General features: G+C 41.6%; 6 protein-coding genes and 2 non-coding genes across 17 annotated transcripts; 4 read left to right on the plus strand and 4 right to left on the minus strand.

Moving 5' to 3' along the window:
- Positions 1 to 7,034: 7,034 nt before the first annotated feature.
- Positions 7,035 to 19,464, minus strand: SOD2 (superoxide dismutase 2). Of its 3 annotated transcripts, none has more exons than XM_069487664.1 (6): positions 19,195 to 19,464; positions 18,648 to 18,850; positions 14,000 to 14,116; positions 11,931 to 12,110; positions 10,074 to 10,238; positions 7,035 to 7,270 (listed from the first exon to the last, which is right to left on the minus strand). In XM_069487664.1, the coding sequence occupies exons 1-5, from the start codon at positions 19,215 to 19,217 to the stop codon at positions 10,093 to 10,095; spliced, it is 669 nt and encodes a 222-aa protein (XP_069343765.1). In that variant the 5' UTR covers positions 19,218 to 19,464; the 3' UTR covers positions 7,035 to 7,270; positions 10,074 to 10,092. The 3 variants fall into 3 exon arrangements, with proteins under 3 accessions (XP_069343765.1, XP_069343766.1, XP_069343764.1); XM_069487665.1 differs by having other exon boundaries at positions 7,091 to 8,231; XM_069487663.1 differs by having other exon boundaries at positions 7,091 to 10,238.
- Positions 19,465 to 40,849: 21,385 nt separating this feature from the next.
- On the plus strand, positions 40,850 to 69,422 carry WTAP (WT1 associated protein). 6 transcript variants are annotated; one of them, XM_069487998.1, is made up of 8 exons: positions 40,850 to 41,577; positions 49,262 to 49,299; positions 51,751 to 51,806; positions 54,549 to 54,607; positions 55,481 to 55,608; positions 60,746 to 60,924; positions 66,139 to 66,293; positions 68,155 to 69,422. In XM_069487998.1, exons 2-8 carry the CDS (start codon positions 49,270 to 49,272, stop codon positions 68,736 to 68,738), a joined length of 1,191 nt encoding a protein of 396 aa, XP_069344099.1. In that variant the 5' UTR covers positions 40,850 to 41,577; positions 49,262 to 49,269; the 3' UTR covers positions 68,739 to 69,422. The 6 variants fall into 6 exon arrangements, with proteins under 6 accessions (XP_069344099.1, XP_069344103.1, XP_069344098.1 ...); XM_069487997.1 differs by lacking the exon at positions 40,850 to 41,577 and adding an exon at positions 41,748 to 41,889 and having other exon boundaries at positions 68,155 to 69,388; XM_069487999.1 differs by lacking the exon at positions 40,850 to 41,577 and adding an exon at positions 45,672 to 45,798 and having other exon boundaries at positions 68,155 to 69,388.
- Positions 69,423 to 75,288: 5,866 nt separating this feature from the next.
- ACAT2 (acetyl-CoA acetyltransferase 2) lies at positions 75,289 to 84,458 on the plus strand. Its single transcript, XM_069487749.1, has 9 exons — positions 75,289 to 75,398; positions 76,174 to 76,308; positions 78,441 to 78,622; positions 79,957 to 80,074; positions 81,131 to 81,274; positions 82,094 to 82,216; positions 82,753 to 82,907; positions 83,753 to 83,863; positions 84,288 to 84,458. The coding sequence occupies exons 1-9, from the start codon at positions 75,344 to 75,346 to the stop codon at positions 84,456 to 84,458; spliced, it is 1,194 nt and encodes a 397-aa protein (XP_069343850.1). The 5' UTR covers positions 75,289 to 75,343.
- A 203-nt stretch (positions 84,459 to 84,661) lies between these two features.
- Positions 84,662 to 94,510, minus strand: TCP1 (t-complex 1). Of its 2 annotated transcripts, XM_069487747.1 has the most exons (12): positions 94,293 to 94,510; positions 92,686 to 92,771; positions 92,379 to 92,507; positions 91,146 to 91,243; positions 90,634 to 90,744; positions 90,114 to 90,295; positions 89,675 to 89,801; positions 86,740 to 86,915; positions 86,282 to 86,405; positions 85,767 to 85,959; positions 85,461 to 85,624; positions 84,662 to 84,878 (listed from the first exon to the last, which is right to left on the minus strand). In XM_069487747.1, exons 1-12 carry the CDS (start codon positions 94,354 to 94,356, stop codon positions 84,662 to 84,664), a joined length of 1,671 nt encoding a protein of 556 aa, XP_069343848.1. In that variant the 5' UTR covers positions 94,357 to 94,510. The 2 variants fall into 2 exon arrangements, with proteins under 2 accessions (XP_069343848.1, XP_069343849.1); XM_069487748.1 differs by lacking the exon at positions 92,686 to 92,771.
- LOC138396192 (small nucleolar RNA SNORA20) lies at positions 86,088 to 86,218 on the minus strand. The gene has a single exon (XR_011235657.1). It is a non-coding gene; the product is annotated as a small nucleolar RNA SNORA20 (small nucleolar RNA).
- LOC138396200 (small nucleolar RNA SNORA29) lies at positions 90,844 to 90,983 on the minus strand. Its single transcript, XR_011235665.1, has one exon. It is a non-coding gene; the product is annotated as a small nucleolar RNA SNORA29 (small nucleolar RNA).
- Positions 94,511 to 95,309: 799 nt separating the features above from the next.
- On the plus strand, positions 95,310 to 100,597 carry MRPL18 (mitochondrial ribosomal protein L18). 2 transcript variants are annotated; one of them, XM_069488122.1, is made up of 4 exons: positions 95,310 to 95,496; positions 95,805 to 95,991; positions 99,463 to 99,694; positions 100,220 to 100,597. In XM_069488122.1, exons 1-4 carry the CDS (start codon positions 95,445 to 95,447, stop codon positions 100,289 to 100,291), a joined length of 543 nt encoding a protein of 180 aa, XP_069344223.1. In that variant the 5' UTR covers positions 95,310 to 95,444; the 3' UTR covers positions 100,292 to 100,597. The 2 variants fall into 2 exon arrangements, with proteins under 2 accessions (XP_069344223.1, XP_069344225.1); XM_069488124.1 differs by having other exon boundaries at positions 99,463 to 99,545.
- A 1,841-nt stretch (positions 100,598 to 102,438) lies between these two features.
- On the plus strand, positions 102,439 to 120,785 carry PNLDC1 (PARN like ribonuclease domain containing exonuclease 1). The gene is made up of 19 exons (XM_069488146.1): positions 102,439 to 102,553; positions 102,926 to 102,983; positions 103,285 to 103,358; positions 105,427 to 105,466; positions 106,130 to 106,253; positions 106,431 to 106,519; positions 107,873 to 107,973; positions 110,195 to 110,271; positions 110,527 to 110,670; positions 111,205 to 111,274; positions 112,878 to 112,963; positions 114,137 to 114,192; positions 116,314 to 116,378; positions 116,778 to 116,831; positions 117,000 to 117,042; positions 118,599 to 118,698; positions 119,007 to 119,182; positions 119,313 to 119,411; positions 120,541 to 120,785. The coding sequence occupies exons 1-19, from the start codon at positions 102,478 to 102,480 to the stop codon at positions 120,602 to 120,604; spliced, it is 1,596 nt and encodes a 531-aa protein (XP_069344247.1). The 5' UTR covers positions 102,439 to 102,477; the 3' UTR covers positions 120,605 to 120,785.
- The last annotated feature ends 4,064 nt before the right edge of the window (positions 120,786 to 124,849 follow it).

Here is a 124,849-nt window from a genome sequence, read left to right on the forward strand (position 1 = left end):
TTGTTACTTGTGATTGATCTATTCAGACTTTCTATTTCTTCTTGGTTCAATTTTGCTAGGTTGTGTGTGTCCAGGAACTTATCCATTTCTAGTAGGTTTTCTATTTGTTAGCATATAGTTCTTTGTAATAGTCTCTAATGATTCTTTGTATTCCTATGGTATCTGTTGTAATGTCTCCATTTTCATTTCTGATTTTATTTGAGCCTTCTATTTTTTTCTTGGTTAGTCTAGTGGTTTGTTGACTCAGTATACCTTTTCAAAAAAACAACTTTTCATTTCATTGATCTTTTGTATTTCTTTAGTCTCAATTTCATTTATTTATTTATGTTCTGATCTTTATTATGTCTTTCCCGGTACTAATTTGGTGTTCAGTTTATTTGTTCTTACTTGTCTAGATGATCTGTCCAATGCTAAGAGTGGAGTTTTAAAGTCCCCAACTATTATTGTACTGAAGTCTATTTCTATTTGTCCCTTTAGATCTAATAATATTTGTTTCATATATCTGGGTGCTCCAGTGTTGGGTTGTCATTATATGATTACCTTCCTTATGTCTTTTTATAGCTTTTGACTTAAAATCTGTTTTAGCTAAGTATAGTTACTCCTGCTCTATTTTGGTTCCCATTTACATAGAATATCTTTTTTCATCCCTTCACTTTCAGTCTGTATGTCTTTACAAGTGAAGTGACTTGCTCACAGGCAGCATGTAGTTGGGTCATCTTTTTTTATCCATTCAGCCAGTCTGTATCTTTTAAGTGAAGGAATTTAATCCATTTACATTCAAGGTTATCATTGATAGGTAAGGACTTACTCCTGTCATTTTGTTAATTGTTTTCTGGTTGTTTTGTATATCCTTAGTTGCTTTCTTCTTCTTTTATTTATGATTGTGCTTTGGTGGTTTTCTGTAGTTATAAAAGTTGATTCTTTTCTCTTTCTCCTTTTTGTATCTGTTCTACCAGTGAGTTTTATACTTTTGTGTGTTTTCATAATACTTATTATGGGCTATTTTCAAGTTCAGGGATTCTTTCTTCTGCTTGATCAAGTCTGCTGTTGAAGCTCTCTAGAGTATTTTTATTCCACTTATTGAATTATTCAGCCACAGGATTTGGGTTTGTTTTTTTTTAATGATTTCTATCTCTTATCTCTTTGTTGAAATTCTCATATATATTGTGAATTGTTTTCCTGATTTTATTGAATTGTCTTCTGTATTTTTTTTTTATTTCTGGATATTGGACTCTCTTGAGTATTTCTTGTAAGACCAGTCTAGTGGTAATGAAATCCCTCAGTTTTTGCTTATCTGGGAAAGACTTTAATTCTTCTTCATTTCAGAAAGATAAGCTTTGCTAGGTATAGTATTCTTGGTTGCAAATTTTCTTGTCACACTTCATATCATCCCATTCTCTCCTGGCCTGTAAGGTTTCTACAGAGAAATCTGCTATTAGTCTAATGGAGATTCCCTCACATGTGACACTATGCTTTTCTCGTGCTATTTCTAGAATTCCCTCCTTTTCTTTCACTTTTGTCATTATGACTATAATGTGCCTCCAGAAGGACCTTTTTTGGGTTGAATCTATCTGGGGAATTTCCAGCTTCCTAGATCTGGATGTCCATATCTTTCCCCAGACTTGGGAAGTTTTCTGCTATTATTTCATTAAATAGGTTTTCTATGACTTTTCTCTTCTCTTCTCCTTCTAGAACTCTCATGATAGTAACATTTGTTCACTTAATAGTGTTCTATGAGTTGTGTAGGCTTTCTTCACTCTTTGTCATTCTTATTTCTTATTTCTTCTGACCGGGTAATTTCAAATTGGCTATTTTCAAGTTCAGAGATTCTTTCTTCTGCTTGATCAAGTCTGCTGTTGAAGCTCTCTACAGTATTTTTTTATTCCATTTATTGAATTGTTCAGCCACAGGATTTTTGTTTGCTTTTTTTTTTTTTTAATGATTTCTCTTTGTTGAAATTCTCACGTATATTGTGAATTGTTTTCCTGATTTTATTGAATTGTCTTCTGTATTTTTTTTGTTTTTTGAAACAGGGTCTTGTGCTGTTGCCCAGGCTAGAGTGCAGTGGCATTATCATAGTTCACTGCAACCTCAAACTCTTGAATTCAAGCAATCCTCCTGCCTCAGCCTCCCAAGTAGCTGGGACAACGGGTTTGTGCCACTATGCCCAGCTAATTTTTCTACTTTTTGTATAGACAGGGTCTCACTCTTGCTTAGGCTGGTCTCAAACTCCTGGCCTCAAAGAATCTTCCCACCTTGGTCTCCCAAAGTGCTAGGATTACAGCCATGAGCCACCATGACTGGCCTGTATTTTCTTGTATCTCATTGAATTTATTAATACGTACAATCATTATTACTTTTTTTTTTTTTTTTTTTGAGACAGAGTCTCACTCTGTTGCCCAGGCTAGAGTGCCGTGGCATCAGCCTAGCTCACAGCAACCTCAAACTCCTGAGCTTAAGCAATCCTTCTGCCTCAGCCTCCTGAGTAGCTGGGACTACAGGTATGTGCCACCATGCCCAGCTAATTTTTTCTCTATATTTTTAGTTGTCTAGCCAATTTCTTTCTACTTTTTAGTAAAGATGGGGTCTCGCTCTTGCTCAGGCTGGTCTTGAACTCCTAAGCTCAAACGATCCACCCACCTCGGCCTCCCAGAGTGCTAGGATTACAGGCGTGAGCCACTGCACCTGGCCATCATTTTGAATTCCTTTTCTGGCAATATATTGATTCCCTTTCCATCTGGGTTTGTTATGAGTTATGTTCCTCTGTTGATGTCTTATTTCTTTTCTTTTTTATGTTTCTTTTATCCCTGAGTTGATATCTGTGCATCTGGGGGAACAATATCCTCTTCCAAACTTTCTAAATTGACTTTTGTAGAGAAAGACTTTAATCTGTAGTTGGGTTTTAGTGTGCCAGTTATAAAAGGTGTGATGACTTTGTTTCCAGATAGGTGTGGTGGTATATTCTCCATGCAGCTTCTTCAGCTGTGTTCAACATCAGCAATAACTGTGGGGGCCTCCGTGGCCCAGGCTATAGAAGTTTGTGGCAGTAGTGGTGGTGGAGTAGGTTGTTAATGTTCACAATGTCAAGGGCTTTTTGGGTTCTGTTATTCTCATTTTCCCCACAATCAGAGACTTAGTTAAAGGCAAATTTCCTGGTGTCAGATATGACACAGTCTAAAAGCAGCTGCAGTAGTGCTGGGTCCTAGCTGCAGGCCTTTAGAGTGGCTGTGGGTCCAAGGTCTTGCAAGCCTATGTGGCACCAGGGTCTTTGGGGTACAGGTTTGCTTTCTGTGGCAGTGTTGGATATAGGTTGATCACAGAGCCAAGATCTGTGACTCTGAGGAACCCCTTAGGAGCTTGGGCCCAGGGGGCTGTGTTGTAGCTGTGATTCTGTCCCTGGAGGGCAGGGCGCAGCAGTGGCCCAACTCCAGGGAGGAAGAGGTACTCCGGAGGTTTGGGTCCAGGGAGAAGAGCTTAGCTACAAGTCAAGAATCTGAGCCAATAGGGCTTAGTGGCAACTCAGATCCCAGGGAATAAGTCACAATGTAGTATTGACTCTAGACACTGGGATAGTAGAGCTTGGCAATATCCCAGCATCTTTGAGGCCAAGTGCAGTGGTGGCGAGTACCCCAGAATGGCAGAGCACAGCTGTCATTTGAGCCTGTTGGGTTCATCACAGCACAGTGATGACTCTGCTCCTCAGGGAGAGGGGTGTCTCAGCAGCTCAGAATCTAGGGGATTAGTCCAGCTCCAGGCAAGCAGGGTACTAGAATCATTTGGCCTGTTGGGCAAAGTGTATCTGCTCAGCACTGCTCCGTTTCCCTGGGATACATCCACTCAGCCCTGGGATGTGTAGCTTCCCAGCTCAGCCAGGGCACCAGTTCCCCAAGGGGTGATATGCTACTTCAGTTCAGGCCTGGGGGCATGACTGCTTTGGGTGGCATAGACACTGTTTTATTGCGATGCAGGGTGCCACTTCAGCTTAGGTACTGGGACATTTCCTGGGATGCAGGGCACTGCTTCACCTTAGGCACTGGGGAGGTGCGAATGCTTTGAGCAGCCAAGGTACTGTTTTCCCAGGAGGCAGGGTACTGCTTCAGCTCCAGCTCAAGGAGGAAGGAGGAAGGGTAGGTGGACCAGCTCCACCTCTACTTGGTCCCATAGGAAAGGGTGTAACAGTTGCTTGCAGCTCATCTGGGGATGTTGGGCCACTATGCTGGGGTGGTTTGGTTGCAGCTTAGCCTCAGGGATGAAGGGGCACTGTGGTTTCTCATGCCCCAGAGCAAGACACATCAGTCATATTCTAATTCCAATAAGGAACAGCGCGTTAGCTGTGTGGACCACAGAGAGTGAGGCACAGTGTCAGCTCCTTCTCTGGGGGGAACACAGCTATGTGGACTCCAGGCAGCTCCCTCAGCTGGATTTAGTGCCTGTGAGGATTGCAAGAGACCCCAGTGGTGAGGTCTGTAGGTGTCCAAGGTGTTGAAGAGGGTTGTTGGGATCTTCTGCTTATTCCGCTCCATAGGGAGACGTTCCTCTTGGTTCCCAGCTGATCTCAATTGGGACATGGGGTGGCAGAGGCCCACTGCTTCCTTCCATTCTCTATGTGACCATCCTGATTTTCTGTACTCCCAGAGTTTACATTACTCCTATGATGCACTCTGGCACTCTCCCGTTTAGATTTGTATTATATGCAGTTTTTTATTGATTGTTCTGGCTGTCTTTGTGAGGGGGGATGAATGCTAAGGGCTTCTAGTCAGCCATCAGGCTGACATCACTCCTCAGTGCTGGATATTTCTTCCCCTTTCCCATATGACTTTTTACTGCAGTTTTCTATCCATGAGCCTACATTTAAATTGGGTTGAGGTGGGAAGGTCAGGGAGACACATTGATGTTTGGGTTCATAAGTCACCAGACCATGAAGGGCCACAACCCAACCTGATTGGGAGGTCTACATATTATTTGGAGTCAAGGCTTGGATCTAAATGCTGAGACTAAATGGGACTGTGGGTTGTCTCCTTTGAAGAAGGGATAAGCATTCTAAAGATAAGAAAGGAAATATAGATTTGGTGTCCAGAAAGGCAGACTGAACTGAGCCTGGCAACATACAAAAAAATCAGTAGCATTTATACCTGCCAACAGCAAACGACCTGAAAAAGAAATCAAGAAAACAATCCCATTTACAACAGCTACAAAAAAATGTAAAATACCTAGGAATCATTCTAACAAAAGAAGTAAAAGATCTATATGAGGAAAACTATAAAACTATTATGAAAGAAATAGAAGATACAAAAAAATGGAAATATATTCCATGAATTAGAAGAGTATTGTTAAAATGACAATACTAACCAAAGCAATTTATAGATCCAATGTAATCCCTATCAAATTATCAATGACATTCTTCACAGAAATAGAAAAAAAAATCCTAAAATTTATATGGAACCATAAAAGATGCCAAACAGACAAAGCAATCCTGAGCAAAAAGAAGAAAGGTGGAGGCATCACACTGACTTCAAAATTTATTACAAAACTATAGTAACTAAAACAGCATGGTACTGGCCTAAAAACAAGACACATGGACCGATGGAACAGAATAAAGAACCCAGATATACATCCATGCATTTACAATCAACTCATCTTCGACAAAGCTGCCAAGAACTTACCATGGGGAAAGGATAGTCTTTTCAATAAATGGTGCTGGGGAAACTGGATAACTATATGCAGAAGAGTAAAACTAGATTCCATCTCTCACCAGACATAAAAATTGAATCAAAATGGATTAAAAACTTGAATCTAAGACCTGAAACTATGAAACTACTAGAGCAAGACATTGGAGAAACACTCCAGGACACTGGAGATTTCTTGTGCAAGTCCTCAAAAGCACAGGCAACCAAAGCAAAAATAGACAACTGGGATTACATCAAGCTTAAAAGCTTTCCTACATGGCAAAGGAAATAATCTACAAAGTGAAGAGACAACCCACAGAATGGGAGAAAATATTTGCAAGCTATCTCACAAGGGATTAATAACCAGAATATACAAGGAACTCAAACAACTCAATAGCAAAAAAATAAATAATCCAATTAATACACGGGCAAAACTCTGAACAGACATTTCTCAAAAGATATACAAATGGCCAACAGATATATGAAAAAATGCTCAACACCACTAATCATCAGAGAAATGCAAATGACAGCCACCATTCGATATCATCTCACTCCAGTTAAAATAGCTTATATCAAAGACAGGCAATAAGAGATGCTGGTGAGGATGTGAAGAAAGGGGAACCTTCAAACACTGTTGATGGGAATGTAACTTAGTACAGCTACTATGGAAAACAGTATGGAGATCCCACAAAAAACTACAAATACAACTACCATATGATCCAGCAATTCCACTACTAGGTATATGTCCAAAAGAAAGGAAATCAATATATCAAAACGATATCTGCACTCCCACGTTTATTGTAGCACTATTCACAAAAGCCAAAATGTGGAATCAACCTAAGTGCTCATCAACAGATGAATGGAAAAAGAAAATGTGGAATATGTACCCAATGGAATGTTCTTCAGCCACAAAAAATGAATGAAATCCTGTCATTTGCAGCAACACGAATAGAACTGGAGGCCCTTATGTTAAATAAACTAAGCCAAGCACAGAGACAAGTGTCTGCACATTCTCACTCATATGCAGGAGCTAAAAAAGTAGACTTCCTGAAAACAGAGACTAGACTGGTGTTTACTAGGGGCTGGGGAAGAGAAGGGAGAAAAGAGAGATGAAGGGGGAAAAAGGAATATAAATATATTTATGGTAAAGATGATAAATTATATATGTGTATTTTACTTTAATAAAAAAATTTTTAAGTGTTGAGTGGTATGTGTATATCTCTAATACTGTGCTTTTATATTATCAGATAATGCTCCTACAGATATGAATAGAGATATAGTTCAGATGCCTTCTGGGTTTTAAGAGTAAAATTTCAACTACTTATTTATTATTCTTTTCTCACAGAAAATCAGTAAAAATAATACAGCATTATAGGATTATTAGTGTTTTGACAAGCATGCATAATAACACTGACCTCTTTGATGGTTAATAGATGCTTTTATTAACAGTCAAAAAACTTCACACTTACAATAGGAAAATAAATGTTTCTTCAATGGCTAATTAAATGAAAACTATCCAGGACCTTATAGGATTTTCAGCGCGTACTAGGTTTGATGCACATCTTAGAAAAGGCTATTAGCTTGCTGACATCATTAGGGTATGACTGAAAATGAGAAAAAGTAAAAAATTTATAAAACATTTTCCTAATAGCTTTTGCAACAGTAGTTCCTCTGAAATTAAAACAGAAAATAAAATTTATATTTATACCTAGTTTTGGATATGACTCACAATACACATCAATCTCAATTTTATGGTTTTGGTATGACTTTTTAAAGGTGCTCAAAAGAAAATCAAATCTTACTTTAAGACCATAAATCGGAGGTGCTCAATAAACTTGTAATTTCTCAACATCTAAGTTTATTGCCCTACAGTTCAAGCAACAGATAATATTTGAAAGACAGTATTTGTTATGCTTCCTTGTTTCGCTCCAGCACTAATGATGCTAAGGTTTTTGATGCACAATTATATTGGCTAGAGCAGGCACTGCTGATTCAGTCACAAAAATCCTTCTTGAGTGAACAATACTTATCCTGTTTGAAAAAAAATGGCAATTTTACTTTTTCTATTTCTTTTCTGTTATAAAAAACAGGGCTAAACAATCTTAAAGTCTCATTTTCCACCGGATGATTAAAATCTTTAGTTTGTAAATTCTCTTAGCCTCTTAAAAGCTACCCAGTGGGGAGGAAAAACAAATTTAGTGAAGGACAGTATGCCTCCCCATTCTCTCAATAGAAAGCCAGAGCAAAAATAGAGTCCCATAGAAATTTCAACATTGAATTTTTTTTTAAATCTTAAAGCTTAGTAGGAATCAAAAAGCTTCATATAAGTCAGTAGTCTCTGCAAATCTTTGGTAGTTCAGTACAAACCATGATCTAGCAGATGACTTGCATTTAAAAGCTCATCTTTCGAAACATTCCACTTGCCCAGTCTGTTTAAACAGAGTTCACCACCTTGTTTATAGAATCAAGTGGTAATCACATGACTGCTATGTGCACACCGTGGAAGTCATTTCACTGTGGTATTTAAAGAATGGCGAGTGCCGTCTCCAAAGTTTTTTCAAGCCACTAGCGAAAACACACAAACACACACAGTTTTCAATAGTCTCGTGTCAACATTGTTGACAATTCAGAAAGCCTAAACACTTCTCTAATTGAATTTTAAAAGAAAAGTGCCTTAAATTTAATTTTTTTTAAAACTTCAGTCTTCAATATTGAAACTGCTAAGTTACCCCATTTTTCCATGTGAAAAGTTAAGTTGGGAAAAAATAAAAAGAAAATAAACTTGGGAAAACATTACTAAATAGGCTTAAGAAAAAAAATCTATATAAAGAGAATATTCCAAGAGAAGGTAAAACCTATGTGCACAGGGTTGCTCACTGCAGCATTATTTGTAATAAACAATTAGAAACAAATGAAATATTCAATAATAAAACTGTAAAATAAACTAGGAAATGTCCAATTGATAAAATATTTTATAGCCACTAAAGATAATTAGGAAGATGAAACAACATGGGAAATGCATGATGATTTTATTAAGCCAAATACAAAAAGGATCCCTGCTACATTTAAACAGTATCCAGCTCTATTTGCAAAAACTACACAGGAACACAATTTAACGTGCTGTGTCAATGTATTATGGATATAGTTTTCTCTTTAGTTAAAAATATAAAGCTTCTAGAGTGGCTATATATTCTTTAAAAGAAAACGTGAAAAAGGACAGAATAAATCAAAATCACGTCGTAGAAAATAAATGTTCCTCAGGGAAGCAGGCTGCTGACCTCGTCGAGAAATCAATTTGCCTCTACGTGGAAGGGCAGTACCTGGCGTAGGACCCAGTTCTCGTGAGAGGGACGCAAGTGCCCAGTCAGGGTGATCCGTGGCCTAAACTCTAGCATTGATTTTACCAACTACGCCCTAATTTGTCCATTTTCAGCACTATTACACAATATATAGTTCTATGTTTGAGGATAAAACATCATATTAAAGTCAGAAAAATTCAGATGCATAATTATCTCCTTCTCATAATAAAGCAGTTCTCAATTGGCAATCAACTCACATGTATTTAAATGACAAAATGGTGTTAACCCTCTGTAACATGTGACCACAAATAATTAAAGACTACTGGGTGATATCTACCAGAAGTACCACCACAGAGTATTACTTGCCCCAAAAAGCAATTTTTGATAGAAAGCTGAATATTTCCCTTAGTAAATATTTAATATTTTATTGTTAAACAAGTAGGGTAAAATGCTAGATTTTCTATAACTGCAACAGAACAGGATTAGAAAGGCTTTCCTGGGCTGGGCACAGTGCCTCATGCCTGTAATCCCAGCATTTTGGGAGGCCAAGGCAGGAGGATCACTTAAGGCCAAGAGTTTAAGACCAGCCTGAGCAACACAGTGAGACCCCATCTCTACAAAAAATTAAAAAATTAGCCAGGCATGGTGGTAGGCACCTGTAGTCCCAGTTACTCAGGAGGCTGAGGCAGGAAGATTGATTAAGCCCAGGAGTTTGAGATTACAGTGAGCTATGGTGCCATAGCACTCCAGCCTGGAGACAGAGCGAGACCCTGTCTCAAACAAAAAAAAAAAAAAAAGAAAAAGCCTTTCCTACAGGGCCCAAAATATAGGAATGGAATATTTTTGATGGCTTTATGATGACAATCATAACCTCTTAGCTATTTTAGCTCTCTGAAGAAAATGTTCAAGCAAAAGATTCAATCACCCAAAGCATTTACTATTTTCAATCAGTTGCCCAATAATAAAATTTTCAAATAAGAAATTATCCATTACATGTTTATCAAATATGTGAATAAGTAACATCAAGAAATGCTATAATAGAGCAGCTTATTAGCATATTGCAATACTCTACACTATTATAAAAATAGTCATAAAGATCTTAACATACTCAGTATAATGATCCTGTTTTACTTTTTGCAAGCCACATATCGTTCAGTTACGTTCTCCCAGTTGATCACATTCCAAATAGCCTTCAGGTAATCAGGCCTGACATTCTTGTACTGAAGGTAGTAAGCATGCTCCCACACGTCAATGCCCAGCAGTGGAATAAGACCTACCAGAAAGAAGAAAAAAAAAAACAAAAACTATACATTTCAACCTAAAACATTACATCTTCTCAATTTAAACTTTTATTATTCTTTGCACACAAAATTACCTTTTACAACAATCTCATTTGTTTCTATGTAAATAAAGAAATTTGTATAAGAATAAATACAAAGATTTCAAACTTTACTTTTTAGTAAGAAAATATGACAAATAGTAAAAATAATTAAGATCAACTTGGAAAAATCAATTAACTACAGTATTTTAATAGCTGTTCTTAAAATACCAATAGATTCTTCCAAGAGTCAATTCCCAGCCTTCCTCCCAGCCCGTGGTCTTAGGAGCCGCAGAAAGGGTGTGTTATGTCTGAAGGAGTGCTCGAGGCCCGCCAGCTTCTCTTCCAAAGGGCCTGACACTAATGAGAGTTTAAGAAAAACCTGCTGTGCTCCACAAGGCTAATTTTAGTCTTAGGGAATACACAGCAGTTATGAGACACTAATAGAATTAGTCAACAACGAAAACTGAATAGGACTAAAGAAAAAGACACAGCATTTTCAGAAATTAAATAGTGTAAATCAAGAGCTTAGTTCTATCTATAAAACATTCACTTAAAAAAATTCTCAAACTAAATAACTCTCCTCTATAAAAACAATACTTAACTAGTATGTCTTGGTCAGTTGTGAGGTAGGTCACTAGCAATTTATTATTAATAATTAAAATAGCAAAATTTATGAATGATTTTTGCCATATATAAGAAGCCGTGGCTTCCATTTATTGTCATTCCAACAGGCTTTCTTCATTTCAAGTGGGAGAGAAAGGCGTGTAGCTCAGATGGCAGACCCTCCAGCCAGGTACCTGGATAGATATACCTGACTCTACAGCATTTAGTGCTCACGAATCTTTTGTGGCTTTTACAAATGTTTGTGGCATCTCACTTTCCCAAAAGAGCTGTTTAGATTCTGGCAAAATCTGAGTATATCCAGAAAAGTGAGCCACGTGAGCAGGAGTATTCTAATGTGTAGAGGTAGAAAAAGTGGCAAAGGACTGCTATTGTTTGATATTAAAGTGTCATGTTAGGTTAAAGCCCCAGCTAACTGGGATGACTCACAGGACTCTATTTCCCATACTCTTCAGTGACATCTTATAAAGGGTTTCTAATTCAATTAGGATCAGCAGGAAAAAAAAGGATTTGGTGAGCCCAGCCTGGAGCTTCCAAGTCAAATATTTTCATATACCATACCAAAGACCCCTACCTAGAAAGGCAGAAGTCTGGAAACCTGAGTTCTAGTCCCAGTTTAACTCCAAGTGCTCCATAGAGAAGGTGAGAGTATAAGTTCTGAAATCAGACTCAGCTTATATTTCTTTTCCTCACCCTTGTTCTTTAGCTAATTTTAGTTTTTTATTCTAGTGTATATAATTATTTAAGCTGATACCAACTCTCTGTAGAATGAGACAGGGTTTATGATTAAAACATTTTTGTTAATGTATCCATAAAATCACATGTGCTTAGTTTACAAAATATCAAGGACTTTTAAAGCATTTTAACTTACATAAGACTCTGGGTATTATCTGTCAAGATTTGCTCAAATTATTACATGTTCACGATAAGTTTAAACACTGCAAGTTTTCCTTACTTCTAGCTGAATGCTGTACAGTAAACCATCTCTCCCAAATGAAATGTGTAACAGTTATTAACTCTAACCTGTTGTTCCTTGCAATGGATCCTGGTTAGGACAAGCAGCAATCTGTAAGCGTCCTTGCTCCTTATTGAAACCAAGCCAACCCCAGCCAGAGCCCTGGACGCCAGCAGATACAGCTGTCAGCTTCTCCTTAAACTTGTCAAAAGAACCAAAGTCACGTTTGATGGCTTCTAGCAACTCCCCTGTTAAAAAAAAAATACAAAAACACCCACAAATGAAGAGATTTCAACAATTACAATAAAATATTACATTACATATATTAAAATATTCTTGTCATATAGCCCAAGAAAAAAGTGGACAACATCATACAGAAGATACAATAAAACCCAGTGAATCTATATAACACAACTGTTACTCCTACCCTGACACCAGTATCTAAGGTTTCACGATTTTAATTCACGTTTCTTAATGAAGGTTCTTAAAGGGATTTCTTCACTCATTGTGCTTTTTTCCTCAAGAAAGAAACACTACTTTCTATTAGCTTTCTTTTTTTCCCTGAATAGAAAAGTTACCTTGACTTCTACCTCACCCTATTCTATGTCCCCATTTGGGAGTAAAGTTATGACTGTTATTTGGTTCTTCTCCAAGGCAGCCTAGATCTTCCCATCTTCATTAAATTGTCTTTAAAAGGGTTATTTTTCTCTTCTATGAATGAACTAAGGGTACACTTTAAGAGCTATAGCCCTTTTATTCTGTAGCAATATAGTATATAATTGTAGATTAAACATATCAGCTAAATCAAGTGGGTCAAAAATCTTACTTCTCTTATTCTACCAGTTTAAAAGTAATCATCTTTTATAAACACAGATGATGGAATCAAGTGGTACAGATGATGAAAAATGGCAGAGAGTACCAAAGCCATTGGTTACACATGGGTATATCTGATAATCTGGTAACTGACAAGACCTCAAAAGTATTGAGTCATGATCTGAATACCTAACTCAGAAATAATAAATTGTTCCACTTCCCATACCGACTCCCTCATTCACTGTTACCTCAAAATGCAACTGCATATTTCAAGCGTAAAAGATATGCTGCCTTCAACAACAATTAAAAACCAACCACGGAAACTTGGGGTACATGCAAGCAGCCCAGAAACAAAGGAGGAGAGCTATGTTTACACTCCACACCTTTCCTGGGGTAAGGAGGATAATTAAAGTCACCTGAGCCTCCACAAGCCACAAAGGAAGTCAAGGAAACAAAGATGGTAAACAAGACTGTCTAGCTCTAGACTCTCCTCATTTCCTACAGTTTTTAAAAAAAAAACACCTGGAAAACCTAATTTTCTGGGACAAATGACTTTTTGTCAGTTAGGAAGAATAATAAAATGATAACAAAAGTCACTATAACTTATATTCTCAGCTGTGCATGGTGGCTCATGCCTGTAGCCTAGCACTTTGGGAACCCAAAGTAAGAGGATCACTTGAGCCCAGGAGTTCAAGACCAGCCTGAGCAACATAGCAAGACCCCCATTTCTACAAAAAATAGAAAAATTAGCCAGGCATGGTGGCACACACCCATCGTCCCAGCTACTAGGGATGCTGAGGTGGGAGGATTGCTCAAGGCCAGGAGTTGGAAGTTGCAGTGAGTTATGATGGTGCCACAGCACTCTAGCCTGGGTGACAAAGCAAGATCTTGTCTCAAAAAAAACAAAAAAACCTTTTTTATTCTCAAAATAGCCCCCATCATTATCCCTGTAACACACAGATGAAAAAAGTAAGGTACAGATGGGTAAGTATCTAACCTAGGCCCTTGAGCTAATTAAGTGGAAAGTTCACCTTTTCTAAAAACTAAGGTTCTTAGTCTTTCCCTAATATGAAGTACAGCCCAATGAAACCAAACGGTGGAGCTGTTTATGATATATTACATGTGAGTGTGTATATAAAATCTGATGACATAACTGCCTAACTGCATTCTCCATTTCTACTTATGTCTCTTTGAAAGCTACAACTTCGTTGTCTCCTTGCTGTGAAAAATATGCCACTGTGACACCTCAGGGAAAATTAAAGACTTAAAATCAACAATCTACTGTACACAAAACATAGAGAAGGGTACACCAATATATACAAACCTTTGGGTTCTCCACCTCCATTAGGACTCAGGTTTGTCCAAAAAATGGCATGATTGATATGACCGCCACCGTTGAACTTTAGCGCAGGCTGAAGAGCTATCTGAGTTGTAACATCTCCTGAAAAGTAAAAATGCAAATATATTTTATTAAAACTCTTACTTTTCAACCACTGTATACATTTTTTTTCTTTGTAAAATGCCAGACAAAAACACCAGCTTATCTTTAACATCATTGTTGGTCCTAAAATTCAGCAATTTCAGAGTCTACCAAAAAAAGGACCCTCCCAAAATTATCTGTCTCAGAGGACTTTCAGTTCAATTAATAACATGCTGAACAACTGGTGAGGGGCCCAGCAAGGGAGGTAAAGCTAGAAAATTTACTCCTGACTGCCAAGAGGCTCAGGGTTCTCTTGGATGGAAAAGATTTCAGGGAATAAAATGCCAAGGAGTAATGAAAGAAAATAATAGAATGTTAAAATGTATGGCTCAATATTCAGACTATAGGGAAAACTTTCAATTCCCATGTTCAAGATAGACAACCATTCATTGGGCAATATTTAAAGTCACATTAACAAGACACTCAACATATTCAAAACTGAACTTGTGATTTTCAACCCCAATCTTACTCCTCCTATGGCCTTTCCCATCTCAGTAAATGCAGCTCTGTTCCTCGGGACATCCTTGGTATTTTGACATCCATTGTTGACTCCTCTCCCCTCACTCCACATCCAGTCCACCAGCACATGCATCAACAGAGCCAGCTCGACCTTTAAAACACAGCCACAATCCAACCCCCTCTGCTAACTCAGCTGCCACCCATTGATACAGAGCACCAGCATCTCCCACCTGCACGAGTGAGTGCCACCGTCCCCTCACTGGTGGGGGGCTTCACCCCCTCCAAAGGCTTCCCTTCTCACTGGCAGTGAACTCCTTGAGTCCTTACACTTGGCTCTTCTTACCCCCACCCCCGAGCCCTCCCTCACCCAGCTGCAGCCACACTGGCCTTCGCACATGACCAACTCGGCTTGCTCAGCTCAGGGCTGAGGCACTTGGGCTGTCTCTGCTGGAACGCTCTTCCCCAGGAGCCTCACACCTCACTCCCTCATTTCTCATTCAAGTCTCCACTGAAAGGTCATCCTCATCAGTGAGGCCTTCTCTAGCCACGATATATAAACTAGCAATTCCAGCCACTTCTCCCAGACCCCTTATCCTATCGTGCCTTTCTCGGCATGCCCTGTAACTCCCAGCACGTTATATGTGTGCCTGTCCATCTGTCTCCCCACTGGCCTGTCAGGACAAGGACTTCCCTGCACAGCTATGTCCCAAAGTGCCTAATATATCCCCTTGTAAATTTTTTGTTGATTTACTAGATGATTGAATATATTGAATGTAGTTTCTAAGAAAAAAAAAAATCAATGCTCTAGTATCCATAGTTTTTTTAAAAAAAGAATGTTACATTTGAATTATCTAAATATATTCTCGAAACACTGGGAAAAGTATATAGAAACCAAAAAGACAAATTTTCTACCTTACTAAACAAGTAGGCAGAATGAAATATTCTTTTCTATGCCTTCAAGAAGCTACAGATTAACTGAACCACAAAAAAAAAAACGGAAATTCTTCTGTTCAATAAATATTGAGTGCCTATTATTCACAAGATACAAACAGAGGCTACGTGAAGGACACAGAACCATTGAGAACTCTGCTCACAAGAACCTTACATTTTGGGGAAAGTGCTTGACTGCTGTTCTTGAAAGTGTATGCTAAGAACATATGCAACAAATGTTGCTTTCAGAAACAAGGCCCAGTCTCCAGTTGTTTAGCAATTCAGAAAGGAGGAGAGAACCAAATGATATCTGAATACACAGCTAATCTCCTAGTGGTTTCTTTTTTTAGATACCAACTTTTTTTTTTTTTTACCTCTGCTATGTTTACAAAATAATTTTCTTACAGATCAGTGTTTCCCTTATTAATTTTTCTTACAGTTGCCCTAAAAATAAATGTAGGTTTTATATTTTTTTTAATAAACCTGTAGTAACTAAACTTTCCGATGGGGAAAAAACATGCTTACTGAGAGACAGTTTAATAATCTCAACATCTTAAAAGTTTGCTTAATCATTTTAAAATTTTAAAAGAAATTTTGAGGGCTTAATACCTGCTTTTAAGAACAAGTTCAACATTTTCTTTGGATTTCAGTTCAGTTTTTTTCCTCAAATACATTAAAAGTTAAAAACTTTTGGTTGAAAAGTATTTGTGAGTGAGTTACATGTGATAAGATTATGTTATTTTTACTTATCCTCTTCTTTTTTCCCCAAAGTTTTCAAACATGAAAATATAACTTAATTTTAAAAATATAATTTAAGTTAAAAAAAAAAATCTCTGCAGATCTTCATTAACTTATAGGCAATAGGCACTATAGTACAATATAAAACTTTTTTCAGTGGCTTTCACTAAATAAGCTTTGATTCCACAAGAAAAGGACTGAAATTAAGGTCCCCAGATGTCAGATGCTGCCCTGCAGGAGGTGCTTTTACAACTGGGATATTCCCCAGCCTCTCCCATTTCCACATGTTATTTCCTAAATCACGGGGCCTTTTCCCATATTGGAGATTCATTCAAGGTTCCTCTGTTGCAAGTAATCTTCCAGAATGTGGTAACTCTCTCCTCTTTGAGTTTAGTCATTTACCTCAAACAAAATAGGCTGAAATACTGTGTTTTCCAAAACACTTTCACAACAGGGATATTCCCCAGCCTCTCCCATTACCACATGTTGCTATATTCTAAATCACGGGGCCTTTTCCAGTACTGGAGATTCACTCAAGGTTCCTCTGTTGCCAGTAATCTTCCAGCATGTGGTAACTTTCTCCTCTTTGAGTTTAGTCATTTACCTCAAACAAAATAGGCTGAAATATTGTGTTTTTCAAAGCACTTTCACAACCAGGGATATTCCCCAGCCTCTTCCATTACCATGTGATTTCCTAAATCACGGGGCCTTTTCCCGTATTCGAGATTCATTCAAGGTTCTTCTGTTGCAAATAATCTTCCAGAATGTGGTAACTTCCTCCTCTTTGAGTTTAGTCATTTACCTCAAACACAAGCAGGCTGAAATACTGTGTTTTTCCACTAGATGTCCCCAGTCAACAAGATATCACTGTCTAAAAATTACTCAACAAATTTCACAGGCCTCAAATTCAATAAAAATACATTTAAGAAAGTAAATTTTTTTTATACTGTATAGTTTATCATGCAATACAGATAGTCTGGGAACATGACTGTCAATTATTTTCCTTGTAGATTAAAAGGACACTACTATTTTGTACAGAGACTTTAAAACAGTATTCCTATACACACCCCCAAAGGCATAAACACAAAAAGTCCACATGTAGCGTGGTTTTGTCAACCAAGCTCTTTAAAAAAAAAAATAGGTAACTCCATATTATAGTTTAATGGAATTTAAGTAAATAGATACAAGCCTGTTTCAATTTCCCACAAAATGACTGTTTTCATTGTGAACTTTGACCCCTAAGTTAATTCAAGAAAAGTATCAAATTTAAAGGGCCTGAAGTGTTCCGCAGTTAGGAAACTGCTTTTTGATAATGAACATCATAATGCTAACTCCTGCCCCTTCCCTAGTTCCTACCAGGAAGCAGTTCTCTTCTGTCTCCCCCTGTCAGTGTGACCAAGGCCTGAGGCTGTCACCTCAATAGCTATAGTGCACTTGAAAAAGGAGGTGGTGAGGCTTCCCGTCTCCCACCTGCTGTAAAGACACACACACTGGTTGCTGACAGCAAAGCTCCACTCCCACTTTTTGGGGGGTTTTTTGTTGGGTTTTTTTGTTTTTTTTTTTTTTTTGAGACAGAGTCTCACTCTGTCGCCCTGAAGAGTGCAGTGGTGTCTTCACAGCTCACTGCAACCTCAAACTCCTAGGCTCAAGCAATCCTCCTGCCACAGCCTCCCGAGTAGCTGGGACTACAGACACACACCACCAAGCCTGGCTAAATTTTTTATTTTTAGTAGAGGCAGGGTCTCTCTCTTGCTCAGGCTGGTCTCAAACTCCTGACCTCAAGCAATTCTCCCACCTCGGCCTCCCAAAATGCAAGGATTACAGGCGTGGTCAGCTTCCACGCCTACTTTTATCAGGTTACAGCCGAGCCCAGCTTCCACTCCTACTTTTATCAGGTTTCCCTGACCCTCAAGGACACCTGCGAACCTGATGGTGTCTCAATCAGCGTGGACAGGCACTCTCAGCTGCCCTACAAATGGCTGGCAGACCTGACAAACCAAACCTTTCCCAGGAGCACATCATATAACAATAACAATTTTAATTGCTAATTTACAAAATCAAGTCACACATCACAGCTGTCTTTATAGGCTCTACAATTCACCAATGCTAGCAAGATGGGTAATAAAAATGTGACTTACAGTTATAACAGTCACATACAAGTTCCTTTATGGGATCCTAAGTTTTCTGAGATAATAAAACAAGTTTATACAAACCAGGCAAGACACTCATTCTACATTTCAAAAAAGAGAGCTTTTCGTGCCTCGAAAACTCAGAACTGGTACAAACATGAAGTGTGTTCCCCAGGGAGAGGCATTTCTGCACGGACACCCTGCTCACTGTCACATCTGCCTCGGCCCGCACCTACCCTTGGCCAGCGCCTCGTGGTACTTCTCCTCAGTGATGTTCAAGTTGTTCACGTACGCTGCGTGGTGCTTGCTGTGGTGCAGCTGCATGATCTGGGCGTTGATGTGGGGTTCCAGGGCGCCGTAGTCGTACGGCAGATCGGGCAGGCTGTGCTTCTGCCTGGAGCCCAGACACGCCAGAGCTGGCGCCAGCCCCCTGCTCGCGCTGGAAGGCACAGAAGACACAGCGGTCGGTCCCGCGGGCCGGGCCGTGCACGCAGCCCCGTCACGGACTCTCCGGCTCGCTCGCTTCTGACGCGTGCGAACGCCGCTCGCCCGCCACGGCACACGCGTGGTTTCGGCAGCCCCGGGCCGCACGCCGCAGGGACACCTGCCGTCCGCAGCCCTTCCCGAAGGTCCCCCACCCGGCCGCCACACGCGGCATCTGAGGGAGAACCCCCCGCGGGTAGCCGGGAGCCGCCAGGCCCGGCTCGGCCACTGTCGCCGTCGCCGCGGAGGCCCTGTCGGCCGCGCGCCCCTTCGTCCCCGCCGCGGGCGCCCGCCTCTCACCTGCTTGCCGCCCGGGACAACATGATGCTGGTGCTACTGCGGCGCCGCCCTCAAGCCGTCTCTGTGCCCAAGCTGTCCGACCCAGCCGACAGTCGGAACTGCGCGGCGTCCCCGGCAGCGCCGCAAGGACACTCGCCTCGCGGCCCGCTACGCCCCGCCCCGGACGCGCCCAACCCGGTGGGGGGGACAACGGGCTCCCTGGCGCTCTGTTCCGCCCACTCTAGCCGCACACTCTTCGCCACGGGGACGGCAGAAAGGGGGCTGCAAGCCTGCCTTCGGCCACGGCGACCTCGGTGCCTATGTGCCGTTCTCGTGCGGCGAGCGGCCGAGGGAAGGCCGCCCCCCCCCTGTGGAGTTGGTACGGCCCGCGGCCCCGCCCCTGCCTCCGCCCCTCGCGGCTGTGCGGGGGTCGCCGGGCCCGCGGCTGCTCCCTCCCCTTCTCGGCCTCCCGCGGGGGCGGCCTGGGTTGGGGACCTCCCGCGGGGGAGGCTGTCGTGCCTCGCCTGGGGCCCCGGGGACAGTTCCTAGGGGAGACAGGGCCGAGCCGCTGGTCTACGCCGCCCAGCGAGCGTGTTGGAGGAGGGCGTGGGGCTAGCGCCGTCTAACCCATATTTAGTTAGCCTTTGTGCGCCATGCCCCGGTGACTTTGCTTTGCAAGTAAACTGACCTTGGGCCTTTCTCCAAGCCAGAGAGAGCCAGGACAGGAGCCATACAGACTTTATCCCCACTGGCTGCCTAAGGATAGAGTTAATTGGACACCTGTGATGTGCCCCAGACTACACCGCAGGATTTCCATACATTTATCTTTTTCTACCACTAGGGTTGGTATGGTTGACTCTTGTAACAACAGTTAATGAAATCGTCTCACAGCTTAAGCTGCTTGCCCTGGTCGCACAGTTAATGAGAAAAAGAGTCAGGACTAGAACTCAAAGTTCACAGTTTCCTGCCAGTCAGGTTTGTGTTTAGAGTAACTTTTGTGAGCCAACTGCTGAGGAGAATATATTAATAAAAGGATTCTCTCCTATGCTGTCTTGTAGTAACTATTAAAAACAACAGTTCTGAATTGTGTGAATCCTTGCTGTGCAGAAGTCAGGAAAGCCTCACGGTGTCACTTTACTGAATAGAACCATATGGAAGGAAGCCGGTAGCAGGTACTGAATAAGAAGTTTCAGTGTTTTCTTGGACTTCCCGTACAGTACAGCCCTCCCAAGGATGACTAGGCTTCAGGTAAGCAGAATAGGAAAACATACTCAGGCCAAAAGGAACTGCCTGAGCATGGCTTCACAACAGGAAGGACTGAGGCTTGTTTGCAGACATTAGGAGAATGTAACTAAGGGGTTGGATTGGGGTGAAGGAGGAAATTCAGGTTGGGGCCAGGTTAAGGACATCTTTAAAACTCAGATAAGGCTGGACATGGTGGCTCACACCTGTAATCCCAGCACTTTGGGAGATCAAAGCGAGAGGATTGCTTCAGCCCAGGACCAGCCTGGGCAACATAGCAAGACCCCATCTCTACAAAGAGATTTTTTTTGATTAGCTAGACATGGTGGTAGTCCCAACTACTGGGGAGGCTGAGAGGGGAGGATTGTCTAAGCCCGAGAGTTCGAGGCTGCAGTAAGCTATGATCGCGCCAGTGCACTCCAGCCTGGGCTACAGAGGGAGACCCTGTCTCAAAAAAAAAAAAAAAAAAAAAACCTCAGACAAGAGCATGGGTTTGTTATGGTTGGTAATATTTTAGCCAGTAGCAAATGTTTAGCAAGGTAGTCTGGCACTGATATCATGAGGGCAGGCCAGTCAGGAAACTTTGCATTGGTCCCAGTATGGGGTGCTGTGGGCCAGTTTTAGGGTACTAGCTATGGGAACTGGAAGAAAAGGGCATTTTGAAGGATGAAACAACAGGATTCAGTTACAACTCAGTCACTGTAATGAAAGGGCTTGATCAAGTGAGAACAAAATCCCTAAAAGCAGACTGACCCCAGTCAGGCTGTTTTAGTGCACTTCTTGCTTATACAGATAATGATCCTTTGAAACTTAAAGTGACCCCTAGAAAATGCCCTTTAGAACAACCAACAAATATGGGGGTAGGGGGAGTGACAGCAGCAGCCAAGTAGAAGTATCTCTAACGTCACATCTGCCATCAGCTACATCCTTACAGAAGACTGGCTGCAAGAGCATCCAGGATTGAGACCCAGGTTGGGCGGTAAAGAGAAGTTTATTACCTTCTTTCTCTGCTATATCCGATGGACAGGCTTCTTTTTCTTTTTTAGGCAGTCACTGTAAGGAGAACTCGATGGCTCAAGGAGTTAGATTACATTTGAGCAGGGTCTGTCCCAAATTGCTCCAGCCAGCTCAGGATGTTCTCTGCAATATCAGGGCACCATAAATATAGATTTCCCCTGAATAAACTTCCCAAGTCTATTTCATAGCCATCCTGAGACCCCCACAATGTAGACCTACATATTGGTTAGAGAAGGCAACCAATGTGGGTTAAGATGAAATCATTTTGAGCCAGTTATTAATTGCATTCATATTTCAGCAAAAGAGATCTAGCAACAGTGTCTTAAACACAGCATCTTAAATGCTGGGGTAGGCAGTCCAGGGATGAAATGACAATCCCATGGAGTCATCAAGGATGCAGGCTCCTCTATGTTCAAAGCTGCTTCTTGGTCCATAATAGCTTCCACAACACCAGCCACATCATCTCCTTTCCAGGACAGAGGAAGGACAAAAGTTGGGCCCCAGTTGTCTCCCTTTAAGGATCCTTTGTGGTAGATTCACCCAACAAATTCCACTCAGAGCTCACTAATCAAAATTTATGTACAGGGCAACTTAGTCGAGCCTAGCCAAAAGGAGGATGAGAAATGTATTCATTTAACTGTGCATATTTTAAGTCTGAAAAACTGGGAATTCTGTAACTAAAGGGAAACTGAGTAATAGATTGGAAAACAGCAGTCTTTGCTACATATCCTTACATAAGGCATTATTTCCACATACTTGGAAATAAACTCTGATCATTAATGGACTGATCTTAGCTACATTCTCTTGTTTTTCTTCCCCTTTCCCCCCAGGGTTGGGGTTTGTTTGTTTGTTTGTTTGTTTTTTCCTTTTATGTCACAGATCTTACCTAGGCAGGAACCTAAGTGAGAATTGCTTGTACCAACCTGCATTTTGCATGATTGTGATTGTTAATAGGACCAAGAGTAATACCTAAATTTCTAAAATGAAATGATCTAGGCTAAAGGAGAAAGTGATTATAAAGATATATAATATTGACAATGCTTTCAAAGTGAGCTTTACTTTTTTTCCCCACTTTAGGCAAAATTATGATTAGATTGCATCCTCAAAGAACACATTAACTATTACCAAGGAAGAGAAGAGTTTGGCTCAGAACAAAAGTGCTTTTTTGAACAAAAGAGATAAAACAGGCAATCATGGTGGGTAATCATGAGTCCACTGTACCCATAAAGAGAAAAAGGAACCAACATTTTTGAACAGATCTCAAGTTGCTACGTACTAAGTCAAATGCTTTATTCCTATTTTGCACAAAGATAGTAAGTGACTTGACGAAGGTCACACTCAGAGCTAGTAGGGAGCACAGGGAGGATTTGAATGTACAGTTGACTCTTGAACAACGAGGGGCTTAGGGGCACCGGCCCCCTTGCTGTCAGAAATCTGAGTATAACTTCTGACTCCCCAAAGAACTTAAATACCAATAGCCTACTGTTGACTGGAAACCTTACGGATAACATGGAAAGTCAATTAGCACATATTTTGTATGTTGTATGTATTATATACTGTATTCTTACAACAGAGTAAGCTAGAGAAAAGAAAATGTTATTAAGAAAATCATGAGGAAGAGAAAATACATTTGCTACTCATTAAGTGGAAGTGGACCATTATAAAGATCTTCATCCTTGTCTTCACACTGAGTAGGCTGAGGAGGGGGAGGAGGAGGAGGGGTTGGTCTTGCTGTCTCAGGAGTGGCAGAGGCAAAAGAAAATCCACATGTAAGTGGACCTTGCAGTTCAAACCCATGTTTAAGGGGCAACTGCATTGCCCTCTCTGTTAGATGTGACATAACTCTGTGCCTTTTAGCAGCTGCCATACCCTCTCCCACATTCCTCCCACCCCAAATAATTGAGCTCAACCCTGTCTTGTTTGTGTGGATCCCAGGTTTTGAAACCTTCCTCCTCCTCCTCTCCCTATGTAACTTCCCAATTTATTCCTGTCTCCTCAGCTCCTGACTGACCTGCTGTCTCATCTTTTGCATATGACTCAGGTCATCACTCTTGGACCTGAAGTTTGATGCTACTTCTCTTTCCTGACCTTGGGCCATTCCCTGTAGATCACACTTGCTTCGTAGCCTCAGTGAAGACCCAGATTCCTGGAGTTTCCCTGGACACTGACCCACCTGACTGACTCTTCCCATCCTCATCTATTGATAGAATCAGACTTGCAGGGAGGCTGGGAAACCAGCACAGAATAGAGGAAGGTTGAAGAGAAGAGTTGTCTTATATTTAGAATCCAGCAGATCCCTCCATAAGATCCCTCCAGAAGGGCTATACAACATCCTGCCTCCCCTAGGGAAATGAAAAATCGCCTCCCCATTACTACTCCAGATAAAAAGAAAAAAACATGGTTACTGCATTCTATGTAAGAGATGAGATCTGCCAGTCATTAATCTGCCAAATGCTAGTTCATATCCCGGATTTGTCATGGATTAAGATTGCATTCATGGGCAAAGTTCCAAGAATGACTCTCAAGAGCTACCCAAGCTACAAAAGCATGGCCCAGGCTGAGGGCAGTGACCACACATACGGCTCTCAGCTGGCTGCATCCCCTGTCCAGCACAACCCAGGGGCTGCATCTCACACCACAGGTCCCCTGTGAGGATCCAGAATAGGAACACAAGGGGCACGGCCTCACATCCCAACCAGGTCATGGCAGAACATGGTCCACTGAGACCAGTTGGGCACCAGAGCATTTGTGGGAGTCTGTGTCCCATCTCAGGGGTGCCCTAGAACTCCATCCACCCTGGCCCGCATCACCCTAGTGCCAGCTTACATCTCGCAGTAACCTTTTGATGAGAAGTTAGATTAAATCATGTAAAATGAGACTGTGTTTTCATGCTAAGGTATAAATGTAGTTTGAGGAGCTAGTCAGCTAAACGTTGGTACGAGATGGTCCACTTAATTATGGAAGAAGCTGATCAGTTCTCTTGTCCTGGGCTTGAGGAGTGTCCTCTCTGTGTTATACAAACATGGAACTCTCTTTTGCCTCAAAACTGACCCTGAACCTTCCCATCTGTCTCGAGCAGACATCTTAGTTTTGTCCCAGACCAGTTTAAAACTTAATCCAGTTGTTATGGGCTAAATAGTGTCCCCCAAAATTCATATGTTGAAGCCCTAACCCCAGTGACCCAGAATGTGACTATATCTGGAGACAGGGCCTTTACCGAAGTAATTAAGTTAAAATAAGGTCATGTAGGTGGGCCTCAATCCAATATGACTGGTGTCCCTATAGGAAGAGATTAGGACACAGAACACACACAGACCAAGGGGTGACCATGAAGATACAGAAAGAAGGTGGCCATCTGCAAACTGAGGAGAGAGGCATAAGGAAAAATCAACACAACCAACACCTTGATCTTGGACTACAGACCTCCAGAACTGTGAGAAAATAAACGTCTGCTGTTTAAGCCACCCAGTCTAGGGTATTTTGTTACGGCAGCCTGAGCAAACTAATATACCAGTTCAGTGATTTCTGTAATCTGATCTGGTTATCAAAGATTCAGCCACTGTTGAGGTTATAATCACAATCATTGGGCTTCCTTCCTTCCTGGGACTTCCCCCACTGCACTCACCTGCCCCTCCCTGCCCTGCTTCTGCACCGGCCAGCATTCAGGAGGGATGGCCTTTCTCAGCTGGCTCCTGCTCTGCTGTCATCTGGCCCAAGGTCCTAGTGACACCAGCTCCAGCCACAGACAGGGACTTTGAGAAGGGTCTGGTTCACTTTAATTTTAGTGGCCTGCACTAATGTGGGACTTTCTGTACAGGTGACATGTCTGGTATTTTCTTGCACTGTGTCCAGGTTCACCTCAACTGGCTCTCTGTCATGGAGACCCCCACTGCGGCCCTGCCCATGCAGCAGCCATGCCTCTGTGTGGTCCCACCTACCGCTTTTCTGGGCGAGTGTTCCCTTGATCAGTTATGCAGCCACCAGGGCAGCCTGGCTCATGCTTCCTCACATGAAGTCATGGTACCAGTGGGGTTCTCTTCTGCAATGCTGGCAGCCACAGGGAACTGAAATGGAGGTGCCTCCAAACCTTTCTTAGGCACTTGATGCCTGTTCCCTAAGACTAACTGGTGCTTCCACCTTCAGAGGTGCAATGATGAAAGTGGGCAGCAGTGCCCAAGTTCACTCCAATGTTCAAGACACATACAGGAACTTGCGGGTAATGGTGTGTCATCGTTTCATCGTTCAGTGTAACTTTGGCAAGGTTTGGAGACATTTCTGGTTGTCACCAAATGGGGGCAAATCACTCCTGAGGCCTACTGTTGTAGAGATAAAACTATTACAAAAACATCAAACCAAGTGAGTTAGTTAGCAAAGGATGCCAGACCATGGAAGGCAAAGCTGAAGAGTAGGATAAGTGACCACCAAGGGTTCAGAAAAAAGGCAGACAAGTTCAGGCTCCATCCTAAGGCACTGGGTTTTGATGCACTGGGTTTTGATACACTGGGCACAGTTTGCTCACTGAATCTGATGATGCTCCAGCTCCCCCGTGTTCAAGTCTTCTCAGTCTCAAAACAATCATGGCTTGAAGCTCGGTCTGATGAACTAACAATTAGTAGGGAGATAAAAAAAAAACTTCTAGGGGAGAATAAAAAAGTTCGTAGGATCTGTTATAAAGAATAAATTAGGGCAAAGTTATACTGAATGACGACAACAACCTTGGAATGAATTGGTATACCTGCAAAAAAAGAAAAAGAAAATAATAGGTACACTATTACCCACAAGTTCCTCTATCAAAAAGGTAAACACAGTTGGGAAAAATCACTAATATAATTCAGCAGGCATTATTTGAGTAGTGCTTGCAAAACACTGAGGTATCATGCAAATGAATCAGATTTTCAATTGGGAAAAAACCAACATAAAATAACCACACACAAAAATAATAATAAGGTATCATTTATTGAGTACTTACCTGCCAGAATCCTTACTAATTGATTTTGTTCAGTCCTCACCAAGGTTATCCTCCTGTTCCTCTGTACGGAACTGACAGATGCTCATAGCCCATGAAGGATCAGGGCTAGATTACCCACTACCGCCCCTGACTGTTAAGTCGGATGCTTACCAAGAGTCAGGGATGTTTGTTCCCAAAGCAGATTTATGCCTAGTTTTACTACTTGCTAGTTATTGAAGTTACGTAATTTAACTAAGTACTATGTATACTGGTAAAATATGAGTATGAAAATAAAGACGTTATTTTAATGAAAACTAAATCGAATGCTTTGTAAAGACTCAATAGAGGTGACCCACTAAAAATGATCGCTGTGAAGTGAACAAAACAAATACATAAGCTTTGGACAATCATTAAACTATTAAAGGATCAGATTGCTTTGCAGGTATCTTTAAGTCCCACTCCACTTCAGAGAATTGAAAATGGAAATTGTTAATGCATTATTAGTGTGGTGATCGGTAGCTCCAGTAATCTTCTGGTTCTTTATCTAAAAAGTATTGAATGAATATCCATTTCTATGTTTTAAGTTAAAATGCATTTTTAAGGTATGTATGCGGCATTTTATTCTGACTCCCACTTTTTTGATGGCATGGGTAAGAAGACTTAGTCTCTCAGTACGACATGAAGAACAAATATCTGTGAGTGCACTGTGAAAGTTATATTGGAACGTCTGGTCTTTGGGACATAATGTCTATTTTTATTAAACTTTGACTTTTCATTGGCCTGGTTTTCTTTTAGGTTCAGTCTTTTAGTTTTAGTCCAAGCTCAAGTCCAAAGCAGAGACTTAATTTTCTTTTCTTAAGTTTCCCTGGAACACAACGTAGGTTCTCAGTTTTCAGACTGAACTCTGGGTGAGAAATCCTCCAAGATGACGAGTGAAAGGGTCTGCTTGAAACAACTGCCAGCAAGGCGACAGTAGTCAAGTAAGAGCTCCCTGTGTACCACCCTCAGGCCACCACCATGAACAATATAACCCCACACTCCTTCTCCTCTGACCCAAACTTGGTGAAGTCAGAAATCACGGTCAGATGCTCAAGGAGGAGGAGCAGCAAAAGAAGACAGGACAGCAGAAAACACACACCCAGCTTCCCACCCCTTCTCCACTGTAGGCTGCTAGGCTGCCAGAGGCCTGTGCTGAGGGAGGAGAAGTCTTGACTTTAAATCTGTATCAGGGTTTTGATTCTCACAGGGGCCTGGGCATTTTAGATAGTGAATTGAGCCTGTGTTCTGACTTAATGATATGACTTTTTATTACTGAAAAATAGTTTTTTAAAAAGTCTCGAGACCAGCATTTGATCCAGGGGCAAAGAAAAAGCAAGCCCACCAGGCAAGTTTAATGACCTAGTGGGCAATAAAAGGAATATCACTTTATGATCATGTCCCATGAGTCATTGTTATTTATTGCAATAGTCACACAGCAATGCTATGATAGAATTGCAAATTTTCCCACATTTTGACATTTGCATGAGCCCCAAGATTTCCACCTCTAATATGGATTTTCTCCCCCAATGAGTATATCCCATGGGTCATTTCAGTGGGGATTCTAGAATCCCCCATCTTGCCTGAGGAGCACTCACCTCCCATCAGCCCAATGTGACCTTTAAAGTTAGGAAGTGTTCTGCACAGCTACAGCTTAGGAGCTTAGGGACTTTTTATGGCTTCCTGAGTTGTCTTCAAACACTTCTTGAAATTCCTTTCGAAGAGAACGAAGATATAAATAATATATCCTTAAATTACTTATTAAATCTATATTATCTTCTCTCTGCCTTCTAGATTCCTGTGGAGAAGAGGTAAGAGTTAAGAGCGGCACCAGCTACTGCACGGGTTGTGTTCCCTTCACCGTCCAGCGTGGAGGGTTCCCTGGCTCCCCCTTCATGGCTCCATTCTCCTCTAGGTCCTTGGCTTCCTCTCCATCCAGCTGGTAGAGGGGAGAGAGAAAGGTTGTTACCAGTTGGAAACATCTTCCATCCCCTCTGCCCACATACATTATCTGGAACTCAGCATGCGGCCACGTCTGACTGCCAGAGAAGCTGCACAATGTGGTCTCCCTCTGCAACCAGGAAGAAGAGGAAATGAGTTTGGTGAGTAATCTGACAGGTCTCTGTAACAAAAAGTTTATGAAGGTTTCCGTAACTGGCAATTGTAGGAAATGTTAAGATATAAATTAACGCTCACCGAATATCAAGAAATGTTATGACACAATTCTGTTAGTTACTTTCTAAAGAATTTAGATGTACAAGAAATGTTTTAGCTGAATGCCAATGGCTGGTTTCTATGATCAATATCTGATCAAATCCGAATATTACCATCATAGAACGGACTTCTGAAATTCAAAAATAAATCTGAAGTTTTATTCAAAATAAATAAAATTATCTTATTAAAACACTTAATAGTAGTTTAATTTTAAATGTAAATCAATTAAGTTTAAACACTTGACATTATAATGATTTCTCAGCGTGGCAGCTGCTAGATTACTGCTGTGCTCATTGCTGCCCTATCAATCAGATAAAGTATATGCATATATTTATTATTGTAATGGCCAAATCTCATAATACTTAATAGTGACTATGAAAGTTGATTTTAATAATGAATTTTATGTACAAAGATAATTATTAAGAACTTTTAGGCTGGACGAGGTGGTTCATGTCTGTAATCCTAGCACTTTGGGAGGCCAAGGTGGGAGGATCACGTGAGCCCAGGTGTTCAAGACCAGCCTAAGCAACATAGTGAGACCCCAACTTTACAAAAATTTAAAAACTGAGCTGGGCATGGTGGTACGTGCCTGTAGTCCTAACTACTCAGGAGGCTGAGATGGGAAGCTTACTTGGCCCAAGAGTTTGAAATTCTAATGAGCTATGATTACATCACTGCATTTTAGCCTGGGCAATAGAGTGAGACCCTGTCCCAAGGGAAAAAAAAAAAAACACTTCTAAAAGTTAAATACATTTGAAGATAAGTTGAAAGTTAATAAAAGTATTAGGAGAGAGTACATTAGCTAGATAAATTTAGGAAGACCATTATGTTCTTTTGAGTCAGCAAATGTTTATAAGAATTTAAATAATGATATTAAACAGAATAAGAAGGATGTATTTAGAGCTTTTAAAGTTCTTGCATAATAAATACACATTTACATTTCAACTAACTAATAGAATTTCAATGAATATAAAACAAAAGATTTTCAACCCATACTCCATCTATCAACTATCTAGATATTGAAAATAATTTGAATGGCATGCCTTCTTCATAGGACTTATGTTGTTACTCCAGTTGAATATGATGGTGACCTGCCCTGTTATATAATCAGTCATCTAGCACAAGGTCAGGGATGGCCCAAATGACATTAAAGTGAGCGCTTGACTCCAGCTTTCCAAAAGCCAAGGCTAAAGCCTTGAATCCTAGAGGATTTTGGCAAAATACCTGGGTCAAAGCCATGCCATAGTTTATCCTTAAAATTCTTATTGAACATAGATTATCTTTTCTATGCTTTCTAGTAAGATTCCTGTACAGAACAGACATACCTATCTGCTGGCGTTTATCCTGTATATGTTGCTCATGTCCTCTGTTCAGTGTTTGAGGCCCCCAAACACTTCCTAGTCCTTGCAGTGCCCTCTTCTGGGGGCCAGGTCTCCATCTCTGTGTTCTGGGTCCTACTTGGAATATAACCGGCTGGTTTCACGCCCAGCTCCTCCTCCTGCGCTCCCTCACTGCTGAGCCCTGCACGGAGAATGGAACTCTGGTAACATTTGTTTGCCTCAAATATACCTAACTTTGGTGTGTTTGGAAAGAAGACTGTGCCCCTGATCACTTCCAGCAGCCTCCTCTGGCTCACCTCCTCTCCAAATGTGCCCTCACTACCATCTGGCTCTTCCTCTTTCAGGGGCAGCAGCAATACTCAAGCCTACTGGATCATTTGGTTGTATTTAATGTTTTCTTCTCTCTCATTTATTTGCTAGAGAGCAAGAACAAAATCCCCTTCTCCTATGTCTAAGGTTTCTCCTACTATGAGGGAAACTTGTTATTCAGTTCAAGGGTCTACAGGCCAAAAATAAGGATGCCCCAAGTAGGAGATTCTTCCTTTTATCATATCAGTCTGATGAGATTAAACATACTTTAAGTCACATTCTCTGCAGTAGTTGTACCATTATGTTGCTAAAGGCTTCTGCTTTTGCATAGGTCCCTGTGGAAAGCCTGTTGTGTATGTTTCAGAGAGTGGACTCTGAAATCAGCTTAACTTCATCCAAGTCGAGGTTTTACTCTTACCTGTGCTGTCATCTAACCTCTCTGGGCCTCTGGTCTCCCATCTGTCAAACAAGACATCCCTCGATGTCTGGTTGTGAGGACCAAAGCAGCATCATTTTCCATCTCTCTTTCTGCCTCTTCTTCATCCCCTATTCTTCTTCCTCTCCAGAAACCCAGTGACCTCCAATTTTGCTGAGTCCTGCACTGGATGACATATCTCATACTAACTTTTCCATCCTCCAGGAATGAGCCTGGCTCTGACCTGGAACAGACAAGCACATTCCATCCCAGCTTCCTCAGTCCCTTCTCCTGATTGTACACTCCCTCCTCCTCCCCAGGCTGGGCCTCTGTAGCGACCTTCCAATACCCCACATGGACTTGACTTTGACCAGCAGGCTCAGAGGCACAGCATTTAGATGTTTTTGCTTTTGTTTCATCACCAGGTGGTGCTCTTTTCTAGAGTACAAGAAAGTCATTCCCGTTTTGCACTTTGTTGAAAAGATGTGTACCAAACAACGCAAGTCCCTGTGCCCAGATTGTGAAATAATCCTACCCGGTGTCTCACCTGGTTGGCCACACCACAGCTCACCGGTGTTTTCATCAGAAGCCTTTGATGGAGTGGAATAGGAGTGGGTCACAGATTTTTCTCTGGTGTCTGGCTGGAGCAGAACTGTTATTGTCTAAAAGTTTTCTGTCTTGGTAAGCTGCCACCTTTGCTGGTTCTTTGATTACAGGGAGCAGGCTTTTGTTGGGGGGCATTTCTTTATCTGTGCTTGTTGGTGTTTCCAGATGGCTGGCTTCTGGGAGATAAGGAGCAAAAAGAAAATCCATGAAGCTCACCCTGTGTCAGTCCTCAGGTCCCGAGGTCCTTGGCCAGTCTGCCTCCTTCTCTCCACCTTTCAGTCTTCTTGTGCTTGTTTTATAAATAATGCCCAGGTTTATTAATTGTACTTAATGAGAGCAATGTGGAAAAGTATGTCTACTCCATTTTCCCAGAAGTGGGAATCTTGCAGAATTGCATTTAGAAAGGGCTTGCTGTGTGGAAGATGGTTTTGATGGGATGCAAAGATGGGTAGCAGAGGACCAATTAGGTGGCCATTGCATTAGTCCATGAGAGAAGAAGACCTGGACTGGCCAGTAGCACTGGGACGCAGATGAGTGGGAGAGAGGAAAATATTTAGAAGGTTAATAAAGGCTAATGAGAAAGCACATTAACTGGATGAACAAAAATAAATAAGGGCAGAAGAGCAACAAAAATAAGTCTAGCAGGTAGTCAACATAGTCAATAGTAGAACGACTGCCTAATGCCCAGTACTCTCCTCTAGCAGAAGTGCAGATTTGTAACTTGCAAATAGGCACATACTTTTTGAATGCACTGTCTCCTGAGCTAGTGGGTTTTTAATTTGTGGGGAATAGAGAACCGTCCTTTTTAAAAATTAGAAGAGGCTGGGCACAGTGGCTTATGCCTGTAATCCTGGCACTTTGAGAGTATGATGTGGGAGGGTCGCTCGAGCCCTGGAGTTCGAGATCAGCCTGGGTAATATAGCCAGACTCCGTCGCTAAAAAATAAATTTTAAATTAATTGGGTGTGGTGGTATGAGCCTATAGTCTTAGCTACTCGGGAGGCTGAGATGGGACGGGAGCTTGAACTCAGGAGTTCCATGCTGTGTGAGCTATTATCATGGGGCCCTCACCCCAGCTGGGTGACAGTGAGAGCTCATCACAAAAAAAAAAAAAAAAAAAAAAAAAAATAGAAGAGATTTCTCTGAGTGTTCTACCAGATAGTATCTTACCTATTGTAGACATAAAGTTAATGAACACAATTAGCAAACATCAGAGGTAAACAGAGTAGTATTTTGAAAAGTTCTGAAAATATTATAAGATTCTCTAAGACTTTTATATTTTTAATGTTACTAGGTCTTTGCTTTACGAAAGTTTGATTTTCTGGAAGTGAACAATGGTTTTTAAATTTTTACTTTATCATATTGCCAAACAATGAGGGCTATGGACATGATAATATAATGTAAAAACAACAACAATACAGCAAAATGTCACAGAAAAACCTAGCTTTGTTGGCACCTTTCCATTTTCTTTAACTTGTTTGTCATGTAAATGTTCTTCCTCTTTCACTATGTAAGTTAGAAAGTGTTTGTGGGTAACAGGAATGCTGATGGACAGTGGTTTAAATATAAGGACATTTCTGTTTTATTTAATAAATAGCCCCAAAACCAGCAGTCCTGGGTGAAGCTGGAAGCTTAACAACGTCATCCAGAACCAGGGACTTTCCATTCTTGACTTTGCATTCTTGCAGCCTACTTTGGTTTTTAGTTTTTCTAACTTGTTGCCTCAAAGTCACAAGATCATCTTTCTTTCTTTTTTTTCTTTCTTTCTTTTTTTTTTTTTTTTTTTTTGAGACTGAGTCTCCCTCTGTTGCCCCAGCTAGAGTACAGTGGTGTCATCATAGCTTATAGCAACCTCAGACTCCTGAGCTCAAGTGATCCTCCTGCCTCAGCCTCCCAAGTAGCTCGGACTACAGACACATGCCACCATACCTGGCTAATTTTTCTATTTTTGGTAGAGATGGGGTCTCGCTCTTGCTCAGGCTGGTCTCGATCCTGACCTCAAGCGATCCTCTCACCTTGGTCTCCCAGAGTGCTAGGATTACAGGTATGAGCCACAGCGCCCGGTCTATGAGATGGTATTTCCATAGGTGCAAGCATCACAACCTCTTCTAGTCTTTTAAGAGACAAGAAGAAAGGGAGGAGGAAACACTTTCTCCTCACATGCCTCTCTCTTACCAGGGAAGAAAATCTTTCTCAGAAGCCAGAAATGCTCAACTGTCAACTGGCCAGCTGTGCCTGTGAGAGGACTGAGCATGGCTATTTGGTGAAGAAGACCATGGTGGCACACTTGCCATAGACCAGGGGTTCTTATCATGGGTGGTATTGAAAATATTGGGGGGGGGGCACTTTCAGTTGTCACATGCATAGAAAGGCACTATTGGTATTTAGGGGTTGGTCTAGTAATGTTAAATGTTCTAAAATGCACAGGAAAAAAAAATTTTGTCCTGTCCAAAATAGCACTAGTATGCTTATTAAGAAAACTGGCACAAGGATCTTAAAGTCAGCTGATTAAGAAAGAAAGAAAGAAAGAAAGAAAGAAAGAAAGAAAGAAAGAAAGAAAATTGGTGTCTGCCAGCCACAATTCATCCCTGGACTGAAGATACTATGTCCCTAGATTGTGCAAGAAGAGGAACATGGCTCCCAGCAGTGTGTGCCATGGGCTAAAAGTTGGAAGGAGTACAGCAATGCTTAGTCATTCTGGCACACTAAATCTTTTCCAGAAAGCTGCTGTTATTTGTACTGAATGGTGGCAAGGAAAAAAAAAATACAGGGATTGGGACAAGAAAATTACTTGCAAAGGGTGCCTTCATTTTTCCTAATGCAGGGATTTCCCAGTGACTGAACAAGCCTGTTTCCGAGAATAATTGACTCTGAGTTACCCGCATCTCTGTTGCAATCTCTGCTGACTAATGAACTCTCCTTGCCCCCTACCACACCAAGGAGTTCAGAATGTTTAAAACCTAACTCTACAGTCAATATTTGGGGGAATAAAATGTCTTTTGCAGAACCTCTACTTAGCATAATGTGGCAGGGATTTTGTAAAGGTTTCTTGGGTACATGACGAATACTGTGACTCAAAACTATACAAATGAAGCCTGGAAAACTGTTCAGCATTACGTTCAAGGAAACAGGTACAATGAAACAGCATTTTAAAAAATCTTCATGAAGAGCTATTTATTTTTTAATTACTACTATTTTTAATTGACACACAATAATTGTACATATTTTGGGGTACAGTGTGATAATTTTACAGAATGTGTAATGATCAAATCAGGGTAACTAGCATATCGATCAATTCAAATATTTATCATTTCTTTGTGTTGAGAACATTCAAAACCTACTCTCCTAGCTATTTGAAAATATACAATAAATTGTTGTTCATTATAGTCACTCTATATTGCTATGGAACACTAGAACTTATTACTCCTATCTAGTTGTATCTGTTAACCAACCTCTGGCTATCTCCTCCCTCCCTGCTACCTTTTCCAGGTTCTGGTAACTACTGTTGTACTTTCTACTCTCTACTTCTATGAGATCAACTTTTCTAGCTTTCATATGAGTGAGAACATGCAGTATTTATCTTTCTGTGCCTGCCTTATTTCACTTCACATAATGTCCTCCAAGTTCATTCTTGTTGCTGAGAATGACAGAATTCTATTCTTTTTTATGGCTAACTAGTGTTCCATTGCTTATATATGCCATGTTTTCTTTCTTTCTTTCTTTTTGTTTTTTGAGACAGAGTCTCACTCTGTCACTCAGGCTAGAGTGCTGTAGCATCAGCTTACATCACAGCAACCTCGAACTCCTGGGCTCAAGCCATCCTCCTGCCTCAGCCTCCCAAGTAAGTGGGACTACAGGCACAGGCCATGATGCTCAGCTAATTTTTCTATTTTCAGTAGAGGCTAATTTTTTCTATTTTTAGTAGAGACGGGGTCTTGCTTTTGCTCAGGCTGGTCTCGAACTCCTGAGCTCGGGGGATTGTCCCGCATTGGCCTCCCGGAGTGTTAGGATTATAGGCGTGAGCCATCACACCTGACCAATGCCATATTTATTTTTTTTATCCATTCATTCATTGATGGACACTCAGGTTGATTCCACATCTTGGCTATTGTGAATAGTGCTACAAGAAACACAGAAGTGGAGATATCTCTTCAACATACTGATTTCTGAAATAGTATTTTAATAATAGTACTAGTAAAAATTATGATAGCAATCTAATTATATTATTTAAAAAAAATTTAGAATGCCAGTAGAAGTCTTTGTGGTCTGCAAAGACAATGAAGACTAAACGTTATTTGCTCTAATTATGGTTTAAAAATCTAGATGTTAACTAAATCTGAAAGATTAGATACATTGGGTTAATACGTTGCATTGTTACTCACAATAAATACTTTATAAGACTGTAAGTGTAAACTCCACTAGAGTAGAAAAGAGAAAAGTAGGCTAGAAAGTTTGGTTTGCTTCTCAAATCTATAAAACCATGAATCTCTATGCTTGACACAAACTAAGCTAAATAAATAATATCTCTTAGGCTAATTGCTAATGAGGAATAAGAGATCACCTGGTACAGAAGAGAAGAAGCATTCCAAACAGAAAAAAATGGATCCAGTAAAAGTACTAATTAGTGAAATAGCATGTCATGGTCATAGTCACACCAGCTCTGAGCTCAGGAGAGCAGCATGGATTCCTATTAACTTCTTCAACCACCAATTCTGGACTATCTCTTCAGACTGCCTGGATTTCTTGAGTGACAATAACTAAGGCTAGACGTATTATAACTAAAAAAATTTTTTTTCCTCTGTACTCCTGCAAAAACCTCAATGTTTATGTGCATCCAAAATTTGTATGTTAAAATCCTAACCTCCAATGTGATGGTATTAGGAGACAAGGCCTTTGAAAGTGATTAGGTCATGAGGGTAGAACACCCCATGAACAAGACTAGTGGCCTTATAAAAGGTACCCCATAGAGCTCTCTTATCTTTTTTCCACCATGTGAGGATATGAGAAGTCAGCAGTCTACCAACCCAGAAGAGGGCTCTTACCAGAACCCAAGCATGCTGGCACACTGATCTCAGACTTCCAGCCCCTGGAAGTATAAGAAAAATTTTTGTTGCTTATAAGCCACCCAGGCTATGGTACTTTGTTATAGTAGCCTGAATGGACTAAGACTTTTCCCAATTAATATTTTATTAGATGATTACTAAATCAAAGTAGTAGGAATGAAACTTATAGACTAAGTACTAGGCTGATGGGAAATAAGTGGTCAACTTATTTAATATCAATGTAACTCAATAGTATATGCTATTTAATACAGTAATATGTAACTTTCAACATACTTTGATACCTTATTTGAAATGGTCCTTGAAGCTGGTTAGATACTGATGCTGAGAGAGTATAGTAGGCCTAACTCAGCTGCTCAATAAATATTTATTGCTTATAGTTTCATAAATTTTTTGGATTAATTTGGTAATATTGTTAGATGTGCACTATAATCCTTTCTCCTGTATTTTCTGAAAGTTGAAGGTTGTACCACTATTATTGATACTAAATTTGATGGTTTCGTTCAGATAGTGACCACCAGTATATTCTCTTTACAATTAGATAAATAACCTTTGGAGTGATACTTTGGTGCCACAGGAATAGTCTACTTCTGAGGCTCTCTCATCTAAAGGTTTTAAGGTCTGTTGACAATCCTTGTCTGAGTCAATTATTTAATTAAGGTTTGCATAATGGTTATTTTCTATCATTTATTCCATATTTACCCTATTGTAAAGAAGAGTTTTTCCTCACCAACATTCCTCACAGGCATGAACCAAAATTCTTTTCTTAAAAAAAAGAAAAATGCAGGGTATGGCTGGGCGCGGTGGCTCATGCCTGTAATCCTAGCACTCTGGGAGGCCGAGGCGGGTGGATCATTTGAGCTCAGGAGTTCAAAACTAGCCTGAGCAAGAGCGAGATCCCGTCTCTACTAAAAATAGAAAGAAATTATATGGACAACTAAAAATATATATAGAAAAAATTAGCTGGGTATGGTAGCGCATGCCTGTAGTCCTAGCTACTCGGGAGGCTGAGGCAGGAGGATCGCTTGAGCCCAGGAGTTTGAGGTTGCTGTGAGCTAGGCTGACGCCATGGCACTCTAGCCTGGGCAACAGAGTGAGACTGTGTCAAAAAACAAAAAAAAACAAAAACAAAAAAACAAACAAACAAAAACAAAGGCAGGGTAAATGCTATTTTCCTTTTAATAGCTAACTTTTAGAGTAATAAATTGGTATAATAGTCACTCCCAATGATGGAAAAATAGTTTTCCTTCCTTTCATTCTCTCTTCTCTATAACTACGGCCATAGATTTTTATTCAGTATTTGCAACCAATTGTAATAATTTCCTTTTGGATGTTAAACTTGCCCTGAATTTGGCCTATGGGAAATTCTTCAAGCTGGCTCCAGTATCTCTGAAATTTACTTTTGAGAGACCGAACACACAAACAGACAATAGCCAGACTATACAGAAAAACAGAATTCTGACTCATTACCTGCAACAACTGGCCCAGGATACCAACCCCTCATCTACGATCATCAGCCCATGAAGCCAACCTGCCATCAACCAGACTTGTAGGAAGTCAGACTACTATCTCTAGCAACAATCCAGGAAGCTAAACAAGAACTTCTATAACAATTAGGTCAAAATGGCCAGGACTTGATTAAAAACTGACCGGTTCCCTAATTTTTGCCGCCACTTCCAACTTATGACCAACCAGAGAAAGTCAAATATGCTCCTCTAACCCAGCACAGAGAACGCCTGCTTCTAGTTAGCTTCCAGCTTCCCCAGGCCAATAGCCTCTAATCAGGGTACACCTGAAGCCTTCCCTTTTCCTACTTCTCTGCTTGCCTTTGAGCCTCTGCCAAGACCTAAGTGACAGTGACTGACTACCTTGCTTTAGTAAGTTCTCAATAAATAGCCTTTTCTTTTCTCATTTGGCTTGTCATGGTTTATTTCCACAACTTATTGAGGTATAATTTACATGCAATAAAATGCATCCACTTTAGTGGGACAGTTTGATGAATTTTGACAAATGTATCCCTGGATAATCATGATACAGAACAAATGGATATACCTGGACAACCATGGTACAGAACATTTCCATCACTCCCAAAAGTTCTCCCATTTTCCTTACCAGTTGATTCCCTCTCTCTTCCCCTCTTAGCCAACTACTGACATGAAGTTTATCACTGTTGGGTTAGTTTTGGTTTTTTCTCCTAAATCCTGCTGACGTAGTCTCATTAGCCTAAGCACTTCCTTTGGATTCAGGCACAACTAAATATCTGACTCATCATGTGTGTACTTTCCTGCCCCAGAACTGGAATCAGCCAATTCTCCAAGGAGCCATGGATCTTTTTAGTGGGAAATGGAATTTAGAAACCAAGATCTGGGTGCCAGGTGTCCTCATTGTTACTATAGGGTGACCAACCATCCTGGTTTACCTGGGACTATTCTATTTTTAACAGTAAAGTCCAACATCCCTGGAAAACCCCTCAGTCCCTGGCAAACTGGGATTATTGGTCACCCTAGTGTTTTGAGGCCCTTTCAGTGCACAGAACTAGAAAATATATTTTAAAAATCATGTTCAAACTGATCTTTCCAATTTAAACTTAATATTACAGGGTTTTTTGTGAACTCCTTTGATCTTGTATTTGTATTTCATTTTCTCTTACACTGAAAGTCTCTGTACATAATACCATTAAAATGCCTGTACATAGTTTCAAAACCACAATAAGATGACCACACATTATAAATCACTGAGTAGAGCTGAAGATTGCTTTGCACTTTTTTCATTCCTAGAATATATAGTTGACATTTGAACAACACAGGTTTGAACTGCACTTAAAACATGTATTTTTTTCAACCAAATGCCAATAAAAAATAAAATATTCAAGGGATACAAACCCATGTATACAAAGGGCCAACTTTTCTTGGTACAGGTGAGTTCCCTAGGGTTGACTGCAGGACTGTGGGACTTGAGTATGTGCAGATTTAGGTATGCAGGAGCAGTCCTGCAACCGATCCTCCACATATAACAAGGGACACCACAGATATAGTACTAGTGTATTGTGTTCAAAAGCCCCAGAAAATAATCCTTTCCTCTGTGTATCTTAGTTAGGTTACAAATTTGACTTACAGTTAAGTTCATTTGTTTCACAATTGAAACGTTGGGGTTTACTTTGTTTCCTTTTTTTAGTTACCTTTTGGCTATGGAAAACTTTTAAAAAGTTCAAAGTCAGAGAAATCTTGCTTCTATCTCTAGCCTCTCCACCCTTTTCCACTACCCTCTGTAGGCAACTATTTTAAGTTCCTAGGATATCCTTCCAATTCCCCTCCTCCCCATAAACATGAGCATACACACGTTTCTGTACCTTGCTTTATTCACTTAATATAAACTGGGACTCATTCCAAAGTAATACATGTAACTATTTTCTGTCTTTTTAATGAGTGCATTGTATTCCATTGTATGGATATACCATTTCTAACCAATTCCCTATTAATAGATATTTCGGTTATTTCCAAACTTTTGCTATGACAAATAGCACTGCAACAAATAACCTTGTACATTGTTTCCATTTGTGGAGGTATACCTTCAAAATAAAGTTAGGTCTAGAATGGAATTGCAAGGTATAAAGATAAATGTATATGTAACTTTGGTACTCCACAGGGCTGAATCATTTTCCCACTCCCATCAGGAAACATAATTTCAATGTGTATTTCCATTATAAGTGAGGTTGAGCATCTTTTTATGTTTAAGGACCACTGCTGGGTTTTTTGTATGTTTGTTTGTTTTCCTGAGAGTCATCTGTTCATGTCCTTCCCCATTTTCCCCTTTGGATTTTGGTCTTTTTCCTTTCAGTTTTTGAGAGTTCCTGTGATATAAGCTGCAAATATTTTTTTGTAGACTGATCTGCTTTACTGGGAATATACTGTACCATAACTCCTTTGACAATCTGGAGTACATATATTTTTGAGACAGAGTCTTGCTTTGTTGCCGGGGCTAGAGTGAGTGCCGTGGCGTCAGCCTAGCTCACAGCAACCTCAAACTCCTGGGCTTAAGCAATCCTACTGCCTCAGCCTCCCAAGTAGCTGAGACTACAGGCATGCACCACCATGCCCAGCTAATTTTTTCTATATATTTTTAGTTGTCCAGCTAATTTCTTTGTATTTTTAGTAGAGAGGGGGGTCTCACTCTTGCTCAGGCTGGTCTCGAACTCCTGACCTCTAGCGATCCACCCGCCTCAACCTCCCAGAGTGCTAGGATTACAGGCGTGAGCCACCGCGCCCAGCCTCTGGAGTATAGTTTAATGCTATCCTCATAAATCACCTTACTCCAGGGCACTTCTTTGAGATAGTTTTGGTAAAGTCAGGTTAAGGGCAGACCAACCAAAAGAGTTACCTGACCCCTCTACTAAGGGTTAAGAAATTGTTTCTCATTTACCAGGTAACACCATCGTTCTCACTCAATGGTCCAGAAGACACAAAGTCTTGCTTAAGGGGGTATATTCGACTTACAGAACTTATTTTATTGGGTTCATTGAAGCTTCACAGGGTTCGCCTTTCTCGTTTCTGAGTTTGCAAGGTGCCCCTAGAGCTGCCGACACAGGCACAACTTCCAACCGCTCGAGAACAATAGCTCCTCGGTTTCCCCTCTAGAGATGTCAAGGGGGAACGAACCAAGTGGCGAGCAGGCTGCACTTCACGACGGAAGAGAAAGCATCGGTGTGTAAGTTCTCAAAATTCACAAAGCGAGGTTCAGCTAACCGTAAGCGTACGCGTACGGCGCGCCCCGCCAACGGCCCTGCTCCTGAGACTGCACCTGGCCCGCCAGCGCGCGGAAGCATCACGGCGGCGCTGAGACCACAGAGCGGCCAATTCCGCGCCGCCTTCGCCCGGATCCCTCCGCCCGAGACCGCACCGCAGCCGCAGGTGGCTCCCTCGAGCGCGTCCGTCCGGCCGCCGCCTTCCCGTGATGCCCCGCGGCTGACCTCCGACGTCGGCGGCCCGCCCCGCCTCTAGGCTGCTTCGTTCCCGCCCCCACCGAGCTTGCTGAGCCCCGGCGGCCGCGGGCCGCTCGCCAGACTCCGGGGAAGGGCCGGGGCGTGCCACGGAAGGGCAGCTGTTCCATTACGCCTCAAGGCCGTGATCGGGTTAGGCCGGCTGCCGCCCTCCCCTCGCCTTTCCTCTCCCGGCCGGGCTGCGGACGAGGGACTGCGGTCGCGTCCGGGAGCGACTCTTCGGTGAGTGGGCCGGAACGCGAACAGCATAGCAGACGGGGCGCAGGAGGCGGGCGGCAGCGGCGGCGGCCGGCGGCCCGTTCGGGCCTGGCGGCGGGGCGGGGCGGGGCGGGGCGGAGCCGGGCAGCGGGGCGGGGCCGGGCGGCCGGGCCTGGTTTCCTCCCTCAGCGCCATTTTGTGGCAGCGCGATCCACAAATAAAGGGGACCGCTGAGGCTTTAGCGAGAGGAGGAGTGCGGCGAGGCCGGCGACGGGGCGAGCGGCGCAGCCTCGGCCTGTGTGACTGGCGGCGCCAGCGCGGCCTCGGTCTGGAGAGGTAGGTGCGGGCCGGCCGGCGGGAGCGGCCGCGCGGGAGACTTCGGGCCTCGGGACTGAGGTTTGGCCGCCCCCGGCCGAGGAAGGAGCGGGCAGGGCCCGAATGGTGACTTGGGCCCCGAGCCGCACCGGCCTCTCGTTAGCGGCTCTGCTTTCTCGCCTGTGGAGACACTTCCGCCGCCCCGAGGCAATTGTACCTTCGTCCTCCATCCGCGGGGCCCGGAGCGAGGCGGGTGCTCTGGCGGCTGCTGACACCGGCCGCTCCCCGGGGCCGCGCGTCCTTTCCCCGCCCGTGCCGCTCCTTCCCATCGCCCTCGGCCCCCTCGAGGACCTGGCGGCACAAACGAGTTCAGCCAGGGAAAAAGGCGCTCGTTCACCAGGTTTCGCGTCACGCAGTAGGTTGGTGCAGCTGTGGTCTCCCGAAGGCTTCCATTTTTAAATGAGTGCGTGCATTCTGAAGGAAAAGAGTGGAAAGATTTCGAGATCTTGGTGAAATTTTTTGTGAAATCGAAGTTTTACTTTGGATCCTTGTGAGAGGCTGTTATTAGATGATTTATTTTATTTTATTTTTTTTTTGAGACAGAGTCTCGCTCTGCTGCCCGGGCTAGAGTGAGTGCCGTGGCGTCAGCCTAGCTCACAGCAACCTCAAACTCCTGGGCTCAAGCGATCCTCCTGCCTCAGCCTCCCGGGTAGCTGGGACTACAGGCATGCACCACCATGCCCGGCTAATTTTTTCTATATATAGTTTTAGTTGTCCAGCTAATTTCTTTGTATTTTTAGTAGAGACGGGGTCTCGCTCTTGCACAGGGTGGTCTCGAACTTCTGACCTCGAGCGATCCTCCGGCCTCGGCCTCCCGGAGTGCTAGGATTACAGGCGTGAGCCACCGGCTCCCGGCTTGTTACTAGATGATTTTTAAAACCGTTTTTCATAAGTCAATGAACACATAGTGGAAAAAGCCCAAACTCTCGTTTTGTTAATGAGGAAAGTCAATTAATTGGCTGTTTAATCTGAAAGGTCTACTTTAAAATCTTAACTAACTTGTCATTTTAAAGTAAAAAAACGATTATTTTGCCCGGTAGAAAAATACTTAAATGAGCATGTACAATTCGTGAGTTGTGTTTGTGCCTGTTTTATCTAGTTTTCAATTTAGTTAATTCCATTGGTTCAGAATATAAGTGAAAGTCATAGGTCTGTCATCGCAAGTTCTCATTTTTAAGTGTCTAATTGAAGTGATGGTTCTCGGATTTTTATTTTAAAATTTGACCATTAAGTTTTCTCCGATAAACATCTTGTAAACATTTAAAACCCCATTAAATATTATGTGCGAAAATTTTTTCAAGATAGCTAAATTTTATTCAGTTCATCCAGTAGCATCTGATTAAGCAAGTTGGTGAAAGATTGCAGTCCACTAGGTGGCTTGTGGTACGATTGAGGTTAAATATTAAGGGTTTGGTTAGGTGTGTTTCTAAGAGTGCTTTTAGGTGTTACAGTATCTTAATCAGATACATAGTTAAGCGATAAGTATCACATACTTTTCAGTGGCAGAACTTTGACACACTTCCAAAATTTCTAAGTCCTAAAGGATGAAAGTAATAATAATAGTGTATCCCAGGCACTGCTGATTTTTACATGGCTCATCTATATCTGGCTTTTCCAATTCAATCTTGAGTCATGTTTGCTGAAAATATTTTTGAGTATCATCAGAAATTAAGCTGATATACATGATATAGAAAATCTGTAGTGGCCATATATGTGCAGGTGAAAGTTGTCACAATTGCATTTGTATAATATGTTACAGCTTTCAAAGTCTCCTATGGTCTTGTATGTATGTAGTATAGAATTCCCTTGAAAATGTTGTTTACTTAGCAATCTTCATCATTATTATATAATGTATTGGTATTATTTGTTTCTTGTCCTTCAAAATTTTATGATAGTCCTTTAGCAAAACAAGACTTAAGATTGTATTTTGGTTTTATTCTTGTTTTTATTTTTAAAATTATTTCCCACTTGTTTGCCTCTAAATATTTTTTTTCTTGTAATTACTAAGCTTAGCACAGAAAAGCGTTTCAATATTCCCACTAAATAGTACACCCCACTGGATATAATATTAAGGTGTTACATCAGACTAGAATTCAGTGCTATAAATAAATGTTTTCCACCTTTGACGGTATTGGTGGAATTTAATCTTTGCTAAATGCACATTGAAATTGTCTTTTACGTTCATACTGTGTACATATTTTATTTGAAAAAACCTCTTATTTGTATAACATTTTTACCATTCAGAAAACGTGGAGATTTGGCGTACTTTGTGAGGCAGGCAAAATTGGTATCCTCTTTTTGCTGACTTGGAAATGCAGCCCAAAGTGTTAAGTGACTTGCTCAAGATCTCACAGAACAGATAGAAGAGTGAAGAAAAGGTGGACTTTCAATTCCTAACCAGTACATTTTTACTACAGTGCCAAGGCTATAATGTCAGATGACTGGTTTTTTTTACGTTCAGTTATGATTTGTCTCAACAACTTTTCTTACTGAAGTTGTGCTGGCTGATGCTTGCCTTTTCACAGAGAACTGAGTTGCCTAACTTAGGATCATAATGTTTGAGCTGGGAAACTGTGGTGATCTGGGATGCTAGGAACCTAGCCAACCTAAACTGAACTCCACGTCCTTAGCTGTTTCTCTGTGTTAAGGCATCAAAAGTAGATAGTGGTTCTCACATTCATTCATTCTTTCTTTCTTTTTTCTTTTTTTTTTTTTTTTTGTTGAGACAGAGTCTCACTCTGTTGCCAGGGCTAGAGTGCTGTGGCGTCAGCCTAGCTCACAGCAACCTCAAACCCCTGGGCTCAAGCAATCCTACTGCCTCAGCCTCCCGAGTAGCTGGGACTATAGGCATGCGCCACCATGCCCGGCTAACTTTTTCTATATATTTTTAGTTGTTCGGTTGATTTGTTTCTATTCTTTAGTAGAGACAGGGTCTTGCTCTTGCTCAGGCTGGTCTCGAACTGCTGACCTCCAGCGATCCTCCCGCCTCGGCCTCTCAGAGTGCTAGGATTACAGGCATGAGCCACTATGCCCAGCCCATCAGCTTAAAGTTAAGGGAATTTCCCAAGTTGGATACCCCATACACCTTGGATGACCTGTGACTCCAAAAGTTGGCTTATGAAGTGCAAACATTTAGATGTTTATCCCTGACTTATATTACAAATTTAGAAATTTATTTAGAAATTTGGATATTCTCTAAGCACCATTTTTTGTGTGTGGTGTTTTGTTTTGTTTGAGACAGGGTCTTATTCTGTCATCCAAGCTACAGTGCAGTGCCTCTGTCATAGTTCTGCTACAACTTCCAACTCCTGAGCTCAAGTCATCCCTTTGCCTCTGCCTTCCAAGTAGCTAGGACTACAGGCATGTCACCATGCCCAGCTTATATTTTTTATTCTTTTTAAGACAAGTCTTGCTGTGTTGCCTAGGCTGGTCTCGAACTCCTTGGCTCAAGCAATCTTTCCGTCTAGACCTCCCAAAGTGCTGAGATTACAGATGTGAGCTACCATGCCCAGCTCTAAGCACCACTTAAGATCTAGTCAACATCAGACTTTTTAAAAAGATAAGAATATAAGTCAATGTTAGAAATTTAGATAACTGCTGTTTAGAATTCTAAATATTGGAAATCAAGAATTCTGCAAGTAGGCTTAAAAACAAAGACAGGAAGATGAAATAATTGTTATCCTCACCCTGTGAATTATCTCTTCAGGTTTTTCAAGAAACACTGATGGAGAGTCTGTATTTTGTTTTGAGACAGTCTCACTCTGTTGCCTGGTCTAGAGTGCAGTGGCGTCATCATAGCTCACTGCAACCTCAAACTCCTGAGCTCAAGTGATCCTCCTGCCTCAGCCTCCCATGTAGCTGGGACTACAGGTACATAGCCAGCTAATTTTTGTATTTTTTGTAGAGAACAGCGTCTTGGCTAAGTTGGTCTCTAGCTCCTGGGCTCAAATGATACTCCTGCCTCAGCTTCCCAAAGTGTTGGGATTACAGACATGAGCCACTGAGCCTAGCCAAGTCTGTGTTTTTGATGTAGAGAAGGAAACTAATAGTTAAGTGCCCATTTTGTGCCAGTCACCATGCTAAAGATTAATGTTTGTCCTCAAAAACAGGGCAACAATTTTGGGCCATGGTTGTAATAATCCTTTTTGAGATTCAGAAATTCTGCCACTTGATTTTATTTTCAAAGTTTGAAACTGTTGTAGAAACCTAAGTTATCAGAACTTTCTTCAAGTGTTTCCTAGTCCTTTAAATACCCTTTAAAAACAGATTAGCAGCATCGCATTCGTTGCTAATTTAAGCTTATGGTTGATTTTATTTTAATGGAGTAAGAATCTGAATACCTATCTATTAAGAGAATAAACAAATAAACCTAGGGAAAGTGCCAGGTTGTAGAAGCATATACCATTGTTCTTTGGTACACGTGGAGGGACTGGTTCCAGGATACTTAAGTCCCGCAGTTGGCCCTGTGGAGCCTGCCCACATACACAAAAAGTTGGCCTTTTGTATATGCAGGTTTCACATCCCATGAATACTGTATTTTCAATCCACATTTGGTTGAAAAAAATCTATGTATAAGTGGACCTGCACAGTTCAGACCATCTTGTAAAAGGGTCAGCTGTAATAAAGTTTATAAGCTGGAATTTAATCTATACTGAATAACATCCATGATACTTAAGTTTTATAACTAAAATTCTACATATGAGTAGGTAGGGTGTCCAGTAACTAGATAACAGGTAGACTACCTAGACTTAGTGGTAAATTTAGCTGTTTTCAAACTGTCACTCATAGAACTCTTATCACAGTATCTGTTATATTATTTTCCATGTTATATTCTCAACATTTTTAGATAATGGTATGATCATCATATTGTCAAAAAGAATTAGATTGGCTTATTTCAATAGGTTTACCTTTAACTGAAGCAAATTCATTTATGCATACTTTGATTTAACGTATGTTTGCCTACTATATAGTAGGCACTGGGGCATCAGCAGTGAATGAAACAATTCTTACTTTATAATTGTGGGAAACAGATAAGTATATGTAAGTATATAAAATGACAGGTTATGATAAGAGATTCGAAGAAAAATAAAGGCCGACATGAAAGGATGGCAGGGGATGGGCATGTGCTATTTTGAATGAGATGAGAAGCCTTTAACCAGAACAGCGGCATGTAGATATACGCACTTACCTACTGGTTAAATACATACAGTTCAAATGGCTAAAATTATCTTGTAGGGTTTCTTTTTGTTGTTGTTAATTAAAAAGATTATTCATATTTAGCTCTGGATAAATGGGAAATTCCAAGGAAATGCTAGACTTGATGTTTTTGGTTCTAAGACTTTGCAGTCTAATGGAGTGAATGTACATTAAAGTCATGCTAAAACAGAAGCAGTTAAACCTGTGGAGGTAAACATGGTGAGGGGTTCCCAAGTGATTGGAATGACTGCTACCAGATTAGGGTGGTCACTAAGCATCTTTCTATAACTGCAGCAGAGATTATAACTGGGCAACAAGGGTCATACAGTAGGCAAGGACCAATTTAAGTTAAAAAAATATACATTTTATATTGTAGAAATATGTTTATGTCTTCATAGAACTGAGTGAGTTAATGAAACAAATTATATACAGTCAGCTCAGAAACAAATGATATACTCAGATTTTTGTCTGTTTACCACATCTCATGAGATTATTGTAAGAATTAAGCCAGTGGCTGGGCACAGTAGCTCATGCCTGTAATCCTAGCACTCTGGGAGGCCAAGGTGGGAGGATTGCTTGAGGTCAGGAATTCTAAGTCAGCCTGAGCAAGAGTGAGACCCCGTATCTACTAAAAATGGGGGGGGGGGGAGGTATGGGAAGATGATCTCCTTTTAAGGAATCTTAAGTATTCACTAAAAAATGAAGTAGCTTTTAAAAACTCAGTTTAACAAATGTTTTGGTCAAATAAAATGAAGTAGCTTTTAAAAACTCAGTTTAACAAATGTTTTGGTCAAATTTCTGGTAGTTTAGAATTTGTAATAACTATGAGTAAATAAACTGTATAGTTTTTTTTGTGGTTTTTTTTTTGTTGAAACAAAGTCTTGCTCTGTCACCCAGGCTATGGTGCAGTGATGTCATCATAGCTCACTGCAACCTCAAACTCCTGGGCTCAAGGGATCCCCTCAAGTATCGAGGACTACAGGCATGCACCATCACACCTGGCTAATTTTTCTGTTTTTTATAGGGACAGGTGTTTCACTCTTGCTCAGGCTGGTCTTGAACTTCTGGTCTCAAGCAATCCTCACGCCTCAGCCTCTCAAAGTGCTAGGATTACAGCGTGAGCCACTGTGTCTGGCCTGTAAAGAAATATTTTAAAATGTAAGGGAACATTCGTGAATATGGTATTAGAAATAATACCTAGGAATAACTAAATTAGCCTTTGTCTTTGTTAAATTTGAATATTAGGAAGTGTTTTCAGTATAAGAACTCATTTCTTAATTTGTGTAGATTATATTATTATTCCAAAAACAACTTAGATGTTTTTAAAAAATAATACTGGTACCCAAAACTCTAATTCAGTTATTTTAGTCTTCATGGAATTTTCATACAGAGATTTTATGGTTATCAGGTTAGCTGTTCCTATTATATACGTTTTTTTTGTTTTCCCGACTTCATGTTTTAATGCATTGTTTAAGGTATGTTTGTTACAGGTTTCTCTTTTTGCTTTTTTTGTGGTGTGTGAAGTTGTGGCATAATAAAAAATAGCTGCTATTAGCATTCATTCAAAAAGACAGTGTAAAAAATTGTTCTCTACTTGAGTTCATCAACCCACCTTTTGTAATAGGGTTAAGTGAATTTTGTATAAGATTATATAAAGAAGCTAATTTTGAGGTACAGATTATTCTGTGGAATAAAATTAAGTAATGTAGGAATGTTTTTGTTAAAGTGTAAAAATATATATATTTTTAAAATATATAATACATACAGACCATTGGACAGTTACCATGACACTGATAGATTCTACCTTACTATAAAAACATACTGATGTAAAAGGAAAGACTTAGAAACTGATGTAACCCTTCTTACATGGTAAAAATGTAATGAGAAATTATATTTCTCTTGACCCTTTATGGCAACATCAAAAAGATTCAAATGTTCAACTTTTTACAAGGCAATTTTTAAAAATTACCTAAGAACTATAATAATGGATGTTAAAAGTTTCTTTAAGAAAAAAAAAGTAATGATTTAACCGTAATTCAGTTTGTTAATAAATTGCTTTGAAAGAGCCAGTGGTTTTTGTTCTTACCTTAACTGGAAGTAAATCAATTGAAACTCTTTTCCCCAACCCCTTTTTTAGGATTCAAGATGACCAACGAAGAACCTCTTCCCAAAAAGGTATGTTTTTTTTTCCTTAAGTAGTTTTAAGCACTTCCTCTTTTTTTTTTTTATATATATACTATTGGAATTATCTGTGTTATTTGCTTGTTTTTCACCCCCTTGCCTTTGTAACAATAATAGCTTTAGGAGTGTGCAATGTGCTAGATACTGTATCTTATATATAGTGTATTTCTAGAATATTTTCAGCTTTTGGTAAACTTTTGTTATAATGATATTTCCATGATTTCCTCTTAGCCTTTATTATATGACTATTTCCAGCTACATATATACAAATAATGTCAAAAGTCGGGGATATAGCTCAGTGGTAGAGCATTTGACTGCAAATAATGTCAAAACAGGAGATTACAAATTCCTATAAGTATATTATTTCTTTTTTTCCTAATTTAAATACCTTTGGTTATAATTTAAAACCATTTTTTATTTTTCATGAAAAGATTACAGCTAGTTTTTAAATTCTACCGTTTCCTCTGAAGTTTTATGTCAATTTCCCCCTGTTCTATAGTTTCTTCCTTAATTGAGTTTAGTCACTGTTACACAGTGTGTGTTACAAAGGAAGTAACATAGTTTCTAGGAGGAATTTGTGAATCAGTTGCGAAAGCAGGATATGTGCTTACTAAACTGAATATTTAAGTGAAGAATTTAGATAATACATTTCGAAATTTCTGTCTTAGTTTTGGGGTCAAATTATTCGTGAAATGAATATAAAGGATTGTACTGTGCATTGGTAATCTGAGAATTACTGTGTGCTTTCTCTATTTGTCTTTTTTTTTTTTTTTTTTTTTCTGTTAGTCTTTTAATATATTCTGCTATAGTGGTTCCCCCTCTTCAATGTTATAATCTTTAACGTAATAGTAATACTATTTTACAGGTTAATATTACAATTTGAAACATTTTTTTAAGAGTCTTGAGGGAAAAATAAAGCCTTAATTTTATACTAAAGTAGGAGAGGAACCTCACTGTTACAGTCTTCATTTGGTATCGGGAATACACTTGATATTTCTCAATTTATAAAGCAATTTCAGCTTATGTCCCATTTCTTTATAACTTCCTTATTTGCAAATGTAGATTCACAGGAAGTTGCAAAGAAATGTACTGGGAGGTTCTGTGTACCATTTACTGAGCCTCTTTCAGTGTTAACATCTTGTATAACTAATTTTCAAACATCTTGAATAATAATATAAAAACTGGGAAATTGTCATTGGTACAATCCACAGAGCTTATTCAGATTTTGTCAGTTATACATGCACTCTGTGTATGTGTGTATGTAGCTCTGTACAATTTTATTATGTGTAGCTTTCTGTAACTACCACCAGTCAAGATCCATATCTGAGCCCCACTACAAGGCTTCCTTGTGTTACTCTTTTATAGCCACATTTGCCCACTCTCTGTCTATCCCTAAACCCTGGCAACCACTGATCTGTTCTTCATTTCTGTAATTGTTATTTCAGAGTGTCGTATAAATGAAAGCGTGTAATATGTATAATTTTGAAAATTCTTTCCACTCAGCATAATTTCCTTAAGGTTTATCCATATTGTTTCATGTCTGTTTCTTTTTATTGCTGCACAATATTCCATGGTGTTGATGTAGTATAGTTTACTCATTCATCTATTCTAAATAAAGCTCCTTGGACATTCATTTTCATTTCTTTGGGATACATGCTTGAGTGTAACTGCTAGGTCCTGTGGCACATCGGATTTTGATTTTAAAAGGAACTCTCAGAGTGGCAATGCCCTTTTATATTCTTCCAAGTAGTGTATGAAAGTTCAATTTCTCTGAATCTTCACTAGCATTTGGTGTTGCCACTAATTCTTACTATTTTAGCCATTCTAATCAGTGTATAATACCTCATTGGGGTTTTAATTTGCATTTCCCTAATGATGATGCCCATTGTTAAGATACCAGATAGTTCACCTTTTTAAAACTTCTTTGCAATAAAATTTTTTTTTTAAAAATGATAATTTGGGCCGGGCGCGGTGGCTCACGCCTGTAATCCTAGCACTCTGGGAGGCCGAGGCGGGTGGATCGCTCGAGGTCAGGAGTTCGAGACCAGCCTGAGCAAGAGTGAGACCCCGTCTCTACCAAAAATAGAAAGAAATTATATGGACAACTAAAATATATATATACAAAAAATTAGCCGGGCATGGTGGCGCATGCCTGTAGTCCCAGCTACTAGGGAGGCTGAGGCAGTAGGATCGCTTAAGCCCAGGAGTTTGAGGTTGCTGTGAGCTAGGCTGACGCCACGGCACTCACTCTAGCCCGGGCAACAGAGCGAGACTCTGTCTCAAAAAAAAAAAAAAAAAAAAAAAAAAATGATAATTTGTACTGAGCCAATTTAGATCTCAAACTCTAGAGATATTATAGGTCTCAGTATAGAGCTCCTTTTGGGAGAAACTTTGTATGTCTTTCAAAAGAGTACTCAGTAGTTCGTATTGTAATTTTCTTTATAGGTTCGACTGAGTGAGGCAGACTTCAAAGTTATGGGACGAGATGAGTTACTTCTAAGGTAAAATGTTCTTTTATCCAAAATACAAGTCTGTAAAACATTATATTGTGACTTTATACTGTAATGTTTGTCTTTATGCCAAATATTGTTTTGTTTTTAATGTTAATACATCTTCAAATCACTTAATGTACTTTTTGAACGTACTTCTTATAGCTTATTTCTTTATTATGTAAACACTGAGGAAAACAGCACCTTAAAGAGCTATAGCACTAGCCTGGGTAGCTTCTAGGGTAACAAGTAATCTGAATTTTTTTTTTCTTATGCAGGCAAAATGTTCAAAATTGCTACTTGGGAAGCATTTGTACTTATTGTATAACTTGCTATAGGGAAAGACCTTGCTCTCAGGAAGCTTTCAGTTTAACAAATATGCAGACTTATTTTGTATAGTTTTTCCTTTTTGTGTTTAACATTTGAAAAGAATTCTAATCCTAAAAGATGTACTTCCAGTTATGGAAAAAAAACATTATTTACCAATGAACTGAAGTTACTCTTTGAGAGAGTGACCTTGGCCAGCTCATTGAATTTAATTTCCTTCATTTCTCATCTGTAAGTTGAAGGAATTGGGTTAAATTATTTTTAAAGGTTACTTCCAATTCTTAATATCTATGATTACCTTGTAAATGTCTTACAAAAGCAGATTGTCAAGTATAGCATAATATTCTTTTTTTAAATGTATAAGAAATCAGAAAATGGGATGTGTTGTGTTTTATAATTCAAATAATGCTTTTTCTTTCTTTTATTAGTACGGTTATTAAATTTCTTACATGATAACTTTTAGATAAAAATAGAATATTTTTCAGGGCAGCCATTGGAAGGTCATTGAACTCTGCTTTCTCTAGAAATTTCGAGGAATTTTTATTTGAAGAATTAGGCAAAGTTAATAGGCTGAAAATGGGAGACAGGTGTTTTATAAGGTAACGAGGCACAGATGACATGTTTCATTGTTTCCTGGAGTGATAATTTCCCACCTTCACTTGCACTTAGCTGTTCTATTGTGGACATGCTCTTTATCTTCCTTTGCCGTAATCTCATGCATAGGACAGTTTCCCATTAACATATTTTATCTCCCTGCACATAAAATTTAAATCTTCAGTATTCTAGAACACTCTTATCCTCTCTTGCTTGTGATATACTACCATTCACATGTTGTTGTGTTTTGGTTTTGTATCTCTGATACGGTACACTCCTTGCCTTTTATCCCTCCTTAAATAATTCTTATTAGTCTCTGCAGTCTTTTTCTTTATTTAACTGCAGGAGGAAAACAATCAGTAATATATATATTTATTTATTTATTATTGTTTTGAGACAGAGTCTCGCTCTGTTGCCCCATGTGGAGTACAGTGGCATCATTCATTGTAAGTCACCTGCAACCTCAAACTCCTAGGCTCAAACAATTCTCCCGCCTCAGCCTCCTGAGTAGCTGGGACTACAGGTGCGCGCCACCATGCCCAGCTAATTTTTCTGTTTTTTGTAGAGAAGGGGTCTCGCTCTTCTTAAGCCTTTAACTCTTGAGCTCAAGTTACCTTTGAGGTTTCTAAGTTGTGTGCAGTTTTAAAGTCAGTTTAACTTACTTTCTGTTCTTCTAAAATAAATAGTTCTTATATAGCCTCCTTAGAAAACCTTTATTTATTCATCCCTAAAGATTTGATGTAGCCTAAGTTGTAGGGGCTATAGAAACAAGCATGGTCTTGGTGAAGGTAGATCAGCTTGGTGTTAGGAAATATTTTTTTGTTCATTGTGTTGTAATATTAATCTCGTAGCAAACCTGTTTTTAAGATTATAAAATGGTTTTCTAGTAAAAGTAAATTTTAATTAGCTGCAACTAAAGAGCAGTTTGAAAACATGACTCTTACGTAAACAGGATAGCAGACATTCAGGGCAGGGTACTCTCCATTACAGGTTGTTTAAACCTAAGACTGGGAAAATCAGCCTGGAATGGTGGCTCCTGTCTATATGTAATACCAGCATTTTGGGAGACTGAGGTGGGAGGATCCCTTGAGAGTGGGAGTTGAAGGTTACAGTAAACTGATTGCGCTACTGCACTCCAGCCTAGGTGACAGACGAGACAGCGTCTCTTAAAAAAAAAAATGGGAAAATCTTTATTGTCGATTGCCAAGAGTAGCTAGTAGTATATATACTTGAAAGTAGAGGAGTATAACGAGGAAGAAAAGTCCCCTTGTATTCTCATAGAATATGGCATTTATGCAAGTTGTTTCTGCAAATTGGATTCTATTTTAATTTAAAATAGTGTTAAAAATGTTAAACTCTCCCTCCCTTTTTTTAATAGGCAAAAATTAATGTTTGAGTCACATGGTATTTTACAAAAGAACCAAGATAAAGAATGTTCAGTCCCATATAATTAGGCACATTTTTATATGCCTTTTGTTTTGGGTGGACTGCATATTTGAAAGTAGTAGGAGGGTTTTGATTCAGCTTCTGTAATCCAGGCATTGGTCCTGGCATCAGTGATACCAGAATGAATCTCACCCAGAGGAGCATGCTTGGCATGTTCTCAGCAGAGAATACTTTTCTCTTTATATCTCCTTTTACCTGTTTCCTATAAAATGAGAAAGAATAATGAAGGGACAAATTTATTGTTGGTTAAACTAGGTTTATAATTATCTCAAAATTAAAAATCAGAAGAATTCTCATTAAATGTATAAGTTTATGGATATGATTTTCTAGTCTGTTTAATAAAAGCAATTTCAATGTAACTAATGTAGGGATTTATTTTTGTACTAGATGGAAACAATATGATGCATATGTACAAGCTTTGGAGGGCAAGTACACAGATCTTAACTGTAAGTATGAATTTTAGCTTTCTTAAAGACTATGAATAGTCTCCTTTTAGATTGTTGTTACAAACATGGAATAATTGGTTTTATCAAAGCAAATGCTTAAACTCAAGCATTTTATTTATAAGAATTATGTCTAGGTCCTGCGTTGGGTGCTGGAAATTATAAGAATGAATGAGACAATCTCTCTTGAGGAGTTCGCAGTCAGTGAAGAAGACAGACATAATAATCACATGATTTTAGCAAAATTATGTGTAAGGTTCTGAGAGAGTATAAATAGGATAACTTACAAGAACTTGAAACTCTTATTGATCTGTCCCCAACCCCTTCTACATAGGAATTTGAATTGAAGCATGAGTTACTAGTCTAAAAGGGAGATACATAGCAGCAACCAGTAATAGATACAGAGCTTAAATTATAACATTAGGACATAGCTATATATTTACAGATCTTTTCAAATCTGCTCAAAATAATATCAACAAAGTTTATAATTTTAAACCATTTTAGTCTGTCACCTTTTATGGAGTTTGAATAACATACTATTTGTGAGTATAAAAACCATATGTATATTGTTTTCCAAGTTCACAAAGCTTAATGCCATGAAGTTTTAATAATTACATGATGTTATAATCTGTAGAAGTTATGAACATTATGAATGCTTAAAATACTGATTGTCCATGCAGTTATTGGTGTTTTTATATTGAATAGGTTAAAAAAATATTAATTGGGATTTTGTGAATACTATATAATATAAACAAATTTAGATAATGCAGTTTCCTGTGTTCTGTTGGGAACAGATGAGACTATAAAAATATAATTCAGCCTGGTATTGGATAGTAATATTTTGGCATTTTTTTTTTTTTTTCTTTTAAACATCAGCTAATGATGTAACTGGCTTAAGGGAGTCTGAAGAAAAACTAAAGCAACAACAGCAGGAGTCTGCACGCAGGGAAAACATCCTTGTAATGCGACTAGCAACCAAGGAACAAGAAATGCAAGAGTGTACTGTAAGTATTTCAAGTTGTAAAAGTCTTTAATTGAAGAATTGGTTTTTAATCCACATTATTACATGTTAATTTTAAATGATGCTAAATACAAGAGTATATTTTGTTAAGGTGCATATTCTTTGGGCTGCAGATACACTTACTAGATGTAAAATTGTGGTAGATAGCATCCATCATTTAGATAATAAACTTTTTTGTGGCCAAGAAGGCAGAAGTTTTAAGTTATTCTCTGAAATTTCCATGCTTTCTGAGAATTAGTATGTTAATTCCAGATATTTTTCAGATATCTGGATGTGTGAGGGTATAATCAATAAAAGGGCATTTGCTCCTTATAGCTTTACTTCCACTGGCTAGGCAGACCATCTGATTAGTTTACAGTCTGTTCTCTTGATCCTTCTGTATGTAGAACTATGTTTCTACAGTATATACAGCAACTTCTGTAGTATGTCTTTTTTAATTGTTAAAACTTTCATTCATATCATTTACCATGTCTACATAGATCTGAAATCTAGTGACATATTTGATCATCTAGCTCTGATAATTTAGACTGAATCTTATGCTGTCTTTGACAGTCTTAGTTATTTCTTTTATGTATATATAAATATACAAAAAAATTAGAGGCAGCTCTATCCTTGTTTCTAATTTTAAAATCTGAATGTTTCTTCAACTTCTTTGTATACTCTCCATTCATTTGGTACATATTTATTAAAATCTTCTAATGTATAAGCCACTATTCCGGTCACTGGAAATACTAAAAATATAAGGGCACAGTCCTATTCCTGTTGTTTCTCTCACCAGTACAATGTTCCTTAGGGCTCAGTCACACTTCCTGTGCAGAGATTGTTTGCAGTTCCACCAAAGTCCCTATTCTGTCTTCTTTCACTTTTTATAAAATGACTTCTTCACGTGTTACTTTGCTAAAGAAATGAGTAACTTTTATCTTTTCTCTACTTTCTCTCCTTCTGTTTCTGCCAGTTTCAATTTTCACTTTTATGCAAAGAATGAATCTTACTACAGAGTACTAACACCTGAGAGATAGAGTGTGAATAGCTAGTGCTGATGGTATTATCTCATAAGACCAGAGTGTCTTAAATTCTTTCTCTCTTTCTGATTTTTCCTCTTGACATTGTAGTTCAGGTACTACTTAACACTTTCCTAGACAGTATGTGCTATTGATGTACCTCTGATTCTCCACCTGTCCTGTGTATACTGGCAGTTTTGATCTTATCATGCCTGGTCAAAGCCTTTGATGCCTCATCACTTTTTTGTCTTCTCAACCTGGATTTTAAGGTTCTGTCAGCTAGAACCTAACCTTTTCCGGCCATATTTTTTTTTTATAGCTTTCTTCTGCACAGGGCAGCTGAACAACTTCCTGTTCTTTCAGTTATAATACTGAGTAAGGTTTTGTGGACAGGGCCACAGGAGCAAAACCACAAGGAAAGGGCAAGATTTTATGTGGTACATGAGGATGAAGTTTTAGATGAGTGAAAAGAGGTAAGGTCAGGGCCAGGGATCTTGGATATTATTTTAAGTGAGAGGGAACCCCTGAAGAATTTTTAAGCAAGAGATTTATAAGGTCGGCCAGATTTGCATTTTAGGTAGATCACTCTGGTTTGATTATGGAAGGTGGATTTGAGAAGAATAGGACTTACAGCAAGAAAATCAGTTGGGAGGCTCCTAAAATAGTCCAGATGAGATAATAAAGCCAGTAGTGGCAGGGAGCAGGAGGATGGGATGGGTATTTTGGAGGCATAGTCGGTAGACTTGATGAGTTGGATGTTGTTGGGGAAGTAATGAAGAAATTTAGGGAGGAATCACAGATGGCTCTCAGGTTTGTCTTTTGTGTGACTAACAGTTGAGTGATAATGCTGTTAGGATAGATCAAATTTAAAAAGAAGAGCAGAGTGTAGTCTTAGGAAAACTGAGGAGATGCAACATCCCCACCCCCTCAAAAGGTAAATAAAGTGATTAATAGTGTCAAAGACAAGCATCGGGTTCAGTAAAATAGGAATTTTAAATTGTTCATTGGATTTGGCAGTTAGGAAGGCTGTTGGCCATGTTAGTGAAACCTCTTTCAGTTGTGAGTGGGGGCAGAAGAAAGATTGTAATAATTTGAGTGGGAGGAAATGTATCAAATGTAGATGTGGCTAAGATTATTTCTTTAATGAGGTTAGGTTGAAACTGGGAGGTATTGGGTGATAATTAGGCAAGATTGGGAGAGCTTTTTTTTAAACGATAAGACAGTTTGGAAAATGTATAGGCTCTAGAGGAACTGTCAAATGGAAGTTCAGAGATACATTAATAGAATTTAAAGGGTAGAAAGGATGGGAGTAAGATACCAGAGGAGGCAGGAGGGGAAAGATTAAAGAAATAGCTGGAGGGGTTAACCTTGAGGATAAGAGGTTCCTTATCCTCTTGAAAATGGAAGAAAAGTGGTAAGGCTTCTATTGGATATCTGCCTTTTAAAACAGAGCTGCTTTGACCCTCAGTGTTTCAGATTAAGCTAAGCATAGAAAAAAATGCATCCTCAGGAATATGTATATATTCTTTCTTTTCTTTTTCCTTCCTTCCTTTTTTCTCTTTCTTTTCTTCTTTCTTCCTCCTTTTCCTTCCCTCTTGGTCTCACTCTTGCTTTGTTGCCTGGGCTAGAGCGCAGTGGCGTGATCATAGCTCACTGCAACCTCAGACTCCTGGGGTCAAGCAACCCTCTCATCTCAGCCTCCCAGAATGCTAGGATTACAGATGTGAGCCACCGTACCCAGCCTGTGTTCTTTCTTGATACATTTTGTGTTTGCCCAGCATACTAGCTCATCTCTTTGCTCTTTTAATTGTGTAGTTCTTTATTTCTTTGTCAACATGTGGTCTTTGCTAAGTTCATCAGTAGTCCATTTATTTGGTTAAGTTTGAGCATAAGACATAAGTTAGCCAAAGAAATATTTATTGTTGGCCTTTTATTTTATTTATTTATTTATTTATTTGAGACAGAGTCTTTCTCTGTTGCCCAGGCTAGAGAGCCGTGGCATCAGCCTAGCTCATAGCAGTCTCAAACTCATGGGCTCAAGCGATCCTCCTCCTGCCTCCTGAGTAGCTAGGACTACAGGTGTTTGCCACCATACCGGTCTAATTTTTTGTTTCTACTTTTAGTTGCCTGGCTAAATTTTTCTATTTTTTTTTTTTTTTTTTTTTTTGTTGAGACAGAGTCTCACTTTGTTGCCCAGGCTAGAGTGAGTGCCGTGGCGTCAGCTTAGCTCACAGCAACCTCAGACTCCTCGGCTTAAGCGATCCTACTGCCTCAGCCTCCCGAGTAGCTGGGACTACAGGCATGCGCCACTATGCCCGGCTAATTTTTTCTATATAGATTTTTAGTTGTCCATATAATGTCTTTCTATTTTTAGTAGAGACGGGGTCTCGCTCAGGCTGGTCTCGAACTCCTGACCTTGAGCGATCCACCCGCCTCGGCCTCCCAGAGTGCTAGGATTACAGGCGTGAGCCACCGCGTCCGGCCCTAAATTTTTCTATTTTTAGTAGAGATGAGGTCTTTTGCTCAGGCTGGTCTCGAACGCCTGACCTCAAGTGATCCTCCCACCTTGGCCTCCCAGACTGCTAGGATTACAGGCGTGAGCCACTGTGCCCAGCCATTGTTCGCTTTTTATAATGCTAGATTAACTATTTTGTTTATAAATCTGTCATTTGTTTCTCTCCTCAGTGGTATTCCCATTTTTCATTTAGTCTTGCCAGTCCACTCAAAATAGCTTTTGGAATAAAACTGACTTTTCAAACACTGTACCCAGTATTCTCTTCCCTAGCACATGGAATTTATTCTAGTCAAATTTGTCTCTCTTTTTGTAACTGAAAGTATTGACTGTTAGGACTTTGTAAACCTAAATAGTAACTGAATCCCAGTCAGTGTTGTAAGACTGTGTTTTAATTAGTGATACCAGCACATGGCGTGCACTATAAAGACATACTTTATTCTTTCTGTGTTAAACTGTCTCAGCAGCTGGCCTTACATTGAATAAGCAGTTGTACTTTTTTGTTTAAAATGAATTAAACAAAAGATTATTAAAAATTTTTGTAAATTAAATAAAGATTTGTCTGCTCAGTATTCCCAGTCCACTTAGTGTATTTGTGACTTTTACTAAATTTGTAGTAAGAAATTTTAAATTTGATCCTGTTTAAGCCTGAACATAGAATGAAATCTTGAACCAGATCTGTTTTGGGTATGAAGAAAATGATGATGTTAATGCTAATAACTGTATTTCATATTTTAGAAATGTATTTTTAGTGTGCTAGTAAATAGTACAACTGAAGTCGAAATTGAAGGTTTCATATGTAAGTAGAGGGGTTCTGGTATGGTGGAAAAAGCTCTAGACTGGGAGTTAGGCCTGAGAACTAGAATTCTAGTTCAGCTATGCCACTGAACTAACTATATCCTTTAACAATTGGCTTATTTTATCTCTAAAAAATTAAGTAGTTTAGACTAGGTCAGTTACTTCTAGCTTTACAATTCTGCAATTCAAATCTGCTCACAAGGGGAAAAAACGAATCTGCTTTATTTTGGCTTAAGGTTCTATTGAGTTTTGCTTTTATAAAGCTGTAATGCCAACTTATGTAGGTATAAATACTGTCCATTTTTTAGTTTAGAAGTACAAATGTGTGTTTTAAATTATAATCTTGTACCTTGCATATTTTTAGGGGACTTTTACATAGAATAATTTCTATGGGCAAAAAAATTAGAAAAAGTAAACCATAAGAGACTCCAGTAACTCTTAAGTAATTAATATCTTAAACTTTGCTTTTTTTCCTGTGGGTTATTAGCATATTTAGTTTTTTTGTTTTTTCATTTTTTAGTTTGAACATTGACTTTTGTTTGTACTGTTTCAGTTACAAAGTAAGATACAGTCTCTTTATTTAAAGGCCACAAATAATGGAGACACACTCAAATGGCCTTAATTCATTCCTACATGAATAGCCTTAAGTAAAAAGTTTTAATTTGTACTTTCTCTAGAGAATTTTAAGATCAAAGGGGGGAAGGTGTTTAATAAATGAGTTGGTAAATCAAGTGAATGAAAGGGAGTTTACCCCACCTTATGTATGTTTTCTTTGATTTGTTAGTAATTATTTGCTTTGCTTTGCACAGACTCAAATCCAGTACCTCAAGCAAGTCCAGCAGCCGAGCGTTGCCCAACTGAGATCAACAATGGTGGACCCAGCGATCAACTTGTTTTTCCTAAAAATGAAAGGTGAACTGGAACAGACTAAAGACAAACTGGAACAAGCCCAAAATGAACTGAGTGCCTGGAAGTTTACGCCTGATAGGTAAACAAATCATACTCCCCAGTCAAGACTTCCCTGACAGTCCCACTACGAGAAAGCTGTGGTGGGACAGCCAAGTACTCGTTTCCACACCAAGACTCAGACTTTTTGAGCCAAAAAAAAAAGCCACATTCTTATACTGTCCAGCTTGTAATGGTTAATGTAAAACTTACCAGATGAACCTTGTGTTTCAGCTTTTTTCTCTTCCCCTTCCCCTTGCTTCAGAGGTCTGATGCCGTCGGACTATTCCGAAGAAGTGGCCACGTCCGAAAAATTCCCCTTCTAGAACATGTAGACACTTGAGAAATTGTTTCTGTTTGAAGAAAATAGAGGGAGAAACAGAAGTCTTAAGTCTGTGGCACAGTGTGTCTTCAGACAATTTGGAGGAATGAAAACCTAGAGATTTTAAGTCATGAATTGAACATGTAAAATTCCAGTAAAATGTAAAAATGGAATATGCATCGCTCTTAACCTTGAGCATAGTGACTTAGAGACACTGTATATCAGTTTTGCCAATAAGACTGTGGACTTTATGATTGTTGTTGAACTTCTGGGTCAAAACTCAAATGAGGTGAATTTTGCCTTTAAAGGGATTATTTACTAAGAACCAACTTTTAATAGTATGAGAGAATCAAATAATAGATGTCAGTACAAGTAGTACATATATTTAACCATTTAGTTTGGGGCTCCATATTACTTGATTGAGCCTTACGTCACTGTGGTTTTAATCAATGGTTTGTTCTTTGAATGGTTGCAAAAACTGTAGATAATCTTACTGAGGACTGTACAAACATGAAGGTGTGGTATCAAACTTCAGGTTTAAACTGTTTGAAGCATTATAAACATTCATTTCACAATTAGATTGTATAAGGGTATTGGCTGTGATGAGACTCACTGCGTATTTTTTTCAGTAGCAAACTTTATGAAATACCCATTCCATTCAACAGGCACATGTTAAAAGAGCATTGTCGTTGGTGTTAATGGGGGAATGTGTTCCTTCATTGTATTTGGGCCTTTTGTATTGCACTCTTGATATTAAATTAAATGTGCCTTGAAATAGTTGTTTTTTTTTTTTTTTAAGTTCAAGGAATATATGATGATTTTGTTGTATTCTTAACATTTTAATTTGGGGGGGGCTGTGGAGAGCAGATTGATTTTGGAAATATTGTTGCTGTGCTCTTCAAAGTGAAGGAAAAGGCGCTATGTCTCATTTTTGAAAGACCTACTTTATTCCAGCTGATATCATAAAAGACAAGGAGACTTGACACTTGTTACTTTTTGACACTTTGTCCCAGGATATTGCAGTAGAAATTAATGTGGGACAGCTTCACAGGGTGCCTGCCAGAAGATAATGTGTTGGAACTGTGGGCTGGCCTAAGTGAGACATTTTGTGAATTGAAAAAAGGTATAGTGATCAATTCTGGCAGATTCATTTGATCATTTAGATAAAAGGCATTATTTTCTTCATGCTTCCATCCAATCCTGGAGGTGAATTTTTTTCGTCAGATCATTCTATAAGTCACCAGTTCAAATTTTCGCTTGGTGATAATGGAGTCTAAGATGAGTGGAAGATAAATGTTCCAGCTTGTCCCATCGTTTAAGTGCAGTTTTAACAAGGGTGACTTAAGTTCTCTCTTAATCATTCAAATCAATTGTAAGTATCTTGTATGTTTGTGCTTTAGGGAACTGATTGTGGGGCAGAGGGTGGGTTGAAGAAGTGGTTTGTGTGATTTTTCAGCAAGAAATCTGCTTTAAAATTCTCACTATTTTGTGGGGGTTGCAGGGTAAGTAACCAAATCTGTTTGAAATTAGCTTATTGTGCCTGCAATTAAGGCTTTTGTATATATTTTATGCCATTTACAATCATAGTAGAAATAGCCTAAGTATATTTTTAGTAAGTCAAGCAGTAATTCATAAAATGTATTATTAATATGTACACAGATTTAGCCAGCATCTTTCTTTGCTACTTAGGTAACAGTCATTTTGAAGTCTCTGGTTATTTTTCTTGTCATTGTTAAAATTTTATCTTTTAATTAATAAGATAATACAGGTTTGTGTATAAAATTGAAATACTGGAGAGAAAAGTGGAGATGAAAAGGGTCACTTCTGGATGTGACCTTGACTTTCCCCATTCTATAGGAGCAGTAACCACTGTTAAAATTTCTTGGGTATCATCAAGATAATTTCTATGCGCATATACAGTCATTTTATGTATATAAAATGTTTTAAACAAATGTGATCATGCCATAAAAATAGATGATTTGCAGCTTGTTTTTTTTGTTTTTTCACTTACCTCGGGCATTTTTCCATTTTTTTTAGTACATGTAGGCTACATTTTTAATGGTTACATAGTATTTCCACTATATTTATGAATCACAATTTAATCATCTATAAATGGACTTTTGTTCTGTAAAATTAGGCTGTAAGCCAGAATATGTCAAGTTCTATAAACATATCATTAATTTGAAGCAATGCTCTTAGTCAATCCCCTGTTCGGAATATTTCAAATAGAATGGATCTTGTTTTGTTCTGTGTGGGTGTGGGTGGGTGTTTTCACTTTCCTATTTTTCTCTGTTTTAACTTTGAGGAAGAAAGATTCCTTGTATTATCATGTCCACTTCAGTTAAAATATTTCATTCATGAGACTGTGCATACATTTTAGAGTGTTTAGAGGGGTATCTTTCAGTATTCTGGCAGTTTCCAGTTTGCATTTAATCATTTGAGTAATTGTCTGTACGTCTCTCCAAAATAGCCTGGCTCCTTTCCCCTTGATTTCTAAAAGCATTGTATGATCATTCCTTTTTATAAATCTTTCCTTGAAGTATTTCCTATTATGTTTGCTTTATGGGTTATTTGGTTTTAGGAATGGGTTAGAGTTTTTGTTTGTAATTTTAAAAAATTATTCCAAAAACAGTTATTTATAATTTTCATTTTTTGTGATGTGATGCGCACAACACAAATTTTACATAGTTAATAAAATAACAAAGTTACAGAATGTTTAAAATGGTGGTTTTGTTGAGATTTACTTTTTTCTTTTCTTTTTTTTTTTTTCTTTTTTTAGAGACAGAGCCTCGCTCTGTTGCCCGGGCTAGAGCGCTATGGCGTCAGCTTAGCTCACAGCAACCTCAAACTCCTGGGCTCAAGCTATCCTCCTGCCTCAGCCTCCCAAGTAGCTGGGACTACAGGCATGCGCCACCATGCCCGGCTAATTTTTTCTATATATATTTTTAGCTGTCCATATGATTTCTTTCTATTTTTAGTAGAGGTGGGGTCTCGCTCTTGCTCAGAGCTGGTCTCGAACTCCTGAGCTCATACAGTCTGCCCACCTCGGCCCCCCAGAGTGCTAGGATTACAGGTGTGAGCCACCGGGCCTGGCCGAGATTTACTTTAGCAATTGCTAGTTTTAAATATGATAGGATTATTTTAGCGCAGACATTTATTAAAAAGTATGACATGTTAAAATGAAACCTTTTTGCTTGAGAATTTGCGGCATTTTTATATGGGGTTAAGTCAGGTCACAAATTAATGCATTTTACAGTTGTCTTTTTTCTAATCTTTAATTCATATAAAAGAATTTTCAGGTAGTTGGAAACACTGGTATTATATACTTTGCAAGAAAACAAAGTTGTGGGAACATAGTAAGGTGGAAGGGATTCCACTGTTTTTGACAATCATGCCTGTCCCTTATTTCCTCATTGTTTGATGTCTAAGTGTGTGTTCACTGGAGGCTAAAGCCTGAGAGTGGTAATGAGAAATGGTGGGGTGGGGAGGTATGTGGAGCTAAGGTAGCAATGAACAAGAACACCAGCTAATAAAGTTGTCACATAAAAGAATAAAACCCTAACCTCCTGTTAGCTCATGGCTTTCACTTTGGGCACCTTTGAACACTAGTAACCCAGGTTTTACTGTTCTACAGATTTCTGTAAGGGGAAACTCAATTACAAACTTATTTTGAATTTTGAATTACGTTAGGTAAGAACACATGCTGTAGGTAAAAGAACCTTGCAACACTACAAAATGTTTCCATTTTAAAGTTCTAACACATACTGAGGTAATAGATCAGGCAAGTGAAAGCCCCACTAGAAGAAGGAGAGACCAGAATAAAAGTTTTTAACCAACAAGGTCATTCTGGACTTAACCCAATGACAAGAATTTCAAACTGTTTCTATCCAAGCCTCAAAGGTAATATAGCAATTATATACTGAAATCAGATCCCTTTAAAAGCTATGGTTTCTATTTTTATTGCCAAGGCTAAAGAAAAGCAATCAAGTTTTATTAAGAAACTTATTTGGCCTTTTGGTTAAATTTTTGCCATTGCTTTGTATGTGCACATATAGGTCCTATAATATGTTGCCCTAGCATTTGGAAACCAGTTTGTTGAAAGTATGCCACTCCTAATATGGCAGATATTTCCATGTTTGAATTCCTTGTGGTAGTAACCCCTGTTCTTATTTTTGTATCACAAGGATGATCTTTTGTAACATCAGTAATAGCCTAACTATGTATCAATATTAAATTAAAAAGAACTCACATCCCAGTTTGAAAGCTCAAAGTATATATATATAAAACATTAAAAAGTGAAATAAGGGGTTGATGAGTAGAGTCTTAAGGCTTCAAAAAAAATTAAACATCCCTCACTTAATGTAATAGATCCATTCTCAAGAGATATGGAAGATGGATACACTAAAGAACTGCCTATTAAAAATTTTTATTAAATGTTTTTTAGCAAGAATAAATATACTCATTCATTTATATTTCTAGGTACTGATTTTCATGTGTTAGATATTTTAGAGAAGCATACATTTGTGATTGATGTTACATGTAACTTTTTAAGAACTTTTCTGTTTGATAAATCGCTAAGTACCTTAGTGTTGTAATAATACTGGTATATCCAAGGTGTGTGTGAATTAACTGGCATGTTTGTTTCAAGTGATAATTTGTGATTCATACAGATTTCAGAATTGATTATTGATGTAATACAAATGAAAGTGTCCACTTGGGCACTTTTAGAGTTTATTTTTGCTGCTATATTGGCAAAATACTGAAATTCGGAAGATGGACGTGTTCCAGAAGAGAAGATGGTAATTATAGGGTGGCATCTGCTGTGACATAGTTATATTCTGTATGTGCTACATCTATCACTGTAATAATTGTAAGCAAAGAAGGTTATATAGAATTTTATCTTCATTTTATGATGGATGGCTCTTTCCTTTGCAGCCAAACAGGGAAAAAGTTAATGGCGAAGTGTCGAATGCTTATCCAGGAGAATCAAGAACTTGGAAGGCAGCTGTCCCAGGGACGTATTGCACAACTTGAAGCAGAGTTGGCTTTACAGAAGAAATATAGTGAGGAGCTTAAAAGCAGTCAGGATGGTAAGGGGTTTTTTTGAAAAGTTTACTCAACTTTGCACTGGCTTAAAAAAGCTGCCAGGCATGAAATTATAGGTTAGATTCTGTACATGCTAATCTCTGCCTATGATTATATAGAATTATGAATGAAACATTTCTAGTTGAGTCAGTAAACAAAGCCATCTTAGTGTGTTTTTCCACTCTCCTTGTTTATTGTGCAAATTTCTTAAGGTTTTTTTTTTTTTCTTTTGTAGTGGGGGGCTAGGGTTTGGTGAAATATAAAAAGAGGGTATTGTATTACTAAGATGTACAAATTTATATTCAGTGTTTGAACGAGGGACTATCTTTAACCATTTCTTGTAAGTGTAAATCTTGGAAACATTTGGCAATTTCCAAAGGTTTGAAAATAATATAATTGTGCCTGTTGATGTTCTATTTAGTGAATGAGAGATTTAATATTTAAATTTGCTAAAACAGATTGAGTGCAGTGCAGTGGCTCACACCTGTAATCCTGGCACTTTGGGAGGTAGAGGCTGGAGGATCACTTGAGCCCAGGAGTTGGAAACCAGCCTAAGTAACATAGTGAGATCCAGTCTCTACAAAACAATAAAAATTAGCTGGGTGTGGTGGCGTGTGTCTGTAGTTCTAGCCTACTTGGGACACTGAAGCAGGAGGATCCCTTAAACCCAGGAGTTTGAGATTGCAGTGAGCTGTGATGATGCCCCTGCACTCTTGTCTGGGTGACAGAGTGAGACTGTCTCAAAAAAAAAAAGATTTGTTAAGAAAAACAAAAATTGCCAGCCTCCATCCATTTTTGTGCAAGTATAGCTGCATCTGTGCTGTTTCTCCTCTTTGTGAGGAACATTAATAGTTAGGAAAATATCCAAACTCTGAAAATTTAAATGGAAAATTAGTAAGACTGATAGTTAATTGCAAAGATCAGTAACCAAGTAATTTCTTTAAAACTGCCTTTTCAAAGTGGTAATCCTTAGCTGTTACACTACTTGCAAACATGTAAATAGGAGATTTTATATAGCTGTGAAAGCCTTTTTTTTTTTTTTTTTTTTTACCTTTTTAGAACTTAGTGGACATATGTATTGTAACATCTTCAAGTATTAGTTATGTGACTTTGTCCTTGTATGTGGAATAGTCTTTGGTTAGAGGATAGGACTGGACTCTGGAGTGTTAGAGGACCACACTGTGTTTGTATGGTCCAGACCTGCTGTGGAGCTAAGACACTGGCTGGGAGCGTGAGGAATTAGGGGCTCGGCCATAATGAGCTCACAGGTAAACATGGGTCAGATTTGGAGGGCTGTAATCAGTTATGTGTAGCAAGATGGTTCGAATCAATTTTAACTTCATTGCTTTAGTAACAATCATCCCTTGGAGGTTGGTTCCAGGACCTCCCACAGATATTAAAATCCACAGATTACTCAAGTCTCTGATACAAAATGATGTAGTATTTGCACATCTTTTAACGTTTAAACCATCTCTAGGTTACTTATGATACATAATACAATGTAAATGCTATGTAAATCATTGTTATACCATATTGTGTAGGGAATGATGACAAGAAAAAAGTCTGTGCATGTTCAGTACAGATGCAGTTTTTTCCCAAATATTTTCAATCTGCTGTTGATTGAATTCATGGATCTAAGACCCACAGGTATGCATATCATGTTAAGCATCCAGCTTCCCCCAAAACAAACTCATTCTTGAATGGCCATTTTAAAATTCCAAGCAAAATTAAAAAATATATTGTGATTTGAGAATTGTATTTGTTTACTTAATAAGCCTTATTGAATGCCTTGCTTTGTGGCAGGCACTTAAATATTTTTCAATGTTATAAGAGATATTAAAGTAGGTTTGACTCTCCTTTGCACAGAACTGAATGACTTCATCATTCAACTCGACGAAGAAGTAGAGGGTATGCAGAGTACCATTCTAGTTCTTCAGCAACAATTGAAGGAGACACGCCAGCAGTTGGCTCAATATCAACAGCAGCAGTCTCAAGCCTCAGCCCCAAGTACCAGCAGGACTACATCTTCTGAACCTGTAGAACAGGCAGAGGCCACAAGTAAAGACTGCAGCCGTCTGGCAAACGGACCAAGTAATGGTAGCTCCTCCCGTCAGAGGACGTCTGGGTCTGGATTTCACAGGGAGGGGAACACAACTGAAGATGACTTTCCTTCTTCTCCAGGGAATGGCAATAAGGCCTCCAACAGCTCAGAGGAGAGAACTGGCAGAGGAGGTAGTAGTTACGTAAACCAACTCAGTGCGGGGTATGAAAGTGTAGACTCTCCCACGGGCAGTGAAAACTCTCTCACACACCACTCAAATGACACAGACTCCAATCATGACCCTCAAGAAGAGAAAGCAGTGAGTGGGAAAGGTAACCGAACTGTGGGTTCCCGCCACGTTCAGAATGGCTTGGACTCAAGTGTAAATGTACAGGGTTCAGTTTTGTAATATTTTTCCAGCAAATTTTTATACAGTGTCATTTAATTTGGGAGAGGATACTGTCTAGAAAATTAATGCATACTTTTGTCACAATTTGCCTTTTTGTTGGTGTGTGTTTTTGTTTTTGTTTGTTTGGTTGGTGTTTTTTTTTTTTTGTTTTTTTTGCTTCAATACCTCTGCCACTTTGGAAATTATAACAGTTAATTTTAATGTTGCTAAAAGGACATTTTGTGTAGGGTCAAGTTATTTTTATATGAGTTAATGTGAAGTTGTAAATGGAAATCTTTCCTTAAAGTATAACACAATGATGTCTGTATAAATCTATGTCTATCTAGAACCTGTGCTGTGTAAGGGCATTCTTACTCTGCTGTTACTATACTTATGCACCATTCAGACTTGTTAGAATAGATGTGGGTTTATGACTGCCAAGTTTGCCCAGTACAGTAGTTTTTTTATCACTAAAAGTTGGACTTGTTGATGGAGTCCTATAGTAGTTTCAGTGTTAGATACAGTTTTTTCCACCACACATCTGTGCATTTTCTCTTTAGGTGACTGAATGTTTAAGAAATTTGTGTGCATAGTTACTCAGTTTTTATGAACTGTTGTATCCTGTTAATGCATATTGCTCTGTGACTCCAGTATATCTTACCTGTACTGACCAAACCTAAATAAAGATTTTTATTGTAACTCCTTCATTAGTTTTTTTGGTTTGTTTATGGTGTGTGCTTAGCATTTGTCATTTATTTTCATTGAATTGTTGAATTTCTAGTCATCCTTCAACACACCACAAAAGTGAAACTTAAGTGCATGCACTGATTTTTATTATTCACCTAATTTTTAAATTTATTTTATGCCTTGCTTTGCAAAATGAAGTTGGAGTTTAGGACTGCACTTTAAATTTTTTTCCTGACTTAGAAAACTAATTGTTATAAAATATTTGAAATGCAGAAAAGTATAAAGAAAATGGTCACCTCAGTATTGGTTAGGTTTTAATTGAACAGCAGTTTGTTTTTTGTGACTTGGTTTCAGGTAGAGATCTATGTAGTCAGTTATGTTTGTTGTAAAACATTGGCCAGTACTACTGATTTTTACTAACATAGCTGCTAATATTATATCAGCACGCCTGTAGGGTGTTAGAATGTAGTAGGAATTTTTTTTTTTTTTTTTTGAGACAGAGTCTCGGTCTCACTCTGTCACCCAGTCTATAGTACAGTGTAGTGAGATCTTAGCTCACTACAATACCTTGAACTCCTGGGCTGAAGTGATGCTCCTGTCTTAGCCTCCTGAATAGGTGGAACTACAGATGCACACCAACTGCACCTGGCCAATTTTTAAATTTTTTTGTAAGACAGAGTCTTGCTATGTTACCCAGGCTGTCAAACTCTTGGGCTCAAGGGGTCCTCCCACACTGCTGGGATCATGGTGTGAGCCACTGTGCCTGGCCAGAGAAATGTTTTTAAGGTAGAAGACTTTAAAAGTTTGTTCCATGTTCTCTGTTAATTAAACATTAAGTATCAAGGTCTATAGTACTGAATGGCTTTTGAATCTATAGCTTTTCATATATGGTTGAGATGAAATGTCATTTTTGCTAAAAGCAAATAGTTTTAGACATAACTTGTAATGTAACCAAGGACCTCAGAATTGAAGTTATAATAATACTTGAAACTGAGGTACAAGGTATTTGAAAATAACTGTTCGCTTGTTTAGGTGACATACAAACTATATCTGGTCTTCAGTTGTGTGTTAAAAATAAATTTTTTGATTAACCTTTTGTACAGTGTGCTCAAGTGAGTAAAAAATCCTACACAATTTTAAATTTGCATATGATTAAACATTTGGATATGAACTAAGATAATAGTCCTTTGATTTATTAAATATTGTTTGGCTTTTGATTGTTACGTCCTTTCAGTTTGCCCAATTCGAACAAAAATGGAATTCTCTGTCCTGTTGGTGTTAATGTAATCATTGGTGTGCAATAGACTTCAACCAATGACATAAATTTATGACTAAATTTAATATAGACCTGTTAACGTGACATTACCAATTTTCATGTTTCTGTTGAATACACCTTGAGGAATAACTTAGGGAGCACTTAATGATTGTACCTAGTCATTATTTCCCCATTTCTGGGATTGGATGCTTTACTTGCTGTTGTGACTGGTAAGAGAGGTGATGGGTCATATTCAAGTTGGGAGAGTGGCTTCTGGAATTAATTGCTTTGAATTCTGGCATTACACTTATCTGTGACTCGTGCAAACCACTGAATCTCTCTGTGGCTTGTTTTTCCCTGTAAAGTGCTTATAACAGTGCTATCTTAGCTCGGGCTGGTGTTAAAAAACACAGACTTGGTGAGTTAAACACATCTCTAGTAGTTTGGAGCCCGGGAAGTCTGAGATCACAGTGCCCACTGATTTGGTTTCTGATGGGAGTCACACATAGAGCTCAGTAGATGTCAGTTTCCTTGGCCCCCTCAGCTGTATTTGATACAATGGACTACTCTAGATCCTTAGACACTTTTGCAAAACATAATGCAAAGCCATTCTTTCTGACAATTTTCTCTAACATGTTCGTTGTCTCGTGAATAGTTTTCCCCTGTACACAATCATTGCCTACTGCTCTTTGATGACACTGTCTTGGCAGTTAACTTATCCCCGTGGTTATCACAAATAGCCCTGGCTAATGTCATTACCTCTGCTCTGGACCCATCATAGAGTTTGCTCCTTGCCTCCATCTTATGGCAGATCCACTTTGGTGATTCACTGCTCCCCTCACAGAGACCAAAGAAGGAATTTGCTACATGTTAGGTTGGTGAATTCTGCCTTCTGGCTAAAACCAGGCCTGGACTCTTGCACCTGTTTATGAAACTTAACCAAGAATGGCTGCATGTCTCCTTCAGGATAGATTGGCTCTTTAGCACTGCTATAATGGTGGCCCCTCACAAGGACCTGGAGATTTTGGTGTCTACCTGCCCACTCACTCTGCTCACCAGCCCAGGTAGCATATGATTCTAGATCCAGATGTAATTTTAAAATATATATTCCTCTTCTTTCCTCCATTCATTATTCTTAGTCTCCATCTGGCCCATATGTAGCTTTGAGTAGATAATGAGTAGCTAAAATGAAGACTCCTCAGGAAACATACTGTGTGGCCTCTCAACAAAAGCAATTCCCTTCTTGAGATTTACTCAGCTTATTCTGGATAGATCCTCCGGGCAGGAAACAATTTAATATAGTCCTAGTCTCTAGAAGAATATATTATACTCATTCAAATGTGCTAGGCGTTGGCCATAAAGATATATTCATATTCATACATAATGCCTATGTGCTAGAAGCTGTGCATAAAGCAATATATATAACAAAGCTTATATAGTCTAGTAGAGATGCTGAGGAGGCACCAAATGCAGGAGATAGGAAGGCTTCCTGGAGGAAGTGACATCTAAGTGGATTTGGAGAGAGATTTCTGGCTTGGTTAACACAGGATAGTTACACTGCTCACTGATATTTTAAATAAAGAAAAAACAAAGGCTAGAAGAGTTTTGTCTCGATATGTTAAATTTGATGTGCTTATACGAAATTGGAATGGAGAGGACCAGTCTGCTTAGGAGACAACTAGTTTAGATGTGAGGATTTCAGAGTTGTCAGCATATAGGTGGTAAATGACTGGTATTACCTAGGGAGCCAGTGCAAAGTAGGAACCTTGGGGAATATATGAAGGGGCAGCAAGAGTAAGCCCCCAAAGAAGACTGAGGAATGGCCAAAGAGTAAGGGGAAAATGAGACAGAATAAAGATAAGCCAAGGGAAAAGTTCCTTGAACTTCTTGGACTCTGATATGTTTGGGGATAGGAAACATTCCAGATTACTGGAAAGAAGAGATTTACAGTGTGCTGCTGAGTTCTTAGCAGGGAGGATTGCTGACTCCATCACTATCCTAGACCCTAAGGATTTCTCCCGAAGGAAACAGTTACCCAATTTTTTTCCTTTTCTACTGCCCTAACTCTGGGGCCTACACTCTAGTCATCTTCTCTGGTTTATTTGACCCATCCACATATCTCTGCAAAGTTTTTTGGGTTTTTTGTTTGTTTTTTTGAGGCAGGGTTTCTGTTGCCCAAGCTAGAGTGCAGTGATGTCATCATAGCTCACTACAACCTCAAACTCCCAGGCTCAAGCGATCCTCCTGCATCAGTCTCCTGAGTAGCTGAGACTACAGGATCATGCCACCACACCTGGCTAATTTTTAAAAAAAATTTTTTGTAGAGATGGGGTCTTGCTGTGTTGTTCAGGCTGGTCTCAAACTCCTGGCCTCAAGCAATCTTCCTGCCTTGGCTTCCCAAAATGCTAGGATTACAGGTGTGAGCCACTGTGTCCGGCCTGCAAAGTCTTAATGTAGTTTCCCAGGCCTGATGATTTTTTCAATCTACTTAAAAATTCTTCAGGAGGCTTTTCTCTGGGCTTGTCAACAGTTTTCTGCTCCACAACCTTGTGACAAAGTTTTCTTGCTCCACTATGCAGTGTTTCCAACAAGTTGCATTGCTTGCCTAGAAACCCTTTCATTCCTAGCATATTAGTTTCTCTTTGATTTACAAAATACCTTCTAAAATTCTTAATTTCCTACCAGAAAGTCTGACTAGATGTATAGGATGCTTTCAGCTATGTGTGACAGAACAGCCTACCTAACTTAAGCTGGCTTAAACAGGAAAATTGTCTCATGTAATTGGAAGAGCAGAGGTTGGGTGGACTCTAGGGTTGCTCTCAAAGATGTCCTTAAAGGCCTTGGTTCTTTCCATCTCCACCCTGCTGTCCTCAGTGTGTTGGCCTTGCAGTTGGACTGGCCCCCCTCCAGGCCTCACCAAACACCATGACATCCAAAGGAGAAGAGGATTCATTTCTGTTTCTTAGAAGTGAGAAAACCTTTCTCAGAGCCACCCAAGCTTCTGCTCACATTTTTGTGGCCAAGATTGAGTCACATGTCCATTCTTAAACCAATCACTGGCCAAGGCTGATTAATTAGGGAAGAGGTGAAATATGTTGAGTCCATTGAAAATAGACATGAAATTCTAGCCATCACTGAGTACCCTACCCAAGTCCTTACCCCTTATTTAAACACACCTAGTTGATACCGACAGTTGATGACTGTTCAATGTTAATTATTATTCAAATATTTGCAAGTCTCCTTATCTGTATCCTTTCTAGAGGGGCCTCATGCAGCTCTTGGGAATGGTTAAGGAAAGCTTTTGGGTGATAATCATGAAAATTCACTAACATTTATCTGATATGCAGTAAGTGCTAGGTGCTAAAGAGAACAAGAGAAAGCAAGACCTCTCTCTGGAAAGGGGGAGGGGTGGTTAGCACACAGGGTTGTATACTGTATGCTAGGGCAAGCACGGAGGAGGGAATGGGTTGATGCCGCGGGCAGGGGAAAGGGGAAAGTTTTCACAATGGGCAGGAATTGTAGCTGGCCTGGAGGCTTTCACCTTCCATCAGAGAGTAGGCGGAGTTCTCTCCAGGCGGCCAAGCTGCAGGAAACAGAGGATTGGTGTTTTTTCCAGGAGCCTAGTAGCCTAATTGGGGGAGTGTCCGGGGAACAGCCAGAGCTGAGACTGGAAAAGTAAATGGCGCCAGCTGTTAGGTTCCTAGAAAGCTCAGCAAGATTCTGAACTTTGCCCAGTAGGGGATACGGAGTCCTAATGGTTTAAACAGAATTGACCAACTTATTACAAGCTCCCCTTCCTTCACTGTCCAAACTGTCAACTTCTCAACCAAAGGAACTTTTGACTAGTAGGGCATTAAGATACTCCCAGCTTCCTCACTCGTTCACACCCCAAGAGCTGATCTTCCCGAAGAAAGGCAAGTGTGGCCAACTCCATGGGGTCTCGCATAGAGGCGAACCCAGGTAACACCTAACGTGAAGGAATGCTTACTGACACCCAGACAAAATGTAGAGGAACTTTCGAAGCCGCTGAGAGCAAAAAAAAAAAAAAAAAAAAAAAAAAAACCACATCAGAATTGTCCTCAGTCCTGCAGTTGGCAGGATTCCCATTCAAGATTCTCGCCAGTGGGATTCAAATCCTGGGCTGAACGCGATATATTCTTTTGTCACCTCCCCCTTTATTGTTTTGAAAAACCCTAAGATTAAAAACAACCCCCCCAAACGTTAAGACAGAAGACTACAACACTGGGCTGTCCAGAAAAAGGGTCTGGAGATGGCGGGCGGGGGTCCGAGGTCCGCAGTTCTGTCCTCAGCCCCAGGACCCCTCCTGCTCCCCGCAGGACGCCCCCGCCCGCGCCCTTCACTCCCGGAGCCTGCGTCCCCCACCCCTGGCCCTGCGCCTCCGGAATCCTCCCTGACCCTTGCCCCTGGAGCCTGCACCCCCAGTGCCTCAGCCAAAGACCGTCCCGCCCTTTGTCCCGGGACCCCAACGCCGCCTTTGCCCCGGGAATGCCCGCCCCGGGGCAAACGCCAGCTCTGGCCTCGCGCCTGCGCACTGTGGGCCGCAGGGGGCGGGGCGGCCCCAGGTTCCGCCCACCGGCGCGGCTTGTGGGCGGCGAGGAAGGGCTTTGCCTCACTTGCAGGCAGCGCTGGGCCGACAGAAGCGGGAGAGCCGGTTGTGGGCAGGATGAGTGCAGGCTCGGACCCTGTGGTGATCGTCTCGGCAGCGCGGACCGTCGTAGGTGAGTGGCCGGCGGGCCCCGCGCAGGGTGTGAGCCGCGCGCCACTTCGGCAGGAGTGCCAATGGCCAGACCTGTGTGGCGTGGGAGAGGGGCGTGCGGGGAGGAGGCCGGCCTGGCCGGGCCGCGAGGACCCCGGGGACTCCCGGTACCCGGCGCCTCGTGCCTCTCCGGGCCGGGCGCGGCAGCCCCGCCCCTCCTCGCCAGCTGGGCGCGCTCCGCCCATCGTGCTCGGATTGGCTCCCCGGGGTAGAGCCACCGTGTCGCCCGGCTCCGCCATTGGCTGGCGTGCGGAGGCGCCCTCTCGCGAGGCCCATGATTGGCCAGCTCCGGGAGGCGCCATCGCTCGGCTCTGCGGTCGCGGGGGCGGGGCTGCTTGGTGGTCTGAGCCGGGCGCGGGCAGGGGTCTGGCTGGTCAAACAGCAATTGATGGTCACTGCCTTCGTCCGCTCTGTGCCGCAGAGGTTTGAAAGCCATTGACCCGCGGCTCCTTTTGTTTTAGAAGCATGGGGCCGCATCCATTCCCTCGGATTCGGGGAACTAGCTGGGGTCCGGCGGCTTCCAAAGGCCGCCCTGCGAGTCGCCTTTCGGGCCCTCGGCCGCTGCGAGTTGTGTCGCATGCCTTGCCGGTTTCCCAGACTAGCCGGTGTGGGAACCTGTGGAGGGAGAGGGCGACGCTGCCTTGCGGGGGTCTTTCCAGACTGCGCTGGGCAGCGCGTGGGGGGTTTCCGCATTGCCCTCGGGTTTCAGATGTCTGCGGTCTCCCATTCTATTATAGGCTCCTTCAATGGTGCCTTAGCTACTGTTCCTGTCCAGGACCTGGGCTCGACTGTCATCAAAGAAGTCCTGAAGAGGGCCACTGTGGCTCCAGAAGACGTGTCTGAGGTCATATTCGGACATGTTTTGGCAGCAGGTAACTCTTCAGTGACCCCAGAGAGGTCAGGTTTATCAGAAACAGCCCATTAACTCAGGTGCGCACACTGAGGCTCACTTAAGTTCTTGCCTCCATCCTTTTGCTCAGAGTTCCCGCTGTTAGGATTCCCCCTACAGCCCCTCCTCCCAGCCCTGTCAATAGCTTCTATCCAGCTTAGGACTCAACCTCTTTATAAAAAATAAATAAATAAATAAAATAAAATAAAATTAATTTTTTTTGAGGTCTGGCTGTATTGCTTGGGCTGGTCTCTAATTCCTGGGCTCAAGCAATCCTGCTGTCTCAGTCTCCTGAGTAGCTGGGACTACAGGCACACCCAACCCCTGCAAGCAAGACTCAGCTTCTTTAATATGCTTTTCCTGAATGAACCTAGACCACTGATTTACATACACTACATTTTCATTCTCTAGAAGCAGGGCCAGCTTGTGATGCATAGGAGTGTATGCATGGTCCTCTATATTCCCCTAAAATATCATACATTCAGTAAAAATGTATTGAATTCCTCCGAATGCTTGGTGCTGGGGGTATGGCTTCAATACAGGTAAGGTCCTTGCCCTCTCAGGGCTCAGTTCTGAGCTGGGAAGGCACTTCATGCCTCTCACAAACGGGGCATATCACTCCCTGGAGGAAGATAGGTGAGTCATGAGTGTGCTCCCATCTTCTGATTCTCTTTGGGTTTGACCATTCCTGATTAGTTCCAGTGGCTTCGGAAGTTCCTCTATGTTAGTTATTAATAACTAGTTTCATGCTTACTCAGTAACATAAATTCTAATTATTTGTAGTGCTAATTGGTAATGCTCACTCAAAACCAACTTCTGTCTTTTCTGAGACGTGGCCCATTTTTCTGTGTATTTACTTTGTAGTTCCTCTTCCTGCTTCTTCTCAGCTTGTCCTTCTGGGTCTTAAGGTTTTGTACGAACTAGTCCACTTTCTCATGATTCTCCAAGGCTTTAAAATACATGTGCAATACCCTTAGGCTGGCCACTCCCTCCTTTCTGCCTTCCCACACCCTTGACTCAGACTTGTTCAGTTGTCATAGGGTACTCTACTGTTGGTTTCTCTTTAAATGTACACACTAACAGCTAGCTGGTTCATGCATGGCATATTTTGTTTTTAGTGGTTTTTTTTTTTTTTTAGAGATGGGGTATTTCTCTGTTGCCCAGGCTGGAGTATAGTGGCTGTTCACAGTTGTGATCATAGCCCACTATAGCCTTGAATTCCTGGGCTCAAGTGATACCCCTGCTTTAGCCTCCCAAGTAGCTAGGATTACATGTGCGCACCATAATGTCTGGCTAATTTTTCTATTTTTAGTAAAGACCTTGTCTTGCTCTTGCTTTGGCTGGTGTCAAACTCCTGAGCTCAAGCAATCCTCCTGCCTCAGCCTCCCAGAGTGCTAGGATTACAGGCATGAGCCACCATGCCTGTAACATTTACTTTTGACCCTTTGATAATAGACAGTGGTGACTGAGAATATTTGAAACTTTTAACTCCATCCCCTTCTGTGCTACTCAAGTAAGTGATATATTTCTTCCCAACTGAGGAAGTCCCCACAGTTGACTTATAAATAGGTATTTGTCAGTTCTGATTATATACATATCTTATTACGTAACCAGTTATCCATAGTGTGATGAATAATAAGCAAGAAAAGAACTGCTTATTACCAGAGGTTTTCCTCTTCAAGTAACTCCTCTTTTTTTCCCAATTGTTTTAAGCCATGATCCATGGGAGCAAATGGCCCTAGTTAGAAACATTAATAATGCCTAAGTTACACCCTGTGTTTATGACATAGGTTTGATAGTGCTTATTCAAGCCCTCTCAAAAGATGAGGATGACAGTTCTGTTTTAAGGTATTAATAACCTTTTTGTGGAGGAGAAAGCTTATATTTAATATCTATGAAATACCTAGAGGGCAGCACAAGGCAATATGTATTAAAGAGCTAGATTATGACAGGTGGAGAACATAGACAGGGCTTCTTGCCTCTGGTGGGAACTTAGCAGGCCTGTAGGCTTTCAGAAGTGGCAGGTGACCCAGTTGGCAGTTTTGCACACACTTTCACCATGACATTTTGTCTTTCTCCTTGATTGCCAGCAGGGCTCTGTGTTCCTTCTTGCAGGTTGTGGGCAGAATCCTGTAAGACAAGCCAGTGTGGGTGCAGGAATTCCCTACTCTGTTCCAGCATGGAGCTGCCAGATGGTCTGTGGGTCAGGCCTAAAAGCCGTGTGCCTTGCAGCCCAGTCCATAGGGTTAGGAGACTCCAGCATTGTGGTTGCAGGAGGCATGGAAAGTATGAGCAAGGTAAGTAAAGCCTCTGCAGAGATGGTTCTCACTGACCTCTCTCTGACAAACTCATGTCTGCCGCAGCGGAGTAAACTGATGCCTGTTAGAGCTGGAACCAAACAGGAAAGAAATAAACAAAAATAGATTCAACCTTGAGCCCTACCTGAATGTTAATTATTCTTCAGTCTGGATGGGAAATCCAGGTTGATGAAAAAGCCTATCAGCCAGTGTGATTGGAACAGAATATTTTTTTTCTAAACTGTTGTTAACGAAGCATAAAATATTTTCTGAATCAAGCCCATAATGTTAGTTGGTTAATATCGTTGGTTTTAAATTTCTTTCTCATTGTGAGTAAAAGGCAAAAACAGATGTTGCCACTTAAACCTTCGTGTACATGACAAGGAGGATCCCAGGGACCAGACTTTGTTAACCTTTGCAGGGTATGAACATGGAAAAGAGGACCACTTGAGTAGTGCCCTTCTCCAGTAGCTTTGCCAGGTGGGATTTGTTTCACCACGTTCCATCCCTGAAATTGGCACAGCAGTGAAAAGGAAAAAGTGTAATACATCCCTGTTTCCTACTGAGGCAGCTCAGGGTGTGACCCAGAAATTCCCTGGTTAGAGGCTGATTCAGCCCAGGCATTATTGAGGCTTAAGGAGGAGATAAGCTCATGGTAGCAAAACAATCAGTGATTTTGATGGAACAATACTAATATCAGTGTAGTGCTTTACCAGGTTCTTTTGTACATGTGCTCACAACAGCCCATATAGGGCAGGTGATATTTCCAATTTACAGGTAAGGAAACAGGCCTAGAGTCAGCATTCAAATGCAGCTTTTCTGACTCTAAGTCCAATACTCTTTCTATTCTTTTATAGTTACTATTGAGTTGGTAGGAGTTAAGAGCAGCACCTACTCAGAAACCCGTCCTCATTAGTTAATTAGGCAACTTGCTTTATTCTCATTACAGGCATTGTGTCTTCTATTAAAATAAGTAACACATTGTTAGCATTACTTAAGCACTTAGATGCGTTCTTCATTTAACAGATAATTAGTTGCCTCTTTGGAAAGGATAAATGGGATTCTTAAGGAAATAGGACACAGAATGAATAGATTTGAGCGAGAATGAAAAATGGGTAGGTAGGAGAGTGATGGGCTCCCAAGAGCAGGCAGGATGGACTAGCCTGCTAGTTCCAGGGGTCTTCAGGTTCTGGCCTGGCTGAGGAGCTAGAACTGGAGAGAAGGGCTGCAAAGGGGACTGGATGAAAGCTGAGGAAAAACTAGTTTTGAGTAGGATTCTAAGGAGATGACTAATTACAACCAAGCCTAAATCTATTTTTGTTTCTTGTTTCTAGGCTCCCCACTTGGTTCACTTGAGAACAGGAGTAAAGCTCGGTGAGACGGCACTAGCTGACAGTATACTCTGTGATGGTCTTACCTGTGCGTTTCACAACTGTCATATGGGTATTACAGGTAAGGCAAACACAGCTGAAAATATATTAACTTTAAAAAGGTTGAAAAAGATTATATAATAATCTGCTTCTTAAGTGCTTTCCTCCTTGTGGGTGGAGACCCTGTCTTAAGCATGTTAGTATCCCTGCTGATGGGCAGAGTTTCTCGTTGATGAACTGAAGTGAAGTGAATATTCTCTCTCTACTTTGTCAATCCTCGATCTTCAGAGAATGCTAGCAGTGAGCTCTGATCGAACCACTGCACTCCAGCCTGAGTGATAGAGTAAGACCCTGTCTCAGAAAAAAAACAAAAAGGTTCACTGAGATCATACCATCATTCGGTGGTATACCTCTCTTTCTGAATAATCTTAATCTAATCTTGAGGAAATATCAGACAAGCCCAGAATAGGGACATTTAAACCAAAGAACTGGCCTACGCTCTTCAAAAATTTCAAGCTTAAGAAATACGAACATGGTCTGAAGAACTGTTATAGATAAAATGAAACTAAAGAGGTTGATGGTTAAATGCAATGTGTCTTGGATTGAACAAATAAAGGAGCTGTAAGGACATTATTGGGACAATAGGTGAAATTTGAAGTGGACCAAGGATTAGATTATAGTTGGATCCATGTTAAATTTCCTGATTTTTATAACTGTGCTTATGTAAGAAAATGACCTTGTTATTTGGAAATGTATACTGAAATTAAAATTTAGGGGTAAAAGGGCATTGCTATTTCCATCTTCCTCTCAAATGGTTCAGAAAGAAAATGTTAAAGCAAAAGGGGCAAAAATATAAACAGTGAATCTGGATAAAGGAAATTTCTGAAAGTTTATCGTTATATAGAAAGGGAAGGAGAGAAGGAAGGAAGAAAGAAAAGGGCTTCCTGAGAGTCACTGCAACGTTTCTAAGTCCATTGCTAGTGGAAGGCAGGACCACTCCATGCAGAGCATTGCCTCTCAGCCCACCTGTGAGCCTGCTAGTGTGTGCAGTCAGTGCTTGGTTAGATGTGGACAACTTGAGCTACCAAAAGCCAGTTCATTAACATGTTGGTTTTTTGCCTTTTTTCCCCTTTCCCAGCTGAAAATGTAGCCAAAAAATGGCAAGTGAGTAGAGAAGATCAGGACAAGATTGCAGTTCTGTCTCAGAATAGGACAGAGAGTGCACAGAAAGCTGGTCATTTTGATAAAGAGATTGTACCAGTTTTTGTGTCTTCTAGAAAAGGTGAGTATATAAATTATAATGGTTTAAGCATCAGCCTATTTGTAGGTAAGAGTAAAATGCAAAAGAATTATAGGATGTTTATAAATTATACCTTAGTTATGTTTTTAAGGTTGCAAAGATATGTCCTGGATATGTGAATGTGTAGGGCTGTTTATGGAATGCCATAACATGGGGAACTGTGCCAGCATTCAGAAATTCTTGGTCCAAGGGTGCCTGAGGCTGCTATGTATATACAGCAGGTTTCATGAAAAACTGGAGCATTGGCTCATGGTTTCTAGGAGGCAACAGCTGACCTGTTCCCCATATAGGCTAAACCTTCTCAGAAGTGAACATCTACTACTCCCTGTTCCTTCTGTGTGCACCTCACATCCACATCTCTAGAGGGTGGAGCTTTTGGGGTCGTTTTTCAATTTCTAATACAGAATGCTCCATCCAAGTTCCGTTATCAGTAACTGACAGTTCTTATGTCTAGCCTGTACAAGTTTGGCTTTGAGGCTCCCTAATCCAACTCAGTTGTAGCCACCAGTGCTATGACACAAACCATAGCAACCGTTTGCACAAACAGCTCCCTGTAACTACTTTCTTCAGGAAGGGGCAGGAATTTGGGTAACATTCAAAATGTCTCATGAGATCAGTTCTCATAAAATGTTTTAACAGACAGTAATTCTTGGTAGTGTGTACTTTCCTCCTATTGGAACGAAAGTATTTATATATCAATTAACTTTTCTACCAAATATGAATCCTGTTTCATGTGTAAGGACACTATTCCCAGCACACTCACTTCTATCCGTGTACTGATCTTGGTTTTCCATTTTTCAGGTCTTATTGAAGTTAAAACAGACGAGTTTCCTCGCCACGGGAGCAACATAGAAGCCGTGTCCAAGCTAAAGCCTTACTTTCTTACAGATGGAACAGGAACAGTAACTGCAGCGAATGCTTCAGGTTAGATTTTCTGAAGGGCATTTGGGGGCATTCCATCTGCTGCAAGGTCTACCAAGTGAATACCTTTTTTTCTTTTATTTAAATATTTATATAGAAAATTATTTTTAAAGCTCAGTTTAAAGAAAATGTAGTTTCTATATTTGATCATTGACTTAAACCATACTGAAAGAAATGATTTGGTTTCTTGACATCCCAACTAGACATACAAACGAAAAAGGAAATTAGGGAACTCGTTTATGTATCTTTGTAATTTTCCAATACTAGAAACTCCCAATACCTCCTTGTGAAGTCTGGGCTTATTTCTTACATTTTCTTGAAAACCTCCCCTCCCGCACTGCTATAACCTCTCCACTCTTTCTCTGGCCAATCATCATATTGCCAAACTTAACTATCTCTAACTACACAGTAGTCTATTGAATTATGACAAGTGGCTTTGCCAAGATATAATTCATGTCTTTAGGTGGAAAATAAAGTAGCCGCAGATATGTTCTTGAAGTGAATGAGCATCATAGAAATTAGTCACTGGTATTTTACAGGAATAAATGATGGAGCTGCAGCTGTGGTTCTTATGAAGAAGTCAGAAGCTGGTAAGCGTGGGCTTACATCTTTAGCACAGATAGTTTCCTGGTCACAAGTAGGCGTGGACCCTTCCATTATGGGAACAGGACCAATTCCAGCCATAAAGCAAGCTGTGAGTATAACTGTTAGGTCTTACCCTTTGCTTTGTTAATTCTCTGGGACCACAGCAATAATCTGCAATTCTGTATTAAGTCCTCCCCTCCCTAAACCTTTGCTCAGATTTCCTTTCCACTCTAAAACGTTGGGACTGGGACTGTAACTGATTGTTTTTGTATTTACTCCCATCAGGTTTTATCTGCTGTTCCCCTTTTATGAAATTTGTCAAGGCTTAAATGAGCTTAGTTGTATCTCTAGTCTTTCTCTACCATGAAGAATAGCCAAGAACATTTAAATCATGGTTTTTAGAGGAACTGATTATATCCAAGTAACAAATGCAACTGGTTCAAAATTTAAGAGAGTTTAAAAAAAATTTTTTTTTTTTGAGACAGCCTTACTCTATTGCCCAGGCTAGAGTGCCATGGTGTTAACCTAGCTCACAGCAACCTCAAAGTCCTGGGCTCAAGCGATCCTGTCTCAGCCTCTGAGTAGCTGGGACTACAGGTGAGCACCACCATGCCTGGCCAATTTTTTCTAGTTTTATATAGATGGGGGTCTCACTCTTACTTAGGTTGGTCTTGAACTCCTGAGCTCGAGTGATCCTCCTGCCTTGGCCTCCCAGAGTGCTAAGATTATGGCGTAAACCACCGCACCCAGCCAACAGTTTAGAATTTCTAAGAGATCTTTTAGAGCACATCCTTAACCTTTTGGGTGAAACCTGAGATAGCACTGGGTTAAACTAGGAATCCAAAGCAGCCGTTTTTAGAGATCTTGCACACTTTTTAGTATCTGCGTTCACAATGAAGAAATAAAGGGCTTAACTGTAGCCTGATTTCTGAGGCCTTTTAATCTTTCCTTTAGGTTGCAAAAGCAGGATGGTCACTGGAGGATGTTGATGTATTTGAAATCAATGAAGCCTTTGCAGCCCTCTCTGTTGCAATAGCTAAAGAACTTGGACTAAACCCAGAGAAGGTAAACAATGAACAAGTATTCCCGAGGAGAGCTTGCCAATCAATTTCACAATGCAATCTTAAGATCAAAAATAGTAATCTTCCAGGTACTGGGCATTTGGTAATAGTTGAAGAAATAATTTGGTTAAGTTCCTACTGGGACTTAGGCAAAAAAAACCCCACAAAAACAAACCCAACCCTGACTATATTACTTCAGACATAAAAAGAGCATTTTAGATTTTTAAAAACAATTTTTTAAATTGAGGAACGAGGTCAGGAATGGGTTTCACAAAGCTGTGAATTTTTCTAAGCAGTTAAAATGAAAATTCAGTTTAAAAGGGTAGGTTTGCTGATATTAACAGTAAGAGGAAAAAGACAAGTTTAGGATTTTAGCTGTGTCTACAGAAGAAAAAACAAAACCTAAGGTAAATCTTTTCTCCTCTTAGGTCAACATTCAAGGAGGGGCTATAGCACTGGGCCATCCTCTTGGAGCATCTGGCTGCCGAATTCTTGTGACCCTGTTACACACACTGGAGAGAACAGGCGGAACTCGTGGTGTTGCAGCCCTGTGCATTGGAGGTGGGATGGGAATAGCAATGTGTGTTCAGAGAGGATGAACTGCTTAAACTAAACTTGAAACTTCATTTCTCTTTAAACCAATAAAGTACAAAGTTATAAAATATGAAATCAGAGGACCAAAGTGAGGGAAGGAAACCATCTCCTATGTGAACCCAAGTTGACAGCTTGCTGTACTTTAATGTGTAATACTCAAGGTACAAGACAATTGCATCTAACATTATTATAAATAAAGGAGATCAGATTAGTCATCGAGGGCTCCAGAGTGAACAGCATCTTCATAACCTCCATGTTTATCATCTTTGCTTTCTGGATGTAACTTAATAAGATCATCAATTCGCAGAATGGTAATTGCAGCTTCTGTAGCAAATTTCAAACTCTTAACTTTAACTATGGTTGGTTCAAATACACCAGCTTGTCTGTTGTCTCGAGGTTTACCATTGATCAAATCAAGACCAATCCTGCAAGAAAAATATTAAATGGCCATTTACAAGTTGATTAGGTAAGCTGTTAGTTCCAGCTATTCCACTTAAATGTTAACCTTGAGAAATGTTTGGATCTTGTAACTTAGACAAAAGTAATTATGAAGAACGCAGCATCAAGTTGCACAAAAGCCTAGATGGTAGTAAAGAAACCCTGTTTCCAAACTTTAATATACGAGAAGACTGCTTGAAAATGGGTATTAATCACCCTAAAGTCATCTCGCCTATGTCTCCATAGGACCTTCCTATAGGTAAGGTGACTATCCAGAGAAAGGAGGGAAAGGTTAGGAATCAGTTGTTAACAAAGACTCAACAATACTAATAAATCATTAGTCATCATCCCGTGAATCAGAGTGAGCACTTGCTGTAATGTTATGTAAAGTGTTTGACAAGTCTGTTATTTATGTTTGCTAGCCCTGTAGTGGACTATTATCCTTTTTAATGCTACCATTTTCCAAACGTTTAGACTAAAGGCTAAAAAGTTATTTGTCCCCTTTTAAAATAGAACCAAACTACCATATACAATATATAAAAAACAAAAAAGGGAAATTGTATGCTTACCATTTTAGATTTTTACGTTCTGGGTTAACTTGAGCCTCATTATGAAAAGCTCTTAGTTTTGCAACCAGATCTGTGGAGTCCTGGGCAGCATTAACTGCCAGTGTATTAGGAATAACAAGAAGAGATCTTGCAAACTCGGCAATAGCAAGCTGTTCCCGAGACCCCTAAGAAGAAAGACAATTAGATATCTAAACAAATGGAAAAAAATTAGAAGCACACAGCAGCAGCTAAGGTCTCAGACAAGGCATATTAATAAAATGCCAAAGACTGTATCTCCTTTGTCCTTCTTGAAATAAGTCTGCTTACCATGCTGGTCGCATAGTTTTCAAGGTATATGGAAAGGGCGGCTTCTACAGCACCCCCACCTGGAACCACGGATTTTGACTCCAAAACTCTCTTCACTACACAAAGAGCATCGTGTAAAGAGCGCTCCATTTCATCACACATGAAATCATTTGCCCCACGTAAGATAATTGATGCAGATGTACGAGCTTTGGTGCTATTAAAAACAAACAAAAAATGCTTTAAATGGTATTTTTATAAAACAAATGTACACAGTAATTCATTGCAAGTGCCCTTGATTAAATTTGGCTTACACAGGACATTGAGAATATACCATACCAAAAACAATGTCTAGGCCATGCACAAGAGATGAACATGGTTACCTCACCTCAATTTATAATGGCCCAGTATTATTTTATCCCATGCGTATAACTGCTCATATCATTGTAAGACTACGGCAGCAAATAAATGGGAAGAAAATCTATTTTTACCACAAAAAAAAAAAAAAAATCTGTATAGCTTTACAAAGTAATGCTTACTTTTTGATTAAGATCAGTTCATCATCACAAATTCTTTCCTGTACCACCTCTTCTGCTTGTCCCAACATTGCAGCTTCAAACGTTTCTTCGCCTTCCAAATTGGCCAGAGTTGACAGAATAGTTGCTATTAAGAGTTAAAAGGGATCTGTAAGTATTGTTCTTTCATGATGATTTTAATATCCTTAGATTCAGAAACTTTTATAAAAATGATATACTGTTAAGTTTGGGTTTGGTTAGGCACCAGACAAGCAACTGTCCTTTTAAAATGGAGCTATGTCATTTTTGAGTTAAATTCAGTTCATGAATTTCCAATGGCTCTATATTTGTAGCACAAAGCATTACGGGAGTATGAATGTTTTTAAAGCTGCTTGGTGTCAATAATACAATGTTAAAAGACCTTTGGCACGGTCATGTATCATATCATAAGAATTTTATGTGAGTGCTGGTAGAAGACATACCTCCAGAAGCTTTTGCAATGCGTTTAAGGTCCCTTTTTAAAACTCTTCGAACTGCCATAGCACCAGCCTCCACAAAATACTTAAGACACATATCATCAATTCCACCAGTGGTTAGAATAACATTGGCACCAGTTGCCAGGATCTTCTGAATTCTTTCCTTGGTGATATCTGATTCTCTACAAAGGATTTTAGTAACCCAAAGTTACTATTTTTTATATACAGCTATAAATTCTATTAAATATTTATCAGAAGATAACCACAGATTAAATTATATTAACCCTTCTTTCCTATGACCAGAATTTAAATTAGTCCAATTTATGGAAAAGTTCAAGGAATTAAAACCACTTAGGGCCAGGTGCAGTGGCTCATGCCTGTAATTCTAACATTCTGAGAGGCCAAGGCAGGAGGATCACTTGAGGTCAAGACCAACCTGAGCAAGAGTGAAATCCCCATCTCTATTAAAATAGAAAAAATTAGCCAGATGTGCTGGCGTGCACCTATAGTCCCAGTTACTTGGGAGGCTGAGGCAAGAGGATTGCTTGAGCCCAGGAGTTTGAGGTTGCTGTGAGCTACGCTGGCACCACAGCACTCTAGCCCGGGTGACAGAGAGAGACTGTTAAAAAACAAAACAAAAAACAACAGAACCACCACCCCAGAAAATCACTTAGCTCTTTCTCAATCCCAGTTTGAGTTACTCATCAAGAAATGTGTTTAGAGATTAACAAGGGGCCTTGCCTTCAAGAATATAGTGGGGAGGGGCATTACAATCACACTCCAGGTTAAGTGTCACCAAAGTGACAGAAATTATGCAGAAATCAAAAGCATAGGAAAAGCGGAAGTCCAGTACTGGAGGTGGGACAAGGAAGTCAAGATAGCGGTCCAGAGTTGAAAGTGCAAAAGTAGCCAGGACCAGAAAATGAAAAACCTCATAGGCCATGTCAAAGAGTCTAGGCTAAGAAGCTTAATTATTTTTAAGCAAGACCAATATTGACAAATCTCTGTTTTCAAAAGGATCCCCTCAGATAAATAGGGAAACTGCACTGCAAAGATAAATGGCTAAAGGCAAGGAGATGCCTTGGGTCACTGGGAAATACAGCCAGTGACTATTGGAATCAAATAAATACCAACATGTTGTGGGCAGGGTGAGAAATCAGAGTTAAATTTGGGACAAGATTAAGTTTGAAGCCTCTGTTGCTATTCAGGTGAAGCCACCAGAAAGTAATCACTTACAGTATGAAAACTCCAAACTCTGGGAAAGAGATACAGATTTGATTATACAGATATAATCGAGGCCATGTGAACAGATAAGATCACTCAACGGATTTTTAAAGTAAAACGAGTTAAAGATCATACTCAAAAGAAACCCCTTAGAGATTAACAGGGTCCCTGTTAATCACTTTAGTACAGGTTAGTGCCACAAACTATACTAAAGATTGGGGCTACAAAGCCAAGGAAATCATTGTCTCTACCTTTAAAGCTCACAACCTGGCTGTACAAACGTAATAGCAGAAACTGGTAAGCCCCATGAAGACAACATATAGGGAGTCACCAACAGAGTATATAAGCTCAGGTGCTTCTGCAATAGCCTGGGCAAGAAAATAGAAAGTAAGTGAATTTAGCTTGTAGGTGAGGGGCAGAAAAAAAATGGTCTTGGTGGTACATTAGAATGGGAAATGTATTAGACAAGAGAGTAAATTACCTAGGTTTTCTGCCTGAATGAAGGGGTGCTTATCATTAAGATGGCCAAGAGCAGATTTGGGGTACCGTCATGATTCAGTTTTGGACATACTGACTTTGATAAGATGCTTAAGCAACATTCAGTTAGACAGATGTATGCCTCCTTGAGCACACTTCAAGAAGGAAGTAAACGCTTGCTATGAAGGTCAAGTAAAAGGGAGGCTAAATCGTCTAATGAATTTCACACTAGTGGTCACTAGTGACCTTAACAAGCAGTCCTCCAATGGAGAACAGGGCTGAAAATGTGATGAGAAAAGCACCCAGAAAACAGTTCTGTGTGAATCACTCTTGTGCCATCATCTGGCTACAGAGATGTGGAAGGACAGGGAGTGAGTGGAGCAGGATGTGTGAAGAGGCTTTCATTTAAGGGCAGGAGAGTTGTAAGTGGAATCCAGGAAAGAAGGAAGAGTAGAATTGAAGATGCAAATTAGAAAAACAAATCAATGAAGCAAGGCTCTCAGGCAGAAGGCAACACACTCTGTGACACTTACTGTAGAGACTGGCTTTTGATGGAAAAAAGTATTTTGCTACCAGAAAGGAAGGAGAAAAGAATACCTCCGCAGATAGATTTAAAAGATGATCCTGACTCTTGGCAAAGATTTCTTGTAGGTTTGGTTGAACTACTGTTTAAAACTATTTACTGTTTCAAGCAACTGTTAAAAAAAATATTTGATATGAGTCAAGCTTAAGCAGTCAAAATCCTGTACCAATAGTCGAAAGTATCTTCAGGACGAGCTCTTCTAGCATGCCATCAGTAATACCACCATGTACAGCCCCCTCAGCGCCTGGCATATGGCAGGCACACAGTTAATACTATACTACTGAGTTCTGTACTGCTTCTTGGAGGAAATTAGATTTCTGGCTTTTATATCTTTAGTATCAACACACTCATAAAACCAAAATTTCACAAAAAGGCCAATTTTCATTTAAGTTTTATCACCTTAAATCCCTCTTTTAACATCATCACGCTAGTTTTCCTGGAAGTTTATGTAAAATAGTTTGACGTGGCTAAAAATCGTTAATTTTTAAAGTCCTCCACGACACTCACACTTAAAACTCCAGTTCCATGAACACCATATTCTGCTACTGAGTAGCTCTGGATAACTTGCTGTTATCTAAGAGATATAGCATCCTGGTCCAACAGAAGGGTAATTTACAAACACTCCTTTCAAAGGCCAAAAACAATCTCTCAACATACCTCTGTCTAATTTGGTCCAATTTTTCAGGATCCGTAATAACCACCTGTACACCAAGTTTCATTTTTGTTTTTTGTAGGCTGAAGTCAAGGCAAGCAATTTTTGCATTAACTATTCTCTTGGGCATGCCTGTAATTGAACATAATATTAACTTCCTTTAAAGTATAATAAGGCCGTTTCATAAAATACAACTATCATTAAAAGCATAATTAAGAGTACCATAAAGATACTGAATTACATACATAATACAAACTTAAATAATAATGTATTACACTTAACCTTAGAAAAATTTAATGGTATTAAATGTGCATTATTTCATTTACATGCAAACATGTTACATGAGCTTTCAGTTACAAAAAGATGTACTGTATGCAACCCCCAAAAAGCTAGTTTTAACCTGCAGTAATCTCATTCTATAACCAAATCCTGAACCAACCTTACCCTGGGATCCCACCACACAGTTGAGTGCATAGCCACTGATCAGCATACTCTCTGTTTGACTTCTCCCGTGGGCTTTCAGAATATTAACAGAATTGACTGGATATCGGGGCTGGCCTCTTATATCTGTGTACTTAACAGCAAGTACAGCATCTACTACCATATTAGCAAAGAAATCACCATTTCTAAGTCAACAGTTAAGGATAATAAGACATGGAAGAGATAAAGGGTACAACTGAAAATCAAGGGTAATTTGAAGGAACTTACTTTAGTAATCTCACCATTATTTATGCCATCAAAATGCTACAGTATCACTATCTGTAATTTATGTCATGCTTATACATGCCTTATATTACCTTTTCACCCTAAAAAACCAGGAAATCCAACAGGCAGTTCTAGCATAGCATCATATCGCTAATGCAACATCAATTTGCATAAAATTGGTATTTTAGCTTTTACTGCATAAAAACACAAAGTCTTATTTTTAAAAAGCCTAAACTTTATTGGACCAACACAAGGATACATTCCAATGATTTTGGAAGACATCGACGTCTTAGCAGCATTAATCAGGCAATCTCTTCCAAGTTCGTCTGTGTTAATAATTAGGTTTTCACTGATATAACGCACTGCTTCCCTTTTTAAAGTACAGGAGAGAAACACACTTATAAATTCACTACTCAAACCTTTTGCTTTCATCATGTTTAACATGTAGTGTCAAAATGTCATAGGCAGTAACTTTCTGTTCAGCCATTTCATATAGAAGGAAGACACCAAAAAATCATCCCTCTTCAGATCATGGCAATTTTAATCTATCCCATAAGCATAGCCACTAAAATCTATCATTAGGAGAAAATGTGGTAGTCAAATGGGAAAAAGATACTGGCCCTAGTTCTTACTTCAAATACTGCTACTTAAATGCTAAAATACAACCTTTTCAAATTAAAATTTTGTCATTAATGAAAACATTAACAGAGCAGACTATTTACAACTATTACATCAAGTAAAAAAATTTTCTCTGAATGCAAAGAATCTTACTTGCAAGCAAGTCGATAGCCACTAATAACTGATGTGGGATGAATTTTCTGTTTGACTAGTTCATCTGCATTTTTTAGAAGTTCTGCTGCAATAATAACCTGTCAAGAAAACATTCATTGCTCTAAGCGCGCCTGACATTCAATATATGCAATGCATATGTAAAAACAACACTATAATGGTCAGATATTATTAACCAGAATGGTGATGAAATGAATAAGTTGTTATTAGAAACTTCAAAAAAGATAACTTTACAAAGCACATTAAGTTCTCATCGAACTTCATCAACATTCTTGGAAACTGCAACTTCAAGCAAAACAACATACAGCAGGTCCTTGAATACTGTTATGTTGATGATGGGAAAAAAACTGATTTTGTTACTTGTCATATCTCTAAAGTCAGTTTCCAAGAATCCATCAACAACTTCAGGGAGGACTCACTGCATTCTAAATGCAAATGGCCAAAACAGGATAGGAGCCAGAAAAATGTTCTGGCTACGAAACTAGTTCAGCAGTACCATAGAAGATAACACATGTATTACCTTTAAAAATGAAGTGCTCAGTAGAGGCTAAATCAAGAGCCTGACCCTTCATAAGATTTTTATTAGGCTATTTGGTTTATTGCAAATATTGTTCTTGTAACACTAAAAACTAATTTTTAATTAAAAGGCCTTTTAAAACCCCATCAGCTTCTTTTGGGGAAACTGAATTACTCTCTCACACTTCCATTTTGAATTCCTGAGATTACTGTTAATATTTAACATATAAGAATACTTTTTCCCCAAACTGGTAAAATTTTCTCCTGAAGATAATTACAAAAATTTCAGAAATTTCCAAGTCTCAGGTGGTGAGAGAAATACAGGGAGTCAGGGAGAGAAATAGAAAACTTTACAAAAACCATAAAAAACTTGTGTGATGCATGAATATTGTCATAGTTGAGGGAGAAAAAAAGCCCTCAAAACTTGTGAACACCAACATTTAAAATGATGGGGCTTATGTTAAATGACCCCAAGTTTCTTTCCTACTTAAACTGTACAAACTAGCTATAACCATCAATTTTCAAACATTTCTGAATCACTACCTGAAAAATTTAATTTGCCCTTCTTAAATATGTGACTTTTTCCTGACTCAGAGCAAATGATTCACTCATGGCTTCAACTCTCTGAATGGTTTTGTTTTGTTTTGTTTTTAAAAAAGAAAAATGACTACTCTTTAGCCGCTATACCAGACTACCTACCACTGAGGTAGTACCATCTCCAACTTCTTTGTCTTGCAGATCAGCCAGCTCACAAAGAACTTTGGCTGCAGGATGTTCCACCTCCAGTAATTTCAGGATGGTTGCGCCATCATTAGTAATGGTTACATCCTAAGAAATTCACAGGAACAAAATGACAAAATAAACCACTTACAGAAATTAACACAGGCCCGTTAAGATACACATTCACCTTTAATAACAACTTCCAGGATTCTGATCAAAACAAATAATTAACACAGCAATGTATTTAAGGTCTTTTTTTTTAAGGCAACACAACAGGTGTACTTACACCAATATCATCCACCAACATTTTATCCAAGCCAACTGGACCAAGAGAACTTTTCACGATGTTAGCAATAGAAGCTGCAGCCATAACTGTAAATAATCAATGAACAAAAAATGAAATCAGAAAAACCCACAGCTCTAAAGGACAATCATTTCAGCCTAAAGAAAACGAAGACTTACAAGAGTCCCAGAATTTTCCCAATCTACAAATCTGTCCTATTTAAAAAATCGCCTATTAAAAATCTAGTTGGGGGAGAACTAGTAAAATTCATCTTGATTAGAGTTCACTGCTACATAAAATTGCCACAATTTCATGCTTTTACGGGGGGGGGGAGGGAGAGGAGAAGGTATATTTATCAACCTTTTCCTTCACTTTGTTTTTTTTTTCATTTAATTAGCATAATCTTTTATCCATGACATTAAAAAACCAGTTGAACGGGGGAAGGTGCTTTAACTTAAAATTTGTTCAACTGGCCGGGCGAGGTGGCTCACACCTGTAAGTAATCCTAGCGCTCAGGGAGGCCAAGGCGGGAGGATCGCTCGGGGTCAGGAGTTCAAGACCAGCCTGAGCAAGAGCGAGACGCAGTCTCTACTAAAAATACAAAGAAATTAGCCAAACAACTAAAAACAGAAAAAATTAGCCGGGCATGGTGGCGCATGCCTGTAGTCCCAGCTACTTGGGAGGCTGAGGCAGAAGGATTGCTTAAGCCCAGGAGTCTGACGTTGCTGTGAGCTAGGCTAACGCCACGGCACTCTAGACCGGGCAACAAAGCGAGACTCTGTTTCCAAAAACAAAAAATTTTGTTCAATTAAAAAAAATTTAGCAATCTGTCAAAAATCAGTAAGCAAAACAGGCATCCATGACTTTAAAGTGTAAATGCTCTACCAGCCACGCTGGATTACAGAAAAGAGGGAAAAAAAGAAAAACGTGTAAAAGCTCTCAGAAGAGGCTCAACAACGACAATAAATGCTTTGCCTATCCGCATTAATCTTTACTAGGATAAATACATCCACTTGACATTTCATCACGTAATTTTACCATGAGAAACTGTCAACGATAGACGTGGTAACGATTGGATCTGGACATCTGGGCCCTCGACATCGACTATAGTTCATAACCAACAGGGTATAATTCGCAAGGCACGTAAATTCTGTTGCCATTTGTTCATCTGCAAAATGAGCAGTTGAATCTAGGTCTTTTCCCGTTAATGGTCATAAAACGAAACCCAAAGGTTGAGATTAACGCTCCACCTAGTTGGAATCGGAACAAAAGCGGATTCGAGGCGTGGCTGGCACGCGTCAGTGCGGGAGGCTCGCTTTCCAGGCGCAGGAGCGCTTTTCCAACTGCCGGCCCCGGACACCCACGCCCTTCCCCTGCAGCTCTCGAAAACGTTCAGCGCTCTCAGGATTCTTCCCCTACAGGGAGAGGGCGCTACAGCCCCGCCCCGCGATAACAGGGGGTGGGTCGAGTCAGGCCGCGGGACCCCCCGGGGCCCTTTCCGCGGAGGCTGAGAAGAAAACGTGCGAAGAGGGCAGCCCGGGCCGGCCGATCTGGCTGAAGTCTCGGCGCGCACCGCCCGCGGGCCCGGCACAGGCCTCACCCGCCCTTACCGTTCTGGGAGCGAATTGCCTCCCCAGTGCTGCGATCCCCGAACACGGACAAAGGCCCCTCCATCTTCGCGGCAGGGTATACGTCGAATTTTACTCACGCCGCAGGCAGCCACTATCTCGGTGCCTCAGCCGAACAGCTGCCACTACAACGCTGGCGACAGCGTGGAGCGGACCAGAGAGACGCCGCGGGGGCTGCTGGGTAACACCCCTCCGTTCGATTCCCCGGCCCGGCCGCGAAGCACGGCGGGAAAAAAGGAAGAGGCGGGGGAAAGAAGGGAAGAAAATATACCGGAGGAGACCGGAAAAGGGCTGGCTCTGTATTTTTGTCCAATTAGAGAGCGGATGAGAAGAGCGCGAAAGCGGAGAACGGAAGTCAGGAATTCCGAGGCCTGTGGGAAGAAGGAAGTGCTCTGCTGAACGTCGGCCTCAGCCAAAGCTGCGCATGCGCGTTCGGACATTCTAGCGCCTTCTAGAAAAGGTGGTCCGAAGGTCGCAGCTTGGAGTTGGGGTGTAGTGGGAGGGGCCGGGCTGAAGCTGCAGTTACGAGCCAGCCTCACGTTTTAGCTTTATTCTCTCTTCCCTGTCCTCCTTAAATGCTCGTTCGGGGCGCATGACGCAAGTCAGCGGCTTTGTTCCAGGGCTCGCGAGCATAAATTTGAGGGCCTGAACCTGGGTGGGATGGGGCAGTTTTCCTGTGGGCCTTAGGAGAAAATTTGGGGTCCGCGGAAGACAACCACGCCCTCTTGAGGCCACCTCTTTTCATCCCCGTGCTTAGCTGGGGCGTGTATCCCTGGCAGTATCCGGTCTTAAGCTCTACGACTCGAGGGCCCAAACGTGGTGCCGTAAAGTTGTGCGTGCCCACAGGTCGCGCAAAGTGTTGCCCACAACTAATGGGATCCCGCCCCATGCCCCCGGGCGTTGCTAGGAGGCGCTTTAGCGTAAGCGATGATTGGCGGGGGATGAACAGATTGCTCGCTTGGCCATTCAGCGGCCGGGGGCTTGTTAGTTCCGGGTCGAGCGCGGCTCTCCCGCCGAGGGTTCGGAGACCGCGAGCCAAAGGCTTTTTTTCTCAGTTAACGTGGCTGCAGCCGGCAGCCGCTGAGGCGCCCATGAGAAACAGGAGGCAAGGCTTTGCCCGAGATCGTCTCAGCGATGGCGCTTCGGTCGGGGTTCTGGGAGTTGCTGTCGGTTTGCAGGAACCTCGGTAACTAATCTTGCTCCACTTCTCTCGGCTTACTCCCCAGGGCCTGCACGATAAAATTGATGAGCAAGTCCTATTTTATAGTCGACAAACCCTACCGAAAAGTAAACGCGCCAAGAGCACAGTGATAATAGGGCATCATGATAGTACGAGGGTCAGTGAGGACTGCACCCTGCGGACAAGCATACATTTCATCCTGCTTGCAGGGCCCGAAGGTCGGGGGAGTGTACGGGGATAGAGATTAGAGCATGTTCCTGTTCTGTCCGTTTTAGTCATTTTTAAAGATCCGTGTCGTTGTTTCCGTTTCTTAGAATGTAGGTTTGCAGCCCTCTCAACCAGTTCCAAGCCGACAGTGAAACCTGAAGTGGACCCTCAGGACAACGAAGCTGTTGCCCCAGAGTTCACCAACCGGAACCCCCGGAATCTGGAGCTCTTATCTGTAGCCAGGAAAGAGCGGGGTTGGGGGACAGTGTGGCCCTCCCGTGAGTTCTGGCACAGGTAATTAAGGCCGCTTGTGACTGACCAACAGAATAATGCAGAGTACCCTACAGATGGTTTTGGTTAACTCATTCAGCCTACGTGCCAGTCACTGTCTGAGGCTCCTCTTCGGGAAGCTGACGTGCGTGCGGTGGGTAGAAGCGGGGTTAGCGGTAGGGGCTGGAACAAAGAATAGGTATCATGGAGAAAATGTAAACATGGTATTAGAAGAGGGGACTGAGTGCCTAGGAAAAGTTGAGATCTGAGAGATAGGAAGAAGGCAGGTCACCTGCCAGAAAGAGCATTCCTAGCAGAGGAAACAGCTAGGATGGGAATGAGCTTGGTGCATTTGAGGAACACAAAGGCCTGTGTATCTGAAGCTCAGTGAGCAAAGAGGTGAATGAATGGCCTAAGATGAAAGTGGAGGGGCAAGTAGGAGATAGAGCATCAGCTTTGTAAATCAAGATAAGCAGTTTAGATTTTATTTCACTGCAGTGGTAAATTACAAGAGGATTTAAAGTTTAAGATTGAATGATCTGGTTTCTAAAGATCATACTGGCTGCTTTTTGGGAGAATTTTTGAGGTGGCAAGAGTAGAAGGAGGAAGACCAGTTAGGAGTCTGTTATTACAAACATGAGATGATTTGTTATAAAGATGGTTGTTTATTGGATACTTTCTATTTGTCAGGAATTATGCTATTTGCTTTATATTTATTTTCTCATTTAATCTTTAAAACTACTTTATGAACCAGGTACAATAATTTCTAGGAGGAGCAGGGAAATTGAGGCCTAGGGAGACGTGATTAGTAAATGCCAGAGCTAAGATTCAAACATGTTTTATCTGATCTCAAAGGCAGTATGCTGCAGCATATAGGTGTTTATTGCTTATCTGCTTGTTGAGGATTTGTTAGAAGATTTCCTAAGGACTATATCAAGTTATAAAAGCAAATTGGAAATCATAACTGTGTGATGTATTTATTCAACAAACGTTGGGTCTCTATCACTTGCTAGGCATTATGCTAGATGTAGGAAATACAAAGATAAAGTAGGTGTCATTCCTGTTCTAAAAGTCTTAACAGTTTCATGGTGCAAGGTGGAATAGGAATAATAATGTATTATAGTTGCTGTGATATATTTTTACTTAGAGTATATAGGGAGGAGTCAAAGGGAGTAGGCAGCTCAATTTTGAATAATCTGTATCTTAAGTCTAAAAATCTTTTGAAAAACCAAACTTATTACTTTCACATAATATTTAGCTCATTTAGAGAATTAGAGACCCGTTTTCCCATTTTTTTTCCCATCTGTCCTATTGACAATATTATCAGTAGAGAATTTTGGAATATTAGAGTAGGAAATTACCTTAGAGATAATGAATCCTGCCCCTTCATTAAACTCATGGTTTGAGATAAGGGTTGGCATTGGCTAAAGTTCGTTTGCAAGCTAAAAAATTATATTTATGTGTTTTTAAAAAGTGAAAAAAATCAAAATAATAATATTTTGTGATATGTGAAAATTACGTAAAAATCAAATTTCATTGTCCACAAAGATAGTTTTCTTAGAATGTAGCCATGCCTATTCTCATTTGTTTACGAATCACCTTGCTGTTCTAGCACTACAGAGGCTGAGTTGAACAGTTTCAACAGACTGAATGGCGTACAGAGCCTCAAATACGTAGTATCTGACTCTTTACAAAAAAAGTCATTGGTTTAAGATATTGAGATTTTTACCAGAGCCACAGCAAAACCAAGAGTAGAACCCACATTTCCAAATCCAATGATTTTTCAATTTCACATTCACAGTCCTAGTGAGACTCTTCTAATTTGAATTTTCTTGAGCTTAACTTTTTGAACTATATATATATATGTTATAAAATCCAAAAGGGAGTACATTTTCTTGTGTATCCTTCTAGAAATAGTCTATGTACATGAGCATAAACTTTTGTTTTTTAAAACTATAAGTTTTAACATACCATAAACACTTTTCAGCATCTTGCTTCACCATCCCCCTCAACCCCAGCAAGCGCACACTTAAAAATATATCTTGGAGATCCTTCATGGTCGTTAGGAGCATTGGCTCTGGGGCCAGACCCTGGAACTTAAACCTTGCTCCATTACTTACTAGTTGTAATTTTTTTCAAGTTACCTAACCTTTCTATGTCAGTTTCTGCAGCTTAAAAAAAAATGGAAATGATAATGATATTATTTTGAGACACAAGCTGTATACGTAAACAATCAGGACAGGCCTGGCATATAAGTGCTCAGTAAATATTAGCTATTGTTAATCATCATCATAGCATGCTATTTCATCCTTTTTTAGTAGCTGTATAGAATATGATTCCCTATTGATGATTATCTTTTATGATTACAGTGTTGTGATGAATTGTCTTGTCCATGCATTTTATCAGTGAGATTAGGCATGTTTTTATGGGTTCAAGAACCATTAATATTTTTGTTTCCTGTGAACAGTTCAGATACTTTGGCCATTAAGTTATTGGTCGGTTCTTATTGATTCTAGGAGGCTTTTTACATATTATATAAATCAGTCTTTTTTTTTTTTTTTTTTTTTTTTGAGACAGGGTCTTACTCTGTTACCTAGGCTGGAGTGCAGTGGTGCAGTCATAGCTCATTGCAGCCTCACTCCTAGGCTCAAGCGATCTTTCCGCCTCAGCCTCCTGAGTAGCTGGGACTACTATGCATGACCATACCTGGCAACACCTGGGTAATTTTTTTTCTTTTTTGTAAAGATGGGGTCCCACTGTGTTGCCCAGGCAGGTCTCAAACTCCTGGGCTCAAGTGATCCTCCTGCCTTGGCCTACTAGAGTGCTAGGATTATAGGCATGAGGCACTGTGCCCAGCCTAATACGTCCTTTCAATAATATAAGTTTAAAATATTTTTTCTGTCTTTTGACTTCATTTTACTATTTTTTTAACCATGCAGAAAACTGTGCCCATCTTTTATAAAAGCCATACGACCTGGTTTGATATCATATTTAAATAGGCTTACCTTACTTTGAGATTACAACAAAATTCTCCCACGTTTTCTTCTAGTATTCTTATGATTTTGGTTTTTACACTTAAATTTTTGTTCCACCTTACATTTATTATATTTTGGTGTTAGCTGGAAAATAAAGGCATAGAGTAAGTATATCCTGATCCAGTGTACAGTCAGCAACTTAGCTCTATCTCTTTAAATCCCTTTTTAAAGTAGATGTGTAAATAAATAAAACTCAGCTTTTCAGAAATGATAAATTTCTCCTTGATACTTGAGGTTAAGTGGAAATATTTGGTTGATTGTTATTGAAGATATTCTCATAAAGGCAGAGGAAAAATATTTTTCCCAAGAAAAACCCAGGTTAAATACGTTGAAGTAAATCAACCAAACACTGAATTCTTGAGAAGTATTTGGGCAAATGCGGAAAGTATTAACCTGAAGTAACTTAACTTTAGGATAGATATATTCTTTTATGATTTTATCCTCTTCTCACCCCATTTAGGTTGCGAGTTATAAGGACTCAGCATCATATAGAAGCACTCGTTGAGCATCGAAATGGCCAGGTTGTGGTTTCAGCATCCACTCGTGAATGGGCTATTAAAAAGCACCTTTACAGTACCAGAAATGTAGTGGCTTGTGAGAGTATAGGACGAGTGCTGGCAGAGAGATGCTTACAGGCAGGAATCAACTTCATGGTCTACCAACCAACCCCTTGGGAGGCAGCCTCAGAATCGGTATTTTTGTTTTCATGTACTTCTTCTAAAGATACTGTGTTAATTCTTGAAATTAGATACTTACATAACAGCATCCATTTACCAAGGGTTTTACGTGTGTCAGAACCTTTGGTGAGTACTGACAGCGTTACCTCATTTAATCCTCACATCAATCCCTAGGGTGGGGACTGGTATACACATTCTATGCAGAAATAAATGGAGGCTGACTTGCCCGGAGTCAGTTTGTGTGGATTTCAAATCCAGGGTGACTGATTCTGTATTCTGTGATGTCAGCCACTGTACTTAATGTTCATATGTTGATATCTTGTCCATATAATATTTTTAAATGCTGATCCTTGACACCTTTACATGTCCTTTTTTCTTACCTATGTCAGTATTAAGATCACCATCTGAGAAACGATGTAGGCTGGGAAGTTAGCAAGAACAAATCAGCTTATTTCTCTGTCTCTTGGAAAGTGAACTTTTTATTTTCAGCTTACCTGTGGTGTTGACTTAATCTTCCTTTCTTCTGATCTTCAAAACCAGATGAAACGACTACGGAGTGCCATGACAGAAGGTGGTGTGGTTCTACGGGAACCTCAGAGAATCTATGAATAAGATAGAAGCATTAATTGTTCTGAATGTGATGAAACTATCAGCTGCTACAGCCACGAAAAGAACATCTGGAAGAACAACCAGCTTGGAAGTTTATAGCAATAATGTCACGGTGGAATATTATTTGTAGTTAAGGTCATGCCCCTCCCCCTTGTGTGTGGGTATTTTTTTAAAGCAAGGGCTAAATTATTTCCGTCTCTTGGACATGAGAGAAGTATCTAAGAAAAGCAGTCACCAATTATAATTAACTTTGAAAAATAAATTAAAAGTTGTTTATCAGTTATAAAATAAAGTCATTATGGACTCTTATTTTCTGGTTATATAAAATTTTCTTCGCCTTCGAGCTCACTGTGGCAAGAGTACACATGAAGTTTATGTAAAGCACTTATTAGTATGTTTGGCTCATGGTTAGTGATCCCAATAAATGATAGTTTGCTGCTCAGGGTTTGGGGGTATTTTTTTTTTTTTAATAGGAAATGGCAATATCAGTCTAAGCTTATTATAAACGGTATGTGAAGATAAAAGAGGCAAATGCTAACCTCACTTGGGCTCTTGGTTCCTAACATAGAAACAAATTTCAAAGACGAAAGGTGTGCCATACGTAACTGAAATCAAAAGTGGAAACAGGGTGAGTGTGTGCTCAACTTGCCATGATGTGAACATTTATTAGGTAGGAGATGAAGCTCAAAGTGCATGCAAGTTAATCTAAAATTGGAGCCTGGGTTGATGGGAACCATGGCAATTCTCAGGAGTTAATTAAATCAAAGAAAGGTGTTAACTTTCTGGCTACTTGATAAGTGTGAGAAGGAAGAACCTGTAAGCAGTTAAGAGCATTATCCTCCAAATTTTTAAACGTATCCCCCAATTATACATCTATTTAGAAGTAAAATATGTTACCACTGCCAATTTGGGTATTCAATATGTTATTTTAAAAGATTGCTGTATGCACCAACATTTTTTTTTTTTTTTGAGACAGAGTCTCACTCTGTTGCCCAGGCTAGAGTGAGTGCCGTGGCGTCAGCCTAGCTCACAGCAACCTCAAACTCCTGAGCTCAAGTGATCCTCCTGTCTCAGCCTCCCGAGTAGCTGGGACTACAGGCATGCGCCACCATGCCCGGCTAATTTTTTCTATATATATTTTTTTTAGCTGTCCATATAATTTCTTTCTATTTTTAGTAGAGGTGGGGTCTCGCTCTTGCTCAGGCTGGTCTCGAACGCCTGAGCTCAAACGATCCGCCCACCTCGGCCTCCCAGAATGCTAGGAACATTTTTTTAAAGTATCAAATTTGGTCCTGAGAGGGCTTCAGAATCCAGTGGCTTAATTGCCCCCTTTTGATCAATAAATATCCCAGTGGAGACATTTAAGTGTGTAGTTCTAATATTTTCTTCCTTCACCTTAAGGATTGATTGGAACTTGGAGGACCAAGTTTCTAGGAAGCTGTTGAAATGGAAGTCTGGAATTCAAGGGAGGACATTGTAAGGAAGACCATGGAATAGTGGCTTTGGAAACTGACAGTAACAAAAATTGGGTTCACCTGTAAGGGATGCTGTAGACCGGGATTTCTGCAAGGAGCAGGAGTGCACTAGATAATCTCTGGGCACCAAGGATTCCTTTAAGGGGCAACTCTTGAGGCTTCGTGTGGGAAGTTTGATACAAGGTGTCAAGACAGTGGTCAAGTGAACAAAGAGTGAGGAAAAAGATGTGGGGGGCGGGGCAGGGGAAGGCAGGAAGACACCAGTGTTGGCATTAACAGAGAAGTTGGGAAGAGGTGATGATTTTTAAAAGGATGAGCGGCAGCTACAGTACCTGCAATTCCTCCAGGTGCTGCTCCTGCCCTGCTCATCCTTTCCCAGGCTGTACTTGCTCCTGCTATCCTACCATGCCAATCTAGGTCCATGTAAATGACATACTCATCCTAAGGACTGCAAATAAATTGCTGAAGAGTAAGGTAAAGGATCTTTGATTGCAAGCAACCTTCACCTTTGCAGCAAGTTGAACAATCAAAACACCCGCGGGCAGGTGTGGCTGCTGCCAGCCGCCCCGAGTGGAGGAGGGGGTGCGTGGGGCGGGGGCGGGTGGCCAGTTTCCCCGCGCGCGAGCCCTTTAAGGCCGGGGCGGGGCGGCGGAAGCGCGTGGGCAGCACGTGGCCGCACTGGGCGCCCTCTCCCGAGCTGCGAGCTGCGTGGCCATGGACGTGGGCGCCGATGAGTTCGAGCAGAGCCTCCCTCTGCTGCAGGAGCTTGTTCTGGACGCCGACTTCGTGGGTGAGGCTCCTGGGATTCCGGCCTTGCCCGAGCCAGCCTGGGTGGAGGGTGGCGGCACACGGTCGCCAGGCCACAGGGGCTCGGAGAGGGCCCCTCGGAAAGGACTGGGGGATTCCTTCTTGGGCCCATGGGCGGTGGGACGTTAAGCAGCAATTATACCCTGAGCTCCGCGTGCCACGTTGGCCAGAGCCCCGCTGCGGTCCACGTACAGCTGGGATGGCCTGGCTGGTTGCGTTGGCTTTCTCCATTTTTCCCTTCTAGACCTCACTTGGTTTCTGGAGCACAACTTGGCCATCTGCAGCATTTACTGTGTAAAGAGTGGTGGCTGTGGTCTGCGCCTGGAGACTCTTGTCTTTCTTGCCTTCTCCGCAGGTCTGGACATAGAGTTTACTGGCCTTCGTTCCAACCTGACTGGGCCCCAGCAGATCAGGTAAAGCCAAAGTGGTCTTAGAGCCAGGCGAGAGGCACCTCGCCCGTGTCCCCTCTGTACCAGGTTCTGGCCGGGCCAGCATAGTTTCTCAGCAGGCACCCTGTTGGCATTTGGGGGTAGGATGAGGCTTATGTGGATTGCTTCCAGGTGTGGAGGGGCCTGGCTTTTGTCTACTGCATGCAGTGGTGTTTTCCTAGTTGTTGCAACAGCAGGAAAATGCTGCCTCTGATTGAGAGTGGCTGATCCTAGTGCCTGGGTCCCATCTCCTCAGCCATGGAATGAGATGCCTGTTTTTTCACAGTCTCTTTGATTTGCCGTCGGAGTGGTATCTAAAGACCCGTCAGAGTGTTCAGCAATTTACAATATGTCAGATTGGTGAGTTTACTATTCAACTGTTATGAATTATTCAAGAAGATATTTTTGTCTGTGTGTTTCCTACTGGTTGAGACAGCTTTGAGGTTTTTCCAAAGATACTGGGTATCATCTTGTATGCTAGTTTTGTTTTTGACTGCATTATGCTTATGGGATCAACACTTTGGAGCAAGCAGAATATTTAGCAGTATTTCTGTGCCTAAATAAATCAACATTAAGGAACAATTGCTGTTACCTGTTGTGTCTCTCAAGTAAAAATGTGTGTATTTTTTTTTAAAAAAAACTTTCACAAAAATTATGGGTTTTTTTTTTTTTTCACTTGATGGGGTTTATAGAGATCTTTCTTTAGCAGCTCATACAGATCAATTCATTATTAACAGCTGCATAGTATTCCAAACTATGACAGTATCTATTAACTTTGTCTCCTAACAATGCACATACTTCAGTTAGCGTTTGTGTCCAAACAAGTTTGCATTGACCATTCTGGAATTTATATATTATTACTGTCCTTTTTGAGTGAAACCATCTGGGATACTTATAGCAGTGGAATTGCAGAGTTAGAAAGTATGTGTATTAAAGTGTTGATGCATATTGCTAAACTACTCCTCTTCCTACTAACCATCCACAAAGTTTAAAGTGATTTATACCAACTACAGTGAATGTGCTTGTTTCCCTTGCTAATACTGGGTACTATCAGTCTTTAAATGTTTGTCTGCCTAGCAAAATAAAAGTGATATAATTGTTCTGATTTACTGTTTTGTTTGTTTTGTTTTCTTAGTAGAGACAGGGTCTCGCTCTTGCTCAGGCTGGTCTTGAACTTGTGAGCTCAAGTGTTCCTCCTGCCTTGGTCTCCCAGAGTGCTAGGATTACAGGCGTGAGCCACCATGCCCGGCCCTGATTAACTTTTTTTAATACGAGGGTCAACAAACCTTTTCTGTAAAGGGCTAGATATAAATATTTTAGGTTTTCCAGGCAATGTGGTTTCTGTTACAACTACTCAATCCTGCCTTTGAAACTTGAAATCGGCCATAGTTAATACATAAACAAATGAGCATGGCTGTATTCCGGTGAAATGTTATTTACAGAAACAGACCCTGGGCAGGATTTCACTGACCCATACTTTTACTACGAATGGGGTATGTGTGTTTTGTGTGTATGTTTATGTGTGTTTCCTCTCCTGTTTTTTTGTTTGTTTTGCTATTTTTCTATTCCACTTTTGGTGGGGGATTTTTTTTTTTTTTTTTTTTTTATTATAGGACCTCTTTCAGAAGTATGGGAAACAGCCCATAGTTATGTTTCTATTCTACCCCAATTTGAAGTCTTTTTACTCTGCATATGATTTCTTTGTTTTCTTTCTTTCTTTCTTTTTTTTTTTTTTTTTTGGAAAAACACATTTTAAAGCAGTTAAATTTATAATTGTGGTTTTTGGTGCCTCTGGTTTTAAAACTATGAAAATGTCAATTTAATGTTCTGTGTTTGAAGAACAGGCCACTATTACATTTTATAATAGTAATTTCAGTGTGAATTACAGTTTGGAAGTTCTCGTGCTTCTGGTCTGTTTTTGTTTTTTTTTTTTTTCTTTTGTTTATCAATAAAGATGTTTACTATTCCTCAGCCCACACAGTATCTCTGGATGCAAAGCACTGTTCAAAATGTTTTGTCTCAGGCTGGGCGCAGTGGCTCATGCCTGTAATCCTAGCACTCTGGGAGGCCAAGATGGGGGAGGATCGCTTGAGGTCAGGAGTTCGAGACCAGCCTGAGCAAGAGCGAGACCTCGTCTCTACTAAAAATAGAAAGAAATGATCTGGACAGCTAAAAATATATATAGAAAAAAATTAGCCTGGCATGGTGGCACATGCCTGTAGTCCCAGCTACTCAGGAGGTTGAGGCAGAAGGATTGCTTAAGCCCAGGAGTTTGAGGTTGCTGTGAGCTTGACGCCACGGCACTCTAGCCCGGGCAACAGAGTGAGACTCTGTCTCAAAAAAAAAAAAAAAAAAAATGTTTTGTCTCTGTAGTTAACTTCAGGTAGCTTTTCTTTGGTATTCATTCCATCTGCTATCATTCTTCTAGGATTGTCTGTGTTCTCCAGCGTTGAAAGAGAGTCAAACAAGTATGTATAAAGAGCTTTTGCAAAACCTATGGCTCTTTCTCACCCGTGTTCCACAACTGCCCACTTCAAATTCTGCCTGGGGTGTCCCAGTCACTTTTGCCTTGGATGCTCTGAGCTCTCACTTATGTCTGCTTTTCCACCTGCTCTGGCCTCTGCAGGTTCCAGCTTACCCTTCACATCTCTCTGGTAGCAGTATCCTTCCTGGGAGGCTCTCCTGCCAGTGCTGCTCTGGGCCTCAAGTGCTCCTTTCCCCGTTTCCATTGCCTCTGTGTGTGCCTGTGTTAAAGCAGTTAGTACAGTATGGTGTACGACAGTGGTGTTTAAACTGCAGGGTAGCTCACAGGCACCCACAGTCAGAAAGGATGCCTGATCTATGGGGTGGCTCCCACCTGTGAACAGTGGAGGCTGCAGAGCTGGACGTCCTGACTCGACAACAGCCCCAGAGGGCTTGTGGAGGGAGGGCCTATCTCTGCAGTAGATCCTGTTCCCCAGGGGCGGGACTACTGTCTTTTTCCTTTGGCGCCCAGTACCAGTCCTAGTGCCTGAAACTCGGCAGACATTCAGATACCTCTTACGTGAAAGAGCTCACCCTGAAGTCTGCTCTGTGAGCCAGAGTTTTTAAAATGGTCTTGGCTTTTTCTCCTTATTTCTCTTTTTTCATAGGTATGTAGCCCATTCGTGTAACTTCTTTCTCTTCCCTACAACATTTGGGATTTTGGATTCAGAATTCTCTTTCCAGGCTTCTAGTGTTCAGTTTTTGAATCACTATGGCTTCAACTACAACAAGGTATGGCATCGAGGAGGGAAATGGGAATGTCTTAAACATGATCCAGTCTGACTGGCCTGTGTAGCCCATTCCTTCCCCTTCCTCACTTGTCCACATGAGACAGAAGGTTTCTCCTCCCTCTGCTGCCTGGCACAGACAATACCTCTGACTAGTCTCTCGTTCTGTTTCTGTCCTTAGTTTCTCAAAAATGGAATCCCATATATGAATGAAGAACAAGAGAAGAAAATTAAGCACAACATTCTGTGTGGGAACTGGCAAGTTCGCAGGTGTGACCTTTTCTCCAAGAGCTTTTTAGTTGCTTTGCTGTTTTCTCTGCATGTCCGTGGGTGGGTGTTCTGTTTCCAGAGTGTGGTGACCTCACCATCCACATTTAGCTGGGGTGGCTTCAGCTGCCTGTGCTCAGCCAGACAGGACAGCCCGTGGTGCTGCTTTGCCTGGCCCGACCTGAGTGTGCCCTTCTGTCTCTCCACCCCTTTCAGCTCCCGTGTGAACTTCACTGCATCAAGTGTGATTTTAATGTTTAAAAACAAAAAAAAAAGAAACTATTAATTTGGTACCCAAACAGGAATTCCATTCCAGCGCTAGAGGGGAAAAATCGCTTTGTTGGACTTGCTGTGAGATGTTGGTCCCCAGTGTGATCCTGAGGCATTTTTCAAGGGTATCTAGGTAGCCTTGACTGTGCCGGTCATGCTGGGCACTGACTCTAGACTTGAGCCTTGGTTTGGCCGTGTCTGCCCCGGCATGCGTGAGACTTGCCTGTGCTCCCCGAGGGCAGGATCTCTGCCTCTTTTCTTTGGCCTCTTGTGCCAGTCCTAGGTCCTGCAACCTCACGTTCCCGTAGAGCTGGGATCAGGAGTGGCCAGGGTGCGAGCGGCAGCATTGTGGGTAGACCGAGCTTGGGGGCCAGGGAACCAGTGCTGTTAGCTAGTTGTTGGTTTGAACAAGCCATTTAAGCTCTTCAGGCTTCAGATTCTTTGCCTTTATCAGGAAGGGGATTAAATTAGACAGCTTTTAACTCCGAAATGTGGTGATTGATTATCTGGCCTAAATAATTATCTTAGGTAATGTTGGAGGGGTTTTTGGGTTGGGTTTTTTTTGTATTCTTGGTGCTGGTTTTCATATAAAAATGTAGCTTATTGATAAGGGAAAAATGAAATTTGGATTTTTAACCTTCTGTTATTTTCAAATGTTGGAGAAGGTCTTATCTCAAAATAACATTATATTCTTATCTCTGACACAGGAGAACGTGTTTACCAAAGTCCCTGTCTTTTCCTTATTCCCCCAGGTAGTTCTCGGTCACCTCTGAACACTGAATAAAGAAGCAGGTTCTGATAGTAATGCTTAGTATTGGTTAGATACCAGTATCTCCTCCCCTACGCATCCCAGAGACAAAGAAAGGGATAGAGTGTATTCCCATGAGCCTGCGAAGAACGTAGGCCAACTGGTTGGCTTCCTATTGCATAAAAAGACTAGGAGGATAAATGGGTCTTTGGTGCATTTTCTCCATGAGATTGCAGTATTAAAACCAGGAGCCTCAGAAAACCACTCGTGTTAACATTCTCTTAGGGTTCTGGTGTGGCTTCCTCCAACATTTCCACTCTTATGTGCCCGTCTTTTAGCTCTCTAGATAAAGACCAAATCAAGGTGGTAATTGATGAAGTGACGCGGTGGCTGGACCTGGCCGAGGAAGGAGAATGGATGACTCTTCCGGGTATCACTGGTAGGCAGGAGGCTGCTCCTCCCGACCAGGGAGCATCGGGACAGGTCACTGTCATGTGCCACCCTCTTTCCCATGGATCCTCGTCCCAAATGCGTCATGACTGAATCTGATGCAGCATTTGTGCAGTAGATACGTGGTCTTGTGGCTAAATAAAACTCTGACCTGAATCCAAAAGTTGAGGACTTTTCAACCTACTTTGAATTTCAAGGCCAAGGAGGTTAAGTGACATTCATGAGCTAGCCTTTTGATGGCATGAGCTTAAGTGCCCTATATACTCCTATTTTATTGACTTTTGTCAATCTGAGTTTTTTCCCCCAACAGTGCAGTGTAGAACCATGATGAACATGCCCTAGCTTAACAGTTCTCAGAGCCTGGTCTGTGGATCCTGGGAGTCTGAGACCCTTCCTAAGGAGTCCATCAGGTCAAAATTATTTTCAGAGTATCACTCAGCTGTCTCTTGCTGTTGTCATTGTGCCATCTGCACTGGTGCCGATGGTGGGCAAACCTGCCGGCACCTCGGCACAAATTAAGGCAGGAGCACCAAACTGGGCTGGTGGTAGTCACTGTATTTGCTACCACCTGCTCTCAGTTCAAACAAGGCCAGCTTGACTTAAGAACCTCCTTGGTGGAGAAGTATTATTCTTAGTTTTATTAAATCTCAACGTTTGGTTGTTCATCTTTTTAATATTATAAGTATGCAGAAAATAAGTGCGCATAAAACACTGCTTCATACCAAAATACAGTTGTTGTTTTGAGCAAAAGCACTTGTGCAGTTTCTTGAGTTGAGAGCTGAATTAGCTGCTTTTCTTTTCTTTTTTTTTTCTTTTTTTTTTTTTTTTTGAGACTGTCGCTTTGTTGCCCTGGCTAGAGTGAGTGCCGTGGCGTCAGCCTAGCTCACAGCAACCTCAAACTCCTGGGCTTAAGGAATCCTACTGCCTTAGCCTCCCGAGTAGCTGGGACTACAGGTATGCGCCACCATGCTCGGCTAATTTTTTATATATATATTTTAGTTGTCCAGATAATTTCTATTTTTAGTAGAGACGGGGTCTCACTCTTGCTCAGGCTGGTCTCGAACTCCTGATCTCGAGCGATCCACCTGCCTCGGCCTCCCAGAGTGCTAGGATTACAGGTGTGAGCCACCGCGCCCAGCCTTGCTTTTTTTTTTTTTTAATTTATGAAATGTCTTTTTTTCTGGAAAGAACTGACTGGTTAATTTAGACTTGAGTATTTTGCAATCATTTTCTCAAATGAAAGAAGCCTGTCACTTCAAGGAAAATAACTCATAGTATTTGCTAGTGATAAAGCTTTCAATCAAAAACTGGAATTTTGGAGAACTTGCATCTGCTACCATAGGCTTAACAACTTCCAGTACCGAGACCTGTTTGAAATCAGTGGTCATGTTCTCAAATGCCTTGTTGACACATTGTGTAATGAAATGTGTGGGCATTTGGAAGATCTGCATAACTGCAAACCAGTGTTTTCCAAATAACCAATTCATGATGTTACAAAGTCATGGATAAAACAAATTCAAGGTAAAAGGCCAGTGAATTTTAAGGTAACAATACACAGTTCGTTAGCATGGTATCAAATGCCACATTACAGCTCATCTTTAAGAAACTATAGCTTGTTGAATTTTGGTGCAGTATAAAAGAAGAATATCCAAAGTCACTTGATAGGGCTAGTAATTCTGTTCCCTTTTCCACCTACATATCTGTTTGAGGCTGGACCTTGTTCATATATTTCAGCGATTACAACATATCGCAACAGATGGAATGCAGATGCAGATATAAAGTTCTAGCCAGATGTTAAAGAGATTTACAGAAATATGAAATAATATCTCTTCTCACTAAATTTTTTTGTTCTGGAAAATAGTTTTTTTTTTTTTATAAGTGTTACTTTTGTTAATGTATAATGGGTTTTTTGTTTAAAAGAAACTTAATTTTTTTAAGCTTTGAGTTTTAATTTCCAATAGGGTTAATATTAATAGCTGTAACTCACATAAACAAACTCGTTGGCATCCCCAATGTAAGAATGGCTCTGAGATCAAAAACCTGGAGTTCTGCCCTAGGTCACGTCAAAGCAGGCCATGCCCTGCCGCTGGCTCCCAGGCTTGGGCACCCCTGAGAGCTGTCTTTCCAATTGTCCTGTCTACCCCTTAGCTTCTGTTTAGGGAAGTGCAGTGCCATTCCAGGTCTGCGTGTGCCTTATTTCCTTGCTGCAGGGTTCCAGGCCTTCGAGGTCGAGCTGGTGCTGAGGCAGGCCCTCCCCAACATCTGGACGATGCTGAATGACCAAGGGGTGAGTTCTCACCTGAGAGTGGGGCATCAGTGGCTCCATTATTTCTCTCTCTTTCTCCCAAATCTGGCCTCTTTGAAAGACGGCTTTCTCCCTTGCACTCTTTTTTCCCCCCTTACTTTTGTTTTGAGATGAAGAGCTGGTTCGTGAAGGTTTGTTCCCAATAACCCAGAATTTAAGAAACTTGCCTCTACTCTTCTTTTTTTCTTTTTCTTTTTTTTTAAACAAGATTATAGCTTACAATACTTTTCATTTCAGGTGATAGTGAAGAAAGTGAGTAAACAGCATCGCTGGTATCTTGAGAACACCTCTTGTGATAGAGCAAGCTGCTGGAGGGATAAGATTCTTCTCTCTGCAAAGGGTTTTTCTGTGTTTTTCCAAATGCTGGTGAAAGCCCAGAAGGTAGGAAAAAATTTTTCTTTTCTTGGCCTAAAGGCAGTATTTTGTATTTCTGGTCATAGATAAAGGATCTTTCAATGACAAAATTAGATTCCTTAAGCTAAGTGATTTCTCATTTATAACTGGCTTGGTGGATCTAACCTTGCTTTCACCAGATCATGATAGATTATTCTGGGAACGACTGTCCATAGGAAATAGTACTGTTTCTTTGTCGTCCTCAGTAACAAAGGAATTTCAATACTAATTGACCTAAATTGGGGGTGGGGTGGGGAGCTGCATGTGTCTGCTTCAGTTTAGATTCCCAAAGTGGATTGTGCCTTAAGTTCCTCCTACTTGCTTCTTTCTTTTTTATTTTGCATTTAAGCAGTTGAGCTACCTTTCATGGGGGTGGAATGAGGGTGAGGATGGAATTATCCAGTTGACCAGAATTGTAGTGGGTTCTAAAGCTACATCCTTTGCAAGAAACTACTAGTGTATGGTGTCTGTCTTCATTTTTTAAAATTTCACTTCTCTCACCTGTTGATTTACTCCAAGTAGCCCTTAGTGGGACATAATATGATGATGGATCTGCTGCATCTCCACGAGAAGTTCTACAGACCTCTCCCAGGTAGGGGCACACCTGTCGTCCTCCTTCCTCTCATCTTGACGTGCCATCTGGTGAAAGGATTGGTCCAGAAACGTGCCCCTGAGGTAGCCCCTAAGATGCACGTTCCTCCCCAGCACCGGCAGGTGTCTCTGGAGGGGTCAGGCAGAGGTGGGTACTCATATCTGTGTTTGCTTCCATCCTCCCGGAACAGAAGACGAGGACACTTTGCCAAGGCAGAAGAACAAACTTGGATGGACACCCCTCCCCCTCCACTGAAGTTGTTCAGGCTCATTTTATAAAACTTGGCATAATCAGAAATGTGTGAAAGAGAAAGTCACCTTTGAGCTATACTTGTACTGGTGTTTGCTTTTTTTTTTTTTTTTCAGTTTTTACATATTTGATCACACTATATATTTTAATGTTTATGTTTGGCTTTTTTTTTTTACTTACCCAAAGCATTATTTTATGTCATTAATAACCTAATAAATGCCGTTTTAATGTTGTATGATACCATCTTATGGCTGCACCCTGCTTTTCACAGCTGATTCAGCTGTTGGACACACAGAGGTGCATAGTGGTTAAAGCCAGCACTCGGGCCAGGTGGCTTCCTCGTCTCCCCGCCCTGTGTGTGCCATCTCCAGCAAGTGACATTACCCCACCTCACCCATAAGATGGGGATAATAGTACCAGTATCAGAGTGGTGAGACTAAATGAATTAATAAATGTACAGAGATCACTAGTCTAGAATAAAAGGGGTAAGAAAGTTTTATGAGCTATTTTCCCCATGAAATGATAGAACACCTGAGTTTGAGGGAGAGCATTGGGTTAAAACTAATCATATTCACCAAAAAAGCAAAACAAAATAATTGATGAGAGAACAAAAGGGAAAAGTCCTTGTGCCACAGAGCCCTCTTGTGGATGGCGTGCGCATGGCCGTGACGCTGGCAGTGTGTGTGATGGTGGAGGTGGACCCAGGGGTTGTTACCCCAGCTGGCAGGAGGTCCGCAGTGAAGTGCCTAAAACCACTGCATGCACATGCTAGATCTGGGAATAGATACCAAAAGGAAAAGAATGGAAAATAGTTGCCTTTGGAGAGTAGGAAACGGAAGGATAGTGGGAAGAGGATTGCAGATTTATTTTTTTTTTCCAGAGAGTGTATGTGTTTTGTAATAAACCTCTTTAAACTACATGCAGGTATAACTTTGATAAATTCAGCAACTAATAGTTCTTTTTAAAATTTGTTTTGTCAGGGTACTTTCCTCTTATAATAATTTAGTTGATTTTTTTTCCTTGCATTTTTCTCTGCATAGTCATTTACAAATGACTTCGTGCCTGCCTTGCCAACGCTACCTCCATTCTTAGCCCCTTGGCTAGAGCTTCAAAAACCAGATTAACTAATGTTGACAACAGAAAGCATCCCGAATTTAATGGAAAACCATTTGGCCTTTACTGTTAAAGGTGGTGATGGCAGGTTGGTTTGAGATTAGGATTCCTTAATGGCTGGGATCTGTTTTCAATTCCTATTTTGTTTTAGTTTGCTTTACCGATCAGTGTCGGTTAGGGAATGTTCCTTTTTATTTCTACGAATCAACTAACGTTTGACTATTTGTGTCTTTCCCCTCAGAAAGCTACGATCAATTTAAGCAGAACATCCACAGCCTATTTCCTGTTATCATTGACACCAAGAATGTGACAAAGGATATCTGGAAGGTATTAAATGGAGTTGCTTTGGGTTAAGGACTGCTTTGTCCATACCAGTAGCACTTAGCTTTCTCTTGTGGTGTGGTTTGTTTGTGGGTTTGTTGTTTTGTTTTTTGGTTTTTGTTGTTTTTTTCCCCCAATTATTGAACCTTTTCTCTTTTAAAAACCAGTATCAGTTTCTTTTTGTATTTTAGGTCATTGTATTAGTTTATATATTTTTTTTTCTCTCATTCAAGTCCCATGTTTTGATTTGTATATAGCTCATGTGCTTATTTAGATCATACAAAAGAACAACTTATTTCAGAGCTTGATACATACCTCATCAGTATTTGCAACGTGCATAAAGAACACCAGGGTAGGGAGGATCCCCTGGTCAAAAATCTTAAATATCTTTACTGAGGTTGTGGGCTGCCAACCCTGACAGCGTGCTAGAATCACTCAGGAAGCCAAATACCGACAGCCGGGCCCCACTGGCAGCATCTGCTCTGGTCCAGAGCCGGGCACGTGTATTTCTAGAGCTTCCCAGGAGGTTCTGTTTTATAGTCTGGGCTATTCCCTCCACGTGGAGAAGGGAAGGGAAGGACCCAACTGGTCTGAGTGCTGCTTAGAAATTAAACTGAGGAAGGGAGAAAGGAGAAGCGGATCAATGCTGTAGAGCCTCAGGCAGTCACTTAGAGCAATTACTCAAGAAGGGAGCCAGAAGTGAGGATGGGTTACTTGGCACATCTCCGCCCAGACAGGCTCTTATTGTCTGTACTTTATGAGTTTCTAGCTTCGATGAACGCTTGGGATTTAGTAAGCTGGTGTTGCCCCCACAGCCCTCTCGTCCTTAGAATGCCTATTTCTGCGTGTGTCCTTGGCTGCTGGCCTAGTGCCTTGGATTCCTGTTCATAGAATCCCTCGAACACATGTCCTCTACGGGAGACGCTGTGTGTGGGTTTGGGTGCAGTGTTTTTTTCCCTCGCCTGGGTTATCGGGAGCCCCTTCAGGAAACCCAAGGGCATGAAGTGCCCTGACATTGCCATTAAGGACTAAGGATAGTTACACTGTCTCTGAAGCGAAAGAGGAGGTTGGAGTTAGCATTTTCAGGTCATTTTAATGGCCATTTGCTAACCCCTGAAGCACAGAATAAACGAAAGCACAGATGTTTTACTCTCCCTGACGTGTTTTCCATAATTGTAGGAACTGAATTTCCCAAGGGTTTCCAACCTTTCAGAAGTGTATGAAGTCCTGAACAGGTAAGGAAGTGTTTCCTGGACCTGCTTCTGGAGCGTGGTCTGTGGCCACAGCCGCCTCCCGAGCGTTCACCAGGGCTGCGGGGCCCGCTGGGTGCCCTCCCCGTTCACTTGGGCCCTGATGTCTCCTCCGGCTCCTCGTGCTGCTTCACCTCCTTTCTCAGATGGTGCTCTTGGCCCCCATTTCCAAGAAGAAAGTAAGAGGCCAGAGGCAGGAAATCTCTCAGCCCCCAACAGTCCTGCAGTTACTGTCCCCTTTTGTTCCTCTCACTTAACAAGCCCACACCCCTCTTTAACTCTCCACTGCCACTGAGTTTGTTCTTCTCTTTGCAGCAGGTCTCCTTGGAGGCCTCGCTCTGCTGCCTGCTGCAGTCTGGACTTGGTCCCCTTCACGCGTTGCCCTCCCAGCGTTACCCAGTTGTGTGCGCCTCGAAACAGGCGTGTGAATGGGGCGCGGCATGTAGGAGCAGACCTGCTCGCATTCACAGCCTTGGTCTCTGTCTTCTCTCTTGCCCTGTGTCGCGCCCTCTCCTGGATTTCTCTCATTTCTGGTGTGTGTGGTTTGTAATCCCTCCCTTGTGGTTCTTGTTCCTCTGCTTATCTCAGGTTTTCTATGCAGGGTCCCTCCTCAGCCCCCGTCTTGCTCATCACCATGTCCCGGGTGGCCTCGGCCACACCTGGGCTTTAGCTGCCACTGCTGTGTGCAGCCGCAGTCCAGAGCTCCGCACAGTTAGGACGCCCCATTTACCAGCTGTCTTTTCAGTCTTCTACCCTACATGATCGCAGGCACCTTCAACTTGACGTTCGTCTTTGTCCCTCCCACCCACTCTGGTGCCTGGAAAGTCTGTAACGTCTTTATGGGCCCAGGCATGACACCAGGGCCTGGCTTTCTTTTATTTTAAACACACAGGCTCTGATTCGAGGCTTCCTGGGTTTAAGTCCCAGCTTTGCTACTCATGGGCTTTGTGAGTGACCTTAAGAGAATTAATCTCTCTGTGCCTCAGTTTCACCATCTTTGAAATGAGACAGTAATAATGTGCAACTCACAAGGTTTTTGTGAGGATTAAACACATTCATCCGTGTGGCAGGACTTGGGACTGTGCCCTGTTAAGTGTTGGTGGCCATCGTTGACCCCTCTCCCGATCCTAACAGCCGTTCTGTGGCAGGGGCACAATTATCTTGCTTGCTTTACAAGTGAGAAAATTGGGGGTTAGAGAGGTTAAACACATGAGGCCCTAAAAGATCTTGTTGGAAACCGGGTAAAATAAAGGTTTCCTTGTTAGGTGCCACCACCATTCACCCGGGTCCCGGAGCTGAGGTGATGGCGTCTATCTAGTTGAGTCCTATTGATTTTACTCTTTAAAATCGCTCCCTCTCTTCGAGTTCTCGGGATTGTTGCCTGTGTTCAGCCTTTATAGTTCATTCCAGCGTGACAGCAGCCCCTTCCTGGTGTCCCGTCATGGTGGCCTGTCTCTCTCCCTTCCCCACAGTGCCCCTGAGTGATGACTTAAAATGTGAATTCCACTGGGCTGTTTTTCTGGCCACAGTCTTCCCGTGGCTCCTGAGGCCCCCACTACCACAGGGGCTCCTGGCCGGCAGCCTCGCCCTCCACACGGGGCTCCAACCACACTTCTCACAAGACCTGGCTTCCCTCGCTGTCTCTGCTCGAAATGCCTGAGGTCACCCCGTCCCTTCAACTGAGTCAGTTCCTGCGGTTCACCTGCTTCGGGAAGCCAGCCTTCCCCCTGCCTGTAGGACCCAGGTTCACCTGCTTCGGGAAGCCAGCCTTCCCCCGCCTGCAGGACCTGGGTGTGCTGTTCACACCTCAGGTGTTACATTTACAGTATGGGAGCTTAAGTCTCTGCATTTATCACCCAGGCCACTAGACAGCGAGCGGACTCCAGAGGGCAGAGATGGCGTCTTGCTTGTCTTGGGACTTTGCCCAGCGTGCTCCCGCTGGAGCCACCAGGACCTCATCTGCCCATGCCCAGATTTGTGCCTCTTACACATATATCCTCATTCCGTGTTTTTTTTTAAGTTATGTTAATTTAAGGGACTGAGGGTAGAGCAAGAAGGGATTATTTTCAATGAATTGTTCTTTATCTCGTTTTTCTTCTCTAATAGTAACTTGAATCCCACCAAGAATTCTGGACCAGAGATTACGCACTCAAATGAGTGTGAAAAATATGGTACGTTTCCGTGAGCCCAGGCTCCTGGCACGGGTGGCTGAGCACGGAGTGCACGGCTGGGGCCATTGCCTGGCCCTGGCCTCCATTTGGCAGGGGAGGGGAGGTTTGTGCAGGTTTTTCCCTCATATAACTGCTGCCCAGGACAAGTGAGCCCGGGGTGCATCCCAGGCCCTGGGGCTGTCCCTTTCCTTCTTGCTGTGCTGTTTGGTCTGACAGGCAGCTCCGAGCTCTCGGTTTCCTCACCGAGGGGAGAACCACGGTGAAGATGGTGTGTGAATGGGACAGTTGGAGGCTGTCTGAGCTGCCACGGGGGTGGGGGTGGCGCCGGGGGTGCTTCCTTTCCCAGGCTGTGTTTCTAATGGCTGCTTGATACTCTCCACTTGGGGAAAAATGCTTCAGTCGAGACAAAGTACCCCCACGAGGCTGCGTATGATGCCTTCCTTTGCGGATCAGGTAAGAGTTGCTCTTTTCTTAAAGGAAACTCTTTGTTGGTGGTGGTAAGCCCCTGCCCTCCCGAGGTTCTCCATGTGTTTCCAGATAGGTTGCATGTAATGGAAATAAAGCATAAGCTTGCATATTTTGGTAAAGTCTATTACATTTCTAGCTTTTTTTCCCCCCCAGTTCTTTTGAAAGTGGCACACTTGCTCCTAGAGAAGGTGCACGGGTAAGTGTTCTTTCCTTTCATCCCGTTGGTTGATCAGTGGTCAGGACTTATCGAACCCTTGCTATAAGCCAAGACCTCCCAGTCTCAGGGCCCTGCCAAAGGGAGAACATAGAATGTCACTGGTGCAGCTGTCTCATCCCTGACTGGGCAGCGGCCACCAGGGTAGGTGCAGACAGATGGCCTTCCCCCGTAGGAGCAGCCCTTTCTTACCTCCCCCACCTCTTGCCTTAGGGGGTGGGGGTCCTGGCCCCCTTTCCCCCTGTGTTGGCGTTGGGTGAATTTACATATGTCAGGAGACTAAGACAGTGGGGTTAGGCTTAGGTTCTGATACCTTCCTCAGTTCTTCCCAGCCTGGTGTGTTTGGTCTATTTTCTACTCGTAGTCTCATAACCATGTAAATAACAATGAGGTAGAAGGATAGAGCATTCAGGTCAATGGCTCAAGCGATCCTCAGCCTTCCTAGTACCTGGGACTACAGGTGCACACCACCATGCCCGGCTAATTTTTCTATTTTTAGTAGAGATGGGGTCTCACTGTTGCTCAGGCTGGTCTCAAACTCTTGACCTCAAGCCATCCTGCTGCCTTGGCCTCCCAGAGTGCTAGGATTACAGGCGTGAGCCCCCGTGCCTGGCGCCAGATAGAATCTTAAATGCATTTCCTCATGACACCCTCCTGGATGCCTGCTGCACTGGGCACACAGGCACCAGAAACGTGCCCGAATATGCATTCTATAGCACCGTCCTTGATGGGTACATTTGTTAAACAGGGTTTAGCAGGCCGGGTGAAAGAGTGAATCAGAACTGTAATGTGCTCTCTGAGAATGATTTAGAAACATTAAACACTGTTAACTTGGGTACTGCTATATTTGGCCATCTTAGCAATAGCTATTATAAGTATATAACTTAAGAAATCTTCCAGCGTGTCTCTTTCCTGTGGCTTGACAGCATTTAAGCGCCCACTGGCAGGTACCCGTGTTCGGGACAGTGAAGGTGCTAACCCAGCGGAGCACCTCGGTGCCCTGGGCCCCTGAATCTCATGTCCTCTGTTACCTTTAATTCTCATGACCTAAAAACCTTCCTTGGTTTAGAGAAGTTCCGTAGCTTCCCAGGGCCTGCAGGCAGGTGTGTGTGGTCCCTGGACAGGGGTGGGGCTTGTATAGGGCGAGGCTGCGGAATAGGGGTCGTCCTTTTGGAATGAAGGACAGTGCCCCATCAAGGGATGATGGAGTGGAGCTTCCTCTGCGCAGTGGCCTCCAGCTCGTTCTCTGAACCTATTGCCAACATCTGTCAGCAGAGGGATCTTCACCAAACTGTCACCAGCAGGTGGGGACCGTGTGAAAGCTCTGCTTTTGCTTGGGCCAATGAGAAAGCTCTTCACACTTGGCTGTCTGAGGGGAGCACACCAACACAAGCCCCGAGACTTGTGAGGGGTGGGTGGGACAGTTGTGTGAGGCAGTGTCCTTCCCCTCTTCTGTCACCAGATCCTTAGCTATGACCGGGGACATGTGAATAAACTTCCTGTGCCTGAATGCTTTGGGGTTTTCTCTGTCCATGTAGCATCGATCCCATACCAGAGTCCACCTTTCCTCAGTACCTTGACGTGCTGGCCCCTTATGTGAACCAAGTGAATCTTATCCGAGCTGGGGTCCCTAAAATCGTGAGTGGATTTCATTTTGCTCCGTTACCCTACTCAGAGGCTTACGTGGGATGCGACCTGGTGTTCTCTGGGATGTGTGAGAATGATTGCAATAGCAACCAAGACGAGAGTCGACGAGGGTGTTCACACCCCGCTAGGCTTCTTATTTCCTCTTGTGTGTCTTTGCCAAAACCAACACGACTTGTTCCTGCCTTCCCTTCTCTGCCCTCCTAGCCCCAAATAGAGGCTTTCCTAGTTTCTTTTAGGATTTTCAAATTGGATGTCAGTAAGAATTGTGGAAAGTCTCTTTTGTTCTTCATGTTTTCTAGAATTTTTCTGGTCCAGATTATCCTAGTATCCGACCTCCCATCCTCATCCTCAGTGTCAGAAAGTGGCCTGGGGTCAACGAGCAGCAGGTCTACCGTGAGTTTCAGAATCTCTGCAAGTTCGATGTCAGGCGCCTCACGCGAAGCCAGTTCCTGCTCTTGACCAATAAGTTCAAAGAGTAGGTGCCTCGGCTCCCGCCCGTCTCCCCCCGGGTTTGCCTCCTCTCTGCGCTTCACCCGTGTCGAGCCTGACTGCGCAGTCGGTGCGACCACGTCGCTTGGCTGACCTGAGCAAACTTCTCTTGGCAGCGCACGGAATATCCTGAAGGAGTACAGGAGCCACCCGACCCTGCAGATCTCCCTGTATCGGTACTGGAAACACTCCCCAAACATCAACTGCCTGTTACAGTAAGTGACCAGGCTGAAGGCTCTTCTGCTCGTGTAGGGTCCGCTGGTGTCTGTCAGGCCTGGTGAACTGGCTGCTGTTCAGTAACGTTCAACACGTATTTACTGAGCACCTGCTGTGCTGGGTGCCCTTGTAGGTTCTCGGAATTCATCAGTGAATAAAACAAAAATCCTTGCTCTGGTGGAGCTCACGTGCTAGTGGGAGGTAACAAATGACAAACACATAGTAAACAAGTGGACCATGTCGTATATCAGGTGACAAGTGTTCACTAAACACAAGAGAAGGGGGGCTGGGGCTGGGGGAGGTCGCAGTTTAAAGGAGATGATGGGGGCCCGCTAAAGACTCTGTGAGCCCAGAAAGGCCATCTGGGGGACAGTGTTCAGCCAGGAGGGCAGCAGGGCTTGAGCCCTCAAGTCAGGAGGTGCCCGGCCTGTCAGGGGCCAGTGAGACGGCCACTGTGAGTGAAACCAACAAGGAGGGGACAAGGCGAGAGAAGGAGCTGGTCCTGCCTAAGGTGGGCGGGCACACGGGTGAGGACTGTGGGTTTCACTCTCAGGAGCAGTTGGGTCGCTGGAGGCTTTAGCAGAGGAGGGACACGCTCCGACTCGTGTTTTCAAAGCATTGCTCTCTTCTGCGTTGAGATGGACTGTAGAGGAGACAGGGCAGGGAGAGCAGTCGGGAGGCAGGTACACCAGCCAGGGTACAGCATGGCCCAGCCCGTGGCAGTGAGGGTGGCATCAGCGACAGACTGGAGCGGGGTCAAGTGTGAGTCCAGGATTCTTGGCCTGAGCAACTGGAAAGATGGAGTTGTCAGTTGAGCTTTATGAGGATTTGGCTTGCTGGTTAGGTGCCATGTCAATTAGAAAACAGCATTGTTGAAGAAAAATGTTTCATTCCTGGGCAACCCTATTTTCTTCTGTCAACCTCTGATTTATACCCCCGAGCCGGTCTAGCCTCGACAGGCAGAAGTTCAGTGTTGGCACCAGGAAAATGATCGAAAGAAATAACACTTGAGTAAACAAAGTCGGCAGGGGGGGTGGTGGGGGAAAGCAGGACGAACCCATGTCAGTTGCTTCTACACCTGCCGGGTTCACATGTGCTGGCCGCCTGACAAGTGTCATTGTCTTGCAGAGTCTGTGGCATAGTTACCACCTGGGCCCTCCTCGCCTTCATCCTGGGAAGATCCAGCCCCTGAGGGCAGCAAGGCCTCCTGCAGCCACCCCCTCGTCCACCCCCCTGGGACAGTGTCCTGGGTTCTGTTTGTAACTCATATTCTGTTTGCCGATGGATCTTTATGGTCCTTACTGGAAATTCTATGTTTTGAATGTGAAATTCTGTAAACACTATCAATGATAAAGAAATCCTGGGCTATGGTACCTGTGTGTGTGGCCAGAACTTTTCTTTCTATTCATATAAACTGCTAGTGAGCAGTCACCACCTCCAGGGATTTAAGTAAATGCTTCAGAGTGTCTCATGAACAAATCATTGATTCAGGCCTGAGAAATGGCCTTTGGCTTAATAAAGGAAAGAAGTGCCTCTGGGAAGAGGAGTGTCATGTGCACTGGCGATGTTTTTGATAAGTATGTTGTAAGCCATAAAATGCTCATTTTAGAAACAAAGTTACCCGTAGCACCAGGGTATGATCGGATTCTGTTTCCTCTGCAGCTGTCTACACTGCACTCGGCTTTCTCAGTAGCTTTCCTCTGCAAGAGTCTGAACTTGACTGGGCTCTTTGCTCAGTCGACCGTGAGCTTCCCTGAGGTTTCTGCAAAGCCTACTTACATTCAGTTTGAGAAACATCTCTTCTCTAGGAAAAACAGAAGCATTCGTGGTGGCAGCTGTCCAGACAGAGTTTCAGAGCTGTTTTTCCAGAGGTCACATGCCTGTTCTGAGGGGTGAGGGACACAGGGCAGCTCCAGATCCCATGAACCACACTGGGCTGTCGGGCGACAGTGGGTGGGTGTTTTACTCATCTGCTCACACAGCAGCGTGGGGGAGCGTCCGGTTGTTTGGTTTGTTTTTATTTTGCTGAATGTAACTTTGAATAAGCTGAGAATTCTCTTTTGTGGCCTCTGGGCCGGATCCCGTTTGGGTAAGCCCCTAAGCCCCGCAGTAAGTAAGGCCAGCTGCAAAGTGAACACGCTTCTGCGTGAGGGACTGTCCCGGCTTCCGCGGAGGAACAGCCCGAGCGCTCTGAGAGCTTCACATGGTGCTGCCGTGAGGCAGATGCCCGGCAATCCTGAGACCTTGCTCCAAGACCTCTCTGCTCAGCACGTCTTTATCGAGCACCTGCTGCATGTCCTAGTGGGCGCACGGCGCTGGGGGCAGGTCCTGCGTGTGCAGTGACCTGGCTGCTGGGGCCACCCCAGGGACGGTGACGTGGGGCTGCGCCATCTGAGGCGCTCCAGGACAGAGCCGGGTTCTGATCAAGTTCACCTTGGCGTTGTGGGTCTGTGCGCGCCCCCATGCCAAAGGGTTCGGCCTGCTGCTCCTGCCCCCGGCCCCTCCCCGTCGCGCTCCCCAGACATCCCACCCCCACCTCGTCTAGCTGTTGTGTCCCTGTACTTCCCACGGTTCTCTCTGAATGAATAAAACCAAAACAAGTGGAGAAGCCAGCCAGTCTTCCCGCTCCCCTCCCCTGCTCTGCTCTGCGCTCCCCAGCAGGCGTCTGAGCCCCGGTTTCCCTCTGTCTCCCTCCTGAGTGCCTCGGCCTCCGCCTCACTCTGCTGCTCCCTCCCATGCCCCCCAGTCCCTCAGAGGTCCATGTTCAAGGTCTCGGCGCTCTCAGCTCTGGGCTAGTGCGACTCAAGTTTGTTCTCCAGCTAAGGCCTCTCCTGAGTCCCACCCACGGAGCCTTTCCAGATCACCCCACAAACGCACCAAACTCCACACGGGCTGGATGGAATGTTCCTCTCCAACCGCCTCGCTGGATGAAGGCAGTGACATCGCTGCAGCGGGAGCCTCCAGCCCCAGACTCTCCCGTGCCTGTTGCCAGCCACCTGCACTTTCGCCCTCACCCAGCCCTCCTCCCTGTCCCCTCCTCCGCACCGCCTGGGCTCTGGCGGAGCCCTGCCTGCCTGTCCCGTGGCCCTCGCAGACGTAAGCAGGGTCTGGGAGACGAGTCTAGCCATCTCTCTCCTAACCACAGCCCTTCTGTGGATTCTGCATGGGATGCCAAGTCTTTGACCTCAGACTGGGGTCCTGCCGTCTTGTCCCCAGTGGCTGCCTGCCCTTGGACTCACGGTTTTTCTTTCTCTTGCCTCTGCCCGCCTCACTCCACTGGCCCGGAGATACAGCTCAATCGACATCTCTAGGTTCTAGGTCATCATCGTCCTGCTGCACCTGTCAGGTGTCAGGGGCTCATCTTGCCTCTGGCCGCCTCTCACCTGCCCCTACTAGAACTCTTAGGGCCTCGTGGCCCCGGCACAGGCGAGCACTGGAGCTCTGGCCTTGGAAACTGCAGGGGCTCTCAGTGTCCTCACAAGCCAGCGCTTCCTGGGGCTGGAACCTTGGTGCTGTGCTTTTAGAAAGGAGGTTGAGTGCTTTGCTGCTCAGGTGAAAGAACTGAAAGATGGTGTGGAGTCGTCGTGGTTCTGCTTCTGCAGAAGGAAGGGAGGAATGGTGGCCCCCAAATTGTCCCAGCCCAGGGTGTTTCTGCTGGCCCTTGGGTCCTGATCGTTTAGAAGTAATGTGATTCCACGTCCTTACTCTTAGAATTTTGATTCTTGTTTCTTTGTAGTTTAAACTATTTCCGTGAGATTTTTAGTATGAGAAAGATTGTGACTAGAAATAGCAGTCTTAAGATGATCTTAAAATTAGCTAAACTTCCGCTTTATATCATTCTTCAAGTATTCTCTTAGCTCAGGCTGCTATAACAAAGATATTAATACCATAGATTGAGTTCCGGGAGTAGGAAGTGGGCATTTTGGGGAGCCATTATTCTGTCTACTGCATTCTCCAGGAACACATTTACAAAGCCCCTGCAGAGGTTAGTCCTCCTTGCAATCCTATCAGGTATTGTTCCTGCCTTATACTTCTCAGGTAAGTGCTGTTGTCCCTGCCTAGGAAGCAGAGGCTGAGGCAGGCTGAGCTGCATGCAGACCTTGCAGACGACGACGCCAGGGCTGTTGCCATGGCCCAGCATGGCCGTGGACAGTCCTCTGGGACACTGTTCCTAAAGCTCTTGCCACAGTGCTTGATTTCAGCACTCGAATCATGCACACACACACACACACACACACACAGTGGTTCTTCATTCTTCCCCGCCCAGTGTCCCAACTCTTGCTGTCGTTTGCCTTTATCCCATTTTCCTACGGAGGAGTATGGGATCCTAACGTTTGCCTACCTCAAGAGCACTTCTGGGAAAGGGACTGCGGAGGGGAGCCCCGGGGCTCAACTGCTATGGATGTGGGGTCTCAGGGGACTCGGTCCTGCACCACTAGCCACTCTGACCTTGGTCTCCGCGGGAGGGCATCCATGGTGTAGACTTGGTCCCCACGCCCCAGTGAATGCCACGGCTCTGCCAAAGACAGGAGAAAGTGGAGATCCAAAAATAAGTATTCTCTGGACAGCACAAGCCCATAGAAAGTTGTTCTCAACTTAGCTCTGGCTGTTTTGTTTTGTGTGTGAATTTGTAACGATGCTGTTTTTCCATCCCGAGGAGCTGCCCAGCCCCCACTCCCGGCCGGCCGCTGTCCCCGTGACCCTGCTGAGACCTGCGCTCATGGTCAAATGGGTGCTTTGAACTCTTGGAAGCCAGAGGTTATACTTTTTTAAAAGATAAAAAAGGAATATCATATTGTGGAAAACCAGAGGAAAGGAAGGGAAACACCCATTCTCCCATTAATTTGTCATTTTGGATTTGTTCCTGTCTCTAGAATATGCATTTGTTTTACCACTGCAAGGCCCCTGGAGCGCAGAGTCTTCCGTTCCACAGTAAATGCGCCTGCTGTGCACCAGGCACGGCTCCAGGTGCTGGGGCTGCGACCATAAAACGCACAGATGTAGGAGTTCACGGTAGAGTGGTGAAACCAGACAACAGACGAGACGGAAGAGCCTACTAGGTGATTGAATGCTAGTTATGGAGAAACTTAGAGCAGGAGCCATCTGTCCCAGTCTTTGAGTGTTCAGGGTGGGTGCCCAGAGGAGGTGCCGTCTGAGCGGACACCTGGGGGAGACAAGGAGCTGAGCCACCTGCCTGGTGCGGGCAGAGCTCTGGGTGGTGCAGTCCTGGGAGTGCACAGGGCTGGGGGTGTGCCGGCCTGGGGGAGGGTGCCCACTGCTCACAGGGGCTCAGGTGTGCAGATACAGGTCAGGTGGGATGCGGAAGGCGCTCATGATCATTACGACTCAGCCGGGCAGAGGTGCGAGCCATTGGAGGGCTTGGAGTGGGGAATGACATGGCCTGACGTAGATGGTGGAAGCGTGGCTCGGGTCGCAG

Source organism: Eulemur rufifrons, chromosome 15, assembly GCF_041146395.1.
Source record: "Eulemur rufifrons isolate Redbay chromosome 15, OSU_ERuf_1, whole genome shotgun sequence".
Classification (NCBI taxonomy): domain Eukaryota; kingdom Metazoa; phylum Chordata; class Mammalia; order Primates; family Lemuridae; genus Eulemur; species Eulemur rufifrons.

Coding starts and splice junctions, on each gene's coding strand:
- SOD2 (XM_069487664.1), bottom strand. CDS start 19,217: ATGTTGTCCCGGGCGGCAAGCAG. Junction 14,117..18,647: donor CCACGAGGCGCTGGCCAAGG/GTAGGTGCGGGC, acceptor TTTACTTTTCAG/GAGATGTTACAACTCAGATA. Junction 10,239..11,930: donor TCCATTGCAAGGAACAACAG/GTTAGAGTTAAT, acceptor TCTTTCTGGTAG/GTCTTATTCCACTGCTGGGC.
- WTAP (XM_069487998.1), top strand. CDS start 49,270: ATGACCAACGAAGAACCTCTTCCCAAAAAG. Junction 55,609..60,745: donor AAGAAATGCAAGAGTGTACT/GTAAGTATTTCA, acceptor TGCTTTGCACAG/ACTCAAATCCAGTACCTCAA. Junction 66,294..68,154: donor GCTTAAAAGCAGTCAGGATG/GTAAGGGGTTTT, acceptor TCCTTTGCACAG/AACTGAATGACTTCATCATT.
- ACAT2 (XM_069487749.1), top strand. CDS start 75,344: ATGAGTGCAGGCTCGGACCCTGTGGTGATCGTCTCGGCAGCGCGGACC. Junction 81,275..82,093: donor TTTTGTGTCTTCTAGAAAAG/GTGAGTATATAA, acceptor TCCATTTTTCAG/GTCTTATTGAAGTTAAAACA. Junction 83,864..84,287: donor TTGGACTAAACCCAGAGAAG/GTAAACAATGAA, acceptor TTCTCCTCTTAG/GTCAACATTCAAGGAGGGGC.
- TCP1 (XM_069487747.1), bottom strand. CDS start 94,356: ATGGAGGGGCCTTTGTCCGTGTTCGGGGATCGCAGCACTGGGGAGGCA. Junction 90,745..91,145: donor GGCTATCGACTTGCTTGCAA/GTAAGATTCTTT, acceptor TACTTTAAAAAG/GGAAGCAGTGCGTTATATCA. Junction 85,625..85,766: donor AAAACTATGCGACCAGCATG/GTAAGCAGACTT, acceptor CTTTCTTCTTAG/GGGTCTCGGGAACAGCTTGC.
- MRPL18 (XM_069488122.1), top strand. CDS start 95,445: ATGGCGCTTCGGTCGGGGTTCTGGGAGTTGCTGTCGGTTTGCAGGAAC. Junction 95,992..99,462: donor TCCCGTGAGTTCTGGCACAG/GTAATTAAGGCC, acceptor CACCCCATTTAG/GTTGCGAGTTATAAGGACTC. Junction 99,695..100,219: donor GGGAGGCAGCCTCAGAATCG/GTATTTTTGTTT, acceptor CTTCAAAACCAG/ATGAAACGACTACGGAGTGC.
- PNLDC1 (XM_069488146.1), top strand. CDS start 102,478: ATGGACGTGGGCGCCGATGAGTTCGAGCAGAGCCTCCCTCTGCTGCAG. Junction 102,554..102,925: donor TCTGGACGCCGACTTCGTGG/GTGAGGCTCCTG, acceptor CCTTCTCCGCAG/GTCTGGACATAGAGTTTACT. Junction 106,520..107,872: donor GGGAACTGGCAAGTTCGCAG/GTGTGACCTTTT, acceptor CCCGTCTTTTAG/CTCTCTAGATAAAGACCAAA.